This window comes from Trachinotus anak, unplaced genomic scaffold (assembly GCF_046630095.1).
Source record: "Trachinotus anak isolate AG129_WGS33_773 ecotype Australia unplaced genomic scaffold, CSIRO_AGI_Tana_v1 ptg000039l, whole genome shotgun sequence".
NCBI classification, from domain to species: Eukaryota; Metazoa; Chordata; class Actinopteri; order Carangiformes; family Carangidae; genus Trachinotus; species Trachinotus anak.
In genome coordinates this window covers 230,902-375,080 of record NW_027273890.1, presented here as the reverse complement: position 1 = coordinate 375,080, position 144,179 = coordinate 230,902, and the positions used below count along the sequence as shown (strand labels likewise).

Below are 144,179 nucleotides of genomic sequence, written 5' to 3'. Positions count from 1 at the left end.
TCCCCACATTCCTCAGAGCCTCACCTCCAGCAGCAGAAGGTCAGGGGCACATCGCTCCCTCCCCGAACGTGACGCTCCATCTGTGCCCAACTGCCGGCGTTTGGCACTGGACTCAGGCATCTGCCACCTGCGCCGGCTGCCAGCTCACCGTACACTCAGACATCTGCTATGTTCGTGCTCGAGGTGCACGCTCAGTCAGCAACAACAGACAGAAGGCTGATGTCCTGAACGCCTCTCTGACAACCTGCTGCCCTGGTTAGACTGCACCTGCAGAGCCCTGAGACCCAGAGAAGGCTGGTTCAACACTGACAGGACTCCGAGCAGCTCTGAGCTTCTTTGAAACGAAGTCAAGACGAACTGAGTGGAAATGATGAGTCTGACCACGAAACACTGTCCTGACTTCAACACAGACCTCATTAAAGTGCTGCTGGTCATGATGTAAAAAATGACAGTTAATTGTTCTGTATGTGAGAAGAACAGAGGAGCTGCATTACACAGAGAGGACCAGTGTAATTTACGGGGGGTGGGAAGGGGTGGGGGGTGAGGGGTGTGTGTGTGGGGGGGGTTGTTATATCTCCGCGTGTCTGTGTCTGTGCCTGTGTGTTGTTGTTAACCCAGACTCAGCCATGAACTAGCTTACCTTACAGCTAACGGCTAACATGACGGACATCATAGACACAATAAACATGAGTTTGAAGAGTTTGATGAGTTTAACTGTCAATCATATCTCAAAGTGAGTTTTTTCTTTCTAACACTGTCTGTGTCTGTCAGAGGCAGCTACTTCCTCATGTGGAATAAGGACTGAACTGAGCATGCGCAGAGTAGATCAGGTGGAGGACAGCGTCATCCACAATATGTTTAACACACGTTCTCAATCTTTTCATTTTCATGGTCGGTAAAAACTAAAACTGTGATTTGTTGAATGCAGCTCACCACAGTTTTCCTACAGTGCATATTGTGTAATAAACTCACCTGGTAGAGCGCCGACAGGAAGTCTCAGTCCAAACCACGGCACCATGGTTCTCCCCAATGGTCCTGTCTCACTGCAGTAATACTAAAAGAAATTAGAAAAATAAAAGTATAATAATATAATAAAGTCTGCATTTGTGTGTCTTCAACGTTACCAGGTTAATGTTTCCTCCTACAGCAACAACGACTGTCACTGAAGACGTGGACTTCATCCACTGCTGCTTCATGTGAAGAGCCTTCACCTGGGAGGGAGGGGTGAGACCTGGGTTTCCAGAGTGTCCTCAGAAGATGAGATCGGTCCACAATTGACAGAGTGATCCTGTCAGAATGAGTGGGGGGAGAGAATTATAACCTTAAAGCTGCTTCTGGGGAAGAGAGAAGAAGAGAGAGGGAGGTTAAGAGGGCGAGACGACGACACTGTGGTGAAGATGTGTAATGTTGGACCTCGTTTCACAGGGACAGAGGACACAGAGGACAGAGTCTGGATCAGTTTGATCGGTGCTAAATCTCAGCAGTGAAATATTTAATCTGCTCTGTGTCTCTGGCACAAAGGACATGATTCATTCATTAGTTTTGCCGTTGGTGGCGGACATATTGTTGATGCCCCTCAGCTGCTCTCAGTGGACAGATGGTGAGGACACTGTCATTAATTCAAAACAGGCAAAGACTCTGACTCTGCTGCTTCACTGTGTTCAAACATCCAGTCTGACAGCAACAGACAAAACTCACTGGAAACCAGTTTGTTATGGATTGTTGAAAGTAGTTAAACTGTCACCTTTAGTGTAGGAGATTAAAAAACATGAACCACTGAACACAAACATGAACATGTTAAAATATAAAAATGAAAGCACTAAAGGGTAAGATTAAGTGTCGCAATGAAAGGAGTTGAAGCGCATCATTTGGAGAGAAACAGATGAAAGCAGTTGACATGTCAATTGATATAATGTGTGAAAGTGTTAAAGGTGTTGTGACCAATAAAAACATTTACATCCCAGCTTCAGTGTAAGTGTTGAAAGTAAGTGAAGTGTGTAAGAGGAGGTCTAACTGGTGAAAACTCTGCTTTAATTTGAAAGCTTTTGAAATGTGTGACGAAGTTTGACAGTTGGGATGTCAGCTGAAGGGTGACTGTTGACTGAACAATAAATGTTGAAACCATGGAAATGATGTAGAAAACAAACCAGAGCCTAAAAGAGAGCAGCCGGAGATCCACACACTGTTGGAAATGTTGGACAAACTACAGTTTGGAAAATGTCCACGTTTCTGTTCTGGTGAAGAATTTCAGGATCCAGGAACATCACAGTCGCTCAGTGAAGCAGCTGAAACTGAAAGTTTAGCTCTTGTCTCATGCATGATTACACTGAGTGATACAGGAAGAGTTTATTTTGATATTTGAATTATGCATAAATTGGAAATTGATTGGTTTGATGTGAATATTTCACCACCACCGTGAAAACTGAAGGAGAAACATCAGTGTGTGAAAACTGAGAGAACGAGCTCAGACCTCAGGTTTAAAACCCTCTGTAAACTTCTGAACAGCAGCATCATTGTGGCTGGGTCAGAGAGCGCGGCGGCAGCGCTCTGGGACCAGGTCTAGACCCTCAGAGGACTCAGTGAACATTAGTCATGTCGAGCTGCAGCATTAGTGACAACAGTGATTTATGGTCTGTGATGACAACAGGCCATTAAAACTCCCTGCTGAGCCCCGATCACAACAAACACAAGCAAACACACCGACGGAGCTGCTGGATTCTCCACACACACACACACACACACACACACACACACTCAGATCAGTGTGATGTGATTAAAAGTTTCACAGTGAAGTCACAGGTTCTTAATGATGAATCCTGTTTATGTTTATATCAGACTATGAGAACACTGTTATGTTTCATCCTTTACAGAGAATCCAACATAAAAATACAGAATTATGACCCTTCAGACTGAAAAGAGAACTGCACTTTAATGTTCTGTTCAAATGCTTTTTCATGAAATCACCTTTGAATTAATACAGATTGAATTATATTCAGCTGAAGATGCAGGAGCTGGTTTGGCAGAAAACACATTTCTTACATTAATGTGGTTAAAATGAAATAAACTATGTTCAAATGAAAACACACACAAGTCAGAGTCAGAGACATCACAATGTGAGACTGAGTCCAGTACTGCCTGTACCTGAGCTACAAGTGTTTGACTGAAACAGTTTCAGAGATTCACTGACTGAACCCCGTCCACACTGCTGAGCATCTAATCCCATTACAAACACACTGACACACTGCAGGCTGCTACAACGTCCCCCATCAAGGCAAATATTAGCAGAAAGCAAATAATCCTGCAGGTTGTGATTAAGATCTTAAATGGATCCCAATTGTGTGCTTTTTGGTTAATGAATAACAAAGTCTTGGCGGACAGCATCTGTAATTTATTAAACATGAAAAGCTCCTTGATGAAATATAGAAACTGGATGTGTTTTTGCATTTCAAACGATTTGCATGACCAGCTTGCTCACATGCTAATGAGGACGCACTTTCAAAGAGTTATAAAAAGAAACGAGTTGGTGACTGAATTCCCCTGTCTGACAGAAAAAGGTGTCAGAGTCGGATTCTAACCTACAAACAGCAGGACGACGGTTATTTCTGTCTCTGAGTGATTATCTGAAGGTTTCATCACAGACTCATTAACATCATTATCAATATGATTGATCATCTGCACACAAACAGGGAAACTGGTCCCAGTTATCAAGACACTGTTAACAGCTGGGTCTGATTGGCAGCACTACACTCATGTAGTGTAACTGCAGCAGGAGCACTAACTGCTGACACGGTGGAGCGTCAAAAACATGCTAATGCTACATTGTGTCCCAATCATGGATGTATTATAAGACCTGGACACGGTGCCACTGCTCAGCCTTGCAGCCAATTTTTTCCAGTGGCCACTCGTGGTATTGCAGCGAAAAACTCCCCTGCGGCCCAAAAAGCATTTTTCCCATAGAGCGCAATAGTAAAAGAGAGGCCTGTAAAACTGTTAACAGGACACCTCCAGCTGTGCACACAGCCCAATATCAATCTTTCTATTCTACATTTTTAAGCCATGGGGTTTTAATCTTTGTAAAAGTTTTTCAAAGCTCAAAAAAAGCCCAGAAAAGTCTTTTTTCTCTGAGTGATGTCACCACTGTGTAAGTGCACTCTATCCACGGTGTCTCGGGAACGAGGATGGTTGCAAGCAAATCTGCTTCTCAATGAGAGAAAGTAAACGTAATAACTTTATCTGATGAGTTGTAGTTATCTGTCACATGCAGCATCCATATCTTAAAATTGCCTAAAAGACAATTTAAACGTAATATTTTTGCCTGGTTATGATTTTTTTAAATGTTGATTCCTATGTGACTTTAGGCTCTAAAGCTTCAGACTGAAAGGCATGATGGGAGTGACACTACTGCGCAGTCTCTATGGGCCGCATAACGCGGAAGTAACCCGGAAGCCAGAAACCTTTTCGGCGTATGCGCCAGGCGAGCAACTTGTATTGAACTGAATGGGCGCCATATTTAGATCCGGCATCCAGATCTTATAATACATCCATGGTCCCAATTCAAGGTGTGGCCTACCAGCTGTTCCCGCCCTGACGCCAGAGACACACTGGATGTGCGTCTGCTACTGCAGCTCTGTCTACACACAGTTTACAGGAGACTTGAACGTTGGATTTTTCTTATTATTCTTATCTGACCTTTTTCCCGATAGAATATCATACATATCTCACTTTTACAATGTTTCTTTCCACCCGGCCAAGGTCTGGATCACTGGGGTCAGCTACGTCCAGCGTGGAGCCCAGAGAGCTACAGGGACCACGGGGAACAACCTTGGTGATGATGGTGTTTCCATCCATTGGTTTGGCTGGGGTGGTCTGAAGTGGAAGCTGTCTAACACCTCTACTACTTGTTACTAAAAATGAGGGCTCGAACTAATTATAATGCAAACTTGTGACAGTTCACCTTTACCTTGATCCACAAAAGTATTTTAGTTTTAAAAAAGTCACTGAATTTATTAAATTTTTTTACATACCTTTCCAGTGTTGTTGTGGTTGAAGTTTTTAAAGGTGCAATAAAAGTATTTATGAATCTCTTGGTCCAAGTTTGTTGATGGTCTTATGGTATGAATTATATCTGGTATAAATTTTGACGATAGCTACAAGCACAGATTGTACAATAATGCACTGATGGAGTTTTGCCAGAATTTGTAATTAGAAGGCTGTTTCTATGTTAGCTTCAATAAACAACATAAATAATACAAAAATTTATCAAATGTTAATGTCCTAGAATATTGACAATGGAGGATCAAAAGCCAGATATTTTAGTTTGTGCTTTCCATGTGTTTTATGTACTTTATGTACTATGAATTATCAACTTCAATGACACTGAACACTCATTCACCAAACTGTACTGTTAAATTCATCACAAGGTGTATGGTAAATCTGAAAACCCAGGCAAAACTTCTGTAGTTCATAGGAAATGCTCTCAGTACACTTTAATCACAGTAGGTTTATTGAAGATTCCATAAAAAAACTACAATCACAAATTAGAAAAGCACATTAAACACATTTCAATGACAATAACAGCAGATATGAGTAAAACTAATGTGCATAAGCTGTACTTCACTATACAAAAGAAAAAACATAAAATGTATTTACTGCTTTCTTAACTTGATTGTTCTGAAATCTCACTGTCAAATCTGCAGTACACACCAAAGATTTTGTAAGGCTAATATTTCTGAAGTGGTAACATCTGTTACAGGAGTCACATTCTGCTCCTGGTTGCACTTCTGGTTGGACAGTGCAAGCTGTTGTCCAGAGAAGATCCTTTAAATGTCAAATTGGGAAATACTTTCATTTGTGAAAGTGGTGACTACAGTTCATCCATCAGTTTAATATTTATAAATTCTGTTTATAAAAATGTTATGATCACCTGTCAACAACAGCGGAAGTCAAAATAAGAAACTGATCTTTTGAACACTAAGGACAGAGCATATTAAACACACTTCTACAGAAGTGGTCTGTCTTTCCATCAGTGGAACCTGAACTGGAAGTGGTTTTCTAGCATCATCATCACCATCCATTTGAGAACTAAGGATGTTGTCCAAGCAGCCTCCTTTCTCCACAGCCAGACGAATGGAAACAGATCCTGTGTTCCATACATGAGGTCCTCCTTCTGTTGGCAGTGGTCCTTCAGCTTTCAGTATGGATACCTTTCAAATCACAGTAGAAGACTTTAGTTCAGACATGATGGATCAGTTTATCACATACATAAACCAGCTGTCAGGATAACTGCATGAATGTCTACTTCAGTTGAGGACTAATGTGTTTGCACTTACAGTAAAATTAAATGAATGAACTGCTACATGTTCTGTACTAATGTTATTTTCTACATTGTGTATTATACAGAACTTCTAACTGTATTGTGATGATCAGAGTGTTGGGATCTCAAGCCATGTGTTCTGAAAAGAACAATGGAGAGGCCTACATGTCCCTCCAAAAGCCTGAGCCAGAGTTGGTCGACTGTTTGAAACCCCCCCCCCCCCCCCCCGATTCACACCTAGGTGCGAATCAGAGTTTGAATGCAAACTCAGCATCGGCATTGGCCGAGGCCAGGCACTCTCAGCAGGAGCCCCTGGTGACGTCACTCAGGTAATAAAAACAGCACCGCGACCCTCCGCTGTTGCTTATTCCTGGGCACCAGTTACAGTAGAGAGCTACTCCAAGCTCTCTCCAGGACTCGGCTGCTGAAAGGGAGCAATCTGCAAACATTTGACCTTTTTCCACAACTTCTCAAAGTCTAGGTCACAGTCTTCAACTCGTGGGCCAAGCGCACAGACTGCTGTTGTTTGTTTTCCTTTTTAGTTTCTTTATTTTTCGGATCCGACGTAGATCGCTGTGCAATCAGCTGATTTCACATTCTGTGAGGACGAGTATACCAACTTTGTTAAAGACAAAACAAAGTTCACCATCCCTCATCTGTGATCTTCCCGCTGCCACCGAGGAACTCATCACATCGTCATCCCCAGGAGAGCGAGACACGAACCGCCGAGCTCCCAGCTGAGGACCGAGCTGTGGAGAATCAACGCAGACTTTCTTTTTCTAACTCTGAAGGATCGGAGCAACTCACAGTAAGAGGCTGATGTCTGGGCAGAGACACAATTAGTGTAGCGTGTTGTATTGTGCTATTGATATATTATATATTATTATAAGGGCTGCATATCTTGTTATTTTAGATCGTTCACAGTCATCAGCGTAATAACCCAAATATCACTAGTTAAACGACCAATATCCAACTAGACCAGACCTGGGCATTTTACGGCCTGTGGGCCAAATCCGGCCCCTTGACACTTCCGATCCGGCCCGTGTTCGGTCACTCACAAACAAGAAATGTAAATGAAAACTAGTTCACGCCCTGCACACTGTGCCACTTTTATTTTGAGGGTGTGACTTTTATTTATGTACGGACGCATGTGCAGGTGAACGCTCACCAACAGACCCTCAGAATATCAGCTCATGTGAAAAAAATAAAGATTGATACAGAATGCCGCATTTTTAACGAGGCATGGACTGCAACACATTTATCTACAGAAGTCAAAGGAAAAGCTGTGCGCTTAGTTTGTGGTGCACAGGTCACTGTGTTCAGGGACCACAATTTAAATCGGCAATACGCGACCAAACATGCAGAAAAATACAAGAACTTGTCTAATGAAGAGCGGGTCAAGGAGTCGGAGGCTTTGATGCTAAACTGCAAAACCAACAAGGATTTTTTACGAAACTTCTCGTATCTAGGGAGCAGCTGCCAAGGCAAGTGACGTCATATCCCACAAAAATACTAGAAAGTTAAGTAATTGCTTACATTTGCAAAACAACTATTAAGTATTTCTGAGTTATGTGTTAAAAATAAAATGAAATACTGATGTAATTATTGTTTTCCTGTTTATGACTTGTATTTTTGACTTACTCCATAATTTTATATCTTTATTATAATAGAAATATCCTTAGTCTTTTACTAGTTTTACTAGTAGCATAATCAAAATTATATAATTTACTGCTCTTTACAGTTGCAGAAAATTTATATTGAACATAGTTAAGTTCAGGTTATTGTTGGTTCTCTAACACAGCTCAGGTTTCTCATTTGGCCCTTTGGAAAAAATAATTGCCCACCCCTGGACTAAACGAACTCCGGTTCGCTGGCTCCGTTATTGTGTAGTGATATTGTGGTGGTTATTAACTGTGGTGACAACCTCTTCTGGACTCTTTCCTCTCTTCACCTCTATTCCCGCTCTTTTCTCCCAGTCACACACATCTACCTACACTCGCTCACATTAAAGCTGCCCTAGGGTGTGATCGCATCATAACACGTAAAGCTCGTTGTTCTCGTTGTTCACGCCATTCACACTCCGTGGCCAGCCACCATCTTGGCTCTAAGCGAGCCGCCATCTTCTCTCTCTCTCTCCCTCACACACACACACACACACACGGTTGTTACGTGGGTGTTTGCCTGTGATGATCTAGTTAGTAACCAATGTTTATTTAAGTTATAGTTGAATTATAATAGTGTTTAATATCAAGTAATGTTGTTTTGAATAATTATTACTCTTATTAATAAATCCTGTTATGATTTAACTGTCTGAGACTGTATTTTGAGCCATCAATTTGGTCATTGGTCCCTGGTGACAAGGTGGTGCCCCGAGGTTACTACTTCTAGTAAACATCCATATACATATATTGGTGATTATCCCTGATAATCATTAATATTATACGCCAATAACCAAATTGTCCTTACCTGCACACAACGAGCAAATGGACAGAATTTCTAAATAGAGATTCTAATGTGTGCCTTTTGTGCAAACAATTTCTTCTGCAGAGGTAAAAAGAAAGACATCAGTGTAACACAGGACACTTACAGACACACATACAGGGACCTAAGTATGAAGACATATGTTATATTAAGTGCTGTTTAGTATAACACATCAACACACCACAATTAACACTTGACTTCACGGCGACATAATCTGTACAATACTTCAAATTATGAGCATATCTGATTGTCCAATAATAAGAATATCTGGGTCAAATAAAAAGGACAGATCCAGTAAATGCTATTGTTACTATCTGCCGCTTGTGAACTGAGGACCTGATCAGAAAATGTAGTATTGGCTTCTGTTGTTCCAGTCAGCATCACTTACAGTCTACATGTTAACCACATTTAAATTACGTTAAGGTTAAGTTAACCTGAACTTTCACATCCAAACTGACATTTTAAGAACTTGTGTTAATGGAGCTCAATATGAGCACAATACACTAACGCAGTATGCTTCGACTGGTTCCCGTGTTCCAGAAACACAAAAATAACGTTGGTACCTAACATTAGTTATATGCACATTTTAGTTGGGCTTTTAACATTATATTCGAGCATGTATTAACACCTCTAGAGTAAACAGAGGTCACCATCCCGGCGGAGCCCGGTCCCATAAGCATAGAAAACGCATGGTAATCAGCTAGCACCAGCTAGCTAGCAAGGTTAGCAAGGTGCATTTGTAATTTATCTTCACTATGACATTAATTGGGAATTGGGATGCTAATTTTGGCCAGCAAAAACAGCTAAAAATAAAATGTACCTACCATATAAAGTTAACAGCCGATTCCTTAGAGTGTCTTAAGTTCAACCAGACGCTGAACAATGCTGACATTTAAACGTTTACTGAGGTAATAAATCAGTGATTAGTAGAGACATTTTCACATAGACTTTAATACGATCAGACTCTGTTTACAACCAGTGGAGTCGCCCCCTGATGGTCATTTGAAAGAATGCAGCTTTAAGGCTCTTTTCTGGAGCCGGAGTCTACGTTCATTTTTATATCTATTTATGGCTGAAACACCAACACTGACATTTAACAGTGTGATCCTTAGGCTCTGTCTGTGCTGCTTGATGACATAATATTTTCATTACCGGTGCAATGAATCTTGGGATGTGTTAAACGATGAAGGATCTACCTGTTGGAGCCTTTGAAATAAGACAGTCTAGGATACAGATGTAATCACTGTCACAGTGGTTCAGAGCTAGCTAGTGTACTGTCAGTTAGCCTGCTCATTAGCTACCTGATGCTAACTCTCCACAGCAGCAGTTTACTGAGCTTCAATTAAGCTGGATAGTGATACTCAGCTACAACAGCTTGCTCCATGCTGGAGGTCACAGGTCACAGGTCTGCTTTACACTGCCAGAGGACACACAAGGGAGCAATGTCAGCACATTGCATGTGTGCATGCACGCACACAGCGGTTGTTCTCCTGACATTGTTGGAGCTTCAGTGTGCAACGCTTTGGTCACCGAATGTATGTTTTTAAAACTCATTTCAGGGCTGCAGCTGGTGTAACAGCACCTGGACAGGTGACAGATGTGTTTACACTACAGAGCTGGAGCTTATACCTGAGACAACTGCAGAGTCATGTGACCTGGGAGTGAATTCTGATTGGAACCTTTCACTCTGAAGATGAAGCCAGGTGTTAGCATGTATTAGCAGGTGTTGGTCCAGTGTGAAAGATGATTAAACAGACATCAGGTACTCACAGGTTTGGTTAAACCACAACTTCTGAACAAAGGCTGTGATTGTATTGTTTGTAGCCGCTCACTGTTCAGAGTGTGTTTGTGCGTTCAAATCAAATCAAGTTTTATTTATATAGCGCCAAATCACAACAGAAGTTCTCAAGGCACTTTCCAATTGGAGGAGGTCAAGACCTTCTCTATAAAGTATTGGAGAGAAAGAGACCCAACAATTCGCACCAAGAGCAGCACTTGGAGACAGTGGTAAGGAAAAACTATCTTTAAGAGGCACAATCCTCAGGCAGAACCGGGCTCAGGGTAGGCGGCCATCTGCCTCGACGGGTTGGTTTTGAGAGAGAGAGAGAGAGAGAGGGAGAGATGCATTAATAGTAGTAACAGTAATAAGCAGTAACAGCAGCAATGATAATGTTAATGTTAATGATAATGCTGCTACTGATATAAACATAGTATTAATGATGGTTAATAACAGTGACTGTAATTCAGCAGAAGGTGTTGAGCAGGATCATGGAGGCAGCTGCAGTTGGAGATTCTAACTCTGCAGCTCAGGGCAGAAGGACCTGTAGAGAACAACAGGGGGGAGAAAGAAAGACAGAGAGAGGAGGGGATGGGTCAAAGGGAGATGGAGAGGGGGGAGGAGCACACAGCCTGGGCACTCATGTGCATGAGAGACAAGGCAGTTAGAATAATGGAGTAAATTCAGAAGATTCACAGTAATTTTGTTGGTAGGTTTATTTACAGAATATACATTTAAAAAAGTTAAGGCATAAAAGTAAGTTTTAAGTTTAGATTTAAAGGAATGAATTGAGTCAGACAACCTAATATCAGCAGAGAGGTTGTTCCAGAGCAGAGGGGCCTGATAGGAGAAGGCTCTGCAGCCAGCAGAAGACTTTTTAACTCCAGGAACAGACAAGAGCCCTAAACTCTGGGAGTGCAGATCACGAGCAGGAGTATAAAGTTGAAGAAGATCTGACAGGAGCAGCTTCAGTTCGCCTACCAGCCTGGCATTGGTGTAGATGACGCTGTCATCTTCCTCCCACAATGATCCCTCTCTCACCTGGAAAAGGCTTTGATCACTGTGAGAATCATGTTCTTTGATTTCTCCAGTGCTTTCAACACCACCCAACCCACAATCCTGAGGGACAAGTTGGAGTGCACAGGAGTGGACCACCACCTCACCACATGGATCCTTGACTACCTCACCAACCGGCCACAGCATGTGAGGATCCAGGACTGTGTCTGGCAGGGTTGTCTGCAGTACAGGGGCCCTGCAGAGAACAGTTCTGGCTCTGTTCCTGTTCACCCTCTACACTGCAGACTTCTCCAACAACTCCACCAACTGCCACCTGCAAAAGTTCTCTGATGACTCTGCAATTGTCGGCCTCATTGCTGATGGGGACGAGAGAGTACAGAGAACTGACCCAGGACTTTGTGAAATGGTTGCTGCAGAACCACCTCCAGATCAATGCGGGGAAAACCAAGGAACTGGTGGTGGATTTCAACAAGCACAAACACTCTCAAACCACCAGTGAACATCCAGGGAATGGACATTGACATTATGGACTCTTATAAGTACCTGGGTGTTCACCTGAACAACAAAGTGGACTGGACTGACAACACATGCTCTTTACAAAAAAGGACAGAGCAGGCTTTACCTGCTCTGGAGACTCAGGTCTTTTGGGGTGCAGGGGGCACTCCTGAAGACCTTTTATGACTCTGTGGTGGCATCAGCCATCTTCTACAGTGTGGTCTGCTGGGGCAGCAGCATCTCCACTGCTTACAGGAGGAGACTCAACAGGCTGATCAGGTAGGCCAACTCTGTCCTGGGATGCCCCCTGGACTCAGTGGAGTTAGTGGGCGACAGGAGAATGGTGGCGAAGCTATCATCCCTGTTGGAGAACACCTCCCACCCCATGCAGGACACTCTGACAGCACTGAGCAACTCCTTCAGTGACAGGCTGCTGCACCCACAGTGTGTGAAGGAGAGATACCGCAAGTCTTTCCTTCCAGCTGCTGTCAGACTTTACAACAAACACTGCACTCAGTAACTATACACACACCAGAAATGGACAACTCACCACCATAACAACCTCAGAGCTTTAGAGAGTCATTTAGAGCTTTATATGTCATCAGAAGCACCTTAAAGTCTGATCTGACATGGACAGGAAGCCAATGGAGGGAAGCTAAAACGGGTGTGTGATCACATTTCCTGGATTAGTTAAAATTCTAGCTGCAGCATCTGAACTGTTTGAAGACTTTTAATATGAGCACGTGGCCAGAAAACAGAACATTACAATAGTAAAGTCTTGATGAGACAAAGGCGTGAATTAGGATCTCAGCATCAGTCATAGACAGAAAAGATCAAATCCTAGCTCTGTTACGGAGGTGAAAGGAGGCGATCTTGATATCTTTAATGTGCTGATCAAAGGAGAGGGTAGAGTCGCAGTGTGTTTGTGTGTTCAGAGTTCAGGGTCACTGGAAACACTCGATGTGACCTCAGTGACATCAGAGCCGGCAGGTCACTGTCAGCGTCACATGACCTACACAGATGAGAAATGAAGCCAGTGTGTCTGAGCAGAAAGTCCCGGCCTCATGGCCCACTTTCAGACTCACATGACTCCGTCTCCATGGTTACCGAGGACACCAAACAACCAGGGAAAATACGCCTAATTAGCATTTCTGAATGAACAGAAAAACAGTTTTAATTTGTGAAAGTGGAGGAAACTCAGGATACACTGTAAAAAAATGAAGCTCTGGATAAAAAATGGTGAAAAATGATGGAGCCAGTCTTTCATTCCAAGAACAGTGTGTGTGTGTGTGTGTGTTGTGGTGCTGTTGAATTTTGATGGGTTACTTTATAGGTTCAGCAGAAGCTGATGCTGGTCCTGGTCCTGGTCCTGACCAGTACCAGTATCATTTTTTTGCTCTTCAATTGTTTCTCATTGATTTCTTCTAACCTAACCTAACGTCCGATGTGAACCTCAGGCTGCTTCATGAAATGTCTCATAGTGACATCACAAAGGAGGTGGAGCTGCTGCGACAGTGTTGATGCTGTGCAGAGATCAGACACAGAGACAGGTGGCCGAGGATCCACATCCCCTCTGATACTGAGGACACATGAATAATAGATGTGAGCGCGCTCAGTGCTGGGATCAGGGCCTGCAAACACAGCTGCTGCTTGCTGCCGTCCAACAACTGACAACTCACACTGTCCACCTGAACCAGCATGACAACACTGCAACTACAACACAAAATAACACCAACAACACAAGATGCTAACAAGTACACAATAAATAAATAAATGTTGGGGGGGGGGGGGATATTCTATCTGTAATGGAGCATGAATGATATTCAAGATAAATGTGATGAATGGTGCCAGAGTCACGATGTAAACAGACACACACCGACAGAACAACAATAAACAGCTTAAAGTCATCTCTTCTTCTACGTTTTAGTCTTAAACTCTTCTCTTCTTCTAAATTTTACTTTTAAACTCATCTCGTCTTCTACGTTTCAGTTTTAAACTCGTCTCTTCTTCTACATTTCAGTTTTAAACTCATCTCTTCTTCCACATTTTAGTTTTAAACTGATTTCTTCTCTGTTTCCTCCTCCGTCCACTCTCCTCCAGACTCTTCAGCCCCTCAAACAGAGACTTTCAGAAACGCTGCTGGACCCGTTTTAGTCTAAACCTCCAGGTTGTGTTGTAGTCTGGACGGACACAAACAGAGATCTTTGCTCAGTGTAGGTGAATTCTTATGTGATGTGTGTTTTCAGGTGTGTTGTGCGCACAGAGATGGATTTAGTTTTTAAACGTATTAGTGTGGACACAGCCTGAGCCGCCACACGTCCGGTGTAAACTGTATCACTGGTGTTGTGAGGAGTTTATTACCTGGCGGGAAACGTCCATACTGTGTCAGAAACAAAAGAATCTGAGCCCTGACAGAGCAGCTCTCAGAGTGTTCAGCAGCTGAAGCTTCTCCACTGATCTGAGACAACAAACCACAGAGAAACTGTAAAGGTGGAGACGTCCCTCAGCACCCAGAGGAAATTACACCCGTAATCTGATGTTTCCTACATCTAACCTGCTCTTTAATGTCTCATCTCCACTTCATTAACGTCATACAGACTGTTAGTTAGAAATAAAAGCTCTCCTCCTCCTCCTCCTCCTCCTCCTGATGTTTGATGTGAACTTGAAGCAGGTCGCTGTAATTATCCTCCTGCAGTGAGTTGGTCCTCTGCTAATTATCTAAACTCTGATGAACTGGATGTAAGCCTGCAGGGCTGCTGGGTTTTCTGACCTCCATCTCCTGTGTGTAAATATTGATGATGGAGTTACAGCTTCCACCTGGGACCGTTTGTCTGCAGCAGACGTCTCTCTGACTGTCTATGTCCACCAAAGAGTGAATGAACAAGAATAATGAAGTGTGATAAAAAATAAAAACACGCACATTAAATTCAGTGTCTTTCCTTTTTGGTCATTATTATCTCTGATTATCTGTTATTTTGTGACAAACTGCTACAAAACGTGAAATGTTAAGTCAGTTTTAAGATATGTAGATTTTTACAAAAGCTTCTTTAAATTTGATCTTTTCAGGATTTTGATCTGAAATATTAAATTATTTTTAATATCTTAAATGTTCTTCACATTATGGCCCAACCCACACAGACATGTAATACATGACATATATGTCCTTATAGAAAGAGTGATCTTGCATTGATGTTAACTATAAGGGGATATATGTAGACTTATTACATAAATAAATATATGATGATTTTTATATGCCATATCATTTTGTTAATATATTTGTTAAATATAGATATTTAATTTATAAGTTTATTTAAACAACACAAAATTCTATGTTACATGTGTTGTTTTTTTTATTAATTTTAAATATACATACATATATTTACCTAACTACAATGTCTATTACATGAGCATACATACATTACCATGTACATTGACATATATATCAAACTGTTACAGTTCACATGTGTAATTTTTCCACACATGCATGGAAACTCTGAGAGTGTGTGCACTGTGTGTAGGGTCAGCTCAGAGCTGCTACTTCATATGTGTCAGTACAAACCGTCTCCATCGAGGTCATTAAAGTTCAGACGGGGAAACCGGATCTTAGAACCTGAAGTTCCTCCACAGGAGAAAGAACCATGTTAGAGGTGGACTTCACCTGAAGGAGACAGGAGGGGCAAACAGAGGACTGAAGTGTTTCTGTCCTGGGGGATCAGGACTGAGAGTAAACAGGATTAAGGAGTTCATCTCGGGGCCTGGTGAACGTGGAGAACAGATCCACTTCTGACACGTTAACATGTTGTAGAGGAGAGCACAGACTCCAGATCTGATCCAGCAGCTGAACCCCCGCCAACGCACCCGCCCCCACCCCCCTCTGGCTCTGGCCCAGAATCAGCTCCTCCTCTGGGGGGGCAACACAGGAAACAACAACACAGCTTTAATTGGCGGAATTAACTGAGGCTAATTACTATGCTAATGTTTACCTGGTGGAGACAGCAGGGCCCTGGACCCGCAGGCGGCCTGGAGGACCGGGTGTTTGTGTAGAAACTGCTCAGATCGATCTGGATTAATAGTTCTGAGACCTGAGAGAAACCCCCACCCCCACAGAGAAACCCCCACTGGACAGAAACAAAATATCCTGCTGGAAATGAGCCACCTCCACCTGCTGAGACAGTCAGACTGAAAGAGTTGAATCACAGAGGATCATGGGAAACGTGTTTCCAGGCAACCATTCACTTCCATTTTTTCCACCACAACACAGAAAACTCAACAACCTGTCAATAATCAATTGGCTGATCAAAAAATAATCTGCAGATAATCGATTAATTCTTTAAACAGTTTTCAAAGCTCAAGTGTCAGAAATTCAGTTTCCACAAGGGAAATGATCACAACACAAAACAATTGATAAAGAAAAATGAATCAATAATAAAAATTCTGTTGCCATGTCACCGCGGAAGCTGCCTCGGTGTTTTGGTGCGCATTTTTTTGCCTTATTTTCTTTGTAAATCCAGTTTTCTGCTTTGGTTTCCGGAGCTCTTTCACCAGAGAAGAGCTCATTAATATCAGAGAAACAACTCCAGTGGATTTTTTTCCTACTTTTCTCGACTCACCTGTGGAATTATTGGACATTTTGGTCAGAGGTCACTGACCGTTGCTCTCGCAGTGAAACGCCGGAGGAGAGGAAAACGTACCGGTGCGCTTGCGCGTCTCCGCCGGCGCGGACTCCGCACACCGCTCCCAGGTATCTTTCTCTCCAACATCCGTTCACTGCCCAACAAACTGGATGAACTTCAGCTACTGGTGCAGAAGAACAGAGACTTTTCTTCATCTGCCGTTCTGTGCTTCACGGAGACGTGGCTGTGTGGATCGATCCGGACTCTGCGCTGGAGCTGGCCGGCTTCCAGCTCTTCAGAGTGGATCACGACACAGAGCTGTCCGGCAAAACGAAAGGTGGAGGAATCTGCTTTTATGCTAACAGTGGCTGGTGCAGAGACGTGACAGTGATCCTGCAGCACTGTTCTCCTGACCTGGAGACTTTCATCATAAACTGCAGGCCCTTCTACTCCCCCCGTGAGTTCACCTCATTCATCCTGGTCGGTGTTTCCATCCCACCACAGGCCACAGCAGATACTGTGTGTGGAGCGGACCAACCCGGACTCCTTAGTTATTGTCCTTGGTGACTTTAACAAAGGTAACCTCAACCACGAACTGCCCAAATACAGACAGTTTGTTAATTGCCCGACCAGAGAGGGGAACACTCTGGACCACTGTTACACCACAGTCAGTGGTGCTTATCACGCCGTCCCCCGGGCTGCACTGGGCCACTCTGACCATGTCATGGTCCACCTGATTCCCACATACAGGCAGAAACTAAAACTGTGTAAACCTGTTGTGAAGACATCGAAGCAGTGGAGCAGTGAAGCCATAGAGGATCTGCGGGCATGTTTGGACTGCACTGACTGGGAGGTGTTCAGGACTGCTTCCAACAGTCTGGATGAGTTCACAGAGGCTGTGACGTCATACATCAGCTTCTGTGAGGACTGCTGTATCCCATCACACACCAGGGTGAGTTATAACAATGACAAAACCTGGTTCACAGCTAAGCTCAGTCAGCTCAGGAGGCAAAAGGAGGAAGCTTTCAGGAGTGGGGACAGGGACAGGTTTAAAGAGTCCAAGTACAGGTTTCGCAAAGCGGTGAGAGAAGCTAAACGACTGTACTCTGAGAAACTTCAGCTCCAGTTCTCAGCCAATGACTCTGCTTCTGTCTGGAAAGGGCTCAGAAAGATCACAAACTACAAACCTAAACCCCCCCACTCCACTAACGACTTCCGTCTGGCCAACGATCTGAATGAGTTCTACTGCCGCTTTGAAAGACAGTGGGACAAGCCTGACACTAACCTCCACATCAGAGCCACATCAGAACCCCCCTCCTCCCCTACCAAAGGAACATCTCTCTCTATCCTGGAGAGAGATGTCAACAGGCTTTTTAAGAAGCAGAACCCCCGCAAAGCAGCCGGTCCTGACTCTGTCTCTCCATCATCCCTGAAGCACTGTGCTGATCAGCTGTCTCCGGTGTTCACAGACATCTTCAACACCTCACTGGAGACCTGCCACGTGCCAGCCTGCTTCAAATCCTCCACCATCATCCCTGTCCCCAAAAAACCAAGGCCCACAGGTCTAAATGACTATAGACCCATTGCCCTGACCTCTGTGGTCATGAAATCATTTGAGCGCCTTGTCCTGTCCCATCTCAAATCCATCACTGACCCACTCCTGGACCCCCTGCAGTTCGCCTACAGAGCCAACAGGTCTGTAGATGACGCCGTCAACATGGCTCTCCACTTCATCCTCCAGCACCTGGACTCCTCAGGGACCTATGCCAGGATCCTGTTTGTGGACTTCAGCTCTGCCTTCAACACCATCATCCCGGCTCTGCTGCAGGACAAGCTCTCCCAGCTGAGCGTGCCTGACTCCACCTGCAGGTGGATCACCGACTTCCTGTCTGACAGGAGGCAGCACGTGAAGCTAGGAAAGCACGTGTCTGACTCCCAGACCATCAGCACTGGATCCCCACAAGGCTGCGTTCTTTCTCCTCTGCTCTTCTCCCTGTACACCAACACCTGCACCTCCAGCCATCAGTCTGTCAAGCTCCTGAAGTTTGCAGACGACACCACTCTCATTGGACTCATCTCTGATGGCGATGAGTCTGCCTACAGGTGGGAGACTGAGCGTCTGGTGACCTGGTGCAGGCAGAACAACCTAGAGCTAAACGCTCTGAAGACAGTGGAAATGATAGTGGACTTCAGGAAGAGCCCAGACCCACCCACCCCCATCTCCCTGTGTGACTCCCCCGTGGCTACCGTGGAGCATTTTCGCTTCTTGGGAACCACCATCACACAGGATCTCAAATGGGAGCTAAACATCAGCTCCCTCATCAAAAAAGCTCAGCAGAGGATGTATTTCCTGAGGCAATTGAAGAAGTTCAACCTGCCAAGGACTATGATGGTGAACTTCTACACCTCCATCATTGAGTCCATCCTCACCTCCTCCATCACCATCTGGTACGCTGCTGCCACGGAGAGGGACAATAACAGACTGCAGCGTATCATCCACTCTGCTGAGAAGGTGATTGGCTGCAATCTTCCGTCCCTCCAGGACCTGTACGCCTCAAGGACTCTGAGGCGTGCAGGGAAGATTGTAGCTGACTCCTCCCACCCTGGACACAAACTCTTTGTGACACTCCCCTCTGGCAGGAGGCTGCGGTCCTTCAGGACCAAAACCTCTCGCCACAAAAATAGCTTCTTCCCATCTGCTATTAGCCTCATCAACAAGGCTAGAGAGCCCCACTGTTGCTGATCAATTGCACCAATCACCAGAAAAAAATCCTTGTATGTGAAAACATACTTGGCAATAAAACTGATTCTGATTCTGATTCTGAAACAATCAGCTCAACTTGCTTTACTTAACGTTTCATGTTAAGTTCACGATGCTGACGTCTGTTTCCAGCTGTTCACTTCACTGCAACATGTTTTAACACTAATCAAAAGTAAAATATCGCCGCATCACTGGATTCACTAAGACGCCGATATGATTTTTCATAACTTCCTCCGTAACAGTTTCTTCAGGTATTTTAATTTAAGCCATTGAGCTTCTTTGTGATAGTTTCTGTGATGTGTGAGCAGCAGTGTCTCATCCTGACTGCAGTTCACCAGCCTGTCATCCACTCACAACAACCGGCTTATTATTTTATAGATGAATGACCTTCACTGTGTCAGCGGGTTCAAACTATAACTGACTCCGGCCTGGATGCAGCATCCTCTGGGTCAGCAGTGGTGGCCTGAGGAGCTGCAGCCTGCTCCCCCTCTCTGTCCCTGAGGGGAAGAACCTTCCTGGACGTCCTCATCATCGTCTCTCTAACTCCCCACGTCCTCAGTGTGTGCTCAGTAGCTAAATGTTCAGTGGCATTCATCATTTAAATTAAATCTTTATAAAAAATAATTTTGATATATTTTTCATTTTCAAATCAAATATCTGTGAGACAGAACAGTGAAAAATAGAAAGAGCAATGACGGGACATAAAGCATAACTACAGCCCTGCACAGTTTTGGTTGTTTTGTTTTTTTAAAGAAGACATGCCGTATAAATCTGCTTCTCAATGACAGAAAGTAAACGTGATAACTATCTGATGAGTTGTAGTTTTCTGTCACATGCAGCATCCATATCTTAAAATTGCCTAAAAGACAATTTAAACATAATATTTTTGCCTGGTTATGATTTTTTAAAATGTTGATTCCAATGTGACTTTAGGCTCTAAAGCTTCAGACTGAATGTTGTTCCCATTTTAAATCCGTGTTTAAAGCCCCGGGCCGGTCCTGTATTAGTCTGTTAAACATCAGTCCGCTAGCAGAGCACTCGTGAACATGCAGCGGCAGATTGAGAACGTTTTTCGCTCGTTCTCATTGCCCAAAGGCATGATGGGAGAGACACTACTGCGCAGTCTCTATGGGCCGCATAATGCGGAAGTAACCTGGAAGTCAGAAACTTTTTCGGTGTATGCGCCAGGCGAGCAACTTGTATTGAATTGAATGGGCGCCATTTTTAGATCCGTCATCCAGTTCTTATAATACATCCATGACCAGGACCTCTAGACCTGGTCTGTCTCAGTCCTCCAACTCCACAGTAGTTTTTGTGTTTGAGGAGTTTTCCTCCCTCTCAGCTGGTGTCCTGAAGAATGTGTGTTGGCTTCAATCCCATGTTCGTCACATCACAGATCTGGAGCATGTGAGGCCCACGGTATGTTAATGACCCGGGGCCACACAATGACGCTCCTGTGAGAGAGAGGAGCTGCAGAGAACAGGGAGCTGTGAGGATGAGGAGGTGGGGGGACAGCCTGAGATCTCCGACACAAAATGATCAGCATCCTGAAAATGTCCTGACGTCAGTTGCAGACTGATATTGTCTTCCTCACGGGAAAATCAGGAGCAGCCTTCATGGGTCAGGGGGTTCAGAATCTTTACAGGACTGGAGACCGGGACCCCTTCACTTTATGTATGGCTGCGGGAAATATCTGGTGTAGCTTAGATCAGAAACTGGACCTGGTTCAGTGAAAGAAAAACATTTTGGATCATTAACAGTTAAACGGTGGGAAACATGTTTCTATGTTGTTGTCACGGTGAGAGTCTCCACATCTTCATCACTGGATTTATTTTCTCACCACAATTACACTCTGAGATAAACACAAAACCTCCAGCATAACCCTTCACGCCGACACAGCAGTAAACAGCCTGAAGTGGATCAGATCTGGACCAGGACCAGAACCAGAGTGAAGACAGGGATTCCAACACATGGGAACAGAGAGAGGAAACACCCGGGACTGAAACATTCCCACACATATCGCCTCCTGTCATCTTTTCCCACGTCTCCTCAGAGGGTGTTGGTGAACGCATCTCCAGGTCCGAACCGGTTTGAACCCGACTCCACGTCACGTTTCGACCTGAGATGGGAGCGTTTCAGATCTCATGACCAATCAGAGACCGCAGACCCCCAGCGACTAACAACACACCAGACTTCAGAGGTAAAATTTCAAACTCATAATATATGATCCAGATCTGCCCCAAAACAAATGGGTTCACCCCTGGTCCAGGACCCAGTCTCCTCTACCGTCAACAACTCGGCTCTGTTGTTTCCTTCAATATTAAACTGTGTAAAGTCACATTATTGAAAACTGGACAAGAATAATTTCCTCTCACAAAACAATTTAAACATGATCTGAGTTTCTAGGTCCAGTAATAAAAACCTGCAGCTCTCACATTGTTAAAATAATAAACACACCTGGACTGAGCAGGAGTGATGTTAGAGAAAAATCCGTCTGTTATTGGCCCTCATTTCATTAACATCAGTAAAACTGATGAGAACAAGAAATTAGAAACATCGCAATCATCTTAAAATACGACATGTACACAGTGAAACAACAAGAGGACACGTGACATCAGCGGTTCAGGACTGGTTCGTTCAGGTTCAGGACTGGTTAGTTCAGGTTTAGGAGTGGTTATTTCAGGTTGGTCCAGGTTCAGGACTGGTTAGTTCAGGTTTGGTCTGGTTTGTTCAGGTTCAGGACTGGTTAGTTCAGGTTCAGGACTGGTTAGTTCAGCTTGGTCCAGGTTCAGGACTGGTTAGTTCAGGTTTAGGACGGGTTAGTTCAGGTTAAGGAGTGGTTATTTCAGGTTGGTCCAGGTTCAGGACTGGTTAGTTCAGGTTCGGTCTGGTTAGTTCAGGTTTAGGTCTGGTTAGTTCAGGTTCAGGACTGGTTAGTTCAGGTTTAGGACTGGTTAGTTCAGCTTGGTCCAGGTTCAGGACTGGTTAGTTCAGGTTTAGGACTCGTTAGTTCAGGTTAAGGAGTGGTTATTTCAGGTTGGTCCAGGTTCAGGACTGGTTAGTTCAGGTTCGGTCTGGTTAGTTCAGGTTTAGGTCTGGTTAGTTCAGGTTCAGGACTGGTTAGTTCAGGTTAAGGAGTGGTTATTTCAGGTTGGTCCAGGTTCAGGACTGGTTAGTTCAGGTTCGGTCTGGTTAGTTCAGGTTTAGGTCTGGTTAGTTCAGGTTCAGGACTGGTTAGTTCAGGTTTAGGACTGGTTAGTTCAGCTTGGTCCAGGTTCAGGACTGGTTAGTTCAGGTTTAGGACTGGTTAGTTCAGGTTAAGGAGTGGTTAATTCAGGTTGGTCCAGGTTCAGGACTGGTTAGTTCAGGTTCGGTCTGGTTTGTTCAGGTTCAGGACTGGTTAGTCCAGGTTCAGTCTGGTTTGTTCAGGTTCAGGACTGGTTAGTCCAGGTTGGTCCAGGTTCAGGACTGTGAGGGTGAAAGATGTGAAGTCCACTCTGAGGTTTTATTTCTCTGAACTGCTTTCTCTGATTGTGTGTGTGTGTGTGTGTGTGTGTGTGTGTACCACATACAGAAATGACTGGGAGCGAGGTACCTTTGCATACAAATACTCTCCCTCTGTCTCTGCATCTCCCCCAGCACTGGGCTGATAAGAGTGGGAGCAGAGGGGGAGGGGGGAGGGGAGGAGAATCACCCCTCCTGCAGGAATTCAAAGCAGCTCCCGTCGCCTGGATTTAATTTGCATTCTGGGGAACGATAGCACGGCGTGAGGCGTCGGTTGGAGCGCACTCAGTGAGGCGGCGTGCCCGGCAGCTCTGCCACAGAGGACAGTCTGGGGGCCACCTGCCCCCCTCCCTCTTTAATCCACAAGTATTTGATTTAGAGCGTCAGGAACGTCCTCTGCTTTGATGTGCATTTGTCCCGTGGACACAACATTAAAGACTCTCCTTCAAGCTGAGGCAAATTCAAATACCGTTACCTTCTTCTAAGGATTGCAAATGTGCTTAAATATGCCCTTTAATGGTGCATTTTCATCCAACCGTGAGCTCAATAAATTAGTTCCCCCTGTGAGGAGAGGCCTCGGCGCTCAGCGGCTCTGATTGGCTGCTAGGTCGGCTGAAAACACAGAATTCCTCAGTTTAATATGAGAGGTGGGTTAATACGAAAGAGAAATTAGTTTAGTTCATCACCAGTTCACTTCAGGGTGACGATCTCAGTTCACACCTTCACCTGAGAGGAAGGAGAGCACCTGTAAAACAGGATGGATGTGTGTTCCTGATGATGATCATGATGATGATGATGATGAGAAACATCCTCAGAGTAAATTAACCTTGGAAACTGTCTTTGTGTAAAGGTCGTCAGGCTCAAGGTGGATCCTCTCAGTCTGTCACACCTGGTTCACTCGTTCACTTTAGACACTGAACAACGTGTGAACGAGACATAAAGGAACCGAAAACACAAAAAAACACAATTATCACAATAAAGCAGTATTTAGTATTTTAATTAGTTCAGTTTGAAGAGTTTCAGCTCATTGCTCCACAGACTGAAGATGAACTGATGACGGCTGCTGTCACCTCACAGTCAACTACGGTGTCCTGTACACAACAAACAGAACTGCTGAGTTCTCTGGTTTATTCAGGCCTTACATATCTATACAGATTTTACACATATGTATTTTACTGAGCAGCAAAAACCTCCTCACAGTGAATAAAGTTGTATTTTAACATTATAAAACAGTTTGTCTCCTCACTTCAGCTCCAGTCACACATCAGGGACTTGAATCAACTTTAATTTGATAAAATGAAATCAAACTTTATCATTGAAGACTTGAAAGAATTTTCTCTATTCTAATAAAGAACAATGAGTTTGAGTCTGACATATCAGATCATGTCTACGTCTGTCACTGTTTTTATTTTCTTCAGTCCCACTCGTCTCTTGTCTTTTGGCAGGACTGGGCTTCCATACAGCTGAGGCCTGTGTAGACACAGAGTCTGATGTTCACCATGATGTGATTTAATCTGTGTGGAGCTGCTGCAACGGACGAAGGACTTAATTCACTTGACAACACGGAGCTGAACGTCCAACAGGAAGAGCCCGGCTCCCATCGCTCTCGGTGTCCCTGCTCTGTAACGACGACATTAATGTGATCGTCCATCGTCTCGGAGCTGAAGGTGACAGGCTGCGTTTGAAACGCTCACAGGGATTAACATAATTGCTGCCTGGCATATGCTGTCACGATACTTATTAGCATGTTCTTGTGTCTCGGCCAATGAATAATTGAAATCAACAGTTTTTAGCCAAAAACATCAAGAGACGTCACAGTTCATCTCCTCAACATGTGACCCTGAACGCCTTGTGTGGTGTTCAGGGTCACTAACAGTTCACAAATGACAAACTATAAAATAAATAAACAAAGGGCTTCAGAACAGATTCAACTGCTTGAACATAAGATGCTAATGTTAGCATGTCCAGCTAACTAGCTCATTAGAGTTGTAATATGATTAGCTCACTACAGCCCTCAGTCCACAGACCTGAACCACACAGTCCACAGACCTGAAAAACCCATATCCACAGACCTGGACCACCCAGTCCACAGACCTGGACCACACGGTCTATAGACCTGAACCAACCAGTCCTCCATGTGTCGCTTTTCAGGAACTTCTCTCTTCTGTTTGTCCACAGTGAGATCCTGATCCTCATCATGAGCCGATGTCAGAGCTGTAACAGTCTGACCATGTCAAACACAGTTATCAGCTCCAGAACAGTCCAGGACCTCTTTTATTGTGAAAATCCTGTGATTCTTTATGTCTGAACCATTAGAGAAAGGGTTCATATCCTGCAGACTGACAATCAGGATCTGATCTGAGGACTGTCACTCTCTTTTTAAGATCTGACTGTTTTTATTCCTGCAGGTGAGTCAGGACCAGGTCTGCCCTCCTGCAATGCATCATGGGAGGGCAAATTACCAACAGACTGGTGTATGTAGGGTCACAGCTCAAAACAAGGTTTAAAAGAAAAGCAAAGTATTTGGTTTATTCATCAGAGTGTTTCTGTCTGTGTCGTATTCAGATCTTTGTCTGTTTTTTCTCATACTTATTACTGTTGTATTTTCATCAGCACATCTGACCTGCACAACTGTTAATAATAGGAATGATAATATTTTTTTCAGAAATAAAATGCCAAAGATTTAAGAACAAACCAATAATTCAGGAAAAAGAAAATGTTGGTTCAGGTGGAAACAACATTTCAGAAGAAACATTTAAACTTCTGCAGCTTCTCCTTGAGTTCACACAAGGTCAGCTGATTATCAGAGCTGGATTATTCTGATAAAATGTCACCTTCTGATCAACAGAACAACCTCAGATCTGACCCAGGGTCAGCCGGACAATAAGAGATGAAGCAGAGTGGAGTTTAACTTCAGTGATGTTCACTTAGGATTCATCTTCAAATCCTCTTAAATCTTAAAGGAAGTCAACAGATTCATGGTGCAGGATGATTAAACCGCAGCGTTTTTAACACAACGAGGAGCCTCAGTTTTAATCACTTCAACAACAGATCGCAGTTTCTTCAGAGATGTATTAAAGATTAAAGGAAGAGACGGCGTCCCACTCTGCTCCTTTATTCACTCTCTTAATGAAAACTGGAGATAAGCTCTCCACTCGCTGCAGCCACATCACAGCCACAGGTCACATGACCTAATCTCATCAGGGACAAAGGTACAGTTCAACACGCCAACAACACGCCAACAACATGGCCACAAACTCTGTCACTCTGTAGGACATTAATCTGGACTCCAGCAGGATTTTAATTAGCAGCTGGTTGAAACAGGACTTTTACATCAGCTGCACACAGGCCAGTTTCTGTACATCATGATCCTGACGTGACTCAAGGACCACACTGAGCCAAAACTACACCAAATCCTAACTAATAAATGCCTCAGAGCTTCCTGCCTTTATCATTTCATGCAGCATCCACAAAGAGATAAAAAGCGACCAAAAAGAGACAAAAAAACAACCAAAAAGAGACAAAAACAAGCACAAAGAGACAAAAAACATGTCCACAAGGTGACAAAAACAACCAAAAAGAGACAAAAAACAACAAAAAAACAACGACAAACAGACAAAAACAACAACAAAGAGAAAAAATAATGACCACAAAGAAAAAAACACACAGACAAAAACCACAAAGAGACAAACAGCTGCAGTGGAGCTCTTTGTGAAAGATGTACCTGAGATGCAGCAGGCTCTCGGTGTTTTGGTCACTGAGTTCAGAGACTGACAACAAAGAGCACAACAGAGAAAGTTGATGTGTGACAGTAAAAGACACTGAACTGTTTCTCATTGAGAAAATGAAAAAGGAAATAAAAAACCCTTTTCTTCATAAAGAGGATGTGGAGCCTTATTTTGACCGAAGACATGAATATTTAAACATGCAGAGCAGCTACAGAGAGCACGCTGCCATTTGTGCCTTTTCTACATCTGCAGTCGCCTCTTAAATTAAACATTAATTACACTTCTTCATAAAGGAACAATACAGAGCTGAAGCATTCTGCTTTTGCCAAGTTAATTATTTCCAATTTGCAACAAAATATGTGTGAACGTGTCAAAGTGAAGATCCACTTCACAGAGATTTAAAGAAAACAGAAAGTTGTTCACGCTGCAGAGAGCAGAGTTTCATCAGGTCTGCCCTCAGAGGAATTTTAATTTGAAGAAATGTTTGTGATCATCATTTGGACCCATTATTTTTATTATTGGACAAAGAGAATCCAGAAAAGAGCAGAACGTACTCAGGTAAATTTGGACATAAAGTCCAGGTGAAAACATCTGCTCGTTTAAATAAAATACAAAATGGTTAAATAATAAAAATAAAGTGAAAATGTATCAATGACTGAGTGAGCTATGTCCGTCTAACACATTATTGTTATCAGTATATGTTACCATCGTTTCTTTAATTGTGTTAATGTATTTGTGATGAAGGATTTGTGCAATTTAATAGTTTTTTTCTATTTAATTTGTATATATGTACTGTATATAGGCCTATTTCCTTTCTATTCATGTTACTTTATTTTGGTATTTATAAGGTATTTAGTGTAGTTGGGGGAGGGGGGTCGCCCAGGGCTCCATACAAGCTAGAACTGTCACATATCTGAAAATGACAGAGGCTCTGTCACGTGTTGACATTCTAACAGTTAAAGTGACAGTTGTGTTTATCTGACGTGTTGTTGTTTGAGGTTCTGATCCACAGTCAGTGTGTTACTGCAGTACTGCCTCCGTCCAGACAAAACGCCTGAAAACACATCACATGACCATTCACCTACACTGAGCATGTGTGAGCCGGTGTAAACAGGAAGCAGATTGTCTCCTCTCAGTTGTTTAGTTACAGTAAAAGTAAAGGAGCAGCAAAGACAACAAGGTCAGTAACACTTTCATTCATTCTCCATGTTGTTTCACCACTGGTAGTCCAGGCTGATAACAGCCAATCAGGAGCCACCGTGGGCGTCTACGTCATCATTTCCAAAGGTCTCTGTTTGTGTCCGTCCAGACTACAACACAACCTGGAGTTTTAGACTAAAACGGGTCCAGCAGCGTTTCTGAAAGTCTCTGTTTGAGGGGCTGAAGAGTCTGGAGGAGGAGACAGAGAAGAAGAGATGAGTTTAAAACTAAAACGTAGAAGAAGAGATGAGTTTAGAACTGAAACAGAGAAGAAATGAGATTATAACTGAAATGTAGAAGAAGAGATGAGTTTAAAACAAAAACAGAAGAGGAGATGAGTTTAAAACTGGAACATGTCAGTGTGGGCGGAGCCTAGTGATGTTTGAAGTGTCTAAAACATGTTTTTTCTTGTGACCATCTACAGCAGCTCATCACTCAGCTCCTGCTGCTTCAACGACCTGAATCAACCGCAGATAAAACACTGACTGTAGATAAATATCTCACACAACCACACGTCAGATAACCATCACTTCAAGTTAAAGTCGAGTTACCAGGTAAATCAGTTACACTCAGTTCTGTTGTTTTATCACTTAAACATCTTTAATTTCTTCTGTGAATGAAGAATCATTATCAAATATGACACTAACTTAAGGATCAGTGGTTGATGTGTGGACAACCACCGTGAGTCTAAACATGATATTTTATCACACACATCATTATTATTGATTAAAAACTGAATGCAGGTCCCAGTGGACCTCTTCATGAAGTAAATGTGATTGAATTCAGTTTCATTGTTTCCCTCTGGTTCTGACGGTCAGTCCTTTAAACAGCTGTTTAAATCACAGCAGACAGAGACGCACAGTTTGATTCCTTCAGAATAGAAGACTGAGTTCAGGAGCAGTTGTTAATGATAATCTGTGTAAATCTGCTCTCACTGTTTCTGTCAAGAACAAATTAAAGTCACTTCAGTCTCTAAGCAGCTTTGAGGAGTGAAGCACAAAATACCTTTTCTCTGCTGAGGCTCAGCCAAGAGATTAACATCCTGAGGCCGTCTGCAGAGGATTTCATCTCATCTGGATGTTACAAAGGTAACGACATGGCAATGATGACGCAGGGAGGACGAAGAGTTTACTGCTGGTTCAGACTGACACACACACACACACACACACACACACACACCTCATGTTTAAATGTACATCTAGCAATAGCTCCTTATTAAATTTATATTGTCATGGTGATTCATGAACACAAATATTCCACTCGTTAATCTCTACTGTTTCCTCCACCCAACCACCCCCCCAATCTGGATCAGCTCCCCTAGAACAGATCTGAGTCCCACCAGAAGCAGTCTGGGAGGGGTCTGGAAAACATTACATTAGAAATGCTGAGTTTGAATGAAAAGATTAAATTAAAGTTTTGTTTCTGGAATCAGTTTCTGAAGGTGAACATGACCAAACATCTTTACAGACTCATGAGGACCAGGTCTGATGTTCTGGCTGCAGCTCCTCTGACGTATCGCTGTAATCGTCAGGAAGTAATCAGGCCCCGTTAGCTTAAGACGGATTTCATCAAAGTGCTCAGGTCAGCGGCTTTGTATGATTACATCCAGGATCAGGACAGTTCTCACAGGACACACTGATACTCATGGTCCTGGACCTCTAGACCTCCAAAACCAGGTCCCACAAAGACACTTCTGTTACCTTCAGAAGCTCTGCACCTCCAAAACCAACCTTTACCCCGTGGTCCATCTGGGATCAGGTCTTCCTGGCTGCATGAGATCTCTTTGTTATTCTTAACCAAGACCTGACCCAGGACCTGAACTGGCCCAAAAGCAATTATTTCCAGTCAGATCAGGTCTGGTAGTGTACTGTAGTCTCTTTAGAGTTTCCAATACAAGTGGACTCTGTTGGCTCTGATCCGGGGAACTGTCTTCATCAACATCATCATCATCATCATCATCAAGGGAGAGAAATGTGTTGCTGTTATCATAGTGGATCTGAACAGATCCAATCCTGGATCTGGATAGGTCTGTTCACATGCTGGATTGGGTCTAATTATCTTTCATTCTATTAGTCCTAGATCTAATTATCCTTGGGTCAATTTTGGACCAAGTCTGACTTTCCTCCAAGTCCCTTGTGAGTCCATTTTTATGACATCAGTCTATAGGTCTGCTCTGGACCAGGCCTTACCATCCTCAGATCCATCTCTGAAGAGGTTTCATAACCTGTGAGTCAGACTTTCATCAAGTCCCTTTTGGATCAGGTCTAGTTATCTTTCTGATCGGGTGTAACAGCCTATCTTTGAGTCTGTGTACACCAGGTCTGAAGGTCCTAGGGTCTATTGTGGATCAGGTCCCTTTTAGGACTTTGATCCTGCTTGGATCTAATCATCCTCTGGTTTTTGAACTAGTTTCTGGTCACTTTAGTTTATCAGCATCAGATCAGTCAAGTAGGTTTTCCACAAATCCTTCTAGTAATTGTGTCCAGAACTTTGGAGTTTTGAAAACCCTCTACCCAGAGTTTAGAGATTTAAAAGAACACAAATTCAGTCATGTCTGGTATCAGTCAGTGACTGTAGAGCCACAAATCTGACAAAAAGGTCTAAAATTGGTAAAAACCAATAGACATTAAGTCCAGTTCTGGACCTGAGCAGGTTACGGATGGGGACCAGCTTCTGGGTGTTTTGTTCTAGTTTGTGGTGTGTGTGTGGTGTTTTCAGGTTAGCGTCTGCTCACGCTGGAGTGGACTCATTATTTTCTGCCCTTGGGCTGCGTTTCATCATCCTGTGGTTGTGGTGGTCTCGCTGGTTGTTGTGAGTCTGTTGTTGCAGATTGTTTGTCGGATCAGAGTTGCTCACAAGTATCAATTAATGATGAGAGAGGGATGCAAGCACTGATGTCTTTGTCACAGCAGCCAGTTGATAAAACCCAGCAGCCTTTGACACCAGACTATTGTCTGCTTTTGTTTCTTCTACAGAGGCTGTGGGGGTTAGGGGGGTGAGGGGGGGCTTAGACTTGTTTCTGTTATTTGCTTTTGACTCTGTCAAACCAGACACTCGCTCAGATTATTCAGACATGCATGAAAAATTCATAACCACTTATTCAAACTTCTGCTTCTTGATTATTTCAACAATGTCACAGAAATTCTAACTTTTATGAGCCTCTGGGGAAGATTGAGGAGCTCAGAGAGTTTCCTTCAGTCCAAGAGAAAATCAGGAGCTGAGCTCTGTCAGAGCAGCTTCACTCTGCTCATCCATGTTTATTGAGTCTGATTCAACCTTCAGTCTTTTATCAGAGGACAAACCTGAGACAGGTCAAAACCAACTCAACCATCCTGTCTCCAGGTGAATATCTGAAGGTCAAATCTTCATTTAGGACATTTTGGACTGGTCAAAAATTTACCTCAGGTGTTCTCACCAACCACCTTGAACCAGAACAACCACTCCTCCAACCAGAACAACTGGTTCTCCAACCAGATCAACCGGTCCTCCAATTAGAACAATTGGTCCTCCAACCAGATCAACTGGTCCTCCAATTAGAACAACTGGTCCGCCAACCAGAACAACAACAACCAGTCCTTGAACAACAACAACCAGTCCTCCAACCAGAACAACCAGTCCTCCAACAATAACCATCAGCCCTGTGATACGAGCAAAAGCAGTGTCTCCTGAAACAGCGCCCCTACAGCAGGCGTACCAGACCTTGGTTGTCATGGTTACAATAACAAACATGCAGACTGTACCGAGAGCAGTGTACCTACTTTTGTCGCCATGGTTACTATACCAACGGTCATGTCTTCAGATTTAGGAAAAGATGGTGATTTGGGTTAAAATAAGTTCTTCCTCATGAGGAACCTTTGGGAAAGCAGAGAAACATTTTTCAAAGTTTATTCATGATTTAAATCCGACACCTTCTGATCACAAACAACACAACACGAAGAGCTTTCAAACAGTGAAGACTGAGTCCAGAAAAGACCAGAACTCACCTGAGGGAGCTGATCCAGTGTTGCAGCATCTGACAGGATGTTAAAGGGTTAAATTCTCCTGCCTCACAATGAGTTGTTGTGAAACCCTCTCTGCTGACTTTACTTCCTCTGAAACATGTTTCCCACCCGTTAACTCTGAACCTGAGAAGAGTCTGAGGGAAAACAAGGACCTGATCTGGGGTCAGCGAAGCACATTGAGCGACCTCCAGCAGCTCCTGTTTCTGGTGCAGTTTGTTTTATGGAGGTGTGGAGTCTCTCAGGTGTCAGACGTCCTGTGAACAGCGAAGGTGAATCAGTGGCAGCTGTCACTGATACGTGACAAACACAGCTGAGGGGAGGATGATGATACTGAGCCGACAGGAGGAAGAGCAGCAGCTGAGTAAACACTGTCATCCTCCTCCGCAGACACCAGCCTCCTCTCAACAACTGATCTCAGCTTAGATCTGATATCAGCTGTGAACAGGCTGATTCCTCAAAGTCAGTGAATACACACTTTTACAAAGAGCTACAACAACACAACACATCAGACACACAAAATGAAGAAACACAAACTGACCTCAGGTCAGTGTGAGCTGCTGTTAACACTCACACTAATAAACACTGATCTGACACGTGACTCCTGTGCTGTGTGTTAGTGTGACGTCCTCTATGACACCTGGTGGTTGGTTAAGTGCTGGTTAAAGTTTTGTTATTAGTTAGTTTAAGACTGTAGTTGGTTAACCACCCAGTTCAACCTGAACACCTCATTCCATTATTGATTGGTGATTCTTTTGTGATTAATTGTTCAGTCTGTAAAAAACATTTAGTCAGGAAACAGGACAGATTCACATTTAGAGGCTGAAATCAACGTATTTTGGTGTTTTCACTTTCACAAAAAATGAAAACTTAATTTCAGCTGAAATGATTTGTTGAGCTAAAGACAAGTAGCTGGTGAGTCCTTTAATTACTGATTCATTTTTTCAAACGCGGTTTGTGGTTCTATCATCCTGCTGCATTTACTGTGTCCAGCAGAGCAGAGGAAAACTCATCTTCAAAAGGTCATTTTCACTTTTTACAAATGAAACAACTTGCTGGAAACCAGATATGTGAATGATTAGAGGTAAATTTGTATTTGGCAGAGATGGTGAGACATGAAGTGCGAGGCCTGAGGGCAGTGATAAACAGCCCGGGTTAAAAGCACAGAAGCCCCTCGTTACACAGGTAATGTTCACATGAAGAGTAATGTTAGCATGAAAATACTAATAAAAAGCAGATCAAAGTTATCATTAATTATCATTAATCACCCCGATGAAGGCCCTGCGCTGACACACAGTGAGATTATTGAGTCTGCTGTTGACCAGTCTGAACAAAAAGAAGGTGAAGTGATGACAGAAATGTCCTCCTACAAACATTCAAAAGTCAAGTTAGTGGAAAATAAACTCATTTAAGTGAACTTTACATAAAAAATACTGTCTTTGTATGTTAGTTCACAAAATGATACAAATAAAGAAGGAAGATCCTGATTTTTGCTGCTGCACAAGATCACAGACCCTCACAGTGAATTATGTATATACACGTGTGTGTGTGTGTGTGTGTGTGTGTGTGTGTGTGTGTGTGTGTGTGTGTGAGTGTGTGTGTGTGTGTTATTCATGGAGCACACACTCCTCCCTGTGTTGATACTGGGCTGGATGTTACTGATAAACACCCCCACATATCACCCTGATGATTACCCTCCTTCTCTCCAAAACAACCAGTGTGAGTTTTCCCAGCAGCCCCACCAGCCGCCCAGAGCAGACCACAGCTACAGAGTGTTAATCCCTCACTCAGAAATCAATTCAAAACTTTCAACTCCTCAGACAAGGAAATGAAGCCCTGAGACATTTGGTTTCAGTTTGATCCTGTTTCAGAGAGAAACTCCTGCAGCTGAGGAGAGAAGAAGCAGATGAAACAGACTTAAAAGATGCGTAAAATGAACGGTCATCCCCTCACAAGGAGCCTGTAACAGCCTGTGAGCTTTTTATTATTTTTGTTCTGTTTTGAGTCCGACTGCTGCAGTTTGGGTTGACACTCATCCTCAGAGTCCTCAGTCAAACCTGAACCCTCAGACCTAAACCACATGTTGATCTGGTTCAGTGTGACATCATTTCCTGAGGATATCCTCATCTCTGATGTCCCTCCAGAATAAAGCTCCAGAAAAACAGAGGCTGCAGAAGTTCATTCATAATCCTCTTGTTTTTAAGTTTCCTTCAGTATCACAGTGAAAGAGAGACATCATGATTCACTGCAGACAGCAGCTGATCACATCTGATCACAGCTGATCACAGCTGATTCAGCTGCTGTAGATGGGACAGTTTGACTGGATGGAAACAAATACAGGATGAAACAAACAGTGATCAAAATACTCTCAATACAACTAACTACTATTACTACTCCCAGGACTTGGCCCCTCTTGGCCACCGTACTCAAAGGATCTCAATTAAAATGATGTGATGCAGACACTGAATTCTAAAATAAAGACTTTCATTTTCTAATCTCTACATGTAAATTCCTGTCACACTTAAACAACCTTCTGACAACATAAACCAAACCAGTTTCAGTCTCAGCTTTTCTCTTCAGAGTTCAGAGCAAACATGAATCCTCCATCAGCTGCTCTCAAAATATTAAATCCATTATGTGTTTAATCACAGCGTTATCTCTCTCAGATTAATCGTCTCTGGGAGGCGACCAGGACGAATTAACAGCAGGTTTTCGTGCTAATTTTAACTGTAATCCGGGTGTTGATTGACAGTGTTGTCAGACCTCAGAATAACTCTGCTCTCCAGTGTCCGTGCTGTTTGGATTATTTAAGATTATGTTGTAATTCCCCTTTTAATCTCCTCTGCTTTAAGATTGGAGAGTCGCACTCTGCAATGAAGTGTTGAGAGCGTCTGATGAGATGTGGAAATCCTCCTCCTCATCGTCGCCCTGGTCCTCGTGAAAAACTTTCTCTGTAGCTGTGAACTGATCATCAGCTTCGTGTGAAGCTTTTATCACAGATTATCAGTGAGAGGGACGACACGCTGCTGCTGCTGCTGCTGCTGCTGCTGCTGCTGTGAAACACATGGAGACAAAGCAGATGAAAACAGGTGGTTTCACAAACACAAACACACAGCTCTCACAAATAACAAACATGTCACAGACACTGAACTCCATTTATAAACGACTCATTTTTAGACGACAGTGTCTCTTTTCAGACTTAAGATTTTCTTACTCTGTCATTTCTGTCTCCGTTTCTCTCTTTTCCTTCTTTCACAGGTGCATCTTGGGTACCTGTGATGGTGCTGTTGTGTTGGTTCTGGTTAACAATGGGACCTTCAGGCAGTGGTGACACAGTCAGTGGAAGTGAACCGGGGTTTAGGGGATCAGAGCGGGTCAGGACAGGGCTGAAGGTTGGACTCTGATGATCAGAGGTTCAGTGGCCTGTTGGAGGAGCTGCACAGATACTGTTGGACTTCTTCTGGTCAAGTCACCGCAGTGCTTAATCTACCAGTGACGAGGGGGGGCAGGGACTGGCGGTCCTGTCCCTCAGGCTCCACCAGTCCAGAGGCTGCTGTATGGTGCTGGTGTTGGCTGCAGACCTGGTCCAGGTCCTGCTCCTAATGAAATGTGTGACCATGGAGACTCTGGGACAAACATGAAGACAATAGTTTGTCTGAGAGAGCCTCTTCGTCTCCAGGTGTGACTCACCTGCTGTCACTGGGCGGGCTCTTCATGTCTGTGACCATCTGACAGCTTGTTACCTGACAGGGGATCTTCCTGCTGGACTCCACCTGGCTCCACACAGCTGAACCACATCCACCACATATTAATTCATCATTACATCCCGGTCTCTGAACACAGAGGTGGAGAAAAGGTCAGAGGTCAGATCAGATGGTCTGTGTACGTCAGGAAAGGACAAAAACATCGACTTACCATCTATAACTGTATTTTAAATTTAAATGAGAAAAGTCTCACAAAATAAAATTTTGTGAGAATGACCGTCCACACTGTAGAAAAGATGCAGTGGAGTTATCTCAGAAAAACATTTTGACTCAGTATCTGATCATTTTGATTTAATATCACAAACCTGAGTCACCATCTTTTAAACTATGTCTGAAAAAATTTACTGATTATTTCAAGAGTATGTGACTTTTGACTCATTCTATAAAAAACTGTCTTAGTATCTCATGATTTTAAGATTTTACCTTTTAATTTTTCCATAATCTTGATTTACAATGTAAATATTTTTGACTGACTCCTTTAAAAAATGTGATTCACTCTCCTGTTTTAGGAACTATAAATTGTTTTAGTTATCATAACTTGGACTTAATGTCTGAAAACTTATAATGTAGAAAACAGTTTGATTTATTGCATCCAGTTGTCTTACTGTGTCAATATTTGGATATTTAAAATGGATTCAGTATCTTCAGTTTTAACTTGACAAAGAAAGTTTTATTTTAAAATCTTTAGATTTTTAATTTCAATTATTTCATAATTTTGACACAAATATCTTGTAATCTTGACTTTCTATCTCAAACTCTTTAGTTTAATCTAAATTTTAAAAAAGAAATCATAATTTTGACTCTTGAATTTTGACTTAACCTTGACTTACCAACTTATCATCTATTTGTTTCTGTTCCTGGCAGATCTTCTGTACAATTCACATCATGTTTATAGAAAATAAAATAAAAAGTCTGAATTGCATGAACACAGCGAGTGTGATGATGTAACAGAAGCCAATTTATTTCCGCTCTGCTCTCCTGCTTATTTTATTTCTCCAGTTTACAGCTGATTTTCATTTTGCTCGGTCTCTGTCCTCTCAATTAAAAGTGCTCTGTGTGTTTTCACTCAGCAGGAGGAGGAAATGTGATTTTGGAAACATTGAAGAACTAATCAATGTAAAAGGCAGCGCCGACCCATTTTGATATTAACTGCCTGTTAACTGTGGCCTCAGCACATTCAAACTTTCAGAGGAGGAAGAAAGAGGAGAATTAAGGTTACGTAAGCATGTCGACTCGTGTGGAGCGATGCTGTAAAACAATATAATTTCACCAGAGAGGATTAATTTCTCGCTGTTGGTTTCCTCAGTTCTCAGGCAGAAAGTCAGACAGAAGAAGGGAAATTAATGTTTTAATCTGTTTAACGTACAATGGATGAGTTTTAACGGCTGACAGAGACGTGGAAGGATGTCAAACTGAATGAACATTGTTTTATTCCTTTTTACTGTCCATATATTTCCTGGTCAGATGCATCACTCTGACAGAAAATCAGATCTTTTCTGTACATTACAGGGGCTGTTGGTGGCTAGCTTCCTAGCTAACATGCAGCTGATGAGCGTTAAATAAATACAGAAAAAAAATGAAATACATCAGACACAGTTATACAAACGAAAGTCACAAGAAACAATACAACATAAAAACAAAACTTTTTTATCTTTTGATGGAGCTAAGTTAACAGTTTAACACTCTTTCTTTGTGCTAAGCTAGGCTAACAGTTTCTCTCTGCCTCCAGTCTCTGTGCTAAGCTAGGCTAACAGTTTCTCCCTGTCTCCAGTCTTTGCTAAGCTAGGCTAACAGTTTCCTCCTGCCTCCAGTCTGTGCTAAGCTAGGCTAACAGTTTCCTCCTGCCTCCAGTCTGTGCTAAGCTAGGCTGACCGTTTCCCCTGTCTCCAGTCTCAGTGCTAAGCTAGGCTAAAGTTTCCCTTGTCTCCAGTCTCAGTGCTAAGCTAGGCTAACAGTTTCCCCCTGTCTCAAGTCTTTGTACTAAGCTAGGCTAACAGTTTCTCCCTGTCTCCAGTCTTTGCTAAGCTAGGCTAACAGTTTCTCTGTGTCTTCAGTCTGTCCTAAGCTAGGCTAACAGTTTCTCATTGTCTCCAGTCTATGCTAAGCTAGGCTAACAGTTTCTCCCCGTCTTCAGTCTGTCCTAAGTTGGCTAACAGTTTTCCCCTAAATCCCTCCACAGTCTCTGACCACAAAATGATGCTGTGCAGAGAATCAGCTCAGAATCGTCTCGTGTGGGAGACTCGGTCCTCAGAGACCAGGACCAGGACTGATGTGGTCTGCTGTTGCCGCATTTAATTCTCCTCCCCTTCGTGCTGCGTTCACTGCACAGCAGACCACAGTAAATGAGGATCATGTGTGACTTTTTATTTATTTACCCACTTTTGACTTTTCTTTCTCCTCAGAGTTGACATGAAAGCAGCTCAGGAAGAGACAACAACAAGTCTGTTCACCATGACCAGAGCCTACAGCCTACAGCTCTTATCACTGATGTGGGATCAGATTACTACATGGCCAAAAGTATGTGGACGGCTGAATAGCCATAATGCTGTAGTGTCATGTGATTCTGAGGCCACAGATCTGGATCTGTTCTTCAGACGAAGGGACTTTGGGCTTTTTTGACTTTGGGCTCATTAAAGACTTGTATTCAATATTCAGGTGATTCACAGGTTTACTCACATATGAACTGCGTCACTGGATATTGGGATGAAAACTTCATAAATTTGACCAAACAGAATTAAAGTAGTCGCTGGATTTGTTACTTCACAGATAATTTAAAGGTTTCTTCTCTTAGACTGCGCTGGTCATTCTATGTTGATGATTAATGAAGATATTAATAAATATTTATTACTGATGAATGAATGACTCTAAATGCCGCTGCTTGCTTAAATACTAAAAACAGTGTTTGATGGTTTGTTGTTCAAAAACAATAGAAAGTTAAATGAGTTTTCTGAACTCGTTCAAAGAGAAAATTCGTCTGTAACGAACAGGTCAGAGACAGGTCACCTCCTCATCTCTGATTGGCTGTTGCTCTGTCATCAGTCATGTGATCAGGCTCCTGGCGTCATGCTGAGGGTCTGGTTCTGTTCCTGTCCCGTCGCCCACATGAAGTCAGTGTTGGATTGTAGTTTTTTTATGGTTCTGGTCTGTGCTGGGTTTATTTCAGTCCTGGCTGAGGCTCTGGTTCATGCAGGACTCTGAAGTCTGCAGGTCTTTGTTGTGGTTCTCTCAGTCTGTGGGGGTCTGGCTTCAATATGTTGCTGTGTTGTGCATTGGCACTGTGACCATGTGGGGAGGGAAACCAGACTCTGGAGTCCACCTTCACTTTTCTTTTTCTTCTCTCACCACAGAAGATCCACAGGCCTCAGAGTTCTGGATCCATGTCTGGACCCTCGGACCAGGACCAGGGCTGCTCATGTGATCGGTACAGACCAGACTGTGAGGAGTTTTGGTGTACATTCACTTTCTTACACAGTCAGTTGATCCTGGTCCTGGTCCTGGTCTTTGTTCTAACAACAGGTCTTTGTCTTTTTCCAGAGAAACCCCATCACTGTGTCCTCTGGACCAGAATAAATCTGTAGGAGTCAGATGTTGTCTCGGACTCTACCATCAGGATCAATCTGGTCTGAGACGCCTCCCGGTTAACGCACAAAACAGGAATCAGCAGAGTCCACCATCAGCAGGGAGGACCCAGAGTCTACATGAATCCTGAACTTCTGGGTTCTGTTTCTGAAAGAAGGAAAATCTGGACTGAGCTGGTCTTTTTTTCACTTGAAACCTGACAACAGTGTAAAAAAAACAAAACAAAACAACGTGTGGACAGGTGAGTTATTGATCGTTGAGCAGTTATTGATCAGTGAACAATTATTGATCATTGTTATTGAACTGAAACCATAAAGTGAAGTACAAGTACCTCAGAAGTAAAGTACAGCAGTGGAGTAAAAGTACTTTCAGTCTCAGATCAGTTCTTCAGGTAGTCCTCCATCTGGACTGGTACGTCTCAGTTTAGGTCCCACACTAATTCAGGATCAGGATCCAGTCTGAGAAGATTCTGGATTCAGAGCAGATTTGAAGATCAGCTTCATCCTCCTCCTCCTCATCTTTCCTCTGTGCTCTTATCTTGAACATGTCAATGATCCTGACCCAATTAGTGGGAGTCCCCCAGGCGAGGGGGGGGGGGGCAGCATCATGGTCCAGCTCCCATTCCCTGTGAACCCCCCCTCAGGAGAACGAGATGCTAATTAATCAGCATCAGCATCTTCAGCCACACACGTCAGCTCCTGTAGAGATATCAGGATCCATCAGTTCACATCAGTCCACATCAGTCCAGCTGCCGGGCACACCAGAGTCCTGATACTCAACACACCAGGTCCTAGACAGACCAGAATCCGGGCACAACACAGTCCAGATTGTGAAGTCTTGTATGGCGGTGGCTGAATGAGCTCCAGAGGTCAGGTTTCTAGCAGGTTGACTTCAGGGACAGGGTCTTGGTCTCTGGGGGACTCATTGAGCTGTCAGGGTCTCAAATGGTTGTTGTGATGTCACAAGTAAAATGCTGACAGTTGATTGGCTGTACGCAGGAGGTTAATCACAGAGTCCATGTCCTGATCAGGTTTCACTTACACTATGGAGCAGACTGGACCTGCACAGAGAACCAGATCTCCAGGTCCACATTAGTTAGCTCAGTAGCTAACAGGACACCAGGTGTGATGTCATCCTGTCTGAACCAGGTCTCTGGTCTCAGTGAACAGGACGGGGACAGGTGAACCTGACCCTGAGGGGTGAACAGGACCTGCAGCAGAGACGAGTCCTCACAGTCCTTAGTAAACCGAGGCCTCTGAGCTCAAACAGAGCCTAGATGATAATTATTCATAATGATTGTGTCGCTGTGGATGATCGTCAGGACGGAGGCTCCGTAATGAGCTGGAGGAATATGCATGGCACGCTCGCTCCCCCGCCACAGCACAGAGATGACATATGGCAGGCCAAGATGTCGGCCATCACACAACATTAACTGTTTAGGAGCCGAGTCCTGGAAGGTGACGGATCCGTCCTGATCCTGACCTTATTAACAAAAGCCAACAACATGGATGATTACTGCAGCTCAGAGGAGAAAGTCAAGACACAATAATATCAGTTAAACAGGATCTTTTAGAGCTTTATCACCCTGATAAGACACGGTATGATCCACCTGGCCAAGATTTAATATTTTTAAAAACAAACAAACACAACACAGTGGGAAACTCTATTTAAAGAAATCTTACTTAAACTTACAGATAGAGATCCAGAGATGGACAGACGAACCTGCAGGATGAGAAACGATGGAGTTCAACACAACAGATGTGTGATGTCACATAGAATTGACCAATGATAACAGGCGACTGATCAAATTAAACCACTCCATTGATCATATTGACCACATGCTCCTCTTTTAAACGTTTTCTTATATAATTCTGTTCATTCACTATGTTTAAATTCAAACCATAGCTTGTGTTTTTTTTTCGTTTCTCATGAATCATCTGATGACCCTTCAGATATTTCTGGTGACCCTTTTAAGGGGCCCAACCCCTAGGTTGAGAACCAGTGGGCTGTCTAAACTTAATTATAATGTAATTTATTAAATCACTTATAGGAGTCAATTTACAGCCGAATTTGTATTTTCACTTCTAATCCACTCATTTTAAATGCAGGACTTTTATTTTGACATCAAGGTGCTGGGACTTTTATTTCAGTAAATCTGAGTCTTCCTCTGCTGCACATGTGACTTTTATCAGTGTGTTTGTGTGTTGTAGAATAGTTGTTGAAGTTGTGTACTTGTGTGTGTCACATCAGTGTGAGGCTTGTGTTTCAGCTGTGTTTTCTGACATGTCAGCCAGAGATACCATCGGTGCAGCTCTGCAGAGTCTCAGCGAGCAGCGGTGGCGGCGGCACGCCTGGCGCTCTGACAGCACCTTTTGGATGCAATTATGTGCTGAGAGGCCCCGCGAGGGCCCCCATCCACCTCAGAGCGCTCCGTCAAGAGCCCGCTGACAGCTTGGAGCGCCGCCCTGCGCCACAGTCCTTCTATCCTGTTCCAGGACTCGATCCACTGCAGCACAGAACCCCCCCCTCCCCTCTCTCCGCTGCAGTCTGTCCCCCAGCCAAGCCTCAGCCCTGCTCCCTGCTCTCAGACTCCAGATCCAGTTCTTACTGCGACACCTTCCTGCAGAGGCCTCTTGGAGGAAGGGAGGGATCTCACCCACATTGTTCCAAACGGAGATAAATGCAGGGTTCAGCTCCACCTTCAGAACCGACACCTCACCACAGTCCTCCAGGATTCCACTCTGGATCCTGGTCTCTGCTGCCAGATCCTCTCTGGTTTCTCTTCCCTGCCAGACTCTGTGTGCTAAACCTCGACCAACAACACTTTCAGAAGTCCATGTACGCTCTGCTGCTCGATGGGTGTGGGTGTGTGGGGGTGTGTGTGTGTGTGTGTGTTTGGGGGGGGGTTAGGTTAGGTAGGGCAGCTGAAACATGATACAGACAGTAACAGTAGAGAAGGAACGACAGCTGTTCTGACAAGAGACCCAGAAACATGGTGAACATCACAGCTACAGTGACACCACTCAGACTGATGTGTCTTTCTGGTGTCTGACTGGTGTCTCTCTGGTGTCTGACTGGTTTCTGACTGGTGTCTAACTGGTGTTTGACAGGTGTCTCTCTGGTTACTTTCTGGTTTCTAACTGGTGTCTGACTGGTGTCTCTCTGGTGTCTGACTGGTGTCACACTGGTGTCTGACTGGTGTCTTTCTGGTGTCTAACTGGTGTCTAACTGGTGTCTTTCTGGTGTCTAACTGGTGTCTGACTGGTGTCTTTCTGGTGTCTGACTGGTGTCTTTCTGGTGTCTTTCTGGTGTCTGACTGGTGTCTTTCTGGTGTCTGACTGGTGTCTAACTGGTGTCTGACTGGTGTCTTTCTGGTGTCTTTCTGGTGTCTAACTGGTGTCTGACTGGTGTCTCTCTGGTGTCTTTCTGGTGTCTGACTGGTGTCTGACTGGTGTCTCTCTGGTGTCTTTCTGGTGTCTGACTGGTGTCTAACGGGTGTCTGACTGGTGTCTGACTGGTGTCTTTCTGGTGTCTGACTGGTGTCTGACTGGTGTCTCTCTGGTGTCTCTCTGGTGTCTCTCTGGTGTCTAACTGGTGTCTCTCTGGTGTCACACTGGTGTCACACTGGTGTCTCACTGGTGTCTGACTGGTGTCTGTATGGTGTCTCTCTGGTGTCTCTCAGGTGTCTTTCTGGTGTCTGACTGGTGTCTGACTGGTGTCTCTCTGGTGTCTGACTGGTGTCTGACTGGTGTCTAACTGGTGTTTGACAGGTGTCTAACTGGTGTCTGACTGGTGTCTCTCTGGTGTCTGACTGGTGTCTAACTGGTGTTTGACAGGTGTCTCTCTGGTTACTTTCTGGTTTCTAACTGGTGTCTGACTGGTGTCTGACTGGTGTCTAACTGGTGTTTGACAGGTGTCTCACTGGTGTCTGACTGGTGTCTTTCTGGTGTCTGACTGGTGTTTGACAGGTGTCTCACTGGTGTCTGACTGGTGTCTTTCTGGTGTCTGACTGGTGTCTGACTGGTGTCTAACTGGTGTTTGACAGGTGTCTCACTGGTGTCTGACTGGTGTCTCTCTGGTGTCTAACTAGTGTCTGACTGGTGTCTCTCTGGTGTCTGACTGGTGTCTCACTGGTGTCTGTATGGTGTCTCTCTGGTGTCTGACTGGTGTCTGACTAGTGTCTGACTGGTGTCTAACTGGTGTTTGACAGGTGTCTAACTGGTGTCTGACTGGTGTCTCTCTGGTGTCTAACTAGTGTCTGACTGGTGTCTCTCTGGTGTCTGACTAGTGTCTGACTGGTGTCTAACTGGTGTTTGACAGGTGTCTCTCTGGTTACTTTCTGGTTTCTAACTGGTGTCTGACTGGTGTCTTTCTGGTGTCTGACTGGTGTCTGACTGGTGTCTAACTGGTGTTTGACAGGTGTCTCATTGGTGTCTGACTGGTGTCTTTCTGGTGTCTGACAGGTGTCTGACTGGTGTCTGACTGGTGTCTAACTGGTGTCTGACAGGTGTCTGACTGGTGTCTCTCTGGTTACTTTCTGGTTTCTAACTGGTGTCTGACTGGTGTCTCTGGTTACTTTCTGGTTTCTAACTGGTGTCTGACTGGTGTCTCTCTGGTGTCTGACTGGTGTCACACTGGTGTCTGACTGGTGTCCGACTGGTGTCCGACTGGTGTCTGACTGGTTTCTGACTAGTGTCTAACTGGTGTTTGACAGGTGTCTAACTGGTGTCTTTCTGGTGTCTGACTAGTGTCACACTGGTGTCCGACTGGTGTCTGACTGGTGTCACACTGGTGTCCGACTGGTGTCTGACTGGTGTCACACTGGTGTCCGACTGGTGTCCGACTGGTGTCTGACTGGTTTCTGACTAGTGTCTAACTGGTGTCTTTCTGGTGTCTGACTGGTGTCTGACTGGTGTTTGACAGGTGTCTAACTGGTGTTTGACAGGTGTCTAACCCGTGTCTCTCTGGTTTCTGACTGGTGTCTGACTGGTTTCTCTCTGGTTTCTCTCTGGTGTCTCTTTGGTGTCTGACTGGTGTCTGACTGGTGTTTGACAGGTGTCTAACTGGTGTTTGACAGGTGTCTAACCCGTGTCTCTCTGGTTTCTGACTGGTGTCTGACTGGTTTCTCTCTGGTTTCTCTCTGGTGTCTCTTTGGTGTCTGACTGGTGTCTAACTCATGTCTTTCTGGTGTCTGACTGGTGTCTGACTGTTGTCTTACTGGTGTCACACTGGTGTCACACTGGTGTCTGACTGGTGTCTCTCTGGTGTCTGACTGGTGTTTGACTGGTGTTTGACAGTCAGACACCAGTTAGACACCAGTCAACCAGCAGTGAAAAAAAACTGTTTGTGTAGTTTTGTGAAGTGTGCGTCAGTCAGTACACTGTGGTCGGACATTGACCTGAATCCGTCTGCGGTGTGACCACTGTCACATTTCAAAGGCTCCATCAGATCCTTCTCCTCCTGAACCAACGTCCAGCAACCAGTCAGGTTACAGGAAACACAGTCGCGGTCTCCTACCCGAGTTACAGCTGTGGCCAGACATATTTTTGCAGAACATTATGTCACAGTGAAGATGACCTCTGACCTTTGGATATAAAATGTCATCATTAAAGTTTGTCTTCAGACATTTAAGGAAATTGTGTGATAATTAATGTATGGATTTTTGAGTTATGGGCAAAAATGTGCCACAGTGACGTTGACCTTTGACCACCAAATTCTAATCAGTTCATCTTTGAATACACATGAATGTTTGTGCAAAATTTGAAGACGTTCCCTTCAGGTGTAACTGAGAATGTCACATACAACCTGAAAAAAACCAAGGGCCTGAACACCTCAAGTTTTCTGGTTGTCAAGGTTGCTAGGCAACAGGAGCTGTGCTTTGCGGTGCAACGGTAAGGGCGGAAACAGCTGGTGATGCAAAGTGAAAATCCTCCGCAGACCAGACCGTCTCGTTTCAGTTCGGCCTTTGTGGTCCATAAAGGGCCACACCTCCGTAGACCAGGGCCTCTGAAGGATGTGGCCCCTGAACTACGGCACAGCTGTAGAGTCATATACAGAGTGTGATATGGACGACACAGTAACATGTGGAGTTACAGGTCATGTAAGGAATCAATTCACTTAATTTAAATAAATACATGTTGTTTTCAGTAATTAAATGAAACAACACAAACACACAGAAACTGACTTCCTGCTGAAAATGAAAATGATTTCACCTGGATGTGAATTTCACAGCAGTTTGTTACTGAGCGAAGGGTCCGTCATCACCAGGATGATGAAGTCTCAGTATGTGAAGCGAACACTGAGAACATGAAGCTGTTCACTGGAGCAAACCGAGGTTCAGTTCAACACATCAGGTTCAAATCAGCAGAAACACTCTCATATTCCTTCATTTAAAGGGCGAAGCAGCGTCTCGCTGTGGAATCTGCTCTTTTCTTCTCTCACTCTCTCGTGCAGAGATAAGAGAGGCTGTAATTATGGGAAAACCATTTTCTGTATTTTATTATTCTCTAAATCAGATGTCTCAGGACTTGGCAGCAGCACTGGGAACGATGGGAAAGTGACAGACTTAAACAGGCTTTTGTGGTTGAGTGTTTCAGTAAATCTCTGCAGAGGAGGAGGGGGGAGGAGAAAGTGGGGGAGGGGGCTCAGCTTCGTGACCTCCCTCCTGGAGCTCACTGACACTTGAAAAAGCAAACAAGACTAACGAGGCCACCACTTCCAGCACCGTGTCTCATTTCTGTCCGGAAAGTTTCTGTCTCTGATGCTCTCACTAGCTGATGAATGTTGATGGACATAGATAATATTAGTTACGTTGGCACACGTGTATGTGAATATACTGTGCAGTGTTTATGTATGTGCCACACGCACCAAAGTATTTTGAACATATGTTGACATGTTAATTAATATATGTCTGTGCATGAATGTCAGATAACGAGCAGCAGAGGAGAGGTCTGTTTGTTCTGCTAAATATTCCAAATCTTATTATCTAAATGTTTTCAGAAAGCTGCATTACATCAACATATTTCATACAAATTATATGGTCATTACAGTACAGTTAAAATACACTCAGTTATATTTGTTTATGATTGATTAATTTATAGGATATGACCATGTGTCACATTTTAGAGGAAGCGGAAATATTTCCGACTTAACATGAGGTCAAGTGTAAAATGTACGATGTCTCTGATATAAGATACATACATGCAGTACATACATGCAGTACATGCAATACATGCAGTACAGGGTGGATATCTATGGGGGCAGTTGTGGGGTTTATGAGAGAAATTGTTAAAACTTCCTACAGAACTGAGCTACAGATCTGTAGATGCTAACATTTGCAATATCATCCTAATGTTTAGCATGTTAGCATGCTAATCTCACCATTAAATTTGAAGACAACCTTAGTAAAGCTGCAATGATTATTCATTGATTAGTTGATCAGAGGAAAATCAATCAGTGATGATGTTGGAGATTTTATTGTTAAAATCATTTTCAGATCAAACATTTGACGGTTCCAGCTCCTTCAATTTGCTTTTCTCGGTCTCCTGTTGTAGTAACTTGATTGGATTATCATTATTAGCATTTTTCACAGTTTTGTGATGTTTTATTGACCAAATAATGAATTGAGAAATTAATCTGCAAACTAATCAGTAATAAAAATAATTTAATTGCCTAAGCTTAGTTTACTTCAATGTGAGTTAAGCCTCTGCAGCACTGACATTAATGATAAACCTTGTAGTTAGCATGATGCCGTGGTGTTGGTGAATTACATGTTAAAGCTGACCCATGTTAGCGTGCTAACTGTAGGCACGCTAACATGGGTCAGTCATGTTGAACATGTTCCTCTCTGAACTTGTGAACAAAGGCTTTAAAAGGATTTCTCCTAGGTTATTTTCCTGCAGTAAAGTCTGAGTCAGTGCGTCCTCAGTGTTTCTGGACTGTGTGGTGTGATGGAGCCAAACCTCTCAGAGCAGCTATTTCATATAATCACTGTGGACCGCGGTGTTTCTGGAGAGTGGAGGAGAGCCGTGGTGATGGACGGCTGCCTGCTGCCTCACTCAGAAAAGAAAATCAGATGAAAAAGAGGAGGCGAGGCATGCCACGTTCCAACCAGAGGGCCCATTAAAAACATGGCAGCATATTGATAGCATATGACTGTGTCACATGAGGACAGCGTTGTCTTTTCCCTCTCTCTCTGCTTTTGTCCCTTCATGGACACACCGCCGAGCAGCAGCTAACATATGGCAGCGGTAAAAAGCTAATGTGGAGCTGGCAGCTCGCTCGGATAATTACAGCACCTTTAATGCTCCAGTGTCTCCAGGGAGGGGCGTCCTCCTCTGAAGCTGAAGGAAAACTCAGGCTGGCCTTCATTTAAAAATGGGTCTTTCAACTTCAACTGCATTTTCAAATAAATCCCCAGATAGTGGCTGACAGTCGATGCCGCTTTGATGACGATGGTTAAGGTTTCCTCTTATTTCTGCTGCTCTCTCTACAAAACTGGATAATTTACATTTCCACATCAGACAGACATTTATTTAACACGTTTAAACACAGCTATGTTTCCTTTTCCTGGGGAGTGCTCAGAATAATTAATCAAAGGCTGGGGGCAGGTGTGACAAAGCAGGACACCGTCAGGAGGGAAGGGGGACAGTGTCAGTTTAGTACAGGCAAATGAGTTGACAGGGCAGCTAAGCTACAACCACTCAACCGTTACAACAACAGGGCACAAAGCTAACATCACATATGCTAAGCTAAGCTACGACCACTCAACCGTTACAACAACAGGGCACAATGCTAACATCACATTAGCTAAGCTAAGCTACAACCACTCAACCGTTACAACAACAGGGCACAAAGCTAACATCACATATGCTAAGCTAAGCTACAACCACTCAACCGTTACAACAACAGGGCACAATGCTAACATCACATTAGCTAAGCTAAGCTACAACCACTCAACCGTTACAACAACAGGGCACAAAGCTAACATCACATATGCTAAGCTAAGCTACGACCACTCAACCGTTACAACAACAGGGCACAAAGCTGACATCACATATGCTAAGCTAAGCTACGACCACTCAACCGTTACAACAACAGGGCACAAAGCTGACATCACATATGCTAAGCTAAGCTACGACCACTCAACCGTTACAACAACAGGGCACAAAGCTAACATCACATATGCTAAGCTAAGCTACGACCACTCAACCGTTACAACAACAGGGCACAAAGCTAACATCACATATGCTAAGCTAAGCTACGACCACTCAACCGTTACAACAACAGGGCACAAAGCTAACATCACATATGCTAAGCTAAGCTACGACCACTCAACCGTTACAACAACAGGGCACAAAGCTAACATCACATATGCTAAGCTAAGCTACGACCACTCAACCGTTACAACAACAGGGCACAAAGCTAACATCACATATGCTAAGCTAAGCTACGACCACTCAACCGTTACAACAACAGGGCACAAAGCTAACATCACATATGCTAAGCTAAGCTACGACCACTCAACCGTTACAACAACAGGGCACAAAGCTAACATCACATATGCTAAGCTAAGCTACGACCACTCAACCGTTACAACAACAGGGCACAAAGCTAACATCACATATGCTAAGCTAAGCTACGACCACTCAAATATTACAACAACAGGGCACAAAGCTAACATCACATAAGCTAAGCTAAGCTACGACCACTCAAATATTACAACAACAGGGCACAAAGCTAAAATCACATTAGCTAAGCTACGCTACGACCACTCAAACATAATAACAGAGCAGGAAGCTAACACCTCTTGTAAACAGAACATAGGCTACTATTTTCTGGGCGTATCCAGAATCATTTATGGGCAAAAAGCATAAACTTATATCACTTCCAGCCACTGAACATCAGCTAACATTAGCATGAGTAAGGTAGCAGGATTTAAACATTAGTTTGGGCAACACAAAGCTAACATAACATGGGCTCAACTACAATCCAACACCAGCTAACCAGGCAAATTATTATAGCAATCCAAAGGTACAATAAATATGACAACTGCTACATAATTGAGATGATATGGAAGTCAAACGTGTTAGCAAGACAAAGCTAACAAAACATTAGTCAAGCTAAGCTACCGTCAATACAGTGAAGGGTTTGACCAACATAAGGGCACTAAGCTAACATAATTTCAGCAAGGCAAAGCTACTAGTACTACACAAAACACTACATGTCACAAAACTAAGCAACAGTGTGCAAACAGGACACAAAGCTGATGGGACATGAGCAGAATTTTGCTAAGCCTGTTCAGAGCAGAACAAGAGGTCCGTCAAACATCAGGAGGAAACACAGCCACAGTCGTTCATTAGCACCAACACGTTTCCTCAGCTCACTTCTCTGGATGTTTGTGGTTGAGTTTCAGTGTTTGGTGCTGGAGGTGTTGTTGCTACAATCAGAGCTCTGCAGAGCCGTCAGACTGAAACCAGCTTCACTCCTGAAGCGTGAAATTAATGTCGCTGTTCTTTGTTGATAATCCAACTGTTTTCAGAAAAGCCTCAAACCAAACTGCTTTTCTTTGACTTTTGTACATTTCTCTTCTCTCTGTGACTCTGCTGTAGGCTCACGTTAGGTTGGCTTGTTCAGAAACACCATAAAACAACATTTCACCCTTTAATTTAAGCTAAAAGTGCCTTTTATTAAATTGAGAGGTTTTAATGGCTTCACTGTCCAATCACATTAACATACTCTGTATTTCTTATTAATGGTGTGACACACATTTCCCTAAAATTTAACTTAACACAACTGATAAAATGAAAAACAACTATGATGGCAATTTCCCCACTTTTTTTTAAAGTACCAGTCATACCTTTTTATTCATTCTTATTAATCATTCTATTTTTTCTTACTTTATCTTGTAACATTTTTTACTTACGTTTAATGTAATTTTTCATATAATTCTTAATATGTGGTCTCATAACAAAAATATGGCTAAAATGTGTGGACAGCGCTCTTTGGGTCAGAAAAAAAGGTTTCTCATCACTGCAGTACTTCACTGAGAATCCTCCTGTTTTTAAGTTTCCTTCAGTATCAGAGAAACAGAGACATCATGACACACTGCAGACAGCAGCTGATCGCAGGTGATCACAGCTGATTCAGCTGGTGTTAAAGGGACACTCGGACTGGATGGAAAAAGGCTAAAAAGAAACAGGGTCAAGCTGTAGCTCAGTGTAACTTTGAGTGAATGGCAACATTATACGTCCTGTGTCTTCTAAAATTTTACGTGTTCATAAATGAGAAGGCTTTTGCCATGTAATGTAACATTTAATTATACAGATATTGAAGTTCATGTATACTCAAAACCACCGCAGAGACTACAACGACCACAAAGAGACACACAACGACAACAAACAGCTTGTTTGTCCCATTGAGCCTCTTTCTGACTGAGCTTTCTAGAGGAAGGGTGGGGGCCGTATAGGCTGGATAAAAAATAAAAAAAAACTCTCTCCTAATGAAAATGACTTATAAATGTGTGAGTAGTGAGTGTGAGTTTGTTGTTCGTGTGTTTGAAGCTGAGTTCAGTGAACAGGTCACAGCTCCAGGTCTCAGTTTACTGATTCAGCTCCTGCAGCTACACAGAAGCATCTCACACAAAGAAACAAACTGCTGTGACTTTATATCTGACCCCAGGCCAGAGAATAAAATGCTTTAATTACAGCAGAGAGAGACTCTCACTGCAGCGACGCATGAGAGGACAGATCCACAGAGACAGCAGCCTGACAGTCTGACACCACCACGAGAGACTGAGCACGCTCCAACGACTCCTCCGACGTCTTCACAACACTGGACACTGATGTTGAACCTGAGGGTCTCACACATCAGCACAGTAAACACATGTATTAACAGGCCAATGAAAAGCTTTAATGCCTCTGTGTTTTATGGACTCTGCAGTAAAAACTTTACAAGCAGCATGTTGTTCTGGAGGTTTATTAAGTCATCAGGTCGTGACCTGAACCAGTCTGATGCCACTACACTTATTATTTACAAACATTTGATTTTATCATTTCACAAATCAATCACATAATAAAGACAAAACATGAGGAAAATGTATTTTAAAACGTAGAGATTGTGCCGTCGCATCAAATGGATCAAATATAAATATATTTCAACTAAAGTTCAACTTTCTACTAATTAGTCTGAGACTTTCTATTTCACTTTTTAGTTCATATAATTTTACAGATCTGTAATTTTTCACTAAAATTTTCAATGATTTTCCACTTAACTTTTTTATTGTGATAAATTTATCACATAATTAAAGCTGAAGCCAAAAAGAGACAGAACTCTACTGTTTCCGAGTCAGTTTATTATTAAGTAACACGACCCAATCAACCAGATGGTGGTGCTGTAATTAAGGCCAAAAAATGCTATTTTGGAAAGGCCGTGCCCCCTCACACTGTGAGTCCGACAAATTCCATAAATAAATTTAGCACATTTCATCTCATGTTGTGACTCGTTATATCATGATTTTACTCACCATGAGTATTTTTTAAATCTTTGTCATGTGTACTATTTCATCTTTTTTTCTTGCATTAATGAGCTTCCATAAACAACAGACTGTTACTTATTGATCAGGCTGAGATTTAGTCTCATTCAGAACCTGATGTTATTAAAAGGAGCTGCAGGTCTGATCTCTCATCAGGGACGCTGTATGAAGTTGTGTATTTCGGTCAGAGTGTGATGTGCTGTCGCCTCCGTGGTAACAAACGTCTGTGGATCCACTTTATGGTGATAATTTGTTCCAGACCTGAACCTGGCAGCTCAGGTGGAGTAGCAGACAGAACCCAGCGCCTGGCCGCCACTCAGTCCGTGTGGTGAAGAACAGAAACACAACAAAGGATAAAAATGGATCCAGGCGGATATATGAGGTGGCACTGCCTGTGGAAACATGAAAGCTTTTACACGTTAACCCCCCCTCCCCTCTCAAACCACACACATAAAAGAGAGTTCTCCTCCAGCCCGAGAAGACGGGGACATTTACAGGTCCAGACTCGGCGTCTCCAGCCAGCCAGATTTTGATTCGGAGCTCAGAGGTGCCCTAGACGCTCGGCCTGGATGTCACAGCCGCATTCTGCGGGATGTGGCGTCGAGTCAGGCATGATGATGGCCTGGCAGGAGCTAATGGACCCAAGCCTCAGTGTCCTGGTCCATGGTGCGTTTAGGGACCTTTGTCTGCCAGCAGAGTCTTAAAACGATCCTTCAGACACGTCCAGGAGCAGAAGGAGGTGTCGACCTGGAGAACAGAAGAATTATATCATCATGTACTTATGAATAATAACGAACATGTGTGTGTGATCTGCAGAGGTCAGAGCCTCGACCTGAGCAAAACTCCACTTACAAACCTGCCAGTTTTGTTTCTTAAAACATCAACACATTTAGATACATTTTCACAAAACAGTTTGGTGTTAGGGTGAATTCAGCTTCAGTGATATCACCAACCTATTTTCATGCTGTCAATAAAACATGAACTTTTACTAAATGCTTCATCAGAAAGGAGGAGGAGCCAATGCTGCATCAGTGACACCCAACAAAAACAATTACACAAAAGTATTTACACAGAATTTTTGATTCTATGATTAATAGAATATTATCTCCAGTCAGCCCTGATTCAGCTCAGGATCCTAGATACCGTACCAAAGTGTCCTTTAGAGAGACACTATCCAGGTGCATTATGGTAAATGTAGGATCCAGTGTTTTTGAATGAAAAGATTTGACACACATTTAAACTGTTGCTTTATTCATGTGTCTAAATTCTTTGTCATTACCTTGACAAGGTGTCTGCGGGCGATGTCGGGCCTCCTGCAGAGTCCCTGCAGCCGTTTACACAGCTGCTCAGGTGTGGAGTACAGGTACTGTGCTACATTAAAAACAGCACAAAAGAAGAAACTACAGCTCCATACTGACCAGTAAATATACAGCTCACTCTGAACTGGGACAAATGGTGCCGTTTTCACACAGTCACATTATTGATCTGAAGTAGGAGGAGACAGAGACATGTCCAGTGTGGTTTTATTACCTGGGAATATTTCAGGATACACTAAAGCCTTGGGACACAGAGGATAACAGCCACAGTGAACAGCCTCCAACCTGTGACGTGTTAACACATGAAATGTTCAAAATACAATGTGATAAATTCAAACTACGTTTACTACAGGAGCATTTCCATTTCACCACCCTGGACACACATTTAGACCGCCGCCTGCCGCTCCTACACAGGAGACCGTCTCTCTGTAGTTGTTTTGTCTCTCTGTAGTTGTTGTTTTGTCTCTCTGTAGTTGTTTTGTCTCTCTGTAGTTGTTTTGTCTCTCTGTAGTTGTTATTTGTCTCTTTGTAGTTGTTTTGTCTCTTTGTAGTTGTTATTTGTCTCTCTGTAGTTGTTTTGTCTCTCTGTAGTTGTTATTTGTCTCTCTGTAGTTGTTATTTGTCTCTCTGTAGTTGTTATTTGTCTCTCTGTAGTTGTAGTTTATCTCTTTGTAGTTGTTTTGTCTCTCTGTAGTTGTTTTGTCTCTCTGTAGTTGTTTTGTCTCTCTGTAGTTGTTATTTGTCTCTCTGTAGTCGTTGTTTTGTCTCTCTGTAGTTGTTGTTTATCTCTTTGTAGTACTTGTTTTGTCTCTCTGTAGTTGTTTTGTCTCTTTGTAGTTGTTGTTTTGTCTCTCTGTAGTTGTTGTTTTGTCTCTCTGTAGTTGTTTTGTCTCTCTGTAGTTGTTTTGTCTCTCTGTAGTTGTTTTGTCTCTCTGTAGTTGTTGTTTTGTCTCTCTGTAGTTATTGTTCTGTATCGCTGTAGTTGTTCTGTCTCTCTGTAGTTGTTGTTTTGTCTCTGTAGTTGTTGTTTTGTCTCTTTGTAGTTATTGTTCTGTGTCGCTGTAGTTTTTGTTCTGTCTCTCTGTAGTTGTTGTTTTGTCTCTCTGTAGTTGTTGTTTTGTCTCTCTGTAGTTATTTTTCTGTATCGCTGTAGTTGTTTTGTCTCTCTGTAGTTGTTGTTTTGTCTCTTTGTAGTTATTGTTCTGTGTCGCTGTAGTTGCTTTGTCTCTTTGTAGTTATTGCTCTGTATCTCTGTAGCTGTTTTGTCTCTCCGTAGTCATTGTTCTCTCTGTAATTGTTTTTCTGTCTCGCTGTAGTTATTTCTTATTATATATTTTGCCTCCTCTTTTGTTTAACTGACTTTCAGGAAGTGCTGTCATCAGTCACAGTGGCGCTGGTCCTATTGTACTTTTGATTGTACTATGTTTGTTTCACAGAGTGAGTAATTTTAAATAGAAAATGTTTGATAAACTTATCCATGTCTATGACCTCTTACAAAGAACTACAGCAGTCCTGTTCAGACCCACAATGAAGACAACAATAGGTAGTACTTTGGTCTTTAGAGGACTTGACTTTTAAATTAAGTACTTAAGTACAGAGGAGGCAAAATATATAATAAGATATAAAATCGACGAGGAATAATAATTTTGAAGGTGTTACAGTGTCGGCTTTTGAAATTCTCTGGTCTGGACTGACTAGTATTTACACCCAGAGGACTGCGCTGCTAGCTACTAGCTTATCCCACTGTGTCACGCAACTACTCAACTAGCCAACTTCTATTTTTCCGTATCTGTCGAAGCGCTGAGGGGACAGCTCTGGAGAAAGGTCTACCATTCTGCTACAGAGGAAAAAACACTTTGCATTTCTTTAAACCAATCACAGTCATCTTGGGAGACACTGAGCCCAGGAGGCAGCAACGGTGGAACATTTTCATGTGGGTTGGTGAGCTCTGTCATTAAAATGGCTGATTCTCTGCAAGGGAAAGAAACAGTAAAAGAAGAACGTCTGCTGTGAGTTCTGATCCAGGTCTTGGTTAAAACTTATTCGATAGCTTGGAGGATGTTGTAAAAGGGAGGAAGGTGAAGAGGGGCAAGAGACCGGCCAATAGCAGGCTCATACCTACATCAGGTGAGTCAGACTACTATTTGTTAAACATCAAGTTGAGTAATGAGCAGTCATACCAACCACATCTGATTGAACTGATGTGAACTCTTGTAACCTATTTAAATATTTTGTAGATAATTGATGAATAATTGATGACTCTTCAGTCCGTCTCCTCACCATCTCTTCATGGAAACATTCATATTTAAACAGTTCATCTGACTCTGGTTCCACTGGATTCATCAGAAACAAAGAACCAGATTTAGAGACAGGACAGGATCTCAGGTCTGTTGAGTTCTGGATTATTGAGGTCAGTTCAGTTCAGTTGTCTGGTGTGAGTTAATGTTTTCAGGCATTTTATCAGAAATAATTATCTGATCTTCAACTGGACTGAATGAGCTCATCATCACTGTGGGGCAGAATTAATCAGAGTAAAACAAAATTAACAATAATGAGGATGAATGATGCCACCTCAGCTCCACCAACACCCAGAGGAGGATGGTTCTACTGGTTCTACTCTGATGGTTTAATAATGACCTCACACTAGAGAAAACTTGTTCTGTTATTGTATTGTCCTGAGCTGAAGCTTTTATTTTGTTGACCAGAGCTGAAGCTTTTATTTTGTTGACCTGAGCTGCTTCAGAGACAAACACTAGTCTTTTCTCCTCCTGGTGACATTCAGAGGATTTATGTGATTAAATATCCTTTCAACTGATTTTAATAATAAACTGAATCTAATAATTCATCAAGCTACGCTAACGGATGTTAACATGCAAAACATTAGCATGTAAACCTTTGTTACAACTGTTAATATCAAAACAAATTTCTGATAATTTAAAAAAAATGTTTTTATGAGGTAAAGAGAAGTATGTTAACATTGGTACAGGTATAACTTTATTGTGTGTCAAGTGTAAAGCTAATATTAGCATGCTAAAACAAATAATCTAGAATATATTTTCAGTTAACATGTTCATAATGTTTTTGTCAGAAAAGGTTAGCATTTACAGTAATGACAAAATGAAACATTTTAACACTGACAGTTAACATGTCAAAGTCAATGTTTTATATGAATGTATTGACATGCTAACTCTGCTAACTGGTTAAGTAATAAACAAGCTAAGGCTCAGGTGTGCCTTGAACATTTGGACATTATTGTGTTTACAAACTAAAGGTTAGTATAGTAAAATGCTAATATTAGTGTGTTCACATGCTAACGTTTTATTATGTCACATTTAACATTAGCTTGTTAAAACTGCTATATTTATAAATATTTAGCATGTTAGCCTGTTAGTATGCTAATTTCAGCATGCATTATTTTATGTAATATTCACTTCTGAATAAAAAAAGATATATTGACCTTAAATTTGTTTTATCTGGTACTTTAATGATGATTAAATAAGACGGAGAAAAGAAGCCACTGTGAGTTCTCTCCACCTGATCTGCTCTCACAGAACTCTGTGTTAAAATTGTGTTAAATCTACATTTCTCCATGTAAACCTTCCGTCACACTGTATGAACACCAGCAGAGCTCTGTGGGGGGGCCGAGGGTCTGGTCCCTCCTGGTTCTGGATCAAAGACAAACACAAACATGACTCCCCCCTCAGGGACAACACTTCTTCTTCTCTGCCATAATTAGCTCATGATTCGTTATCACAGGGAGGGAACAGTGAGAGGTCTGCGCTCATTACACAAATAATATATTTTTATTTATTTTTATCCACTGAAGTTGTCACTGCCTCTGGTGTCTGCTGCTGCTTCATTGTGGACACTGACTCACAACAGGTAACTCATTAACTTTAGTTTTAACTCTCATTCATTCATTGTTATAAAATTTGATCCCATGAAGAAAACAAAACAAAAACAAATATGCTAAACTAATACTAGCATGCTAATGTGTTAAGACTGTAACATGCTCCTCTGCTACATGTTAGCATGTTACCTAGTGAGCTTCAGTGTGTCCTGTACTCCGTCGTGGTAAAGGTGAAATGAAAAAAAACATTGGCATGATAACATGCTAATGTTAGCATGCGAACAAGATAACATGCTTTATGTTACTTTTGTCCTAATTGAATAATATTAGATAACACTGGGGAACAATTTGAAAAAAAAAATCTGTTGAGTTAGATTTTTATGCTGATTAAAACTAAAATTGGCATGCTGATTCCAAAACTGCAGTCAGTTTTTTTCTAGCACGTCAAGTTTTTTCTCCACAGCTTACCCTCCAGATAAGCAAAGTTCCACTGATCAGCTGTAGTAAGACTTGCCAGCTGATTACGATTGGACTCATCAACAGCTACGTGGCAACTTGTTTGTGCAGTCACAATGAGACAGTGCGGTGAGAGGAGTGTGCAGCTCCCAATAGGTCAGTACCAATGTTCCCCCTAATTTTTCATGTGTCTGGGCACACACAAGCTCCCTGAGCACACTGAGGGCCATTGTGAGCAACACCAGATGTGCCCGCTGTGGCCACACACCAGTATCACACCTGATCAACACCTGGGATCATAGCAAGTTACATGTCTTATTAAAAGAATCAAATTACAGCAGCAATTTCCATTCGTTTACTTTTACTATAAGTGATTTGGCCCACTGAAAATGAAATGCACTGTTATTAGCTCGCTAACTTGCACGGTGCCGCGGCGCGTATGGGAAGGGCACCTATGTAAGCAATGTTGCATCAGCAATGCTGTGATTGGCTGCGTAGTGTAAGTGAACCGTATCGTATCATTGGCAGGGCATCTGTCACTCACTGTGTTACACTGCAAAAAGTTACAGATAAAAATGTTATTGCTCTAATTAATTTACAGTTTATGTTGAATTTTATTTTATGCGCTGTATAGATTTTCTTGTGCGCTGAGAATGTGTGAGCAGTGCGCGATTGCGCAAGCGCACAGCTGAGAGGGAACACTGGTCAGTACTATCAATATCTGCAAACAGAAAGCTGGCATAGTGGGAATTAAGAGGATTTGTGCTGGTTTTTCTCTTAACCTTGTAACCATGGGTATACCGTTGTAAGTTCTATTTCATTTTATGCTGTTTTTTTAGTTTTCAAAGCTTGTAACTATTCCATCTTAGTACAGTATTTTTCATATGTTTTAAGAAAATGGGGATCCTATAGTTCAAAAACTTGACGTGATAGAGAAAAACTGAGATCGGTTTTGAATTCCGCACCCAAAAATTAGTTAAAAACAGCTGTCAGACCTAACTCAACAAAAATTGTGTTCCCCAGTGTAATGTTAAATGAACAATGTTGTCTAAAAACTCAAAACACAAATTTGGCATTATATCTGTTAGCATCTTAGCATTAAAATGATAACTTGCTAACTCTCATACAGCATGTCAATGTAATATATGTGTGTCTTTCCACATCAGCTGAGTTCACCACAGGTGGACTCCAGAGAGAAGGAGCAACCTGAGCTAAAGTGTCTGAAAACTTCAGTTTTTATTTTTTGATACTTGTGTAAAACTGTAAAATTCAGCTATGACTGTGGAGGACTGAGAGAGAAGACTGAAGACTTTCTGACTGAGTCTCAGCTACAAACACATTTGACATGAATCAGGTGAAGATCAGACGATCAGATCACAGCCCTTTGATTGGCTGTGCCTCAGAGAGCAGAGTGTTTGATTGGTTATTTGTCGTTCAGCCTGCAGCTCAGATCCACCTGAAAGACTGAGATTAGAGAGTCTGCTGCAGAGTCCAGGTGACTGAAGTCTGAGCTGCAGGCGGAGTCCCATTTCCACACCTATTGGACTCTACAGGACCCTACAGGACTCTACAGGACTCTCCAAGACCCTGCAGGACCCTGCAGGACTCAACCAGGTCTTTCAGAAAACACCTTGATCTGATGAGACCACCTGATTAAAAACAGTTACTGCACTCGGAGGCTGAGGGATCACTGAGTTTTACTACAGACACTGAAGCCTACAAACTCAGGTGAGAAGAGAAAAGTAAGATCATTAATTCTTTTGATAGGAGACTCGATGGAGAAGAAACCTGGTGCTCAGTTAGGTTTTTTTTTACCTTCTGTCACTGTCTCACACTGACTTTCTGTCAGTGAACTGAAAATCTTTGACATTAAAATAACTGTCAGCTGCTCGCTGACACGTTTACTGTGTAACCGCCTCTGTCTTTTGTCTGCGACTGTCTAATATATTTCCATCAGATCAGTCCATTGTGACCAAAATGTCTGCAGATTTATTTGTAATAAAACAAATTATTTTACTTTTAAAATCTATTTTTAAAAAAACATCAGTATCGGATTTTTTAACCTTAAAAGTTGAAAACAAATAATTAAATCCTGTCTCATTCTGTCGGACCATAAATCATTTCACTCACATTGCGACTCCGAAGAACTCGTGTTTGGCGGTGGAGACGACCACGTCGGCCTGACACAGCACTCTGAGGTAGTCCTCTTTACTGGATTGAAAACCCCAGTTCAGGATGTGAGAGTCCAGCAGACGTCTGGCCTCCGAGAAGATCTCTGCAGAACCACAGAAGAGGAAGCGTACAGGTGAGACTGAGTCTCCTCAGGTAACATGAGCTCAGAGACAAGTTTATGTTCTTCACCACAAACGCCTCTCCTCACAGGTTTAGAGCATGTTTCATACTCACAGTAGTTAAACCCAGATACTGTGACAGGAACAGGGTAGGTGTAACAACAGGAAATAACACAATACAGACACACAACGAAAACACAATAATGAAATACAGTTAAACCTTTGTGGCTTTTTGTTTGTATCATTTTATTGTGAAGGACAACAAACTAAAAATAATATAAATCGTAATTTAAGTTTTTATTTTTATCAGTGTCTGTTATAAATATTAACACTGAAAACTCAGAGTGATCAGTTAGTGATCAGCTGATGATATTGACTGTCTTTTATTTATTGTGTATTATTATTTATGTAAACTGTGAATAATGTGTATCAACAGGCTTTTATAAAACAGGGCACATGATCACTGGTCACGCGTTCCATGAACAAAGTGTATGATGAGAACTGTTCTGCTCCTCATCATCTTCATCAGTCTAAACAACAGATTTTCTTTCTCCACGTTCTTGAAAGAACATCTAAAGGTTTAATCATCGTCCTCTCACAGCAGGTGCGTTACCTGAGTGCAGTTGCTCAGACCAATCAGAGTTTATTTGATCTTTACATCAGGAAACAGTGAAGCTGTCGTTTCATGGTTCATAAATATATAAATGTCAGTTAGACATTAATCTGCATCAGAAATAAAGATGAAATAATAATCAGTTTAGTGATCAGTTTCATCAGCTGTTTTCTCTGTGTTAATCATTCTTAATAATAATTAATCATTAATTAGTTAATTAGTAAGTTCTGTCAGTTGTATTTTGTTTGTTATTAATTAGAAATAAAAGAAAATGAGACACAGCTGATAATTAAATCACAAAGTAAAGATGAGATAAAATCTGTGTTTTTAAAAAGCTAATGTTTATGAATATGGACATTTATGAGCGCAGCAGGAAGACAAACAGGTGAGGGGTGAAAATAATCAATACTCTGACCCTATTAACAAAATCAAAGTCGATTAAAATTGTCCTAATGTGATTGCCTTCCAGCGCTTGTCGAGCTAATCAGTAAATATGAAGCTGGATTTACGGTCAGTGTGTTTATGCTGCAGTAAAACTTTATGTCTCAATATCTCAGAGTGTGTTCATTTCATTAAAACACACACGTACACACACACACACACACAGTCATTATAGCATCATCAGCTGATGATACACTGTGTGTTTTATCAATTAAAAAGTGTCCTGAGGCTGATGCAGCGTGACCTCTGACCTTCACATAATCTAATAACACAAACAATCAGTTCCCTCCAGACAGAGTGAACACAACGAGTTTTAAAGGAGACACAAAGTCACACAAACTCTGTAGCTGCAGAGGGAAACCTGAGCTTTTGGTTCTGACCAATGAGGAGCTCTGTTATTGTGCAGGTGATGCTTCCACCTGTCAGGTGAGTCTGCTGCTCAGCGATGAAGCTCATGGACGATGACGAGCTGAATGTGTAACACAGTCACACAAACCTGACAGATGAATTGATCAATTAAAAATAAAACCAGTCAGATTATCAATTATTTTATTGATGTGTTGTTTGTTGATGTTGTGTTTGTTAAATCTTGCTCTTTGTAGCTTTTATTTTGAAAAGGGTTGTGTAAATAAAGAGAGTTGAGTGTGTGTGTGTACCTGGGACATCAGTGAAAGTCTCTCCGAGCACCGACAGGTGGAAGTGAAGTTGTTTCTCCTTCAGTCTGAGCAGCGTGGAGAAGAACAGCTCGGGGTTTTTATCATGTTCCCTTCAAACACAAACAGATCCTGATCAACAGTAACCTGAGGAGAAGGAGGAGGAGGAGGAAGAGGAGAAGGTCCCTGGAGGCGTGTTGTTGACGAGCAGCAGGTGGAGGAGTTCATGCTCCTCCACCTGCTGCTCGTCCTTGACGCCTTCAGGTGCTGAACAGATGTTCACAGCTGATAATCTGGAACCAAAACGTTCAAGAGTGTTACTGAAACAGATGGAGCTTCATTTAAAAAAAACAGTTAAACGCACAAGAACAAAATTTGTGTGTGAAAATATTTTAGTATTATAGTAAATTTGTATTAATAATAATAATAATTTGTAAGTATTTAAACATAATAGAAAAAATATTTGGAAAAATATTATTTTTTAAAAAATTGATGATAAAACAAATAAATTGAATTAATATGCAAGTGAAGGGTTAAAATTGTGAGGATGAATATTTGTTTATTATGATCAGGACTGATGGTTCAAAAAGTGACAAGTAGAGTAGAGTGTGGACATTAAGGAGCAGATTGTAATTTTGTGAGACTGAGTGCTTTGTGTTTTGATTCTTAACAGTATTTCTACAGAACATTGTTTCATAATCTCTGTCTCAAACACTGACCTTTAAGAGCTGCCGGAAAAACAAACAACTGAACCAAATGAAGAGGTAACTGATTTAAAAACAGATGGTAAATGATGAATTACTGCTGTGGAAACCACCATTATACTGAATTTATTTGTCAGTGAGCAGATATTTACTTTTTATTGTTTTCTTCTAATGTTGCTTTCATTGTTTTTTTCTTGTTAAATATTTTAACAAATTATTTGATTAAAAATCTTTTCACGTTTTTCCTGGACATTAAAGACCTGTCACTGTGTAAACTGACTGAGGCGTCGTCTATCGTGTGCTGGTCTGAAGGCGACCCGTCAGGCCTGTGGTGAGAGAGTGAAGGTCAGAGCGAGCAGCACCTTGTGGATTTCCTAAGGTGAGGTATTAGTGAGCAGATTATTTCTTCTCATTTTCAGCTCTCAGCCTCTCGTCTCCCCCCGGACACAGATAATTCCCTCATTTCCCCTGAACCTCTCTCTGCCGTGAGCAGCCAATCCCTGCGCTCCCCCAGAGCCGATACAGACGAGGACAAAGACTGAATGAGAGGAGATAACACAGCTCCCATCCCCCACCCCATCCTCCTCATCCTCACCCCTCTGAGAGGAAGAGAGAGAGTTAATTAACTGTCAGGCTCTTCGTCAGTGACACAGTTAAAACATGAATCTCTTGAGCTGCTGCTGCTGATGATGATCTGAAACAATCAGTGGTTTAATCGATTAGAAAACGATCAGTCATTGATTCTCCACAGTAACAATCTGCTCATTGATCATTGAACTTCAGGATTTTCATCTTTGTTGGACTTAACCCTGACAAAATGTCTATTAATCTGTTAATTAATCTATTAATCAATTAATCTTCAGATTATTTTCTTTTGATTAGTTGATTCGTCAAAATGTTTGAAAACTGGTGACGACCTGAATCTAAATAAATCCACGAAAACCACCCTGAAGATCTGACACTGATTTATGACCATCAGTGATAAATCAATGATCAATCAACAGAAAATAACTGGTAATTGATTAATTGAAACTTCTCTGACTGCAGTAAATCACAGTAACTAAATCTTTGGGTTTCAGACAAAACGACACATTTGAGGACCTCCAACTCTGAGAAAATACAGACACATAAAGGTAAACTGAATCATTTATCGACTAATCAGGAAATAAATGACAAATTAATCAATGACAATAATCGTTAGTTCTTTATGGAGATGTTTTGAGGGAAACAGATCTTCCGGATTCATTTATCTTCAAACTGATCGGTGGCATTTCAGTTTTCATGTGATTGAAGCTGAAACTAATGACTTTTTAATCATCAATTAATTATTTATTTTCTTGATTTATTAATCGATCATTTTGTCCATGGACTGTCAGAAACCAGAGGACAACGTCCTGTTTTCTCAAGAGTCTTTCTCCTTTTGTCTGTTGCAGCTTTGTGTTGCTGCTGCTTGTCAGTTTATTTTGAAAAGACAAAAGTGAGGTGAACATCATCAGTGTGACATCATCACCTGTCTTCATGTCACAGTTGTGTCATCATCTTCATCCTGAGCTGATTGAAAGCTCTGATCTGAGCTCAGTTAATTGTCTGTTTCATGTTTGTGTTCGTTAATGTTTCAGTTTTCAAAACACAAATTAATTATTGACGATGTGTTCACTGTCCAGCCTGAGACTGTGGACTAAACGGTTTCACCCTGACACCATCTCTGTGCTCCTTCAGCAGCATCATCATCATCATCATTATCATCATCATCCACATGAAGCAGTGTAAGAATAAATCCAGATGAAGCAGTGAGCTCATTAATGTGCCTGACGAACCAGAAGTCATTAAATATTCTGCTTCATGCTGAGGTTTAAAATTCAAATACTCTTCACTCATGTTCACAATGAGACTGAAGCAGAGCTCGTTAACACACATACACTGCACTGCACTGTAAAACACGCTGCACTGTAGAACACTGCACTGTGAAACTCGCTGCACTGTAGAACACTGCACTGTGAAACTCGCTGCACTGTAGAACACACTGCACTGTGAAACTCGCTGCACTGTAGAACACACTGCACTGTGAAACTCGCTGCACTGTAGAACACTGCACTGTAAAACACGCTACACTGTAGAACACTGCACTGTAAAACACACTGCACTGTAGAACACTGCACTGTGAAACTCGCTGCACTGTAAAACACACTGCACTATGTAGAACACGGCACTGTAAAACACTGCATTGTATAACACTGCACTGTAAAACACGCTACACTGTAGAACACTGGACTGTGTAGAACACTGCACTGTAAAACACGCTGCACTGTAAAACACACCGCTCTGTAAAACACACTACACTGTAGAACACTGCACTGTAAAACACACTGCACTATTTGAGTGTTGGACACTGACTTTGTGAACTCAAAAAAACCTTTCTGAGAATTTTAAATCATGTATCAGAGACATGATTCTGAAAGTAAAATAATCCATGATGTTGTCCATGCTGTGTTGCTGCACATTGCACATTTTTGAATTATGTTTTTTACATTTTTATTGCACACATTTTCTATTTATATATAATTATCTGATCTTCAGCTCTTGCTTTGCTCTATCTATCTTTATATTTTTTCTTACATCTTTATTTTCATGAACCAAAACACCAAAAAGCAAATTCCTCCAATGTTAAAACCTCCTTGGCAGTGAACCTGACTCTGACTCTTCTATAAAATCTTTCAGCAGTGTGAGGGTTTGAGTTTCTTCAGACTTTTCTGGTCCTTCCTGAGCCTCCACAGACAAACTGATGTTTCTTCACCACCTGCTGTTTGTTGTTTTATTTTTTCTCTTTCAATCAGACTTCAATCCTCTGGAGGTAAAAGCTGATCCTGATCAACATAAAGCTCTCACACAGATTTAACCCCCCCCCCCCCCCCAGCAGCATGAAGCTCCGGTGCTGCAGCATCTTCACCTGAAACAGCTGTTCACCTCCCCCCTCCTCCCCCCTCCTCCCCTGGAAAGCAGCAGCAGCAATAAGACGGAGCTGTAATCTGAGGATCCAGGCCACACACAGATTAAACATAAAAACAGATGAAATGGAGAGAAGCTTCAATCAGAGAGATTAACAGAACATCTCTGTGGAAATCCTCCGTCCTACCAGAATAAAAGCGGCCTGCTCGTCGCAGCTCTAATCCATCTGTGTTTTGCTCAGTTCAGAGCAGATTACATGACGGCTGCTTTTGTTACTGATACAAGAGAAGGTGAAAAACACAGAGAGGACGCTCCACTTCATGTCCAATAATCTGATTTAAAAACATGTTCTGATGAAAAAACTCAAAGCTTAAAATGTGATTCAAGTTTTTTACAACCTGTAAATCTGAGTCACGTCAGCCTAAAACTGTATTTTTACATAACACCAGGATTAAAATGTTCTTTACAAAATAGCGTCACACTCACACTACAGGGATTTTAATATTCACTTGACATAATTACAACTATATTTTTGGAATTGTAGGATTTTTTTTCATAAATGTAAACCTTTTGTTCACATTTTCTTGTAAATTAACATCACAAATCAAAATGTTATAAATTATTTTGATTATATTAATTCTACAAATTCATAATGTCAGGACGTCTTTATTTAACTTTTTAATAAATTAAAACATTCATTTTGTTTTCTTATATTACAGATTGTTCTTAAATTGTGAATTTTTCATGATCAATTTTTTTTTCCTTTACAAATTACATTTCTTTTAAATTACATTTTTTTGTAAATTACAACTCTATGTTCTCATAATATCATGACTTTCTTTTCACTCGTTTCCCGTTAATTTATTTACTAATTATTTTAGTTAAACAATGACTTTGTCACTTATGATTTTATTTCTGGTTATTTTAAAAACATTATGCCGGTTGTTTCTTTCTTTAACAGTGGTCCTTAAATGCCATCACACAATATTTCTCTGCCTTTTTACATAACATCATGTTTCAATTCTGCAGCTAAAACCATTTGTACGACGTCTGTACAGTGAAGACGACATGTGACTGAGAGCAGGAACCTCGTCCTGTTTAACTCACCACCTGTGGGGCCAGACAATATGCAGAGGTTTGATCTGGTCCTCAGAGCCCTCCTCAGTAACAGGATTCTGCTCTGTTCTGGGTTCAGATGTGGACTGATCTGGATTCTCCTGATGCTCTTCAGACCTGTCAGAGTTAAACAAAACTCATCAACAAAATCCTGAGGAGACGATTCAACTTGTCACCATCAGGAAAACCACATCACACAGGTTTAAAGAGAAGGAAGACATGTCTGTCTGTCTGTTAACTACATGTTCTTTACTCACAGATATAACAACTTTTTGTGTCTAATCTTTTTGGATTTTTAACATCTTTTATCATAATTTTGGGACCTTTTCTGATTATATAATCTTTTCTCATTTTGTGTTAGTCATAGAAATTTTTATGAAACAGAGACCAAGTCCAAAACCAAACCATTGCAAGACCATTTTCAAGACCATTACTGTAATCATAATAATCATAAGGCTTGACATTTACATTATTCCTCTGCTAAAAAGAAAAGCACTATTTAGAAATGTTAGTAAAATACAAATGGATGTACAGTATAGACTCAGTGACAGAAGACAATACTTTGACAATACTTAAGCACTGCAATTCCATATCACTGACCTTTAGAAAGGCTCGATACTGGGGGCAGAATGAAAAAGAAATGTAAAAACACCTTACTGCTACTACATTATGACTCCCCAAACAGTCACTGATTGGCAAATTATACAGTGGGTATTAACTTGTATGATCAGTATATGGTCAGTAATAAACAGAAGCATTAGTCTATTAGTCATATTGAAAAATATATTTATTTCAAATGTAAAACCAACAGGCCTGCAGTAGAAAATAATTTCCCCATTTTACACGGTGCTTTCAAAAATAGCAACCAGTGAGTGCTGTCACAATCAATGCATGAAGAATATATCAACACTTGAAAGGTGAGTCTCTGATGAAAAAAACAAAACAAATTTACTGTATTTGAATTTTTTGGTCATTTTTCAAAATGATTCACCTCAAAAGTGGTGAGGCAGTATGTAAAATTAACACCTGAAAATTATTGAGTGAGTTTAAATTAGAGTGTGCTTGCATTTTAGAAAGATGAGAGATTGCAACATTTTGTGAACTAATCGTGCTTGGTGGGGACTCACCCACCAACCCTCGTCCGTGCTGCAGATTTCAGAGAGGGCTTTGTGGTCCAGAGATGTCAGGGCCTGTATGTTTTTGTAGGTGCTGTTCCAGCGAGTAGTGTTTGCTGCTGTAACAGTCTTATCAGTGCCAAACATAGCCTCAAACTTATCTTTAAATTGTGAGCTGCTATGTAACAGTGTTGTGAACCGGGACGTTTTAGCAATAGCATGGGAGATGTTCCTCCTTCATGCCATCATTCACAACTAATTGCAAAGAGTGAGCAAAACAGGAGAGACGCTCAACTGTTGACCAGGGTAATTCTGTGTCTTCCTCTGAATTCATGTCCTCCCACAGGTGTTCATCATCCAGATTTTCTTCCTCACTCTCACTTTCATCAGAATGCTGCTGTGGCATCTGGACCTTGAAAGCGCATTTCATATTGGCAGCATTGTCTGTAATGATATAGCTTATCTTCTGACGAATACCATATTCTTCCATAATTTCTTCAAAGGCACAAGCAATTTGCTCTCCAGTGTGTCTTCCTGTAAAACGCCTGCAGTCCAGCAGGTAGGACTCAAGTGCGTAGGAACCCTTTGATTTGCAGCACACATGTGCAGTTACACCAAGAAAAGAGCGTAGCCTGCGATCAGACCAGAGGTCAGCTGTTAATGACACAGATGACTGGGTCTCCAGTTCCTCCAGAATAGTTTGCTTGACCTTGTTCACCAGTACTTACTGTCCATAATCTCAAGAAAGTTTCTAAATTGTCCATTGTCCACAATTGACAGAGGCAGACAACAACCAATGATCAAATCCTGGATGATGGCTTCATTGATGGCTTGTTGCCTCGGTGAATGTAGGCTATAGACCTGCACAGTCTGGGTAAAGGAGGCAATAGTTGAGTGTGAAACATCTGTCTCTTGCCCTGCTTTGTACTCCAAGAACCTGAAATACGGGGGGGGGGGGGGGAGAGATCTTTAAAATTTCTGCTTACACAAACATCAATCACATCAAAAGGGCAATACTTTTCATAATGGTGCAAGATGTACAGAAAGCAAAAGTATCTCAGGTGTATATATTTATATAAAATCTATACCATATTTAATTGCAACATAGTATGGATTGAACAGAATAACACAGCACAGAACCTGCTAAAGTCTAAAGTCACTTTTGACACTGGTGCAACAATGTTTTTCAGATGGTTACACAAGCTCATGCTTTAGTTGGAAAAATGTAATTATCTTTAAGTTATTGAATTACATTACATAAACCAAAGACTGGGTGAGCAAGCGACAGAGAAAGGGACGGAGCTTGCGACTCTCAAAACACAGCACAAGCAACAGAGCTGTCTTCTTTGGATTAGGTAAAATATTAAATAATCTGTGTGTATTCAAAATCCAAATTATCACAGTGTTTATAAAAACGTGAAGCAGGATGTTTAATGATGAAACTGCACATCATACGTAATCCTCTCTATGTCATTTGTAACTAAAATTACCAAATCAAATAAAACCACAAGCACACCAGTGACTGTCATTTGAGTTTTATAAATGTAACTTCGCTAAAGACCGACTCCAACAATCTGCCAGTGGCGGCTCATTAGCAAGCTAACCTGTAGCATTAGCTTAGCTTCTGAGAAATTAAATAGCGCTGACAAACTGTTGGTCATGTGTTAAACTTTTGCTTATGGTAAAAAAGGAGAAACGGAGCACATAGAGCTTCGTATTAACTATATTAATGTTGTGTTTGTAGCTAGCTTCGCTAGCTTGACACTTACTTTTCCTTATGTTTTCTTTCAAGGTGACGATAAAAGTCCGGCCGTCTCGGTTAAAGTTGCTTTCCAGACATTTCACGCTGCTGAGTGTTTTTTCTTTCCACTCGATCTGCAAATAAACTCTTTGTGTTTTGAATAAGCAAACCCTATCACTGGTGATTTGGACCCCTCTGCGGCCGCAGACGGTTCCCTCCTTGCTCCCTCGTCTCCTCATCCTTGGCACGTAGGCGGCGGGTGGTGGCGTTAAAACTTTCAAAGTAAAAAACTATATTGGTTGCATTTGAATGTGGGATTTTCACAAGCAATTGCAGTTAAAAAAGGATGTCACTGCAGCTGTGGTCTCGACTGGTCTTGAGAGAAAGTCCAGCTCGTCCGAGACCGAGACAAGACCGAGACCTACCACAACACTACCCCTCCTGGTGAAACTGCATGAAGCTCAGGGGTCAGTCTGCGCCATGATTTAGTGACAGCCCTGTAGCATTCACTAGTTATAGGTGATTTGACCACGCCCACAGACATTTCTTAGCCAATCATGGACAAGCGTTAGATAATATCTGAGCAGTAGATTTGTGCTGCGGTCAGGGCCCTCTCACTATGATATGGACCAAGTTTGGTGGGGCTTGGATGAAAAATGTAGGATATGGAATCAAAAGTATGTTCTGCATATAATTCAAAATAGCGGACATTTTTTCATGACAGAAATGGGCGGGGCCTACACCTGTGTGTTTAGGATCATCCGCTGAATCCACTGACACCAGTTGTTCTTCTAGGCCTTACAGTTCCTGATATTTAACAAATACGTACCAAAATATTTTGCTATCTTTTGTTACCTGATCTGTCACCACATGGTGGCGCTATTACTATTACCCTATTACACTAATACAGCAAGTTTTAGTCTTGTGGCTGTTACAGTTTTAGAGATATCATAATTTATTGTCACGTTTCACTCATTTCCCACTGACGACAATTTAAAAAATATATTAACAACCAAATGACCAGCCTACCACAGGTAGAGAAAACACTAAAGACTTTAAAAACTTCTGAATTCACTGGTTTTAGAGACTTTCCAAGACCAGAATCCCTGATCAGAAATCCTGAAACATGTGCTGTATATTTGTTTGGACTTGACTGTTGTTTGCATCTCCTGCATTTTTTTGTACTATGTGGATTGGTAATGAGGTTGATTATAATCTGTATAATAATAAGATAAATCTGTTTACCGTGGAGTCTCAGGTTCATCAGGGCTGATCTGCTGATGCTCCAGCTGCCGGAGGACCAGTTTGTGTTTGGGCAGCAGCCTTTAAATAAAGAAGAAATGTTCTCATCAGTCAACAACTACAGACAAACGCTGCAGCCTCCAACACTCCTGAACGCTCCTGAACGCTCCTGAACACTGCTGAACACTGCTGAACACTGCTGAACACTCCTGAACGCTCCTGAACACTCCTGAACGCTCCTGAACGCTCCTGAACACTGCTGGACACTCCTGAACACTGCTGAACACTCCTGAACACTGCTGAACGCTCCTGAACACTGCTGGACGCTCCTGAACACTGCTGAACGCTGCTGGACACTGCTGAACGCTGCTGAGCGCTCCTGAATGCCAATGAACACTGCTGAATGCTGCTGAATGCTCCTGAACGCTCCTGAACACTACTGAATGCTCCTGAACGCTCCTGAATGCTCCTGAACGCTACTGAACGCTCCTGAACACTACTAAATGCTCCTGAACGCTCCTAAATGCTCCTGGATGCTCCTGAACGCTCCTGGATGCTCCTGAACACTGCTGAACACTGCTGGACGCTCCTAAACGCCTTTTCAACAGTGATGGAGGATGAATGAGAAACGTTGTGGAGGAGCTGGCAGCATCAGACCTAAGGACTGAAGACCAGAGCAGACCAGTCCAGGTCAACATCACTCTGTCCCAACCTGATGTTCTCTGTGGTGGAAGATTATAACCAGCAAGTCCAGAGTCCAAGTCCAGACCAGTCCCTGGTCAAGTACAAGTCCTACAGTTTGACCTGAGGTTCCAGTCAAATCTACTTCCAGGTTTATAACCAGCAAACCAGAACCCACAGCAAAAACCAAAGACAGAAAAAAAAAAAGAAAAGGGGGGGGAGGGGGCAATCATTCAATGCGTAAAGATGATTCATAGAAACAACACAAGAACGTAGATAATATCTACACATGAAGACAAAGACAGACAGTCTTCAATAGGAAAATACAAGGAGACATTCAATATGAAGACATGAGGACATGAAACATGAGGACATGAGGACGTGAGGACATGAAGATATGAAGACATGAGGACCTTAAGACTTAAAGATTTCGAACCACTGAAATATAAATGAGGAAGATGAGACATCAACACATGAGCAGATATTAAGACGTAAAAACATGGACAGGCAGACAGAGACAGAGACAGAGGGACAGACAGACAGACAGAGGAATAGATAGATAGACAGACAGACAGAGGAATAAACAGACAGGAGAATAGACAGAGAGACAGACAGACAGACAGACAGATTCACTGGGCGCTCTCTCTCTATTTCTGTCTCTCTCCCCCTCTCTCTCTCGATGACTTCATGCCATTAACTTTGTATTTTTTCTCTCCCGTAGTTTGTGCTTCTCCTCTCTCTCCCTCTCTCTGTCCTCATTCTGCAGGTCTCTCTGCCTCGGGAGCAGCAGGATCCAGATCCACCACTACTCATCTTTACTATTAACCACTGTTACCTGTCATTATTATTGATAACACCATTACCTACACAGCTGTTCCTGGTCTCTCTCTCTCTCTCTTCTCTCCCCTCTCCTCCCCCTCCCCCTCTTTCTATCTTCTCCTAAACCCAACCGGTCGAGGCAGACGGCCGCCCACCCTGAGCCCGGTTCTGTTGGAGGTTTCTTCCTGTTAAAAGGGAGTTTTTCCTCCCCCCTGTCACCAAGCGCTGCTCTTTGTGGGAACTGTTGGGTTTTTTCTCTGTAACAAAGTAAGGTCTTGACCTGACCCTGTAAAGTGCCTTGAGATAATGTAGATTATGATTTGGCACCATACAAATAAAATTGAATTGAAAAATTGAACAGAGGAATAGACAGAGGGACAGAGAGACAGAGACAGAGACAGAGGGACAGACAGACAGACAGACAGACAGACAGGCAGACAGGCAGAGGGACAGACAGAGAGACAGAGAGAGAGACAGACAAACAGACAGGCAGAGGGACAGACAGAGAGACAGAGAGAGAGACAGACAAACAGACAGGCAGAGGGACAGACAGAGGTACAGACAGACAGACAGACAGACAGAGGAGTAGACAGACAGACAGAGGAGTAGACAGACAGACGGGCAGAGGGACAGACAGACAGACAGACAGACAGACAGAGGGACAGACAGACAGACAGACAGAGGAGTAGACAGAGAGACAGACAGACAGACAGGCAGAGGGACAGACAGAGAGAGAGACAGACAGACAGGCAGAGGGACAGACAGAGAGACAGAGAGAGAGACAGACAAACAGACAGGCAGAGGGACAGACAGAGGTACAGACAGACAGACAGACAGACAGACAGACAGAGGAGTAGACAGACAGACGGGCAGAGGGACAGACAGACAGAGGAGTAGACAGAGAGACAGACAAACAGACAGGCAGAGGGACAGACAGAGAGACAGAGAGAGAGACAGACAAACAGACAGGCAGAGGGACAGACAGAGGTACAGACAGACAGACAGAGGAGTAGACAGACAGACGGGCAGAGGGACAGACAGACAGACAGAGGAGTAGACAGAGAGACAGACAAACAGACAGGCAGAGGGACAGACAGAGAGACAGAGAGAGAGACAGACAAACAGACAGGCAGAGGGACAGACAGAGGTACAGACAGACAGACAGACAGACAGACAGAGGAGTAGACAGACAGACGGGCAGAGGGACAGACAGACAGAGAGACAGAGAGAGAGACAGACAAACAGACAGACAGAGGGACAGACGACATCACATCATTGGACGTGCACTTCATTCAGTTGTGGTCTCAGCGATCTTTCTGCCTCTGAGGCCTCTGGGAAAACTTGATTCAATAATCCATTTTAGAAATTAGATGTTTGACTGGAGGCAATAAAAACGAGGGGGCGGGGGGGGGCAATTATCTTATTGATAAATCAACAGTAATCTGTGTGATGACCTCACCTCTGTGAGTCAGATTAACGATGAAGACATGAAGGTCAAAACTCAGTCAGCTCATTTACTTTATTGGCAATAATCACAGGAGTCTGAGGCCTGCAGAGACCTGCTCAGACCAGCTCAGACCCGCAGAGACCTGCTCAGACCAGCTCAGACCCGCAGAGACCTGCTCAGACCAGCTCAGACCCGCAGAGACCAGCTCAGACCTGCTCAGACCCGCAGAGACCTGCTCAGACCTGCTCAGACCACGTCCATTAGGGAAAACTGCTTCAGAAGTGTCATGAATGTTTAGTTAGTGTTACAACACTTCCTGTTTCAGCTGGTGGACCTGGGCCCAGTCCACCAATCAGAGGGCACAGACAGTGTGATGTGTAACCTGTAGAGCGTCTCAGTCTGGATAAAAAAGTAATCCAATCACTCAGGTTCAGACCTGGTTAAGACCTGGTTCAGAAAACCAGATCCATCAGCTGATGAAGACAAATGAAGCAGAGCGATGGTGATTATTGATTGATCAGTGATTGATTCATGTATTTAGTTTGATCACATTTTGATGCACCGACACACATCAGGTCAGAGGGGGGTCCCAGTACTGACCTCATGGTCAGGGTCTCGGACCTCTGCAGACTTTTTAAACCCAGTCCTCAGGGCTCAGGTTCAGACTCAGTCCGTCTCCCTGGAGGCTCTGAGACGTCCTCAGCAGGAGGGTGTGTGTGTTCAGGACAGGATCCTGGTCTGAGTTTCTAAGACGAAGGTTCGCCTACTCACATGTCAAGATCCAGCTCTGAGCCCTGTGGCCTGAAGCTGTCCTGGTCTCACTGGAGGTTTCACAGCTCAGAGGTTTCTGTCACTTTGAACCATCTCATCAGCAGAGAGCTCTGCCTCAGAGCCTCTGAGGGGGGGGCAGTTCAGCCCAGTGGACAGGACGAGGCTCAGCACGTCATTGCAGCACATTAGGATCCACATTAGAGTCTCTATGAGAGCAGCTGATAGTCAAAACCAATCGCTGCCAGAGTCCACCCTAAGTCCCCTGACGGTCAGAGGACCTGAGGGGGATCCTAACCGAGATCCAGCTGAGGCTCAAACTGTCTGAACCGGCTCTGCTCGGTTTGGGCCACAACATGAAATGATGTGAGGTTCATATGGATGGAAAAATAGAGGATCCTCTTCAGTCCAGGAGCATCTGCTGCTGATCAGGGAAACCTGAAAACCTGTTAGAGCTGCTGGTTCAGCTGTGAACACAGACCTGGTCTACAGGAGGAAACCAGCTCCCTCATCCACCTGAGTCAGAGCTCTGTCATAGAACTGAGCCACTTCTTATAGTTATCATGAGGTCGACTTCCTTCTATCAAAATAAAAATTCAGATTTTATTCATCTGTCAGTCTATTATGTGTTTGTCAGGGACCAGTGAGGGGCAGTGAGACCCTGTGATCCAGACCACGGTCCAGATCTCTGTCTCTCTCAGCTGCTGAGACCGGTCGTCCTCACCTTACTGTCTCATCTAAAGTCCAACAGATCTGAGTCTGACTCCAAACCTCTACCTCTGCTGCTGGATGGTGTGAAATGCATGCTGGGACACTGGTCTAAAGTGAGACCTCCTCAGGTCATTGGACTGAACTGGTCCACAAAGAGAGACCTGAAGTGTAAAGAGGGATTTACCTTCACCTGGTCTATGTTTGAAGGTCCAGACCCTGAGGACAGAGGCTGTTAGACCTGGACAGACTGCTGGACCACCACGTGTCTCTGTGAGTCCTCAGAGGACCTGGTCTGTAAAGTCTGCTGCCTGATTAGAGCTTGATGAGGCAGGAAGCTCCTCTAATCACACCCTTCATGTTTAATCTGCACAGATGAAAACAGCTGCTGACACCTGATGACATCACGCCTCCACATCCAGCAGCCTAGACTGCTGGATCAGGACTTGAGGTGGAAGGGGGTGGAGCGTCTGAACTACGCTCCACACACAACCTTCACAGAGGCTAATGTTAGCTTGTTTAGGCTAACGTTAGCTTGTTTAGGTTCACATTAAGGCATTTAAGTCTAATTTGTAGACTTAAGACCAGAACTGGATCCTAACTGGACCAAAACACTCAAGGAGACCTCCACAAGGTTGTAAACAAAGAAAAACTGAATGGACTCTGGTGCCATATAAACCAGACAGAGAGGAGATCCATCATCATCAGACTTCAAAACAAATATCTGGATCAGATCCTGGTCTACAGCTGAACACCTGACGACCAGCAGAGACCGACAGCTGCACAAAGACCGGCAACAAAACAGCCTGAGCAGAGAAGAAGAAAGGGCTTTAGGCAGTCCAGCATCAGACACCTGCTGGTCACATGGGGTCCACATTGATCTGGTTCCAGTCAGAAAGAAGTCAGCGTCCTGCTGCTCGGCCGTGATGGATGTGATGTCTTTGTGTCCCGCTGCAGGTCTCTGCTGGCTTGGGTCAATCTCTATTAAATTACAAAAGTCCACCACTCAAAGGATTGATAGATGGATACAGCAAAAACCCAACCACAAAGAGGCCAGAGAAGCCTCCACCATTCACACCAGACTCCCTCGACAAAAGACGTGTTTTTGTTCTGGTTCTCTTTTCTTCTTCTGTGGCAGCAGAAATTTGAAGTCACTTCACTGTGACATTACAGGACTAAACCTCAGTGAGTCTGAGGAGGAATTCCTGTGGTCAGAGAGAGGATCTGTACAGGAGGAGAAAACTGAGCTGAGGAGTGGAAACAGGTTAAAAAGGCTGATAGAGATACAAATACAGTTTAAATAATTTACTCCTCCATTCCACAGACTGAAGGACTAATGACAGATTCACTTTAAAATCAATCAGTAGGTTTATTGATAATGGAAATAACTGGCTGTATGTGAACTACTGTTACTGTCCTGGATCATATTTGTGTTATAATGGAGGATAAAATAAAAATGTGATGCCATCATCACTGTAACAGGCTCTGCTGCAGATGGTGATGCATTGTGGGTAGTTGTTGGACCGGTTTTTCTCCGTGAACCCGCCCCCCCCCTTAGTGTGTTCTAAGCCAGGACTGAACAAGGATCCTGACCTAGGACTGTGAGGGACACACCTGCTGACACACTAAATAAAGGTGTTAACCTACTGGACCACAGGTAGTCCGGTTTGAACACACCTGGTTATTGATTCATTGGTTCAGGAGCTGAGGAGGAGGAGCCTCACACTGACCTGCTGACATCAGGGAACTGGACCGGGTAGTGTAGGACCACACACTTAGGACGGATCAGCTGATCCAGGCCTGAGGGTCGGTGGTCCGGGATCTTCTTCATGTAGGAGGAGATGGAGGACAGAAAGGAGTCCATGTTGAAGAGCGAGTTAAACACGACCACGTCTGACACCAGGCTGCAGGACAGAGATGAAGATGGAGGTTTAGACCGGATGTCTGCAGGCTGAGGTCACACAGGTTCAAACACCTGAGACACCACATCACAAACACCTGTCAGCGTTCTGTTAGATATGAACAGGTATTAATCACCACAGTGACTCTGCTCCTCTGCAGGTTTTTATAGACACAGTGGATCTTTGAGCGTCTCACTGAGCTTCATTAGAATTCACATTAGTGAAGTAATCTGGCCTCAGTCCAATCTGAGGAGTCTTAATGATCTGCCTTAACGAGGTTAGAGGAGATGGAGAGAGGAGTCTTATTGACAGGCTGCCCTGCAGATCAACAACAATCAGTTTTCTGTTGGAGCTGCTCTGTGCTGTTAGTCTGAGTAATGACAACATGACGTGCTGCAGCATGTCAGCCCTGCTCATTAACCAATCATGTCAGCCCTGCTCGTTAACCAATCCCGTGCAGCCCGACAGGCTCATTAAGACAAACGGTCACAGCTGAGCAGGGAGAGAAACAACCAGCTCTTTAACTTTGATATTGTTTATCTCAATTAAAACTTAACAAGTCTTTAAACTAATTAATAATTAAATTATTGGACACACAACACTAACGTGACATTAGCTGATGTTGTATCAGTGTAAATCTTGACCTCCTGTTTCAGACAGAAAATAACATCAGTTATTTCACGGTGATGCAGTCTGTGACAGAACAGAATCCTGTTCAAGTCCTCATTAAGATCCATGACGGAAGGACGGCGTCGGTTTCTGGTGCAATAGAGACACCAGTGAGCGTCTCACTAGTGCCTGTAACCACAGACTGTAAATAAAGATGGGCGGAGCCTCTGTGACATCACCCTCAGGTTTCTGAAGCTCAGAGTGAGCTGCTCCACCATCACCATCTTGGCAGTGTCTGACTCCGCCCCTAACTCCTAGCTAATCCAAAGATGGTCAAAGAGGTGGGGCAAGTGTGGAGCTGAGACCTTGTGCCAATCGTACGCTCACCCACCTGTCACTCAAAGAGGCCACGCCCTCAATTCTCCATCACTTTAGTCCTTAATAAAATGTAAACAGGTGAGTTGTATAAATTCAGCCGTACAGGTGTCATGAAGGAGGAAATGATCTCTAGAGACCAGAACAGTTTCTGTACCAGGCTGTAAACATGTTTCTTTCTGCTGTAAAGTTGGACATTTGAACATGAGAGTCTATGGGGACTGACGCACTGCTGGAGCCAGACTCTAGTGGTCATTAGAGGAACTGCAGCTCTCAGCTTCAGGTTTCAGACCTGGAGGTTGTGGATGTAACTCTATGGAGATCTGCTCAGTTTGAAAACGTCCTCCTTCAGCTGGTCTGTCATACCTCAGACCCTCCTCCTCACCTGTCACCTCCATCACACCTGAGCAGTGAAACCAGTACTGCAGTCAGACCACCTGATCCACTGCCACACACAAATAGAATGGGTCACTGATCTTTACCATGACAGGATCTGGTTGTATCCATACTGGAAGTCTCTCTCCTGGTCTTTGCGGACCGGGTAAACCAGCTGGTTCTCGTGGAAGTACAGGACCTTCTTCAGACGGGCCAGATCTGGTCTGAGTGCCACCAGTTCACACAGGTTCAGGACCGAGCTGCTGAACAGGACTCTGCAGAGAAAGATGAGCACAGAGTCACACAGAACCAGACAGCAGCAGGCAGGTTCTAAGTTTGTGGATAGAAAACAGAACCAGATAGAACTCTGTGTTCTGCAGGTTCTGCGTTCTGCAGCTGGAGAACATCAGCTGGTGTTTATCTGTCACCAGGTTCTCACAACCGTCTGATTGGTGATCAGGAAATGATGATCAACTAATACTACTCACTGAGCAGAGACACTGACACACCTGAGTCCACCTGAGTCCACAGACCAGAGCTGGAGCAGACCTTCTCACTGATAGGTTAATGAAACAAACAGGATGTCAACAGCTGACTCTTCTGTCTCTGATCAATAAAAGTTTAAATGAAACCACCAGGAAGATAAACCTCAATGATCAATTATCAGAAGTGTTGTCAGTGAATGTCCTGGACATCAGGGAAGACCTGGCCCTCTGAGCTGCAGCAGGGTACACACACAGACTGGAACCCTGTGGGTTCAGGACCCTGGTAAGAAAACAGATGTGAGGATCAGCAGCTTGATCCACAGGAAGTGCTCTCACTGCTCCTGACAGAGGACTCATCTGGTTTGAGTCAGACCGGTTCCTGCTCCACTTCTCTACCACAGGCCTGAAAACAGACTCGACCAGGTCCAGGAAGTCGGTCTAATCCAGATCTGAGAGCTTCAATAATCAGCACAGGCTCCTGGAGAAGCCACATCAGAGTCCTACATCCAGGGTTTAAAAATGGGAGGGGGTAAGTGGTGAAGTGGTGAAGATGGCAATACATGAGAACGTGTTGTCGTTCAGCAATCACAGGTGTGAGCTGTAACAGTGTCAGTCCACCATGTTGGCTCTAACCTGGTCCTCTGTGATGACCTCCACACCTGTGTGATGTCACTGAGTCTCACCTATATGATGGACAGGTGGGGATGGTCTGGCTGAAGTACAGAGCTGCTGTCCTCGCCCTCCAGTGCCACTTCTTGGCGGGCAGCGTAAAGACGGAGCAGGCGTCCATGTTTTCTGTCAGCAGGTCGATCAGCTGTTTGTGAGATCCTCCGTAGAACGCCTCCAGCAGGAGGACGCTAGGGGAGGGGGGGGCCTGACAGAGAGGGGGGGGCAGGGATTAGGTGAAAGGATGTTGTGTATAATAAAGTGTTTGTTAGTGACTGTTTCCTCCTTCCCTGTGAATCTCTTTTACCTGTACAGGTGTGTGACTGTTGCATGTACAGGTGTCTGATCATGAACCGAAGCACTGGACAAATATAACTGTGACCTGATGGTGGCGCTACAGGAGGAGTCAGAGGATCATGAACATCTTGATTCTAAATAATTAATCATTAATCAATTTGTCCTTCAAGTCATTTTAAACATGAAAACCACTGGGTCAACGTTGTCATGACAACACTTCCAGGTTTCTTTGGATACACTGCATCATCAAGGTCCAGTCTCACAGCTCTTATTGATTATTGATCTGCTGAACTCTGCTATGACAGGGCGTGTGTGACACTTAAACACAGTGTGTGTCCACTTCCTGTAAGAAACACAGACATCACATCTGGATTCACAGACACATCTGTCTGAGACGACACTGAATGGAGCAGGTCCTGGTCCAGACTGGACTCTGATTCACAGAGACACTACTTCAATTCACAACAACTCAAACACACGTGTCCATGAACAGACCAGGTGAGACACACCTGGAAACAAAACCGGTGACAAACACAACTAAACCTGTGAACATCTGTGGAAGCAGCTGTTAACAACATCTTTAACACAAGTCTGCTCCTGCCTCAGAGTCCAGATCCTGATCCTGGACTCTCTGATCCCGGTCCATCTACACTCTGGTTCATGTTGACACTGAGCTTATCAGGAAACTGATTTATCTGTTTTATTATTATTGACTTTTAAATGTGAGTGAAGATTCTTCAGGTTCAGGTTCCTCTGATCCAGATGGGAAATCAATTCATAGACAATCAATACAGTTTTCGATTATCAAATTCAGTACCGAGTTATATTTTCATATAGGTCTGAACTGTGTCCTCAGGTCCCCCGCCAACACTGAACAACTGAACAGTGAACATGATGGAGAGGAGGCTGCATCAGGGTTTGGCCATGACTCTACATGGTCTATTACTAACAACAATAATAATAAGAATAATAGCTGACATGTGCAGTGATTCTGCAGTGAGCTCAAACCCTCAGACAGAAGCAGACAACACTGAGCTGAGCTACAACACATGCAGCAGCCTGATGGAGGCGACGTAGTCCTGAACCAGGAGTTGATTTCCCTTGTCGTTCCCTCCTTTCAGCCACTAAATGAAAAACTATTGTTTTGCTTTGCAGAAACAGACCACAATAAAGCAGCAACACCATCTATCTGCAACACAATGTGTCCTGATAGAGCAGCTCGGCTCCATTATGATGTGAGGAGCTCTACGCCGCCGGCAGCAGGAAGTGGACGACTTACAGGCCCCGAGCTTTCTGTGCTTCCACTGAATTCCCTCCCAGTGATTTCCAGTCCGCCCTCCATTTAGCTGCCCACAATGGGAGCTAATGTAGCTGCAGCAGCACTCAGCACTCGCCCACAGACTGCTCAATCAGTCGATATCTGCTCCCTGCAGTTCTGTAATGCCACTCATATCTGGAGAAGGAAATGAGCTGTGCAATCTGCTCTCTCTTCTGTTTCTGTCGGCGAGGGCAGATACCAGTCCTCCAGTTCAGCAGAGGTTAAATGCAAATGCCTCAAAAATAAGAATCTGATTGGAAACACACGCAGAACGAGGCCCATTGTGCAGAAGGGGTTCAATCTATTTCCTGAATGCTGCCACAATCATGTGAAATATGAAAATGTGAATGTGTCGGAGGGGGGAGGAGAACGAGATGGTTGGATTAACTCGGTGGTCCGTGACCTTTTTAAAACCAAGAAATGTTGACTGGGTCCAGGTTCAGGACTCAGTCTGGACCAGATCAGAGACTTCTACTGTTCACGCTGTTTCACTTTAACTTAATTTAATTAGAGTCCAGTCCTTCACAACGAGAGGAAAAACATGGAGAAACTACAGAGACATCAAGAACTTTTTAGTTTTTGTCAGTTTGTGTCTGACCCCTCAGACTGACACTGGATCCTGGACCAGTCTCAGGACCCTCAGGGAGGTCCTGAAACTGGTCCAGGTTGGAAACCACCAGATTACAAAAGAAGCAAACCAGAAGATACAAAAAAGGAAAACAATAAATAATAATAATAATAATAATAATAATAATAAAGAGAAAACATTTCTGATGTTTTATTAATAAAGTGACATGGAAAAATAAAACAAACAATAAGAACAAACAACTGACATAAATAAATCAACTAAAGTGGACAAATTAAACAATAAAAAATAGACAGCAATGACAGATGATGGTTACAATGAAAAATGTCAATGAAAAAAGGGGAAATTAAAATAGACGCTGTATGAAAAAAAAAAATCAGTCAGTCAAATGAAGACCTGAGAGATAAAAGAACAAATAAATGGATCAATAGAATGATTAAAGTCTTCAGACAGAGACAGGAACCAGAAATCAAACAAGAGTGAACCAAAAAACACACAAAAGTCAAAACAAGACAACATCAAACAATAGAAGTCAGAAAGTAAAACTAAAAATTTTAAAGTCTTCAGATGAATCAATAAAGGAGAAAATAGAAAGATAAAAATGGACAGAATGAGGACAAAGGAGAGAAGGCTGTAAAGAAAGAAACTAGGTGGTAAGGATATAAGGAATCAGGAAGTACAGGAAAGATGGAAACTGAAAATGTAAATAAAAGCGTATGAGCCGCCCACATCGAGCCTGACCGTCCTGCGTCTGATGCTGCTGACAGGAAGTTTGTTAGTAAATGTGAGAATGATCGAGTAAAGCAGAGAGAACACATTATTCCACCTTAAACTCAAAGAGTCCCCATAAACCACATCGGGGGATTCCAGCCTTGCAGACTCATCTCACCTAGACACCTTTCCTCGCCCACTGCTGCGAACATGGAAGGCTGCCGACACACATGAAACAAAGGGTTAATGTCATCGATTTCCCCCTGGCAGGGAATCCCCCCCGAGCAGCGAGCCGGCGAAGGGTTAATGAGAGGCGACCAGAGGCTGAGTCAGCGCTGAGTGAGGCGGGAAACTACAGTCAGTCAGTGGAATCAGGCTGGAAATGTTTTTCTGCTTCTTCATGTTTCATGATGTTTGTTGTGAATCTGTGGGCGCTGCAGGAATTCACTACTTCATCCTGTCCTCATGATGTCATTGTGACATCACTGTCTGACAAACAGATCCAGTGTAATTCACCATCACGGACACTTCTGTACAGTAACATCACACTGATAAGTATCATCAATACAAACACTAATAATATCAAGTCAATTAATGTGATGGAATATTCACTAATTAATCAATTTAAAATGCTTGACTCATTTAAGTTGAGCAGCAGTCGTGACAACTGAACTTGGACCCACACCACCTGGAAAGACGGCCTCAGTCCCCCTCTTGATGGTGGACAGTCCGGGATCTCAAACAGAGCTGGACTCTGAGGTAGACCTGTGGTGTACTAATTAACCTGCTGATCACTGTCGAGGCCTGTCTGAGAACCACAGGAACACAACACATTTACACCACGAGGACGGAAACTTCCTCACATTGTCTGTGATAAGGCTCAATGATCAATCACAATATTCTCCCAATGCAACTGTCCACAGTGAAGGAACATCTGATCCAACCAACCAGGGAAAATGTAACTAGAATCAGCTCCTCTTCTCAAACCAGTGTCAGGTCACATCCTGTTTATCCAGACTCTCATCAGATATCAAACATTTCTGTGAAATTCTCTCATAATTTCTGTGTGAAGTCTTGAGTAATGACTAAAAGGTGATTTGTGAAGTCACACCGACCCTAACCCTTGACCTTTGACCACAAAAATGTAATCAGTTCATCCTCGAGTCCAAGTGAAGGTTTTTACCTAGTTCCCTGAAGTTGTTCCTCAGACGACCTAAAAACAGTAAGTCTCCAGCTCTGACTGTCGCTGGTACCACAGTGACTCATACCGCGAGCTGAGCCCTGATCTGTCGTGATGTCAGGTAAAGGTGGAGGGTAAATTAACCTACAGGACAAGTATTAAACATCATCCCCATCTAACTGTAGGGCTACTGTGTGTGTGACAACTTTATTTTATTTTATTTATTTATTATTGTTATTATTTTATGTGGGTATGTATGCTTGTGTGCATGTTTATCTTTTTTGTATGCATGTGTATGCAGCGAGGTTCACCTGCATCTCATTGTGCAACTTGTGTGGCATGTGTCAATGTGCTTTGTATGTTCTTATTGGAAATTAATAAAAACATTGTTAAAAAAAAACAAAAAAAAACATCATGCCCTCATATCCACAGTCTGGATCACAGAGACCACATCAGAAACATCTCAGTCCATCAGTTAAAGTCCTGAATTCACAATGACCAAGATCTCAGACCTCAGATCAGATCTCAGACCAGATCTCAGATCAGACCTCAGAGCAGATCTCAGATCAGACCTCAGAGCAGACCTCAGATCAGACCTCAGAGCAGATCTCAGATCAGACCTCAGATCAGATCTCAGACCAGACTTCAGGCCAGATCTCAGATCAGACCTCAGATCAGATCTCAGATCAGACCCCAGACCAGACCTCAGATCAGATCTCAGACCAGATCTCAGATCAGACCCCAGACCAGACCTCAGATCAGACCCCAGACCAGATCTCAGATCAGACCTCAGACCAGATCTCAGATCAGACCTCAGATCAGATCTCAGACCAGATCTCAGATCAGACCCCAGACCAGATCTCAGATCAGACCTCAGATCAGCTCATATCCTAAAAAGCTCAACATGTTTTAAACCTTCTCAGACATTTTCATGTTCAATAGACTTACAGACACAGTTTATTGTTAACTCTGTTTATATACTGTTTATCCATCAATACAGTATCCGTAACCTCCATATTGACAGATATTCATGGTTTCCTTACTTTCAGCCCTGTTGGAGATAAAGCCTCCTCCACTATGAACAGACTGTGACCTTCTGATTGAATAAGATCATAATGACATCATCATGATACTCAGGGTTTAGAGTAAATCACTGCAGTCTGGGCACAACACCTGCAGCCAATGTTTTCTTCACTGTCTTCATTTTCAGGAGGAGCTCCTGCAGGTTTGATCTGATCTCTGATCAGTCTGGGACAGAGGGAGTGAGGACCTAAACTGGTTTCTGTACAGATCGAGATCACAGCTTTGATCCTGGTCACAGATCAGCAGGGTTCAGCCCAGTTAATTTAACCTGGTGATTAAAGGTGATGGTGGTCCTGACTGTGAGTGGTCCTCCTGAAGAGCTGCTGTCACACCTGAACCTGCCTCACAGTAACAGAGATCCTCTGAGGAGGTCTGGACAGAGGTGTCACTGTGTGTCAAATATCAAAACTTTTTTCTTTATTCTCCACATCACTACACTGAGAGAGAGACCAGAACATCGGGACCAGATCCAGGACCAGATCCAGACCCAGGTCCAGGATCAACTACAATCAGGTCCACATCCAGGGCTGACTATAATTATTAGTTGATTTATTTATTAGTCAACTGACAGAAAATAATCAGCATTTTTTCTGATAATCAATTAATTCTTCAAATATCTGCTGTTCCATCTTCTCAGTATGAGAAGTTATATTTTAATAAATAACTGTCACCTTGTTCTTTAGATTATTATGGATTTTTCAGTTTTTTTGTTTTGTTTTATGGAACAAACAAATAATTAATTTAAAGGGGCAGATGAGTCAATAATGAAAATAATCATTAGTTGCAGCTTAAATATTGTGATAGTGTTAAATAATTGTGAATTTCCCCACTGTGGGACTAATAAAGGCTGTCTTATCTTATATCACAGTCAAACAATAATGTTCAGTAACAAACAGTTGGTAATGACATAAATAAATATATTAGTATAGTTTGAGAAAATACAAATGAATCATAATGAAGATAACTGTCAGTTTGTTAACATCTGATTATTTACTGAACATTTATTCTTGATGTCTCTGGGACTTTATCATTAAACTGCCACATCATAAAGTTCATACTGTTGTTCAACAAAAGGTTGATATTTCAAATCAAAACAAACAAGGTGAAACTCACAGGACATCATGGACTCTCTGAACCTCTGTGATTATGAGAATTTCTGAGACCATGAAACAAAGACATGAGCCATAAAACCTTCGAAATCTGCTTCATATTGTGTTGTGAAGTTTCAATTTAAAACATGAGTCATGTTCTGTGATCCTGTTCTGAATGTAGAGTCTCTCAGCATCAGTGTTAACTGCACAATATTCATATGACAGCTGCAGTGTCTTCACTTCAAACTTCAATTCAATCGCTGCTGTTTAGTCTCTTTTCCTCGTAAAGGCAGTTAAATTATTTCACTGTAGTTACAGTTTAAAAGTTGCTTTTTTGTTGTATTTTGTTTCGTATCTTTTGCATGTTTTTTTCAGGTTGTGGATTTTTCTGTTGGGCCACTGCAGTTAAACATTAATAAATACTATAAATCACAAAATACTCTCTAACCCTAACCCTAATACTACATTCACTCAAATACTGTTCTTAAGTATTTTACTTGGTACCTTGAGTATTTCTGTTACTTTACACTTTTTACACATTTCAGGGGGAAATATTACTTTACATATGTGAAGTAATATGCTCTGCTCTATATTTATCTGACAGCTGCAGTCACTGGTTCCTTTACAGTGATGAGGGCAAAGAAAACACAAATCTCACACCCTGGATATCTACTTTGTCCTAAAATACTGAAAAAGCCTCCTGAACATCTCTGAAAAAAATCCCCTTAAATCATAATCAGTGTTACTCAGCTGTTATTCATCCTCACATCAGATAATAACAGAAAAGCAGCTGCGGCCCTGAATCTTTTATTGATTTTATTATTTAATGGCTTTTGCCTACATGTGGACACCCAGCTCAGTACTGCAGTAAAGAACAAAAAATTGCAGTAAATGTACCTGACTACTTTCTATCGCTTAAGTTTTCTTCCGTTTATATTTGAAGTCTTTCACAACATTAATGTTTAATTTAAGGTGTCGTCACATTAAACCTGGTTGTTTTGCTGTTGTAGTGCTTCATGTGGTTCTGATGGGACAGGATCAGTCCTGCTGTGTTAGCTCTGTTAGCTTTCTTAGCTGTGTGTTAGCTCTGTGTGTTAGCTCTGTAAGCCAAGCACACCGCAGGACTCTGCTAGCAGCTAACGGCTAACAGCTAACCAGCGCCCCTCCTCGCGGTAGAAATACCGCTCCTCCTCCACCTTCACCGCCGGTAACAGTCCCTCGGACTAACGGAGCATTGTCGCGGCTGTTCCCGGTGGGGACACGATTATCAGCGTCCCCACCGGAGGACAAACAACAGCATGAGCTCACTAACATGGACGGTTCATTCTACGGCAGCGCGACACTCACCTCCGACTGCATCTGCCCGGCGCCAACTTACACCACACGTACGACCCGGTGCGTCATCACGTCAACTCTAAGTCCCAAGTTTTCATACACAGTCTATGGCGGCAGGTCCTGCTCTGTCCAGTGGCAATGGCAGTATTTCTTTTCGATACCAAGACGTACAGAGCCAGAATTGCCAATATCGATATTGATACCAATACTTGTTATTATTAATGAAAAGGTGTTTTATGTACTTTCATGTAGGGGAGCAGTGTCATGATTTATGAGGCATATGCATTATCAATAGACTGACATTTTAATGACCACTAAATGATTTGCCAAAGGTTATCAATCATCCTGTGAGGCCTGGGTTCGATTCCCAGCAGAAGTATCTGTGTAGCAGGTGAAGCAGAACAAAAGTGGCTTCATTCATGCATGCAGCACTTCACTCTGTGTGCAGTTATTTTTTGAGCATTTTCAATGCGAAAAGGACAGTAAGAGAGAGAGAGACGGGTCAGAGGGGGATGACATGCAGCCAGTGGCACAGGCTGGATTTGAACCCGATAACCCAGTAAGGACTGAGATAATGGTATGGTCTTAAAGGGCTGAATCAGGTGAGCCACCTATTATTACTTTTATGTGTCAGAATGGTGTAAGTGTGCTGTGTGTTGGACCATGGTCAGTTGTGCACAACATGACAACAGCTGTGGCAAAGAGCGTGTGCACTTTTCTGTGCTCACGACAAGAGAACATTGTTCGCATAGAGAGTTCCCCTCTGAAATGAGTCCAACAAAGAAGAGAGAAACCGAAACTGGTATTGATCCTATTGACGCTACGGTCAATCTTCAAATACAAATACAAGACGTTGTATCGGTGGTATTGTTATTTTGGGGTCGATCTGCCCATGCCTAGTATAAGCACTACTAGTATTAGCATGTGGCAGGAACATTAGCAGTAGCAGGAGCAGCAGTAGCAGTATTAGCAGGAATATTAGCAGTATCAGGAGCAGTATCAGGAGCAGTAGCAGTAGCAGTATTAGCAGGAGCAGTAGCAGGAGCTTTAGCAGTAGCATTAGCAGTAGTAGCAGCAGTATTAGCAGGAATATTAGCAGGAGCAGTAGCAGCAGTAGCAGTATTAGCAGGAATATTAGCAGTAGCAGGAGCAGTAGCAGTATTAGCAGGAGCTTTAGCAGTAGCAGTAGCAGCAGTAGCAGTATTAGCAGGAATATTAGCAGTATCAGGAGCAGTAGCAGTAGCAGTAGCAGGAGCAGTAGCAGTATTAGCAGGAGCAGTAGCAGTAGCAGGAGCAGTAGCAGTATTAGCAGGAGCAGTAGCAGTAGCAGTAGCAGGAGCTTTAGCAGTAGCATTAGCAGTAGCATTAGCAGTAGTAGCAGTATTAGCAGGAATATTAGCAGTAGCAGGAGCAGTAGCAGTATTAGCAGGAGCAGTAGCAGTAGCAGTAGCAGGAGCTTTAGCAGTAGCATTAGCAGTAGCATTAGCAGTAGTAGCAGTATTAGCAGGAATATTAGCAGTAGCAGGAGCAGTAGCAGTATTAGCAGGAGCAGTAGCAGTAGCAGTAGCAGGAGCAGTAGCAGTATTAGCAGGAGCAGTAGCAGTAGCAGTAGCAGGAGCTTTAGCAGTAGCATTAGCAGTAGCATTAGCAGTAGTAGCAGTATTAGCAGGAATATTAGCAGTAGCAGGAGCAGTAGCAGTAGCAGTAGCAGGAGCAGTAGCAGGAGCTTTAGCAGTAGCATTAGCAGTAGCAGCAGTAGCAGGAACATTGGCAGTAGTATTAGTATTTTGTTTATTTGGATAAAAAAACGGGCATTGTTTCTAAACAGAATTTACAGTGTTATTCAGTGTATTTCTGTCCTGTTTTTAATTAAACTAGTCTCAACTTTTCACCTGTTTACATTAGCATTAATAAATCCAGTGAACAGAGAGATGACACACAGATTCTCCAGTTCACCGACAGTACTGCAGTTTTTGTTTAATACTTCAAAGAGATTAAAATGATTCTATAAAATCCATCAGAGTGGTTCAGATCTCAGACATGAATCAGAAACTACATCAGAAAGTCAAAACAGTTGAAGGGCTGACAGTACAAATACGAGCAGCAGAGAGAGAGAGAGAGAGAGAGAGAGACAGAGAGAGAGACAGAGAGAGACAGAGAGAGAGAGAGAGAGACAGAGAGAGAGAGAGAGAGAGACAGAGAGAGAGAGAGAGACAGAGAGAGACAGAGAGAGAGAGAGAGAGACAGAGAGAGAGAGAGACAGAGACAGAGACAGAGAGAGAGACAGAGACAGAGAGAGACAGAGAGAGAGAGACAGAGAGAGAGAGAGACAGAGAGACAGAGAGAGACAGAGAGAGAGAGACAGAGAGAGAGAGAGACAGAGAGAGAGAGAGGGAGAGAGACAGAGAGAGACAGAGACAGAGAGAGAGAGAGGGAGAGAGACAGAGAGAGACAGAGACAGAGAGAGAGACAGAGAGACAGAGACAGAGAGAGACAGAGACAGAGAGAGAGAGAGAGACAGAGAGAGAGAGACAGAGACAGAGAGAGACAGAGAGAGAGAGACAGAGAGAGAGAGAGAGAGAGACAGAGAGACAGAGACAGAGAGAGACAGAGAGACATAGACAGACAGAGAGAGACCGAGATACTGAACTCTGTGTCTGTCAGTTTGACGTAGCAGAACCAAAAAGCAGCCCAACAACTTTGTCTAAAGATTTTGTCTGTCCATTAAAGGAAAAGTAAATCTGTCTACACTGGCTCAGGATAATTTCACTGTTATCTTTGTCTAGTTTACATTTGTCAAAGCACTTAGCTGCGTTCTGTGTATGAAAAGTGCTCCATAAATGAAGTTTATTATCATTATTATTTGACTGATCCTTGTCTTTGCTCCCTGTTTCTTTTTCTAAAGCAGGTTGAATGAAAGTTTCTCTGAGTAACTAGAATCAGAAATAAGGAGGAAGGTGAATCAGAGGTTTCATATCAGTGTCTGTGTTCAATGCTGTTGTGTTTGTCCTCCTGTGATCAAACTGACTGATGATGTGAGTGAACAGAAATGTGACAGTAACATGAGGACGCTAAAAACAGACTTCATCATCATCATCACAGAGCGTCTGCTCATGAATCAAACACAACTGCAGACAACGTCTTACAAGAAGAATAACACAGCTTTATTAAAATTTAATTTGGCTACATTTATTCGAGCATGGTCATTTCCAAGAGAAATTAAAAATTCAATAATAATACTTCAGACATTTCAGGAATTCCTTCATCATCATCATCATCATCAGTCCTTTGCCACCTCACCAGTGGGATGAATAAAGTGGATTTTTTTCTTACTTCAAAAATACAGTGTTTTCACAATAATTATCGTATCAAAAGTTCCCCAAATTTAGAATTTCCAGTAGTTTCAAAGGAAAAAAACAAAAAAAACAAAAAACAAAAAAAAGAACAATTGACATTTTCCAAATACCATAAACGCTCTCTATTCATATTTTTGCTCCAATAGTCAATGAGAGAATCATTTTTACTAAAATATATCTATTTGTGAGGAACTCTAATACTGTACACTACAGTATGAAATAAATAAAATTAGGTAATATAAAATGAGTCACATAAATAAAATGGTAAATTCTCAAAACAAAAAAACAGAAATTTGTGTTGGAAAATTCAACAAAAACAAAAAAGTAATACTGACAAAAATACTGTCATGGAACAAAAACAAACATACAGAAAATTGCACAAACATATGTAAACTAACAAACTGCTGTCTATCTATGCTAATACTGACAAATCAAAACAGAATGAAATATTCATTTTTAATACTGAAGCCGAGCAGAGGACAGGTGATGTACACTGTACAGGGATGGCACTTTGCAGAAACGCACAGGTGAGAAGGTTTGCATATAAGGCTTTCTCTGGAGAAAAACACACAAAAAGGCTCTGTCCTTTTTTATTCTTATCTTTTTAAAACTGAGCCCTTTCATATCTGCGCTCCTTTCTCTCCTTTTTAAGACTCACATCGACATTTTATTTTGAAAATCACACAGGTTTAAATGTTCTTTCACATATATAAAAAAAAAAAATCAGGAGGCCCAAAATCGTGTGGTTAGTTGGCAAATGTAATAAAAGAGGATAAAAATAAAAAATGTCACAGTAAATAAAACAGACAAAAATACCACAATAACACTGACAGGATGTGACAAGTAATCGAGGCTCTATTCCCTCTTTTTTTTCTTTTTTTTAAATTAATTTTATTTTGTAGTGATTCAGGGAGTTGAGTGCAATTTCCTGATGTGGAGTTTCAAACACAACAAGACACAGGAAGTTAAGAACATTATAGCACCACACAGCTTTTAGGCCTTTATAATACTGTACATTAAAACAGCTTCACTTCATTATAATGATAATCATTATTACTTCTTTTGCTTTTATTTTATGCCATTTATTTTTTTTTTGCATAATGTGGATTCTTAAACAATCCCACCCAGCTTCATGACAAGGACGTTGGCGGTCATCATGTTGCATCTCTGGTTAGAGGCTGAACAATCAGTCAGGGTTCAGAGGACCCCACCCCACTAACCCCCCAGGGGTGTTAGGATTTTTTACTAGACTGGAGAAAACACAGGACTGATCCTGTTTGCAACAGAAATACAGCCTCAAGTCTCATTTCATGTCACTGATCAGGAACAAGTCACCGACATGTGATGTCCAACAGTCGTGACCTTTGACCTGTGGGGTTCAATCTGCAATCTCAAAGGTTTTCAAACAGCTGTGTCAGTGTTAACTCACTAAAACTGAAGATTCAATCTGAAATTCAACAGTTTACGGAGATTTTATTTCTACTTGTTTCACAGATTTGACTGGGATGAACTGAGTTTTATCATTTTCACGTTCTTCATACTGAACTCAAATGTTGTGCTTGACTGTGATCAGTGAGTCTGACTCTTTCGTCTTATTGTGTTTCACAGAATCTATATATTAATCACGACAGTTTCAAAGTTTAGCTGCATCCCAACAGACACCGGACGTAAATGTAACGTCAGGAAGATGTTGGATTTTAATGACGCTAATGGTGCTAACACTGAACAGACGTTAAGTTTTGGTCTGAAATGAAAATCAGGTTGACGTCAAAAAGAGCATTGGTTCATAGACATTGTGACATTGTTTAGAAGACGATGGGTTTTGCTCACGACTCACATTGTTATTTTATATGTCATTAGCATCAGACGAGTGGAAGACGTTGGATTTTAGTTTCTTGACAACACAACGTAAAACCAACTAAACGTCAGCTCTCAGTTCTCTGTCAAGGCAATGTTGGCGTTAGATCTCCTGACATGACGTCACAACCTTCAACAAAATGTCAACGTCTGCAGTTAGCAGCAGCTAGCGTTAGCATCAAGTCCTCACACTTTAGCCTTTAACAAAAAGAAGCTAAAGGCTGAATTTACTTCAGAGTCACACAGATCACATTTTCATAGCTCAGTTACTAACAATCAAGAAAACTTTCACCAACACACGTTAGCATGAGCTGCGTCTAGCATGATAGCTAACAGTAAAAACCAGCTTTCACTGAGTTCAGACCAGATTTAAAAAGATTCTTTTCATTCTTAATGTTTCTGATCAAATAAACTGTTTTAGGAAACTTCACCCTGAACATTTAATGTTCAACATGTGATTTTGGAGGTTGAAGCTTTAGATCAACATTAATGTTGACAACACATGTTCTTCACTGGATTAACTATAAATATAATATTGGGGTAAGATAAATGAAGACTGCAACCCCCCCCCCCCCCCCACCCCACCCCAAACTCCCCCCTGCTGCACCTCCACCCCTGATCATTTCTGCTCAGCCCCTTCAAAATAAAAGCTTCCTTCTAAACCAGGAGAAACTGAATCGCGCCAACAGGACAAATGTTCCAAAGCGTTTTTTTTTTCTCAACATTTTCATGGATCAGTCCTTCTGGTCCAACTTGCCGTCTGTCTTCCCTTCTCGTGAACTCTCATCCATCAGCTGCATCGTGTCTTTGCCCTCCTCATCCCTCGCCAAGTCCATCTGGCTCCTGCTGTCACCTCCCTCCCCTTCCTCCTCGTCCTCTTCCTCCTTTCCTTCCCTGAAACTTGCCTCCTGTCTGTCTGTCACCTCCTTGTACGTCTTGTTATCCACTTCTCTCTCCTCCCGCCCTCCTCCTCCTCCTCCTCCTCCTCCCTCATTGACGTCCCTCAGGATCATACCACCACTGCCGTCCTCCTGCTGGTCCTCGGGGTCCGAATATCCAAGTGGCCCCAGCCCCTGCAGGTAGGCCCTCCTCATCAACAGCTCAGTGGGCTCCAGACCTCCAATCACCACACCTCCTCCACCCTTGTCCCGTGCCTCCCTCTCGGCCGCCTCCCGCTCCTCTGCCTCCCTCTTGCAGTAGGAGTAGCGGTGGTTCATGTGCTGCGAGTACGAGCCCGAGTGAGAGAAACGTTTGCCGCACTTGTCGCACTGGTAGGGCTTCTCCCCAGAGTGCAGGCGCGAGTGCTCGATGAGATGGTGTTTGTGTTTGAAGGCCTTCTTACAGATCTGACACTGGTGAGGACGTTTCCCTGCAGAGACACAGCGGGGGGGGGGGGGGGGGGGGGGGGGGGTGAGTACACACACAGCAGAGCTTCAGATGCACACAGGTAACACAACAGCTGCTGACAGGTGAGAACAGCACACAGAGAAACAGGCTCATTGCTCAGTCTGAATCTCAGCTCTGCTTCACTCTCATCTCCTGTACCTGAGACCAGGTTCAATCACACCTAAAAAAACCAAACCACTGATCCATCATCAGGATTTCTCTCAGTAAAGACACGTTCACGTTTTATTTCTCATGTTATTTTGTGTGGTGATCGTTTAAGAAATACGTCGTGAGTATGATGCTGTTTCAGCTCTTCCCACCTGCCGTCTCACAGAGATAACATTATCTCCAAAGTAAGACTCCTGGTTGCTCTCTCTGTCCGTCTGTTACCGTGACGACAGCGAAGCAAGAAGAGATGCCTGAGGCAACGTGAACCTGCAATGGGCTGCGATGACATCACAGCACCAGATTTAAACCTGAGGAGGAACAGGAATCCTTCACAGTCGTAACACCGTCCCCCTCCATCCTGACACACACCAACACACACCAACACACACCAACCCACACTCGCTGCTGGATTTACTACGACTCAGGACGAGCAGACATTTCTTCCATCTGACTGAACAGGAGGCTTCAGTCTGCTGCCAACCGACAGGCTGAGTGCCATCCAAACACACGTCCCACGCACACATGGACCAGAAACACGGCCTCACCACAACCATGCCAACACACACTCGCACACAGAGAGGCCATGCACACACATGCACAACTCCTCACACACACATGCAGGCAGATCGTAGCCACAAATAGACCTGGAATGCCTGTAACATCCACCATAGCTGGCATAGTTTACTGTTACACACACACACACACACACACACACACACACAGGGTGCAGCAAAAATAACCAAGACAGCGGATTCCTGCTCAGAGTCTGGGGGGGGGGGGGGGCATGAACGAGGGATGATGCAACTGAGTGAAAGAGACGAAGGTAGAGCGGGTCCTGCAGACAGGATGGTACCTGAGACCACCAGGTTGTGGTTTTAGGTCCTGATGCATCACACAGTTCAGTGTCAGTCAGTGTGTTGTGTTACTACGTGTGATTTGTGTATTATTTTTCATATTTTACAGTGCAGTGGATTTATACCAAACTTCATTGAAAAATAGACAGATTTTAGATTGTAAATCTTGGTTTAGGCAGGTTTGGACAGAGGTTTCATGTTCATACACAGAATGTGTATCTTGGACAGATCTGAACTCACTCCACAAAATGAAAATTGTCCCTGAAAGAAACTTTAAATCCACGTTGACTAAAAATCACAACTTTATTCATGTTTTGATTCATAATCACTTGAATTATTACAATTTTTATGTTTGGTCTCTGTGGATCTCCATGGTTTAGATGCTGACGGCACATAATAAACCTGGAGACAGTTTAGTTGTTGATAAAGATAAAAATGAGACATGTCTGTTATCGTCTCTTCAGTGAACACCGGGAGTTATAATTTAGATGTTTGCTGCTGAATGTGATGTATTTATATCTGTGTCTTCATTGCAGATGAAGGTTGACAGACGGTTCACCTCTGAGATGTTTACTGGTGTGTTTGTATCACAAACTGTTTGTTTCCAGTTTAAAAATGTAAGAAATGGACCATCTCTCTTTGATTATTAATATTTCCTTTTGATCTTCCGTACAGTCAGAGTACACTCACATGCGCAAACAGTAACACATGCAAACATGCACACCTCCTCCTCCTCCTCCTCCTCTCTCCAGCTCTCTCTACACAAAAACATCACAGTATGAATGAGATGTTGCTTATATTTGGGGCACTGAATGTTTATGTAATCCTCTCCATATTAAATGATCCCTACCCCCTGCTGAAAAGAAAGGAACATGTTAAAGGCCATGGTTTACAGAGAACAAAACAGAAAAATAACAGAAGAGAGAAAGAAAAACTACAAGTGGGGGAGCTATGTGACTAAAAAAACAAAAAGGAGAGAACGAAAGGAAAATCTGAAGACATAAGATATGAAGGGTAGGGGCACAAAAGCATCGGGGGTGGGGTAAAAAAGAAGTGTCCAAATTTTATATATACCTGTGTGCTCATATTTGTGTCTTAGGAGGGAACTGGTCTTCTGGAATGTTTTGTCGCACAAGTCACACGCGTACATACCACTTTCAGTCTTCTTAATCTTCTTCCTGGAGAGCAGCGAATCGCTGTCTGTCAGGTCGTCCAGGCCTGACAGATAGTCCGCCGTCCCGTCCAGCAGCTCCCCCTGAGACACAAACACACATTGTTTCAATACACCCCATAATCCCACACCTGTCGGCTTCACGCGCAGAGACACCTTCTGCTACGACCCCCCAACCGCCTCCATGATCCTAAGTCTGGACAGAGCTTAAAGGCCCAACCTGGGTAAGTCCCTTTCATCCAGGAGACACTTAAAAAGGGGGGAACATATGGGACAGGGAGGTTTCAGATTGTGTTTACCGATAAAAACAAACCAGGTGAACAGATCTGGTTTTCATGATCCTGAATTGTGTCAATTTCACCGAGAAACAACAAAAAAAGAAGAACAGAAGTGAAAAAGTGCTGTCACCAGAAAAAAACTCTACAAGTGGCTGCAGAAACTACCTTTATTCTCTACAACTATCTGACCAAAAGCTCCATCAGTTTCTGTTCTGGATGTGGAGCTTTTGATGGTATCACCCTATCTTGACCAGAAGGCAGTCATGTAGTCGAGGTATTATCTATGGTCAAATGTCCACTGTGAGCATGATTGACTTCCTGCCAAAGGTGACTTAAAGGTTAAGCGTGAAAGTCACCTTTTTTTTTTTTTAATCAGAATTTTTTTTGGGGCATTTTTTTGCATTTATTGATAGGAAAGTAGAAAGTGACAGGAAAGGGACAGAGAGAGAGGGGGAAAGACATGCAGGAAAGAGTCGGGCCAGTCAGGAGTCAAACCGGCACTCGCCTGCTAAGAGCATCCGCTCATGTGGTACATGCCCTAACCACTCCGCCACCCTGAAAGTTGACTTTTGACCCTGAACAGTACTTGATTGTCCTACCAACAATAAAGTGCAATTTCCCTGTACCTACCAATTGTACCAACTGTACCCAATTTCCAGTACTTTTGGCTCATTTACTGTCGTCTATCTACTGTAGACAGAAAATGCCAGAAAAAATGAAACAGCCGTTGACAAAAAAATTTAATTTAAACGTCTACATTTTGCTGACAACTGGGGACCTTCTTCTGCTGAATAAGTCTGTGATGTAATCGATCAATGAAAGGTTACAGAACACCTACAAATAGACATTGTGGTTTCATCTACCTAGTTTATTATTTAGATAGACCTATTGGTTTTGTTGCAAGCCTTGCACATTAGAGACATCATGATCCCCAAGTCAAGATAAGCCACTCCCCAGCTTCCCAACACTGATACATCACTGATCCATAAAACATCCATCGGCACTTTCTAGCTACTGTGCCCTGTAAAGAACTCCCTCTGTGTTTATGGTGCATCCAATGTGTCCTTCTGTATTCAAATGTTCAGGTCAGAGTGAATTCCTGAACTTAAAAAGTTTGGACATGAAAAATTTGAGACTTCAACAGCAAATCTTTTGTTCCTGAGCCTTAACAAAGAGGCTTTAGCAGCCAAAACTAGGGGTATTCAACCATGAGCCAACGGCCAATAGGGCATTACTCCAAACAAAGAGAGGAGGAACTCCAAAGTGAAATCACCTGCTGAAGTGATTGGTTGAATTATAACCTACTGACTTTTGGCTCTCCATAGCACCTGGTTGGCAACACTTAACACTTTTTGAAAGATCCTGACAAATCATCTATTGTGTCATTTGGTTTGAAGATTAGTTTTACCTGGAAACCTGGTTTCCGCTGGTACTTTCTCCTCTGCTGCATTTCAGCAAATGTGGCTGCCCCGGTGGCATAGGTGTAGGCCATGTGGGGCAGGAAGCTCATGGGGTCGAGGCCGGGGTAGGGCCTGAGGCCTGGGATGGTGGCCTGGGCGGGAGACATGAAGGTAGGTGGAGGAAACGCTCCGTGAGGTGGCAGGGAGGTGTAGACGGGACCACCAGCAAAGGGATTAATCCCAAAGATAGGGCTAGTGCTTTTCTCCAGCTGGTGGACAGAGTTCCCTCCACCATCTGAGCCCAGGACCTCCTTCTTGATGTTCATCAGGTCTAAAGGTCCAGACCCCTGTTCTCGTCCTTGCGCCTCTCCTTTGTGCTCGATGATGAAGCCATTGGGTCTGGGTCGCTTCTCTCCTACAGCAACAAGTCTCTGCATCATGTGTTTGGGCAGTGACAGATCCAGTGGTATATCCCCATGGGCATCCTCAGAAGCTAGGCTGTTTGGAGTGTAAGAGCTACTCTGAGAGTTTTTGGAGGAAGTAGAGGAAAGGTTGAGGGGTGATGGAGTGTTGCTCCTCAGGTGGTCCAAGGGGTCTAGTGGTTTGTCCCCTGTTGTCTGCCTGTTGGCTGTAAACTGGTTGGCTTTTGTGAGTCTGAGGGAGGTGTCACTGTTAGTGAAGCCTCCGTGTAAATCTACGGCAGGTAACAACATTGGTGAGCGACTCAAGCTGTGCTTGAGGTCCGGTCCACTGCAATCAGGAGGGGGCGACTTTTTCCTTAGACTGCCCCCATGGTGGTTTTTGCTCTTCCACTGGGCAAACCACTCCTTCACAAACTCTTGGGGGAGGCCGACAGCAACTGAAATTTTGAGCAGTTCCTCTGAATTTGGCTCAGTGTTCATGGCAAAGTAGGTCTTGAGCACTGACACGTGGTCCTTGAACAGGTTGATGGGGCTGGTGGCCCGCTCGTTACTGGGCAGCTCAGAGGCCATCGCCCCCCTGCGACCAGCAGGGCTGCTCTCAGTTGGCTGCAGGACGGCTTTGATCTCTTCATTCATTTTGCACAGGTAACGTTCATGTTGATGCAGTGGGATGGGCCCAGGGAAAGTCTCCTTGCAATACTGACAGGAAAATGGCAGGAACTGATTCTGGCCATCATGGGATTTCTCCTCCCCGCTGAGATCCACTAAGTGGGTTGGTTTCTCCTTCTTGATGTCCAGTTGCCTGTTAGAGTCATCGATCAGACTTTTGGCCTCATTGACCTTCTCCAGTGTGTAGTCAATGATGCTTTTTGTGGGGCTGCTGTGGCCCATCGCCTGGAAGTTGGCCTGAACAAGCTTCTGTTCCTCCATCTGGGCACCGAGCTCCTTCATGTAGGCCCTGAGCTTGGATATCTCTTCTGGATTCCCATCCATCTTCTGCCTGCACACCGTGTTGTCCACAATCTGAAGCACCTTCTGAACTTCGCTCAAGTTGTTCCCAAGAGATCCTGTGTAGCCCAGCAGGGGGAGGTCTAGCCCCATGCCTCCCAAGTGTTGAAGGGGGCTATGGGAAGAGCTATGGATGCCCAGGGGACTTCCGCCACGGCCGTTCAGGTAAACCCCCGGTCCCCCAAATCCGTGCTGAGAGGCCATCAGCAGCCGGTACTCATTGAAGTCCATCGGCTCGGCTTTGATGTCGAGCTGACACTGCTGGTCTGGAGGGCCAAGTGGTCGCCCATTTTCCAGTTTGTGGCGGAGCTGGGCAAGGGTGGGGCTCCCTGGCGATGAAGTTGTGGAGTTAGGGGAAGAGCCGGGTTTGCCATTGTTTCCATTGCGCACTCGTCCGTTGACAGTGATCAGGCCGATGCATTTCTTGCTGCTGATGTGGGAGCTGTAGGAGCCAGAATGGGAGAACCGCTTCTTACAGTTGGAGCACTCGTATGGTTTCTCACCTGCAACACAACATGAAATATGGATTATTGCTCTGTTTCAAATTTCAGATTCATCTTGTCACACAAGTAGCCATCAGTGTTTGCACAATTTGCACAGTTTTCTTAGTAGCTCTGCATGCTGAAAGTAGTGGGCAGCTCGTGATAACCGGATCAACGATTTTGTACCATTTGGACTACTGGCTAGATGCTGACAAGCCAACAAGCTAATTAGGCTGGTTGAGATTCACAAGGCACTAATAGGTTCAACAAGTCTTTTGGATACCACCATGCCTGTATATATTCACTTTGACTTTTCCTATAGTTAGGAGTATAGTATAGTATAGACAATCAGTGTTAATTGAATTATAGAAGAATGACTTGACATAATTGTGTAAATATGAATCATTCATGTAGCTGCAGAGGATCAGTGTCACTGCTGCAAAGGAAAATGTGTTAAAATTCATTGCTAACTCTATTCAAAGAAAAGTTGTCAGTTGTTTCCACTGGTGCTCAGCTTTGATCGGTCCACGTGGCTGATATGAAACAGGTCGACTCAATTCAGAAAACATGGTGAGTCATTCAGCAGAGAGCTGAGGAGGAAGCCTATGAAATGAAAGATATGGATCAGCAGTCAGACTTACGACTCACCGCTGTGAATACGAAGATGCTCCTTCAGGTGATGTTTGTATTTGAAGGCTTTTCCACACTCGCTGCATTTGAACTTGCGGTTTCCAGCTTCTTCATTGAGCAGTGGCGGCTGAGAGAAAAACATGTGATGGAGTGAGAGTAGGAGTGGTGAGCAGGGAGGGAAGCAGATTACCAGGCTGTGGAACAGAAGCTGATGGGGGAATTTAATAGTATTTAGCAAAGCAGATCTGATAGCGACAGAGATTCTCCTCGAAGCTTCTTAAACTCTTTTTTATCTTCAACACATTCTGAGAAACAGTGTGGGCTGACTTTGTTCAGAGGTAACCGTTTCTAGTGTAGGTGCATTCCCGCGATTTGAAATGCAAATCAGGAGATAAACAAACACAAACAGTGTTCGGGGGTAGGGGTGGGGGGGTAGCATTCCCCTCAGCAGCTGTAAAAAGTTGACGCTGACAGAGTGGGAGCTCAGAGTGTTCAATGAAATCCTTTCGTTTCAGACTGTTGGAGGGAGGAAGACTCCAGACTGAGCAGAGATGAAGAGTCTCGTCTCTTTATTTAACAAATGATATTAAAACAAGTTGTGATCATTTTTTAACTTGACCTAAATCATTTAAAACCAGATGTTTGTTTGGTTCGATCTGTACAGTCCTTAACAACAGCAGTCACATCATCATCATTTTTAGATTTTTTTCAGTAAAAATGAAAACGCTCAAATTATTACTATTTATTTATCATATTTATTTATTAATTTGAATATATACAAAAACATTCTTCTCATACTGTTGTGATTTGAGAAATACATTTTATTATTGATTATTTATTACAATATTTTGGAGCCTGATGAAATTTATCTTTGCAGGAGTTTGTGTGTGTGTGTGTGTGTGTGTGTGTGAGGTGTATGTGTGTGTGTTTGTGTACATTAACATGCTTTGTTAAATATGCAGGTCAGCTTATTTGAAGGTGGGGGAATACAGATCATTCTCATTAACAGGAACTTAATGGTTAATACATCCATAAATGCTGTTGCTGTATTAATGATGTGAAACACAGGCTCCTCGTCCATAAACCTGATTGACGTTTCCATGACGTCATGAATACGCAGATGAATTTCATCACTGAGTCTGTGTTTAACAGTTTAACTCAGAGGACGAACACAAATAAGTAACCACTTAAAATCCTCAGAGGATTAACATCCACAGCAGGGAAAAGACCATCTGCTGCTGTGTAAAGCAGAGGGGTGTCAGTATGTCTAAGGGGGGGTCAGGTACACAGAGGGAGTCTGTGCCTCTGTGACGGTGATGTGAGGAGCCTGAAGCCAACGAGCGCCACTCAGGAAATATCATTATGATCACAGTGTAATTGGAAAATTGAATGATTCAATGCTCAGTTCCAGAGTCTGGATGATGAGGGGCAGCAAACAGGCGTGCGCAGGAAACATTTAACACCAGTTTATTATTAGATTACTACCTCACACCCTGAACTACATTTACATGCTGCACAGAACAACTCAGTGTGAGATGTTCACAGACATGTTTCTTTATTAGAGCTCAGTTCTAATCTGATCTGTTCAAGTTTCTGTTCCAGCAGCAGCTGATGCAAAAAGTCAGATGGCCCAAGGAAGTCAATATGCTCACACATCCCACGCTGCAGCACTGTGGGGCGGGCGGCAGCTTGTGTGTGTGTGTGGGGGGGGGGGGGCTATGACTGGCTTTAGGACTGGAGATAGGACTGCAGCAGCTGGTTCTGGTTTGTTGCTGTGTGAAAAGGACCAGAGATGAAATTAAAAGGAAATGGTGGAGGGTTGGTGCAGGTGTATTTTACCTGGTCTCTGGTGGGTTTGTGCGTGGTCATGTGACGCTCCAGCTGTGTGCGGTGGCTAAAGGTGTCGGCACACAGCAGGCAGGTGAAGCTCTCCTCGTTCTTCTCGTGACGATACTTGATGTGTTCCTTCAGAGATGTCAGACGCTTGTAGCCGCGGTCACAGTACGGACAGGTGAGCAACTGGGCAAAGTCGTCAGGAGTGCCGGCCGGCAGGTCTGCAGAGACACAGAGACAGAGGTCAGAGGTCAAGAAGTGGCTGACACCGAAACTTTAAGGTCACAAAAGAGACAGAAAATGGATCCGTTGATTGATTTGTTTTATGTCATTAAAGAGACGTTCAACTTAAAAAAGTCTGAGCAACGTGAGCCACCAGGTTTTCTTGTTTATTATCCATGAAGTGGTGACCTCATCTCTGTGTCATCATCTTGACTTTCATGTGCCTCAGGTCACAGAGCAGCTCCTGGTGTTAAACCATGAAGGTCACATTTACTTTTGTCAACACTGAAGAGGAGGTAACGTTTAATAAGAGAAAACGGTGTCATCTGCATAAAGACGTATGTTACAGTGTGGAGAGCAGAGATCACAGAGAACAGAGCAGAGCCCGGACACTGAAAAACACAAAACTAAAAAGAGACAAAAACTGTTAATTATTATTAAATTATCATTACATTAATTCACAGAAGGCTCCATGACTTTAATTTAAAACATCATTTCAACTGTTTTCTTTTTCTAAAAAATCTAAAGAATAGATTTTTTAACTGAATTCACCACACACTCACAATAATTATTATAAATAATAATTATGCAAATTTTTATTTGCAGATTTTCATGATTTTATAAACATTTTTGTTTGTAAAATTCTTACCCCCCCCCATTGCTTTCTTTATTTTCTTTGTCATTGATGCAATTTTTTTTCAAGAACTAAGGCACACAATGTTCCATTTCTTGGCTGTTTTATCACTTATTAACTAGAAAATTAAAGTTGAGTCAGATTTTGTTTACATTATTGCTGCTGTGTCTCATTATGAGCTTCATGTGGGAAAACAAGAATAAAAAAACACAGTTATGGTTTATATTCAGACTTAACACCCTTTAAACTCATTTAATCCCACTAATTTTCAATAGATTTTAATTTTTGGTCTTCACTTTAAAACACATTTTTGATAATATGATATTTATACATCCCCTGAACATATCCTCTGGTCTCAATGTGACCTTTATGTGGGCACGTTTTGTACTTAATTAGTCAGTTTTTACTTGGAGTTCAGTATTTGAAAGTTTCCTTCTCTTACTGTGCTCGCTCTCGTCCTGACCGACGGCCTCGGGCGTTCCAAGCCTTGTCACCTCCTCTGGGGCTTCGGGGTAAATAATGGCGGTGTCGCTGCGTTGCAGGTACTCTGCGATGGTTGCCGGGTGACCATCGCCCTCCTCCAGTTTACGTTTCAGGAAGTACTCGTCCAGCTCGGAGACGCCTTCCAGTCGCCTCACTGAGCACAGGAAACAAAAAGGGGTAAGTTCAGGGACAAACTCTGAAAACAGTAAATCATTGTGTGAACATTTTGAATGAGAATGACTGGTCAGGATCACACATAAGCCTGTGACATACGACACATAATCATCTGCATAAAAATGTACATTAGTCTGCAGAGTGGCAGGGGTAATATTATAAAAACTGTGAATTGGAGTGAACCCAGACTTGAGCCTTGAGGGACCTCTACAGACTTTAAAAGGACCTGGTATGGAGTTCTTGGGACAGCTTTACATCTTTCACAGGCCTTTTCAGCTGCGTTTATGACCTTTAACTTAACGTGTTGTCACAAGTTCTGCTTTTGTTTCTGCTGCTCTCCAGCTGGGTACAAGATTCAAGTCTAAATGACAGGACTGGTGAAAAAATATATTTCCAACAAAAAAGAAAAAACTAATTAAAATTTTAATTAAAATAATGTCATCTATATTGTACTATATATGACTCAGGAAATTAAAAAAATGTCAGTGGATACAAATTACAGGTGAAATTTGTGAAAGTTGACATAACAGTTCTCTCATCAATCACCTTGGTATATAATTATTACATATTGATCTCACCTGTACTGTTTCCCACAGCGTGCAGTGACACCTCCGGACCCAGAGGCTCGTACTCGTCCTTCCTGTCATCTGTTAAATAGAAAAAAAACAGACAGATATTTATTCACCTCCACCTCCTCCTCCTCCTCCTCCTCAGCTGTCTGACGGAGGTTTTGGGATAATGGAGGTCTGAGCGCTGCAGGCAGGTCAGCTGGATTCCTCCCTGACACAATCACAATCTGAAGGTATTTTCCACATAATGAGTGAACCTACAACTGAGGCCTATTGTGTTTGTTCCTCCTGGGCCTCCTCATGTGACTCCTCAACGGGAGTCACAAGTATCATAAGCTTCATTCAGCCCTTCAAAGGAGGGGGAACCCCCACCACCACCACACACACACACAACAACAGGGAGGAGGGGGTAGGAGGAATACTGCCTCCCCCATCATCCCATAACCCAAGGGGAAGAATGAAGAATAAATGAATATGAAATTGTGTGATGAAGAGAGTGTATAAATATGTACAGTATATATATTTATATACACACACACACACTCACCCTTTATAGTATTTACTAATATAAAGGATGTGTCAGTGTTTTCAGATGAGCTTTATTTTGAAATAATCTTTAATATGAACATTATTGATCAGTTTGAAGTTTGAATAAAGAGTTTATGTCGTAGAGAGGTTCATGAGTTTTTATTGGTCTGGTCTGTTACAGACAGCAGGTCTGAGGATCCAGGTCCTGATGGAGAAAGAGTCAGCCTCACTTGTTCTTCTCCTCCCTCTGACTTCACTCCTCCTCCTCCTCCTCCTCCTTCTGTTGTTGTAAAATGGAGGCTCTTTGTGTTTTCATTCCTCTTTTTTCTTTCCTCCAGAGACAAGATGGAGGTGACGGCAGAATAATGAGCTCTTCACTTCTGTTTGTGGTTCAGATGTCTCTGAGTCAACAGCTGCTGCTTCTTCTTTTCTCTTCTCTCTGAAACTCTGCCTCTTGTCTTACATTTCCTTCATCACTCTCTCTCTTTTATCCTCCTTTATTCTATCATCTTCTCCTCCTTTCCTTCCCTTTGTTCTTTCCTTCGCCGTGTTTCCTTCCACCCTTCTCTTTTCCTCTCTCATCCTTTCTCTCCTTGTTCTCCTGTTTTTTCTCCGTCCATCTCAGTCTGGACTCTGGCTCAGTCTCAGGTCGTTCTGACAGACACTCTCCAGGTGCACTGTGGGAAATGTAGGATCCAGGGTGTTTGGGGTTCTGGATTCTCTACTACAAAGACTTGATCCTTATCCAGTTTGTTTCATGAACATGGTTTCTACGGTACTGGACGTTTCATGGTTGAAATGGTTCCAGGTGAACTTCCTGTCCACCAGCAGCTCCCAGATCAGATTGGAGACTCCAGTGGGACTCTGGGTAACCAGGTCCTGGTTCAGTGATCTTCACTCTGATTATCCTGATGATGATGATGATGATGATGACGACGATGACTTCTCTCTGACTTTCTGATACTTTCTGATTCCTCTGGGTGAGGTGGACTCCAGCTGAGGTAGACTGATGTGGACTCTGTCTCTGTCTCTCTCTGCTCCAGATCTGTTAACGAGCTTCTCTAACGAGCTGTCGAATCTAATTAAAAGATCATTTGTCTTTGTGGCTGCGCTGACGTGTCAACCTGTTGCTCATGAGGACTGAGACCACGTGGACCTGGACCAGATTCACCTGACCAACAACATGTAACATTAACATTCATTCAGACACAGTTTGTTTCATCAGGTTCAGAGACACTGAGTTCCCACTGTAGCTGCAACAATTCATCCATTCATCAATTAGATCACTGACAGAAGATTCATCGTTTCATTCTTCAAGCTAAATGTTCTACATTTGTGACCAGGTGACTTCCAAACTTTGTCTGATCACACCTGAAAACATTTTGTGAATGAAGACCATAAGATGCCGCTGAAAGCTCTGGGTAGGTCAGGAGATGGTCTGATATGATTGAAAACATTTTTCACTTTTTATAGACAAAATAATCAATTTGTTAATTCTGGAAATATCAGCAAGTCAGTCAATAATCAATAATAATCAATTATCTTTTGTCCATTTTGAAAGTTTAATTAAAACAAATCTGATTTTCATGTTTGATTTTTTATTGTTTTTATATGATCTGTGATGTAACGTTGTCGTGTCTTTGTGTCTTTGAGCATCTTGTTCTATAAATAACATTTTGTATCATTGTCGTCATAACTGACGCTCAGTCTCACACGAGGTGTTCAGGGATTCCTATGAGGCGTTCAGGGACTCACCGCTGCCGTTCAGGTGTCCGTTGCTGTCGTCTCCCAGTGTCCAGCCATGGTGGCTCTGGGCTACCTCCTGGTGCTCTGAGCCCTCCGGGCCCTGGTATGACAACAGGGCATGGGCAACCCGGGGCGAGGCCTCGAGCTTGGGCACACCAGCGGGACTGCCCACCTCCTCCTCCTCCCCTCCTCCTCCTCCATTAGTGAAGCCGTTGTCCTCAGAGACCAGCGTCCTGTCATCCTCGTCTGTCTCCGAACCCGTCTCCACCACGTTCTCATAGTTCAGCACTGCAACACAAATACAACAGAAGGCATGTTAGGTTTCAACAACAACATCCGGACCAGGACCAGGACCACGAGGAGGAGGACACATTCCTGGACTGGGAGTTTTTTCTGTCCAGTTCAGACTCTCAGGGGACCGAAGGCTATAAACATAAACCTGGTTCAGACGGGGGACAGAGTGGGTCGGCTACGAGAATCACACTGTGAAAACATGAGTTAATATCAAACTACAGACATTTAGTTCACGTCAACACAAATTTTGAGGTTACACACGCACACACTTGATGTCAGACTGAAAGTTAAAGTCCAAACTCTCTTTAAACACAATAAGAAGATTGTGTCTGAACATTAACACAAAAGAACAAAACTGAGTGAAACGGTTTAAATTTAGATTCAAGTTGTAAAAATTGAACAAAGAAATTTGTCGACTCTTTGTTAATTTTAAAATATACTGAGAATGACAGGAAGTGTGATCAAACCATGTGATGGTGACACATGAACTGGGTCTATGGTAAACCTGCCTTTACACTGTGATGGAGGTGAAGTAAAGAGGGGGAGGATGGGGGAGGAGGAATAACAGCCGACAGTAAAGCACCATGACATCATGGGAACCAGCAAGTGAGGCCTGAAGTCGGCCAGAAAAGGGAACAATTTTCAGCTTCATTTTCACTTCAGTGCCTAATAAAGCAATATTTCGACAGGCTCTCATGCGTCTTATCTGAGCCGCGGCTGCCAGCTCAGGAGTGAGTGGGAAGTGGCTGAAGTGAAGCTTTTTCTCCTCCAGGGATTTTATCTGCTGCCAGTTTCCAAACTGTAAACCTTTACATCCGAGCGGTGTGCAGGTTCCCAGGGAAGAGAAAATAAAATACAGCTTCTCAGGTTTTTTTCTCTTCCCCTTCGGGTACATGGAGATTAGTCTGTGCATATCTGTTCATAATATGATCTTTGTCTGCCTGCGAGCTGCGGCACTTGCCTCCCGGACAACTGCGCAACAGGTGCAAATTAAAAAGGGGAGCCACGGTGGGCCAGGCCGAAATCTGCTGACCTGGGCTGAATACCAAGAGCAGGGGCGGGGGTGGAGGGCGTGGGACAAAACCGGCTTTAATAAGAGGTGTGACCACCAGGATTTAGGGGGAGTTCAGACAGGGTAATGCCCTCTGTGATCAAAAAAAGAAAAGGAAAAAAGAAAAGAGGAAGAAAAGAAAGAGCTGAAAAGTGAGACGTGAAGGCTTGTTGTGTGGTCTAAGGTATATGTTGGGATATAATATGATCTCACTCAACGACTTAACCCCCCCCACACAGAATCCCCCAACCCCCCTCTACACCAACTGCTATTGTGGTTTTTGCCTTTTGGCTGCAAGAATTTGTGACCTGCTGCAGCAGCAGAAGAAGAAAAAGACCAAGAAGAAGAAGAAGAATGTTTCACATCTCTGCTGTTCGGTTCAATGTTCATCATTTTTTTATCAATAATGCATTCACACAGTTTATATCAATAATATAAACTGTCAGTGTCTGAGTATGAAAACACAACACAAATTCATAAAAACATGAAAATGCGACAGAACAAACATGACAACTCTAATATTTCCTGATGTTTTCACTTTAACCTCAGACAAACACAGGAACAACATACAAGCAACTTATCGCCTCAGCAACCTCTCAGCATCAATCCAGCTCATAGTATCTGAGCAATCACCAATATCTGTCACCAGTATCAATAACCAATAATCAACCACTGCTTTGAAAATATAGGCAGTGCACAGCGTAATATAGTAAATCTCTTTCCAATAATCAAACATGTTTCTCTGTCTTTATCACAAAATACAGAGTCGTAGTTGACTTCATTGTGTAAATATCTTGATTATTTCACATACATGAAAACTACGTATTTACTATGATAGAAATCATATATGATGTTTTTATCATGTTTACTACATGTGACCTCACTACAGATAAAATACATATACACATAAAGACATCATATATCCACGTGTGTGTGACTGTGAATGTCAGATGGAGCTGATGAGTGCAGTGATCAGCTGATCAGGCTGACTGTATGTCTCTGACCAAACTGTTGTAAACATCAGAGGACACAGCGGCTCCTCCGTCACGGATCATTCCACCTTAAAACCTCAGTCTCATGCAGCAGGTTGTGACTTGGTGAGTCTGTGCTGTGATTGGTCGGTCGGTGTGTTGGTGGGCAGCAGTGACCTCCCAAACAAAAGCCATTCATGGGGCTGTTTGCCTGCAGGGTCACATGACTGTGGCAGAGTGGCAGATGTCACCGGGGGCAACACAGCCGGCTCACACCTCTGGAAACACTGCTATCCACCATTTTGTCCCTCACATGATCACATGAACACATGAACACATGAACACACCTTCAGCTCTGCACTTTAACTTAAGTGTGAAACTTTCCAGCAGGGACCTTTTTTTCTTGTCTGTTCATGTTTAATGGAATGCTGCGTCTCCTCTGCATTACCTCTTCTCCTCGCTGCCTTTCCTCCTTGTTCCCTCTCCTTGCCACCTCTCCTCACCACCGCCGCTGCGACCCGCTAATCTCACACAGCTCTATTGTCTGCAGCCGTCACCTCTGCAGCCGCCCAGCCTTTGTGTCGATTCAGGGAGTCCAGGACAAAGCAGCAACGACACATTGCAGGGTACACCCCCCCACCACCACACATACACACACACACAAAAAAAAACAAACAAACAAAAAAAACCCCGCCTTTTACACCCCCCCAAACCCCACCCCTCAGTTTCGTCATCCTCCTCTGCTCAAACATTTTCTCGGACTCTGGAGGGAAGAACACGCTCAAGGTTTCTAACACAAACAAATGCCTCCAGCTGTTTCTGAGAGGGGAGGAGGGGGGGGGGGGGGGGGGGGGAGTTTCCGGGCAGGTGGTCATGGGAAGGTATGTTACATGGATCAGACTGAACACTGGGTTGTGTGTCCTGATTTCAGGCTGGAGTGCAGGTGCTGCAGCTCAGAGGAGGAAACACTCGTCATGAATGCAACACACAAAGGTGAACATGAATAAACATGAACACAAATCCAGAATAAAACCAACATGAAGACACACAAACATGGACAAAGAACACAGACATCATCATAACACACAGTTTTTAAATGACCACAGACACACACTGCAGTGATGGACCCACCCATTCAGGTTTCTATGGCAACATGTGTGTGTGAGTTGTGTGTGTTGTGAATTTTATTTTCTATAAAACATTACATCGCTGATTCATTTTAACTGAAGCGTCACACAACAAACATCCAACCACCACCAAACCTTAACGTGAGGCTCACGTTACAGCAGCCAATCACAGCTCTCCGCTCAGTGAACCAGGGCGAGGAGGGCGGGGCCTCAGGCTGGATCAAGTCCTTAAGAATAAATGTAACCTCCACTGAGCTCTGACTGATCTCCTCGTCAGGTGACAGCAGGTAAAACACAAGATTTAATCCTCCTCATCATCCAGTTGTCCACGCTCTGTCTCCTCTAACACACATCAGTCCCAGCTCTGCGTCCACACACTGATGACATCACACAGACGCCGTCCCTGTCCAGGTGCTGCGTCCACATCCTGCCGCTCACTGCAAGGTAATGAGAGATGAGACCAACTCACTCTCTCTTTCCCCTCTCCCAGCTCTCTCTCTCTCTCTCTCTTTCTCTCTCTCTCTCGCTCTGCCTGAGAGCAGATCACCTGAGCGAACAACTGGGGGGGGAGGGGAGGGGGTGAGTAGGTAAGACAGACGCTGGCGTGGAGAATGAGGTCGCTGCCTAGCGGCTGTGAGCTGGAAGTGATTTATCACAGAGAGAAAACACAGCAGGTAACAGACACCTGGATAAAAGTATATGGACAGCAGAACGTTACACCCACTTACAAGTCTTATGGTGTTGGCCACAGAGTGTATCTATACCACACCTGGTCAAAAGCATGTGGACAGGTAACATTAGACCCACCTGTGATTAATATGGAGTTAGGTTGTGGGTGGGCAGGAACCTGACACACCTATTTGGTGTTGGCCAATCACATTAATTTATCAAAATATTATATTATGATATTAATCTTAATTTCACAACAACCAGGTGTTTCACCTGAGACAGTTTCTCCCACCTCCAGTCTCTGAGGTAAGCTAGGCTAACATTTTCCCCCTGCTCCAGTCTTTGTGCTAAGCTAGGCTAACATTTTCCCCCTGCTCCAGTCTTTGTGCTAAGCTAGGCTAACACTTTCCTCCTGCCCCAGTCTTTGTGCTAAGCTAGGCTAACACTTTCCTCCTGCTCCAGTCTTTGTGCTAAGCTAGGCTAACATTTTCCCCCTGCTCCAGTCTTTGTGCTAAGCTAGGCTAACACTTTCCTCCTGCTCCAGTCTTTGTGCTAAGCTAGGCTAACACTTTCCTCCTGCTCCAGTCTTTGTGCTAAGCAAGGTCAACCATATTTCTTTCTAGTCTTGACGTTAGCTGAGCATGTGTTGTGTTCTGAGCGTGTCTTTGTTACAGGAAGTGGTGGGCTGTTTTTCTCAGAGGGGGGGCGGGACCTACCATGAGGCGTTGTCAGTGTCTGGCCCCTAATTGAATTAAAATCCCATTTATCTGCAGGGGCCCGGTGCAACAGGCTGGAAACTACGGCAGAGAAGAGAGGGCCCACCCCCATCATACCCCTCCCCCTCCCATGATATGAAGACACCATCTGTGCCTGGTCGGTGCACATGTTACTGCTCAACAAATGTTCAGGGGACCCCCCCCCCCACATCAACACTCCCACTCACACAGAGAGAAGAGGCTGCAGACCTGAACCCTCCCTGATCCACATCACACGACAAACATGGAGACATGATCAGAGCTGCACTGATCACATGACACAAACACGCCAGGTCGATGACGAGCTTTTCGTTTCTCTGACCTGATTCTCTGATGGATTTTAGCTTCAGGCTCAAACCAGGAAGCTGTTTGTGCAGATCAGAGGTGGAGGTGTTCAAACTGATCGATCAATCGATGGGCGTGTGTGAACAGCTCAGTCAGTTTGAACCAGTTCAACACAACACAACCACTCTCATTATCAGTAATCTTTTATTTCATCAATTAACTGATTAAAATATTCTAATTAATGATCCTTTCTGCAGCTGATGAAAATTTGTTTAATTCAGTTTATTCTCATTGTGTTACTATTCTCATTGTGTAAATGCAATCTGTTGTGTTACTGTTGTGTAAGTGCAGACTGTTGTGTAACTGCAGCCTGTTGTGTTACTGTTGTGTAAGTGCAGACTGTTGTGTAACTGCAGCCTGTTGTGTTACTGTTGTGTTACTGCAGCCTGTTGTGTAAGTGCAGCCTGTTGTGTTACTGTTGTGTTACTGCAGCCTGTTGTTACCACAGCCTGTTGTGTTACTGTTGTGTTATTGCAGCCTGTTGTGTTACTGTTGTGTTACTGCAGCCTGTTGTGTAAGTGCAGACTGTTGTGTTACTGTTGTGTAAGTGCAGACTGTTGTGTAACTGCAGCCTGTTGTGTTACTGTTGTGTTACTGCAGCCTGTTGTGTAAGTGCAGCCTGTTGTGTTACTGTTGTGTTACTGCAGCCTGTTGTTACCACAGCCTGTTGTGTTACTGTTGTGTTATTGCAGCCTGTTGTGTTACTGTTGTGTTACTGCAGCCTGTTGTGTAAGTGCAGACTGTTGTGTTACTGTTGTGTAAGTGCAGACTGTTGTGTAACTGCAGCCTGTTGTGTTACTGTTGTGTAAGTGCAGACTGTTGTGTTACTGTTGTGTTACTGCAGCCTGTTGTGTTACTGTTGTGTAAGTGCAGACTGTTGTGTTACTGTTGTGTTACTGCAGCCTGTTGTGTAAGTGCAGCCTGTTGTGTTACTGTTGTGTTACTGCAGCCTGTTGTGTCACTGTTGTGTTACTGCAGCCTGTTGTGTAAGTGCAGCCTGTTGTGTTACTGTTGTGTTACTGTTGTGTAACTGCAGCCTGTTGTGTTACTGTTGTGTTACTGCAGCCTGTTGTGTCACTGTTGTGTTACTGCAGCCTGTTGTGTAAGTGCAGCCTGTTGTGTTACTGTTGTGTTACTGTTGTGTAACTGCAGCCTGTTAATTATAAGCAGCATCAGATCTGAGACCTCCTCTCTCCTCCTCTCTCCTCCTCTCCTCCAAACTCTTTCACACGTTAATCGATCGACCTTTGACCTTTAACATCCAGCAGGTCACATGATGATCACAACCTGACATCGCATGATCACAATTTCACCTAAAGGTGTCTGTCTGCAGGTTCTTACAAATGTGTCCTCCTTTCCCTCCCAGCCTCCGTGTTTCCTTTCCTACATACTCTTATACTTCCCTTGCTACTTTCCAACCACCTTATTTCCTTATTAGCTCCTTGTTTTCTTCCCAGCCCCTTCCTTGTTTGCTTTCCTAACACTTCTTTTCTTTCCTAGTCCTCCACACATCATCTCCTCCTTCACTGCCTGTTTGAATCCTTTCTATCCATCCTGTTTCCTCCCTTCTTGTTTCCTCTCCTTCCTCCTCTTACATTTATTCTGAAAATATTGTGACTTATACATGAACAGGAAGCAGCGTCCTCTTAATGACAGACTGTGAATAATTATTATTTCTCCCTCTGAACTTCACATGAACAGACATCTGTGTGTCTAACAGCTGATAACAGCTCTCTCTCTATGTCTCTCTCTGTCTCTCTCTCTCTCTCTCTGCCTCTCTTTCTATGTCTCTCTCTCTCTCTCTCTGCCCCCCTCTCTCTCTCTCTCTCTCTCTCTCTCCCAGCAGGTCCATGATGATCTGAGCGTCAGTAAATATTTGAGTCTCTATTGTTTTTTACTGTTCCCTCTGAGACCTCGCCCGGTTCTCTGGGACGCCCACTGTCTCTTGCCGAGGCGATGATGAAACAAGGAATAGTTTATTGACTGGTGATCCCTGGATTTAATTTTTATTTCTGAGTCTGTAACGATGTTGAATTTTATGTTGGAGATAAAATTAGAATAAAAGAGGGACTGACAGATGTATGTATATAATGTAATTTGTGCACAAAAGAAAATGTAAGAAAAGTTAATTGTCATTTTTTTCAACTATTCGTTTTACTGTTGTGTTTCTGTGGCTAATCAACATCCAACACCATGATCTGTCACAAACACAATTTAAAATGACGGACGCTGACACAGAGTTGCTGATATCTGACTCAGTCTGTGTGACAGAGTCCGACCTTTAGACGAAGGCCTGGCAGCAGAAACCTGATCATTTCTGAGGTATGTACTGTAGACGGAGGATCTAAGAATGGAGGGAAAAATCCCTCAAAGACAGTGGTCATGGGGAGAGGAGGGGGAGGCGGGGCTGAGTGAGAGTTTCCATGGCCGACCTGTTGGCAGGCTGCTGCGTAATTACAGTCACCACATCCCAGCCTTTTCCCCCATGTGGTCGACCATTTAGAAAACAAAAAAAGGAGAGTCGCTCTGTAATTCACCCCTCGCTGGGTGGGAGGACGGGGAGAGTTGTCTCAGCCTAAAAAAAACACCAACCACAGAGAGAGGTTCAGGATATTTTACTCTTCAACTGAAACACTCCAAGAAAAATGTTTCTGAGCCCTGAAAAACAACGAGAGAGCAGAGTGTGATTCACCTCGAGTGTCGCTCGCCCACTAGAGAGACAAACAGAGGAACAGGACAACAACGTCTGAACGTATTCAAACTGTCTGAACGAATGGAAACTGTGCAAATGTACAGAAACCATATGAAACATTTCATATTAAACACAGAGGCCTCAACAAAACTGAATTTATCCTTAATCTTAAAATCCTGAGACAAAACTGAACCAGGAGCAGGCGAGACTGACAGAGACACTTGAGATGTAACAAAAATGTGTGTGTGTGTGTGTGTGTGAGTGTTCTTATCAGTAAAGGTTTGACAGGACAGGAAGGCTGAGCAGCAGAGTTCCTCTTTGAACGAGTCGAGTCACACGAAAAACTCTGTAGGACTTTAATCAGGTTTTAACACCTTGAGCTCTGCAGGTCGGTTAAAAACGGAGCGTTAACAACTACCCCCCCACCCCCCATGCCACCTATACCCTCCCAGCCCACCCCTTGGTGCGAAGCATCAGAGAAGACTAACACCAGATAACCTCAGGTCCACACCAAACTCCATTCACATTTCACTTAATTTTAAACCCTTTTCCCTGTCTCCACACTGAGGGACTAATATCTTCAGAACTACAATACGATTACTGTATGAGATCAACAGATGAATTAATGATTAAATGAATCATTAGCTGAAGCCCTCACAACAAGACACTGATAGTTATGTATGTCTTTAAAGACATGTTCAACAGGAGCTGCAGGAGATCTTTGTCTCAGGTTTGGGACACATTCAGTCACTTCAGTTTTGACAAAGATGTAAACCTTGAAATAAAAAGTTAGAAACTTTAAACAGAAGAGGAAGAACAGTGGAGAACCATGAGAGTGAGAACGTGTGTCAGAATATGAGAAGGAACGACAGCCTGTGGATTTAACAGTGAGTCCGACAGCAATGAAATGGAGGAAGATGACGACCATGATGAAGGTGCAGTGAGGCCATATATGTTTGAGATGCAGGTGAAGGAGGGCGGAGGGTGGATCCCACGACACAGCTGACCTGTCACGATGGAGAAAGGTTTTTCATTGGACACAGAAATCAGTAAAGAGGAGGGAAGGTGATTTCACATCTATTACAACAGGAGATAAATGAAGAATTAATACAGGATTAAAACTGGAAAATGTATTTTCATTCTAACGTTAACCCTATCAGCAGCTCAATGTGTCAGTTGAAGCCCCGCCCCTCTCACCTCGGCCGCGGTGTGTCGTCTGATTACAGAAAAACTACCAAGAACATTGCTGCTGCTCCCTGATAAGACCTGACACTGATATCAACAACACACTGTCACTGAGTGTGTATGTGTGTGTGTGTGTGTGTGTGTGTGGGAGGTGAGAATGTGTCTGAACCAAAGAAGAAGAAGAAGAAGGTCAGAGGTGTGAACGACTCTTTTCTTCTCTTGTGTTTTTGTTGCAAAACACAATCAGTCAACCATGAAGCTGCTTCAGCAGATCAGTGTGTGTGTGTGTGTGTGTGTGTGTGTGTACTTGTACTTGCTACATAGTAAGGACCAAAAAAAGCATTTTACTAACAGAGTGAGGACATTTTAGGAAAGTGAGGACATTTTGGCCGGTCCTCACTTTTTGAGACACCTTCAAATCACATGTTGAGGGTTAAGACTTGGTTTTAGAGTTATGGTTAGAATTAGGTTTAGGTTAAGGTCAGGGTCAGGGTTAGGGTTAGGCTCTCAGTTGTGATGGTTAAGGTTAGGGTAAGGGGCTAGGGAATGCATTATGTCAATGAGTGTCCTCACAAAGATAGAAGTACAAGTATGTGTGTGTGTGTGTGTGTGTGTGTGTGAACAGTCATATAAATAAGTGATTGTAGAGAAATGAAAGAGTAAAGATTCTGGTTTGAAGTCTGGATCTTGTTCTACATGCGTTTTGAAGCTCATCAAACTTCATCTCTGTGTAAGCCTTCAATTTATCATCAGTCTCTGTGGCTGGGGTTGGGTGTGGTGGGGTGGGGTGGGGGGGATGTGGAGGCTGCAAAACCCCCCAATATAAAAATGTAGGTTGCTTTAAGAGAAGACTTCCACAGTGAATAATGGATCCAGTGGTTCACACTTGTGCCGGCAGTGATGAGGCAGTTTGATGGTTTACATCCCACCAGCCTCTATGGTGGGGGGGGGGGAATCCAAGATGTCTGAATTATTCATCTTCCCAGGTGGAAGAGGAATCTTTACAAAAGCCGAAGAGGAGGAAGAGGAGTTATTAAATCCCTCTAATGAATACCTTCATCCTGCAAGAAGCAGCGAAGAAAAACTTTTCCTTCCAAATAATTGATGACTGCAGGTGATTTTACTTCCTGCTTCAACGCATCAGCTGACTCCGCCCCCCCCCCACCCCGATTCTGCTGGATCAGGATCAGCGCCTCAAATCTACTGAAACCTGATCCTGTCTGTGAACTTTGGCTGCTGCTTCATGACCTTCAGCTCAGACAAACACACTGACACACACACACACACACACACTGACACTGACACACACACACACACACGCACACACACACACACACACACACACACACACACACTGACACTGACACACACACACACACTGAGACACACACACACACACACACACACACACACACACACACACACACACACACACACACACTGACACACACACACATGCGTGTGCACTGACACACACACACACACACACACACACCGACACTGACACTCACACAGACTCTCACACACATACACACACACTCACACACACGCGCACACACACTGACACACACACACACACACGCACGCACGCACGCACGCACACACACACAAACACACACACACTCACTCACTCACTCACTCACACACACACACACACACTGACACACACTCACACACACACACACACACTGACACACACTCACATACACACACCCACGTTCTCAGGTATTGCTTCACTCAGAGGTGCTGTGGATCTGTTCCTGGAACAGTTTGCAGTAGTGAAACTGCTGACAGAGCCACTTCAGCCGGTCACAAGACCTCGTCCACCAAAACCTGCATCTGGACTGAAGGAGAAACCGCAGCCGTCATCAGTTTCAGGGAAAGTCGACTCAGTCTGCCGCCGTTTACCGACAGTGACAGAAACGAGGTGAAGAGGCTCAGAGTGCGACTGACAGCAGCTGATCAAAACTGTGTAAGTGGACCTTGAGTCGGGCTGAACCAGCCTGAATCTCTGAGGTCATGTAGAATACACCTAGCAACACAAACATCAACCTGCCTCTTCCTTAGCAACCGCTGACATCACCTTAACGACACCCTGTTGACATCAAATGAATCCACCACCATCAGAGTATCAAAAACATGTATCCCAGCGTGCACCTGGTCAAAGTGAACAGACTGAAGACCAGACTGTCCCCTCATGTGGACTGTCCCACTTCACATACTGAGTCTGGATTATTTCAAAATAAAAGTCCTTTCGGGTTGCTTCTTTAAATAACAGTTAATTCAGTGTTAGTTTCTAATTCATGTGCATCCCCGATCCAGGACTAAAGCTGATCCAGGACTAAAGCTGATCCAGGACTACTGCAGATCCAGGACTAAAGCTGATCCAGGACTAAAGCTGATCCAGGACTACTGCCGATCCAGTACCTGGGTTGTGTTGTGACAGTTGTAGATGGTGTGGAGGCGTATGAGGACCTGAGTCCACTGTGGATCAGGACCTGGTCTGGACACTGATGGTTCACATAAATTTTCTGTTGATCAGTTAATTGATTGATTATTGATTCTGTTGCTTTAGTATGTGACTCTCTCAGCCAATCACAGAGCAGTATAATAACAGGGCTTCTCGTGGTGAGTCAGCTCTGCGGGGGTGAAGGACAAACAGGAAGTGAGGTGTCGTTGGAGTGGGTCAGCACCCGGGGCCACACCTTTGGACTGACAGATGTGTTCATCCCCCATGTGATCTGGGAACAGCCTTCTGCCCCTTGCTCCAGGGTGGGTATTACCTCCCCCCTCCTCCCCCATAGCGCCCATTTCCCACCATTGACGGTAGTGAGGTTGTCTGATATGACATGACCTGACAGGCGTTTGGGCCCTGGGGCCAAACTTTCCGGTCAAGTGGTTGAGGGCCGCGGGGCCCAAAAAATGAAATAAATTACTTTTGAATCGTCATTTGGCCCCAGACTGTCTCTGCTGCTGGCTGCCTACCAATCACATCACAGCTGACGGGTCACCTGACGGGTCACCTGGTGATGTGGAATTCAGAGCATGTGTCTGTGACGTCATTCCCTCATTCACTGATTAACTGATCAGCATCAGGTCACCATGACAACATGTGATGTCATGGCCATTAAAAACATAATGTGACAGGAAGTGACACAGAACAGCAGTAGATGAGAAAATAACAATTATTGTAATTATTAATGTCCCATAATGCACTGCAGTGCACAAGTGTGACGTAATGTAACATTTAGCTTTTATTCCTCTGTTCTCTTCAAACTTTAATTAAACCATATCCAGTTTCTAAGTGGACCCAGACCAAGACCAGCAACAAACCTAAAACCACTATTTCCTGCTGCTCTGTTTGTCCAATCAGGAGCCGGCTCAGTGGATTCCTCCAATCACAAATACAATCAGACATGTTAACATGTAACCAGTGACTTCAGCTGCCCGGGTGGGATCTGGTCTTCAGAGTCTCTGGGGTCTGATTGTGATGCTGCTGCTGTCCTGAACAGAGCACATCTCCCCCTGACAATAAGAGCTGAGGAGAGTCAGAGGGGGAGTCGAGGGGGTGGGGTGGGGATGGCGGGGGTCGGTACAATGAGCCCAGTGTTACCGCGATGTGGTCTCCATTGTACCTCTGAGCTGAGAGGTGTCTCCACTTCCTGCTGCCGGCTTCACAGAAAACCACCAATCACTTTCAGTCTGAAACCAGCTCAGCTCCCAGGAAACCCTGCTGGTCTCCACTCAGACCTGTGGTCCAGGTCCTGAGCTGGACCACCTCAGGTCAGATCACCTCGACGTCTCAGATTCACTCTGACTGACTCCAAATCCAGAGCTGTGGCTCAGACCTGCGATCAGGACTCAGATGGTGGACTGACTGGTGCAGGTTCAGTGTCAGCTCCTTTAACAAACTGTTTCTGACTCTGACTTCCAGTAAAACTCATCGCCCACTTTCTTCTTCTTTAGCCTGCTGACCGCGCGCTGCTCCTTTAACATCATCACCACAAACCAGCAGGAAGTTAAAGGCTCTTAGTGCCGGTCTGAGGCTCCAGGAGCCATTTGTGGTGTATAATGAAAAATGAATGTGATGCATCAGAGACTGAAACAGGCCAAAGAGTATCAGGCACCTGTCGCTGTCAGCCATCTTCATCATCAGCATCAGCGTCATATGACCTGGAGTGGGTCATTCACAGAGAGCTGAACTCAGCTTCTACATATGACAAGAATCTGCTTCAAAAATAAAGTAAATGAAAATTTAACAGAAACAGTTAAAATATGCTGAAAATGCAATTCACAGTCTTCACTTTGACCAGAAATAAGACTTTTCTTCTTTGATCAGATGAGAAACAGTGTGAAAACGAATGATGAATGTACGTGATGCAGGTTGTGTTTTACCCTCATCAACAACTTAACCTGAGTCTGAGTCCTACAGTTGGTTTGTTGTGTCTCCATGACAACGAACAGCAGAGGAGACGCTGCAACTTCCTGAAACATCACATTACACAACAATGCGGCAACGATTACCTGATCAGAGCTAAAAACAACCACTTCTGTTCTCTGCTCCCTGACTAAACACTGAAGGGGGGGCAGGGACGGTGGCAGTCGGGGGGGTGAGGTTCCTGGTCTTCCTTCAGCCCAGCAGGCCTCTGTCATAAATGGTGGCCCTTTTGTTCACACACAGTCGGCAGCAGGAGCACGAACAATACAGAGCCCCATAATGCACTGTGCTCCGAGGCTGCTGTCTGAATCCACAGAGACAGAGAGACGGAGACAAAGTCAGAGTCAGAGTCAGAGCCGGAGTCGGAGACAGAACCAGAGTCAGAGTCAGAGTTAGAGTTAGAGTTAGAGTTAGAGACAGAGACAGAACCAGAGTTAGAGTGAGAGACAGAGTCAGAGTCAGAGTCAGAGACAGAGACAGAGACAGAGTCAGAGACAGAGTCAGAGACAGAACCAGAGTTAGAGTCAGAGTCAGAGCAGGAGCCGGAGCCGGAGCCGGAGCCGGAGTCGGAGACAGAACCAGAGTCAGAGTCAGAGTCAGAGTCAGAGTCAGAGTTAGAGTTAGAGTTAGAGTCAGAGTCCAAGTCAGAGTCAGAACCAGAGTTAGAGTCAGAGTCAGAGTTAGAGTTAGAGTTAGAGTCAGAGTCCAAGTCAGAGTCAGAACCAGAGTTAGAGTCAGAGTCAGAGTCAGAGACAGAGACAGAGACAGAGTCAGAGACAGAGACAGAGACAGAACCAGAGTTAGAGTCAGAGACAGAGTCAGAGACAGAGTCAGAGACAGAACCAGAGTTAGAGTCAGAGTCAGAGTCAGAGTCAGAGTCAGAGTCAGAGTCAGAGTTAGAGTTAGAGTCAGAGTCCAAGTCAGAGTCAGAACCAGAGTTCGAGTCAGAGTCAGAGACAGAGTCAGAGACAGAACCAGAGTTAGAGTCAGAGTCAGAGACAGAGACAGAGACAGAGTCAGAGACAGAACCAGAGTTAGAGTCAGAGTCAGAGACAGAGACAGAGTCAGAGACAGAACCAGAGTTAGAGTCAGAGACAGAGACAGGGTCAGAGACAGAACCAGAACCAGAGTTAGAGTCAGAGACAGACAGAGAGAGACAGAGACAGAGTCAGAGTCAGAGTCAGAATCAGAGACAGAACCAGAGTTAGAGACAGAGACAGAGACAGAGACTCTATGAAGTTCTGCAGCCTCTAGTTCTCTGGAGCTTTATTGTGGAAGGACATCAAATATCCTCAGGAAGTGATGTCACACCAGATGTGGTTCAGGTCTTTATCTTCATCTCCACCTGTTGTCAACCATGACTTCATCACCTGGATACACCTGTCTCTGCCACCTCACACTTTACTCCAGTAAAGGCTCTGAGGTGTTGTTGAAGCTGTCAGGTGTGTGTGTGTGTGTGTGTGTGTGTGTGTGTGTGTCTGCAGCAGATGTCTCAGATGGACTAAAAAAAGAAGCTTGTTGTTGTTCATTCCTGACTCATGCTGCATCACTCCTGCTTTAGACTTCACACCCCAAACACACACACTGTAACACACACTGTAACACACACTGTAACACACACACAGGAGCCCCTCCCTGTAGAAAACCTGGTAGGAATGTAACCATGGGGTCACTGAACTATTTGGGTAAGGCTGCATGTGTGTGTGTGTGTGTGTGTGTGTATGATGAGTCTTTACTTGTCACCATCTCTGTCCCCATGTTCTGCCGCAGCAGGATCTACATTCTAGGTTCTGTCAGAGTCCTCCAGATAAGAGATCCCACTTTCTCAAAACCAGGATCCTATGTGGTCTCTGAATCCTGATCTTGAGCAGCAGACTGGTCCAAGGTGAGGGACCAGATCAGGTTCAGCTTAACGCAAAGATAAACTTGAAATAATTGAGCTGTGGAGTTTTTATTGGGGGGGGCTGAAGTCAGAGGTAGGGGACATTTTTAGCCCTCTTCAACCACACTCTCACTGCTCTTCAAAATAAAAGCCCTATATTCGCCTTCCCTCCCGACCAAGTAAAGCGTTGATGCAGAGCGGACTCATCATCAGACTGAGAATAAGAAGAAGAAGAAGAGGATTTTGTTGCCGTCAACAACATGAAGAGGCTCTGAGTCTGTTCAAACACAGACCAACCTCTGTTCACACCACACAAACACTTGGGGTGGGGGGGTCAGATCAGTCACAGATACCACAGACTGAGTCACTCAGATGATTTTGACCTTTGATCAGGTCCTTCCAGAATGAAACCATAATTTCAACTGTTCTTGTCCTTTGATTTATTTAACACATGTTGACACTGACGCCGTGTCCTCACCTGTATCAGGTGGATTCCACCTGTTCCACCTGTTCACTCACAGTCACCTCTGTGTTTTTAAAGTTCACACGTAAAGCTGAACGTTCTGGAGATTTGAGTCTGAATGAATGTAAATGAGAATGTTCCTTGTGGTGTTCCACAGGGTTCTAACGTGGAACCTCTTCTGTTCCTCAGTGACACTTTGTACCAAAACAACCAGGAAGTTACATCCAATAATAACAAACATTCAGCCCCACAAGCCAATCACAGCCTGAGAAAATTGTCAGGACAAACCAGTCACATGATCTCATTAGAGCCAATCACAACGACAACAACGACAACAACAGTCACAGGGCACTCCTCCACGTACAGACAGAATCTATTAACACCATAAAAATGAGAAAACTCCAGATTTAAATCACATATTAAATAACACAGTGAATTTTCTGAAGTTTAGCTTTTGATTTGAACACCTCAAATAAATAATCAATGATTGACTGATCAATGTTTCTTGTCCTACACTTAATCCTCATTTATGTCACAAAACATTTTTACAGTGCAGACTGCACTGTAAAAACTGACACTCAGTTCAGTTAGTCAAAGTTCTTCACAGCTGATTCTATTCGCATATCAAGGGATCAATAAAAGTATTGATTATCAGAGGTTCGTAATTATTATTATTATTATTATTGATTCTTTTTGGTCCTTGAACATCTTCAACTTCAACTTTTTCTTCTTTTGAAGACGTTCATACCAAACCTGCTCTGCTGCAGTCAGAAACTCTCTGTAGTAAAGTGTGTGTTTGTGTGTCTCTGAACACACTGTGTTAATGCTGTTTATCCTCTCTCCTGGTCTCAGTCCACAGACGCTGAACCTGATACAGGGATTTGATCCCGTTCAGACACCAGGACAAACCTGAATTTGGTGATCAGGTCTGGTCCGTGTTGGAGGGACCGGAGGTCTGGCCTCTGGGCCAGTCCAGTTCCTCCACACCAAACTGGGAAAACCTTTTCTCTGAGGTATCGTTTACAGAAGAAAGAGACAAACACAAACTGTTGATCCGGAGCTGGAGGACAGTAACCAAACCAGGGACCTCAGACCCAGACCGGTCTGAAGTCGGGGTCTGTAAGATACAGAGGCTCAGATGAAAGTGAAGTCTGCAGTGATTTTTACAGTGTAGTGACATGAGGTGGAACCACAGACAGGATCTTCTCCAGTTTGAGCTGGATCAGAAACCGGGACCTGGGTCACGTTCAGGACCTCAGGAACCACTATCTTCAGTACTGATTAATCTGCTGCTGATGAATCATTTGGTCTAAACAAACGTCTCCAGCAAAAACGAGTCAGATGTCTCCATGGAAACTGTTACTTCCTGAAACATCGACTCTTTGGTGGCACAAAGTTCTAGACTGACACGAGGATCCAGAGAAGAAGGTAAAGACGTTCAAGAAGAGGGAAGTGTGACAGAAGAAAAGGAAATAAAAGAGTGTGAGGGCATAACAGGAAGGTGTGTGTGTGTGTGTGTGTGTGTGTGTGTTCTGAGAAATGGAAGAAGAAGAACAGAGTGGTGACAAGGTCAACAAACCCGGTGAAACAGAGAGTCAGCAGATTACAGCAGAGGGAAGTCAAGGACACTTCAGTGTCGACAGAGAAAAGAGGAAACTGAGTGTTTTTTCAGGCCTGGTTCTTACCTGCTTTTCACATGATGACGAGTCGTTTCAGGTCAAGACGAGACAGAGGAGCCGCACCAGAGAAAAGGAGAAGAAGATGAATTAGTGCCAATGAGCAAAGAGTCAGTAAAACAACAGCACAGTGGTTATTTCATTCACCTGGAAACGGGTTACAGGACGGGAGCAAACAGCTGATTAAGTGATCAGCCGATCAGCACATAATCAACCAGTAAATATGTTTTCAAACAAAACTGAAGGACAGAGGATTTTCTGTCATGAACTGAACATTCAGATGGTTGTTGTCTGATGGGTTCCGATGAGCATTTAAATCAACCAAACACAGACTGAAACACATGCTGGTCTTACAGAGGGTGCTGTCAAAATAAAAGTCTTCATGGGAGGAGCCACACCAACCAAACTCTGTGCAGTTTTCAGATAATTTAAATGTTACAGGATCTAAAATGTTGATGTGTTCTGTGACAATCCTCGTCTGTGAGAAATATAGAAACTACAGTCACAGATTAGAGGAAAGAAGTTTACCAGACAGGGGCAGCATCAATAATGATGAAGGTTTTAGTCTAAAACAGAGACAAGTGCTGCCATCATCTTCCTCAGTGAGTCCAGTCGTTTTAAAGTTTTACAGATGAAGTCCATGTCTTTATTTAAAGACCTCTGACTGGTTTACACCTGTCACCCTGACTCACTGTGTTTCCATGGAGACAGCCAGTTGTTTGTGTAGTTGTTGAACTGATGACTGCTGCCCATTGACTTGAATGGATACATCCAGGTCTGATTGAATTCTCTTCTGGTCTGCTGCACACACACATAAGTCGGATGGTAATTATTGTCTGGTATCGCTTGGATCAATTTGCATTTAACCCAGATTTCAGGGACCAAAGAGGATTGTGGGCATTCAAACCCCCGACAGAAACGGGGACAAGAAGTTGTCTTATCGTCTTCACTGTTATGAAATAAACATCTCTGCTGTTTCTCTGCAGTACAGCCATAAATCACCGTCTCCACATTTGATTTCAGCTAACATGCCAGACGTCCGGGACAAAGGAGGGCCCTGAGACGACGTGAAGACCCCCACCCCACCACCGCCGCTGCTGCCGCTACTGACACCCCAGGGCAGGCTGCATCCACTGGGTCACCTAGTTCTGACCCAGAGGGGGGCCTTCTTTTCCCAGGCTCATTAGAAGTCTGGAGGAGGAACAGGGGGTGGGGGTGAGGTCAGGCCTAGTGGGGCCATTAGTTTCAGGTGAACTGGTTTACACAAGAACTGGACAGACTCCCACTACTCCCAGTATCACATTTAGCTGCTACACCTCACTGGAGTCGTTAACAACGGACCAGAGGTGAAAGGTACCAGAGTTTACTCTAGTACTAAAGTACAATCTGAAGTACTTGTACTTTACTCCTAACTGCACACTTTGTTCTTATACTTCGTTTTGGACTTTAACTGTTTACAAAGTTGTTTTGCTGACTGAGACCAGTTTCATTCATGTCTAGCCTAGCTTAGCATAAAGACTGGAAGCAGCTGGGGAAACTGTTAGCCTAGCTCCATCATAAGAGGGAAAATATATTTTAGGCCAGTTCTGTGATTTACAGTGATCTGACTCCAGATCAGTTCTGTAAAAACACACATTTTACTGTACTGTTAGCATGGAGCTAGCACGCTATCACTCAGCGTAGCCTGTTTTATAGTTTATCATCACGCTACATGATGTTCACTGACATGTTAGCATGGAGCTAGCATGCCATCACTCAGTGAAAAACTAACCTGCTGAGTTGCATAAAATTCCCTTGTACATGTACAATGACATAATAAAGATTCTATTCTATTCTATTCTATTCACTGACATGGCGCAGGCATGCTATCACTCAGTGTTACTAGTTAGCAAAGTTTATTATCACGCTACCTGATGTTCACTGATGTGTTAGCATGGAGCCTCCCATTAATAAACACTAAAGTTTACTTATTCTAAATTATTAGCATGAAGTATTTGCTAAAGTGTTCACACAGTGTTTGCTGAACTGTTACTGGGAGCACTGGGATGACAGTGGGACTTGTTTTCAGCTCCAGTGAGACGGAAACACATGAATATGTTTCCCTTTAACCTACATGTTTGACAGCGAGCGGATTGGGGCGTTATCAGAGCGAGGTATCGATTGACCCGTTTACGCCTGTTTTCCTGTCACATCATCATCACTGTGTCTGAGTGAAGTGATCCAGACGTTAACAGGCTTCATCTGTGTCACATTGATCGCTCCCACCGACTGAAAACTGATCACACACACATCACAACACTGACACAGACTCAGGAGGCGCAGTATAAACACACAGGGATGGTGAGAGAACCACACACATCAATGACCTCTATTGAATCTGGTCCCTTTGAGCGAGGCACAAACAGCCAATGAGCGCACACAAAGCCGGCCTTTCAAGTTCATCTGGACTGATGTAATAAAATTGACACATGGAGTCGGCTGAATTCTGGGGCGCCTGTTACCTAAACTCTCATTTCCAAAGCACTGTCACCTCCCCTCACTGCAAATGAATCAATTACAGAGCAGTATAATCCTGTTAGGGGGGAGATGAATGCATACCTCCCCGTTGGCAGGTGCTGGCAGGCTGAAGGGGCTTATTGGAGCAGGCGATATCAAAGCTGGGGGTTTTATCTGCCACATTAGAACCACTGCAAACCGGCGAGTACAAGCCGCTGTGCCTGCGCTTGCTGTCTTAGCCTACACAATGAAATACTATTCAAAATGGTGATGATAGAAACAAACAGGGAGCACATCATGCTGCAGATTTGGAGACGATTGGAAGTGTTTATTTCAGACAGATTCAGATTCTGCTGCTGCTTTATTTAATCTGCATTTTCTCTCTGGTTCCTTAAACTCACAACCAGCATCACATCCTCTGCTTCAGGAACGTGTGGTTTTATGGCCAAAACGTTTCATCACAAACTCTGACTGATCTCACTTCATGTCCAGAGTAAAAACAAGTCTAGAGTTTGAGATTTACACAAATTTTAAGTCAATGTTGAGAATAACTCTTAAGCAGAATAACTGTAGTCCTGTGTTGTGGATTTAATCCTGAATCTCTCTGGTCACAGTCAGAGGTTTTAGAATAATCTAAACTATACTTTTAGTTTTAACATCATATCTAGTTGGGAAATCTGGAGTTAACCCTGTGGACTGTGTAATGTCTGCTCTCGTGTGTCTCCGCCCACTTCTCTCACAGGTCATCATCACCTCAGGTGAGTGATCTGAACCAAGGTCAGAGGTCGTCACTGTTCAGGCTCTGTCGTCAGGTACAACAGCTACTGGTGGAGGATACAGAGCAGCAGAGGGATGTATGTGTGTATGTGCCAGGGGGGTGGGGAGGGGGCGTGGGGGGAGTTGGGGAGGGGGGGGGGGGGGTGGTGGGGGGGGCAACAATCCACCTCATTGTTTTGGTGGCGGCGCTCCTGGGTGCGCTCAGCTCCGACACATTCACAAGGTCCAATCTGTCTGGCAGCAGCGGCCGACATTCTGAAGCACCTTGTCAGATAACGCCTGCACCACAGAGGAGCAGGGGGGCACTGACACCAACAATGACAGAGGGGCTGTCTGCAGCTAAGAAGGGGGGGGGTCAGAGACAACAAGATGGAGGGAGAGAAAGAGAGAGTGGGAGAAAGAGAGGAGGGAAGGGGGGACAACTAAAGCCCCTGCTCTTCCCCCCCATCGGCCCTGGCTCACCCAGGCCATTGTGCACCCAGGGGGGTTCAGGAGATAAATGGCCGCATGTTAACCACGTTTGACAGGCTGCACAAAAGGGGACACCTCGGGTCCCATGACGCAACCTGAACACCCCCCCCCCCCCCCCCCCCAACACCACCATCAACATCACCAACCAAACACAGGAGGTGCAGGAGGACAGTCCCAGACCAGGACCGGGTTGAGTCTGGAGAACCACAGGAAGTGGATTTAATGCAGTTAACACTTCAGAATAAAAGCCTCAGATGCAGATAAGGTTTGCCATTTACAAAAATGTCTGTGCTCTGAAAAAATCTGATCTTTCATCATGAGTGTTGACCTTCAGCATCATCAGCTCAGTCTCATTAATGATGAGCTGTTAGCTGTTAGCTCTTAGCTCATTAGCATACTTCCAAGCATGCACTGTGTTTGGTTTACTTCCTGTCTGAATTGTTTCTTACAATCGACTTTGTTACCAAGCTTTGACCAAAACAAACAGAGCTCAGGTTTATTTTCAGGATATATGGGTTCTGTTGTCATGATGATGAATCTGTCACCTGAGAATATGAGACTAGAGACACCTGCATGTTTTCATGATCAAATAATTTGTGTCTGATTTTATCAAGACGACAGAAGATAAGGGACGATGATGATGACGATGAAGACGATGATGATGATGATGATGATGATGAAGGCGATGATGATGAGAGGATCAGAGCTGTCACCCTCAGCTCAGGCTGGAGGATATGTGGAGCTGGGGGGGTTGGTTCTGAGTATGTGAGTGTGTGTATGTGTGTGTGTGTGTGTGTGTGTGTGTGTGTGTGTGTGTGTGTGGTGGGGTGGTGGTGGTGGTGGTGTGTGTGTGTGTGTGTGTGTGTGTGTGTGTGTGTGTGTGTGTGTGTGTGTGTGTGTGTGGTGGGGGGGGGGGGGGTGGTGGTGGTGGTGGTGGTGTGTGTGTGTGGGGGGGGGGGGTAACCTTTTCACTGCTGCCTGCTTCTTTGATGGCTGACAGGACTCACAAAGGCACCTGCCCCATCCCCGGGTGCCCCGTCCCCCGTCCCCCACCTCTCCTCCCCTGACCTGATCAGCATTCCTGGCCTACAGGGGGTCCTCCCCATGGCTACCTTTACACAGCCCACCCCCCCTAACCAGAGTCTGGTAATCCCACTGCAAACAAGGTTGTGCCGGCTCATAGCGGTGCACGAGACTTCTCACAGCCGCTCAGCTAAAAGGTGGACGACTAATGAAGTCCGTCGCCGTGGGAACCAACACAGGAAAAAAAATCATTAAATGCATTATGGGACAGGACCAATGGGAAGGTCTCCAGAGCAGACGAGAGGCGGAGCCAGATGTCAGAAACAAGTCAGAGAGAAACTAACCTGGACTTTTATAAACCAGTTAACCCATGATCCTCAGACTGATGAAGATGAGGGTCAATGAATGATGAAGACTTGTCCTTTTAAATCTGAGGTGATGATGACGATGACGATGATGATACTGACACTGATTTGACTTTTATCTCATCATGAAAATATAATAAACATATACATAAACATTTTTCAGTCTTTGATATGAAATGTATGTTTTTTTCAGATGACTATATTCTTATTTCTTTAGCTGCTTCTTCTTAAATAATCGTTTCTTTCATGAAGATGAACTGATGATGAGTCTTTTTCAGGATGATTCATGTTTCATTTTTATTATTAATAACAAAAAAATGTTATTATGAGAAAGTTGTTGCAATATTTTCACCAAACAAAATGTCATGATGAATATTTTCAGCATCGCAGTTAAGACCAGAGAACACACATGCAGGTACACACACACACACACACACACACACACACACACACACACACACACACACACACACGCACGCACTCTCTTCCTTTATTCGTGGTTTAACAAAACCCTGACCCGTCACGCCCGTTCAGCTCAATGAAAGATGTCGACCCTCCTCAGCCTCCAGCTGTCACCGACTACAATGAGACGGCTTCAAAGAAGACGGACAGAAATGTGACATCATTGCAGGCCCCGCCCAGCACACCTGCCCAGCCCCTGTCAATGACCAATCAGAGCATCCTGTTTGGAGATGGGCTTTTATTACATATTTAGATTTTGGATATTTTTTATAATAAATATATTTTTTAAATGTGTGTGTTAATATTTTTATTTGTTTTTATAATTGAACTGTGTTGTTTCATTTTTATTTTGAGAAAGCCTAAACTCAAGCTTCACTTACTGAGGAGCTGTTCTTGAAGCTTTCTGCTGTAGCCCCATGGCCTTCAGCAAGAGGAGAAGAGAATGTGAAACAAGAATGAACCTCCAGTTACTGATTGATATTTACAGTATTGTTATTTATTTTATGATATGTATAATATAATTTACTTATTGATATTTATAAAATGATTATTTATTGATCGATATTTACATTATTAACATTTATTGATTATTGATGAATACATTCACAATGGACCTTTCTGACTATGATGCTGTCGTCTCACTGAACCTGTTTCTTCGTTTTCTGACTGATCATTTTGAACATGCTCATGGTTCAGGACTCGTGGTCTCTGATGCTCGTGATGGTGTGTCCATGGTCACGCTGCGGCTCGGCAGACTCACTAAGGCTGCAGAGGTGGAGAAGTTTCATTCAGACCGGACACTGTGGAGCAGCTTTGACAGGAGTGTCAGCTCAGATACCTCAGACCCAGAGGTCAGCTGAGCAGGACTTCCCCCAAGGCGGCCGGGTCGCACCGAGCAGCGCTCCTCGGCCTCATTACTTTAATTGGTGAATCTGTGGCCAGGAAGTGGTGTCCTTTCATCGCAGCCAGAAACCCTGCTAATCTGATCTGGCCTGAGGAGGTTTTCATGAGGAGTCCGAGTGGACAGAGAAAGGTGAAAGAGTCACAAACTGTGACAGACAGACAGGAAGTCAGAGACTCTCAGGACTGATACTGAAAATGAATGGATAAAATGATGATGATGATGATGATGATGATGATGATGATGAACTTCACCTCATTTTCCAGGTTGGTGACAGGTAGCAGCAGCTGCAAGTCAACAACCTCCAGTGACCCTCAGAAACCACTGAATACCCATGATCCTTTTCACCCCGTCCAAATGACTGAACCTCCTCAAATGCAACATCAGGCAGCCCACACCTGCACAACACACCTGTACCTGTTCACTGCTCCCATGATAACCCTAACCCTAACCCTAACCCCCAGTCTTCATAATAACAGGCAGCAACAGAACCAGTGTCTCCTTTTAACAGACAAACAGAGGTGGGTGGGGCCTGGGGCTGTGGGACAGAGGTATGAATCGGGGGGGGGGTCATTCGGCCGTACGCTGGCGGTCTGGACACACAGATGTCATGACACCTTAATCCAGCCATCCGTTATTGATTGTTCCATGTGTGGTTGACCTTGCCGCAGGAGCTTGGCCAATCAAACAAACCGTCTCTGCAAGGGAGGGGCTAAAGTGAACAAATGTGACAGCAGAAGTTCACAGTGAACCTGAACAGGTTCATCCCTCTGACGGGACCTGGTCTATTCTGAAGCAGCAGCAGGTGACACACAGACACACACCTGAAAACAACACAATCATCCTGAAACTATGGAACCAACTGATGTGACTGGTTCATCAGAGCTGCTCCTGAGTGTTGTGTGGTTGTGGTTATAACACAGCTGTTCTCAGGCCGCCGTTGTCTGTGATGCAGCTCTGACCTTGGTGATTCTGTCTGTTTAGGCTAACGGCGACAAAATGTCACCGGGCAGCTCAGAGCTCACTCATGAAGAAAATGTGCACATGGCAACATGGGGGGGGGGACGCATGTCAGTCACCTTGAAACACCACAAACACCAGAGGAGTTTAACACCAACACCATTCCACTGCACAGAGGCATCATGGGAGGCGTAGGAGACTTCTGAGGAGTTTTTGTTGCTGGCGGCACAGAGACAAGCTTTGTGTGAGCAGAAGAAGAAGAAGAAGAAGAAGCAGAAGAAGAAGAGGAATAAGAAGAAGAGAAAGAGTGCAGTCACCCCTCCCTCAGTGACAGATGTTAGAAGACGAATAGAGGAAGAGGAGTAAAGCTGTGGAGGCTGACAGACGGGTTGGGCTTAATGAAATAGAGCTTAAAGAGGCAGGACTGGGGGGGTCAGGTGTTGGGGGGGTGGTCAGGTTCATCCTTCACTTGTTCTCCAGCAGAACATCTGAAGATCTTCAGAACATTAAATCTGACTCCACTAGAAAATGAAAAATGTTGAAACCTAGAGAATTAAAGAAAAAAAAATCATGAACAAAACTAAAAAGAAAAAAAATGAAAATGAAAAAGGCCTGAAAGTCGATAAAGGAAGCAGCCGAGCTGACAATGAATGACCGGAGATGAGAACAAGAATCTGAGAAGCGACTAAAATAAAAACCATCAAAAAAAACATTCAAACAATAAAGAAGAAAAATTCCGGAAACATCTAGAATCATCATTTATTCTGGTAATGTGACTGTGTTGTCACCATGATGTGACCACAGACAGTGTCCCTATAGTATGTGTGTTTTATTTTGGCGGGGTGGCGTGGTGGTCGGGGTATAAACTGGACCACTTCCTGTTGTTAAGATAATGTGTCTGTGCTGCTGCAGCTTTATCTGCCACACCGCCCTGAACAAAGGGCCCCTTCTTCCGAAAGTGGGGCCCCGGCTCCTCCTCCACTGTCCAACCAGAGGTGTTTGGTGAAGTAAATCTGCCTAAATCCTGGGGGGCAGGGGGTGAAGGTGAATAAAGATAATCTGCTTTTCTTCACAATAAAACATCTCTGGGAGGAGGAGGAGGAGGGAAATTAGGAATTCATATCACATGGTGCATTTTCAACTTGATTCCTGACCTGTTCACAAGCAGCTAAGTCCAACACAAAGCTGCAGCAGTGAGGGGCCGCGGGCCACCGGGGGCCACCAGGGGCCCCTACAGGCTGAACATAGAACAACGCTGTGTGGAAGCTGATGTTAACAGCGCTCATTTTTATACTAAAAACACAAACAGAACTTTTACCTTTGACATCAAGGAAGTGAAAAAATCTGAAAACCACTTTGAGAAAAATCTTGATCGAATCAAGAAAATGATATTTCACTGTTTTTTTTTCAACAATTATTCTACAAATGACAAGAAATCTGTGAAACCACCAGAGAATACAAACAAAAATCCACAAATCTCTAAAGTCAAGAAAACAGAAAAATCTAAATCCTGAAGACTATTTCTTGATTCAATCAAGATAATTATCTTTCACTTGTTCTTTCAAGATTTATTCTAGAAATGAAAAAAAATCTAAAGAAAATGGAAAAATAAAAATCCAGAAAATGAAAGAAATCCAAATCCAAAAATGAAGATCATGAAACTGTGAAAATAAAATAAAAATCCATTAAATAATCAAGACACAGAAACTTCAACTACAAAAATAAAAATAAGTGAAAAGCACTGAGCTGAAGTAGAAATGACCTGTGAATGTCAGACACGTGGTTTTTCTTATCAAGGATGTTTGTGTGACAGAAAACGGAATAAATCATTTTAAATAACTGCAGATGTTTTAATGAAGAAACCTGAAGTGTTTCTGTCACTTCAGGTGTTTCTATTTTTTATAAAAATAAAAAATAAAAGTTTGAAGCTCTGAGGAAGTGAAACGTCTGAAGATGTTTCAGTTTCATCATCGTTTCTGAAGAAAAGAAAGACGGTTCCTTCAGCTGCACTCCTCTCTCTCTCTCTAAGTCTTTCTTAGTGTCTCTTGTCCATCTATGTCCGTCCATTAGTGTCGGGGTGGGGGGAGGTCTATATAGGGCATACACTCAACACACACCTTCCCTCCACCTTGCATTCTGTGTTCTTTTTTTCTTCTTCCTCCACTTCACCTCCTCTCTCTCTCTCTTTTCTCTCTTCCCTCTTTTCTCTCTTTTCATCTGGGACACCGCCGTGCCGCGCTGAGCAGCCCCGGCGGCAGTGAGAGGGTCTGAATTGTGATTAAGACGGAGGAGAGAGGAGCAGCTTTTCTTTGTTCTGCCCTGAGGGAGGTGTTTACTGGGGGGGCAGATATGAAAGGCATTCGGGTCAGTGAGAATGACAGAGACACTGATGGTATCAGAGGACTCTGAGTGTGTTTGTATTTGTGCGTTACGGGGACCTGAAACCTGATCTCACACAATGTTACAGGGACACACAGGTCCTCACAGGGGAAATGTTCTAAGTCAAACTTTTTTCTGCTCATGGACGAAGACACAGATTAAATCTGAGTCTGTGATCGATGTGAATTCAAATCTGAAAACTAAACCAAACTAAGCTGAATCAACAAACTTGACCTTGAACTGCTGAGTGACTGTGACATCACGACGTTGACTCTTTCTACTGAGCAGAAACAAACAGGGCTGTGACACGTGTGAAACACATCATCAACACGAGGTGAAATGAGCTCAGATGTCTGATGAGCATCAGAGAACCAACCAGACTGTCTCTGGACCTCTTCATCACCCTCATACTTATGTACACATGGACAAACATGGACACACCTCTGACTTACTGGTCTACAGACTACAGATCTGGACCATCACAGAGATCAGAACCAGGTCTCTGACTTAAGACCCCCCCCCCCCCCCCCCCCCCACACACACACACACACACACACACACACACACACACACTTCTCGACCTCTTCATTAGGTACCCCCTACAGTCTAATGTAATCCAGATCAGCTGAGACTGATGTCGAGTCCTGATCAGAGTCACTTGACTGATCCTGATCCAGAATACAGACTCTGTCCATCTGTGTGACGACCCCGTGTCCCAGGGGCCACAGAGCTCAACAAAATTCACCTCTACAAAATTAAAAAGCTTTTTGTGCAGTCGTCTTATAAAACCCTTTAAAAGGGTGAACCAAGGGTTAACCAAGGACCAGGACCCCGACTCTGTGGTCCAGTATGTGAGTACAGCTGCAGGTGGTCTGACACCTCATAACAACACAAAACATACAGAAAATATGTCGGAAAAATCCTCAGGTTTAGTTTTGTGTTTTTCACATCTGAATTAATAAAAATGTTTTTTTCTGCAGCACTGGGTCCAGGTCTGAGACCTCCAGAGACTCTGTGAGAGGTTCAGACTCTAGACCTCAGTCCTGATCCACCACAGTGATGACAGAGACTCCGAGAACATGGAGACAGTAAACAGCAGCACGCCGTCGCTCTCACTGGACAATGACACGGCTGTGAGACATGTGGCATGAATGGTACAGCAGGAGCCTGACACCGCTGTAGGGAAACCGGACCCCGCCACCGCCTGCTCGTCCTCCACCTCCTCCTCCACCTCCACCGCTGCTCCTGATGGAACAGACCTGCAACACTCGACAGAAACATCTTCACTGCACGAGAACAACGGTGAGTCTGATGGTTCCTGTGAATCTCTGCAGGTTTTTCTTTAACCTCAAACTGGACTGGAAGTGGACCCAGAGACTGGTCCTTGGATCCTGATCCTTGTCTCCTCTGGAGGAGGACTCTCTAGATTTTATTATAATAAAATCAAAGTTATTCAGAAGGATGCTGAACCACAATAATAAAATAAAATATTTTTTTCCCTCCATTTTTTCAGTGTGTGAAAACTGGATTTAAAATCATGTGTTTGCGTCAGATGCCTGATCCTCCACCATGGAGACCCTGGACTTAAATCTGGACAAAAATAATTTATTTAAAAGACGAGTCCCACAGTGTTTAACAGTCACACAATACTTGACTCCTCTGTCACTACAGCCTCCGCTCACATGACCAAACAGAAAAAAAACAGGAGGAGGCTCAGACACAAACCTCAACACAAAAACAATTAAATTTTATGTTTCAATTTTCCCCAAACTCAGCCCGACACATCTGGACTCTCCGAGACCTCAACAACATTTTAAAATGATCTCCTGAGACTTTTACACAAGTCTGTGAAGATGAACAAAAAGATCCAGACGTTTCCACAAAACCCCATGCAGTAAACAGAGAATTTTAAAATACAGCTGCAGGCTCACAGCTGGAAGTAACGGACGGACACCCAGAGCTGGAGGGGGCAGTCCGGTCCTCAAAGATCCTGTTACACCAGGCCCTAAACTGACCCCCCTCACTCCCTCCAATGACCCCCCTGGGACGCCTGAGAGGAGGAGACATAGCCGCATCCCGAGAGGAGGAAAACCATGACAGGAGGAAACGTCGTGACAGAGCTTCATGAGAGAGTGAGATTAGATTTTAATCTGAGGGCAGAGAAAATATTTAAATTCAGTTTAACTTTATTTCACATTTTGATCTTAACCATTTAACTGACAGGAAGCTTCACAGCAATTTAATGTTTGCAGGACAAATGCGGTTAATTAACTTCTCATTCATGTCAGTCTGATTTAAACAGTTTCCTACTGAAACTTTAATTTTTCACATCATCAGAAAACAGAGAAAACTCAGCTTCAGTCATCCTGCAGCTTCCTGTTTAAATTCTTTTGTTTGTATTTAAATGACGGATTGTTCCTTTAAATCTGAGGCCTTCAACTTCTCCTCAGTGTCAGGAGCTTTTGTTGTTTATCACTTCACTCAGGAATTAACGGGAGTGTGTCCGCTGAGTATTTACCGCGCTGATAAACACAAATAAAAAGCATCATGTGAAACTGCAGCGGCGTCATTATTAATGCAGCCGCTGCAGAGGGACACGGCTCCTCAGGCTGCGACACAAAGAGCGAAAAACTACAGTTTTTTAAAGGGGGTTCGCAACGAGGAAAAATACCTGACCTCAGTGGATTTAATGCGACAATAAGAGATAAAACATTAATTAATTAATTAAATTTGTGTTTTTGTCACCGGAACCATGAATTAAAAAAGAGGATGTTAGTTGAGTTTGAGGTTTTGTGAGTTTGAGATGAAAAACGACTTCCACCTTCCTCCTCCTCTTCCTCCTCCCGTGGAAACAAACATGAAAATAAAAAGAGTCTGAACACATTTTAACATTTAACATTTTAACACAACGTCACACAAAGTGTTTTCAGTCCAGTTTCATTTGTCCCAGTAAAAACCGAGAATTAACAAACCAAGCCCGGATTTTTAAAATTAAATTAAATCTATTTTAAAAAAATAAAACGAAGCTGATTTTGTGACTGGACGTGTTTGTTGTTCGGGCACGCGGCTCTCAGTGACAGTTATGAGTCAACACACACACACACACACACACACACGAGCCTCGGGGACCAAAAGTGACAAAAACCTCGGATAAAGTGTTGAAACGCGGGAAGCAGCAGCTTCCGTCGGGACGGTTCGGGCTCCACAGGTTCTCACACGGAGCCCCGGATATAACGGTCTCCCTGCTCCGAGGCTGAGCCCAGACCTCCTCCACCCGGCGGGTCCCGGCGGGTCCCGGCTCCGCTCCATCACACACCGATCCCGCAGGCTCCACGCACTCGCTCCCGCCCCCTAAAAGCTCCACTGGCCCGTTAGAAAACTTTGTTTCTGTCTTTGGTCGCGTCCCGGGGACACGCAGCCTCACGGGGACCTCCCGGCCCGGGCCGAGCGGGCTGACGGGCGGGGACACCACAGTGCGGCGGAGTTTGCGTGAGTTGTTGCGGGACTCTGTGTGTTGGTGTGTGTGCACGCTTACCGTTCTTCCGCCGGGGGTTGGCCTGTTTTCGCCTCTTGCAGCGGGGACCCTCCGCCATGATCTCCTGCTTCATTGATAAGTCAGTCCAGTCCGCATGGGCTCCTCGATCCGGCTCCGCTCCGCTGCTCCGCGCTCCCTGACAACCAGCACACACAAAGTAAATCCCAGACCCAGATCCTGTACCCGGACCCGACTTTCTCAGCACTTTGGGGAAAGTTGTGAAGCATAAAATCCAATTAACACAAAGTCTCCGGAGTTTCTTTTGTTTTAGTTTGTTTGTTTTGTTGGAGAGCGTGCACCGAGCGCACCGCCGCCCCGCGTCCCCTCCGCCTGATCTCTGCTGAGAGGAGCGTCTGTGCTGGTCTGACGGGGGGGGGGGGGGCGGACACACACATCAGAAAACACACACCCTTCACAGTGTCTCCCCTGATGCAGCCTCCTCCTCCTCCTCCTTCTGATAAACTAAACCTCAAACTTGTTGATTTTCTCTGATTGACGCGGCTGTTTACCGCGCGCGGTCTGCGGTTCTGCCTTTTTCTGCGCGTGAAACTGTTCACCTGAGCGGCCTCGCGCTCACCGATCACTCATCGATACATTGATCAGGAACATATCGGTGAGTGTGAGGGGAACGTGAGCTTACATAAGAAGTGGTGGAAATGTAGGCCTGTGCGCGCTCATCAAACCCGCAGAACATTTGTATCATGAAGAAGAAGAAGGAGGAGGAGGAGGAGGAGGAGGAGGAGAAGAAGAAGAAGGAGAAGGAGGAGAAGGAGAAGGAGAAGGAGAAGAAGGAGGAGGAGGAGGAGAAGGAGAAGGAGAAGAAGGAGGAGAAGAAGAAGAAGGAGAAGGAGAAGAAGGAGGAGAAGAAGAAGAAGGAGAAAGAGAAGAAGGAGAAAGAGAAGAAGGAGGAGAAGGAGAAGAAGGAGGAGAAGGAGAAGGAGGAGGAGGAGAAAGAGAAGAAGAAGGAGAAGGAGAAGAAGGAGGAGAAGGAGAAGGAGGAGGAGGAGGCGGAGAAAGAGAAGAAGAAGGAGAAGGAGAAGAAGGAGGAGAAGGAGAAGAAGGAGAAGGAGAAGAAGGAGGAGAAGGAGAAGAAGGAGAAAGAGAAGAAGAAGGAGAAGGAGAAGAAGGAGGAGAAGGAGAAGAAGGAGAAAGAGAAGAAGAAGGAGAAGGAGAAGAAGGAGGAGAAGGAGGAGGAGGAGGAGAGGACAGGTGATCCAACACCTGCTGTCCCGTCACCTTCTGTTCAACCACATGTGTCTTATTTCCTGGGTTTCACACGCGGCTCATGCCTACTCCCGGACCCGGTGCTGGACCCCCCCCCCCACACACACACACACACACACACACACACACACACACACACCTCCCTCCCTCCCTCCATCCATTCAACACTTGGCGGCGGTGAGCGAGCGGGAGCGCGCACCTGTCTCCTCTCCTCTCACCTGGCCGCGCAGGTAGAGCAGCACAGGTGCACAGCGCTTTGATTGGCTCCTGAAAGAAAACAAGCAGAGGGAGAGGAAACCTACCGGAGAGAGTCGGTGTCCTCCCGCTGAAGGAGACGAACAGCGGCGAAGAAGAAGGGCTGCTGCGGCGCGTGCACCCCCTCCCTGAAAGATAGAAAAACCTGCACGAGTCCCGGTTGGTCCCGGTTGGTCCCGGTTGGTCCCGGTTGGTCCCGGTGTTGGAGCAGCGCCGCGGCCGGGAGGGGAGCGTCGGTCCGGGCGGGCAGGTCGGGACTGATCTTCCCGCCGGAGCCTGTCAACACAAACAGGCGCGAGACCTTCTAGCACCACGCGCCACCTATCTTCACGCGGAGGGATAATTGAGGAGTGTTTCCCGCCTCCTCCTCCTCCTCCTCCTCCTCCTGTGCACACCATCACCTCCTCCTCGCTCTTTGTTTCTCAAAAATCCGGCGGTCTTGGTTTAAATCAGCAGCTCGTGCTGGATCACAGAGTCCACGCGGCCTCTCCTGAACAAAACAAACGACAGCGCCGAAGCACCTGATTGGCTCACACAGGTACATTACCTGGGCAGGTGAAGCCTCTTAGGCACGCGCTCAGGGAGGAGGGAGCGTGCGCATGTGCAGCCGGCTCGGTTGAAACGATTCGGGTTTAAGGTGTGAACAGGTGTGACACAGAAACCCGCCGTCAGTCTGACTGATGCTCACCTGTCCGGTCTAAGTACAGACACATCCGGAGTTAGGGTGAGATAAAACGACCTTAGGTCAACTTTAAATAAATACAATAAAATATATTTTATTTTTTTACATATAAAAATAATATATTATAAAGAGTATAAACACTCCTCATATAATATAAAAAAGTAAGAAAAAGGTTTTATAAAAATAAATAAATAAATAAATGAAAATCATTAAAAAAAACTATAAAATAACCTAAACAAAATTAGTGACAAAAATTTGAAAACAAAATAACAAAAATATAACAGGAAAAATAAAATGTAAATGACTAAATTAACTGTACAAAAATATTTATTTAACATTACAAGTATATATAATTATAAATACAATACATATAAGGAAAATATAATATCAAAATTTAAAAAAATTAAATTACTTGAACTGATAATAAATTCAATGTATCAGTTAAAAAAATACAAAATTGTAAAATCTATATTGAAAATTAAAAATGATCTTATTTACAAAATAAAAGAAATAGAAAAATAAAAAATGATTGACAGATTGATTAATTAGTTAATAAAATTATAATAATGTAATAATGTTTTTTCTGTAAAGTGCCCTGAGATAATGGTTATTATGATTTAACGCTATACAAATAAAATTGAATTGTATTAAGTCAAATTAATACAACTTTTCAATATGTAAAATATATTTTAAATATTATGAACAAATGTAATAAGAATAGATATATTTAAAAAGCAAAAAACTTGAATAACTACAGCTCATGAATAAAAAAAATAAAATAAATGACTCTGTATCTCAAAGCCTTCTTGAACTCAGGTGTTGTCATGTGACAACAGGTGGCTGTACCTGCAGGGAGATTACTACACATAATAGAGTGTAAATATTATTTACAGACAAATATGAAAATATGATCAGTGAGACAGACAGGTGGACTGTCTTCCTGTTCAAAGTTACACCTTCAAATTAAAGTTTATCTTTCAAAATAAAAGTCCTGTTAGTCCAATTTCAGGCCTCACAGAGCAGCTGTGATGGTCAGATTTCAAAACAAAGTTCACAACACAAAATAATGGATTAAATAAAATCAGTTTCCTCTGAGGAAAAACAGAGAGGAAGTGAGAACGAAAGAGTCAGAAACCTGCAAAAGGTTTGTCATCCCCTCATCATACGACCACAACGCAAACACACACACACACATCTGTGTTACCACATGAAGTCAAGTGTGGAACAAACAGAAACATTAAAAGTGACAGATGAAGTTCATGAGAGGCTGACAGAAAGCTGCTGAGTCACTGTCAGGCAACACAACAACAATGCAGCAATAAGAGCACTACACACAACAGCACAACACCACTAACACGATAATATGGCACACAGGCACCAGAAACCACAACAGACACACACAACACAAAGACTACACACCAGTAAACAAATATCATATCACAACAGAAGCTACAAACACACAAACAAAAACACAAAACACACAGAAAAAACAACACAACCACCAAACTGCCAAAGCAGCACTCAAACTACACACAACTACACACAGAAACTACATAACAGTACAAAAATACAAACACAACAAGCACAACAACAGTGGATCACACTGGGGTAAATTTACCATCAGAGGTCAAAGGTCAGAGCTTTTAACTTCCTCTCATGGTCTTCATCAATGAAAGGTGGTAGTTATCATGTGACCTTCATGTGATGAACACCTGAGCTGGAGCCAATCACTGCTCAGCAGGATGTGATGTCACAGAGAGAAAACAATAATAAAATAGATTAATGAGCATAATCATTGATTTAATAAATGTTTTATTTTCAATGATCAAATTCTTAAAACAATATTATCAAACTCAACTAAAATAATTAGTTTTTATGTGTGATTTACGTTAAATAAATAAAAACAATTTTTAAAATGTGGTTTAGTTTCAGTTTGATAGAAACAGAAACAACCCCCACCCCAAACAAAACGCCCACAGTGATCTGATCCAGAGTCAGTCATCTGTAATCTGCAGATATCTGTGATACTGCTCTATGTCACACAGAGGGGGGTTCAGCTAATCATGTGCGGGGGGGGGGGGGGGGGGGGGGGGGGGGGTCTGGCCAGGTCTGTAGACTTGACTCTTTACAGTCAGGTCTGTTTCATAAAGGGGGGTCTGTTTCATAAAGGGGGGTGGGGTTGGACACTCTTGGGGGGTGGGGGGGCAGGGCAGTGATTCATGGATCAGTTTCAGTTCAGGATTCAGTGTAAATGATTTCAACACATATGTAGCAACAAACGTCCTGACTCAGGGAACCTGTGTCTGTGCCACACCCCCACCCTACACCTGTCAGGTGTCAGATATGATGTAAAAGATTACAGACACAGAGACACATCAAATAAAACCAATGAACAAGGACAGACCCTGAGCTGAAACTGTGATTTAATCAATATTGTCCTAGTTTTTTTTTTTTTTTTTTAATTTCCTTTATATGTTTTTTTTTGGTTTGTTTTTTTTAAATGTCCTGTGATTGTCTGAGGGGTGGGGGCGGGTCTTGATTACATGAAATTAAATACGAAAACAAACATAATGAAATAAGATTGTACACTCATGGGGCAGCCTGGTAGTCGAGTGGTTAGGGTGAGTACCATGTTGAGCGCACTAGAAACTAGAAACTAGAAACCTCACTGAGTTTATCAGAAAGCCAAAGCCATGACAATCCAGAGCTGAGACCAGGAGGCAGAGCCGCAGTCTTACACTCTTCTCTGTGCCTCTTAGAGCAGTCGCTGCCATTCACCCCCTAAAAACTGTGTCTGTCCCCCGACCACCTACATTTAAATGTAATAAATCAAAAGTGAACAGAGGAGGAGTTAGACATGAAAACCTAATAAAAATTAACACAACTGTTAGTCCAGAACCAAATAACAGGAAAATTAAATGTGGATTATTGAATATCACATCACTCTCATCTAAATCTCTACTAGTCAATGATCTGATAACTGATCATCATGTAGATCTGCTCTGTCTGACTGAAACCTGGCTGCAGCAGGATGAATATGTTAGTTTGAATGAATCAACACCCCCCACTCATGTTAACGTTCATATCCCTCGAAGCACAGGCCGAGGAGGAGGGGTAGCAGCCATTTATCACTGCAGTTTATTAATTAATCCTAATCTTAAGGTTAATCATAATTCATTTGAAAGACTTATTCTTAGTCTGTCACACCCAAACTGGAAAAGACAAAAACCAGTCCTACTAGTTACTGTATATCGTCCACCTGCCCCGTACTCTGAGTTCTTATCTGAGTTCTCAGACTTTTTATCTGAGTTAGTTCTCAGCACAGATAAAGTTATCATGGTGGGTGATTTTAACATTCATGTAGATGTTGAAAGTGACAGCCTGAGTATTGCATTTAATTCATTATTAGACTCAATTGGCTTCTCTCAGCATGTTAATGAACCCACTCACTCTTTTAACCAGACCCATGATCTGGTTCTGACTTATGGGACTGACATTGAATATCTAACAGAATTTTCCCAGAAACCCTCTTTTATCTGACCATTCTCTGTTAACATTTGAGTTTTCAGTCATGGACTACACAGCATCTGGGAAAAAAGTCCATTACAGCAGGTGTCTCTCTGACAATACCATTAGCAAATTTTTTTTATTTTTTATTTTAGATATTTTTTGGGGCATTTTTTGCCTTTATTGACAGGACAGTAGAGAGTGACGGGAAGGAGGCAGAGAGAGAGGGGGAATGACACGCAGGAAAGAGTTGGGCCGGTCAGGAGTTGAGCCTGTGCTCACCTGCCAAGAGCATCTGCTCATGTGGTACGCACCCTAACCACTCCGCCATCAGGCCGCCCCCACCATTAGCAAATTTAAAGAAAGAATCCCATCAGTACTTAAGCCTGTGAATATTCTCATTTGTCCAGGTCATAGTATCTCAAAGGAGTTTTAAATCGAAAGCAACTGGACTTGGTTATTTGTCTAGGAAGAGGTTTCACCTCTCATCCAAGAGGCTTCATCAGGTCCAATGTTGGACCAGTCCCAGCCTGGTCAGGTGCGAGAAAGAACTGATGAAGCCTCTTGGATGAGAGGTGAAACCTCTTCCTAGACAAATCACCAAGTTCATCAGTACTTAGCCCACTGCCATGTATCAATGCAGTAGGGAACAGCCCTCTTAACTTCACATCCACACAGGTTGATGATCTTGTTGACAGTACTGTAGCCTCACTGCGTGCAACACTAGATACTGTGGCCCCTCTGAGGAAGAAGGTAGTGAGTCAGAGAAGGCTAGCTCCATGGTACAACTCAGAAACACGAGCTTTAAAGCAAAATTCAAGGAAACTAGAAAGAAGGTGGCATTCTACTAACCAGGAAGAATCTCTAAAGGCTTGGAAAGACAGCCTATTGGCGTATAAAAATGTCTCTGTAAAGCCAGAACATCCTATTATTCATCATTGATAGAAGAAAACAAGAAAAATCCCAGGTTTCTGTTCAGCACTGTAGCCAGGCTGACAGACAGCCACAGCTCTGTTGATCCATCTATACCTTTAGCCCTCAGTTGTAATGACTTCATGAGCTTCTTTACAAATAAAATTGTCTCTGTTAGAGAAAAAAATCACCATCTCCTCCCCACAGCCGGCTCAGATGTACTGTACAGTTCAGCAGCCTCAGAGTCGACTGTAACTGGTCTATATTTTGACTGTTTCTCTCCTGTAGATCTCTCTGAGGTCATTTCAACAGTTTCTTCATCTAAACCATCGACTTGTCTTCTAGACCCCGTTCCAACAAGGCTGTTCAAAGAAGTTTTTCCTTTAATCGACACCTCTATATCAAGTCTGATTAACTTATCTTTATCAACTGGTTATGTACCGCAGGCTTTTAAAGTTGCAGTAATTAAACCTCTACTTAAAAAGCCTACTCTTGATACAGATGTTTTAGCCAATTATAGACCTATATCCAACCTCCCCTTTATTTCCAAAATCCTTGAGAAGGTCGTTGCAAACCAGTTATGTGATTATCTGCACAGAAATGGTTTGTTTGAAGATTTTCAGTCAGGTTTTAGAGTCCATCATAGCACAGAAACAGCTCTGGTTAAGGTTACCAATGATCTCCTCATAGCCTCAGACAATGGATTTGTCTCTATACTTGTCCTGCTAGATCTTAGTGCTGCATTTGACACCATCGATCATAAGATTCTATTACAGAGACTAGAGCATATGTTCGGCATT

General features: G+C 43.5%; 2 protein-coding genes and 2 long non-coding RNA genes across 10 annotated transcripts; 2 read left to right on the top strand and 2 right to left on the bottom strand.

Moving 5' to 3' along the window:
- Positions 1-20,739: 20,739 nt before the first annotated feature.
- LOC139614992 (uncharacterized) lies at positions 20,740-26,511 on the top strand. Its single transcript, XR_011687197.1, has 2 exons — positions 20,740-21,657; positions 24,407-26,511. It is a non-coding gene; the product is annotated as an uncharacterized lncRNA (long non-coding RNA).
- A 24,679-nt stretch (positions 26,512-51,190) lies between these two features.
- Positions 51,191-87,040, bottom strand: gtdc1 (glycosyltransferase-like domain containing 1). Of its 5 annotated transcripts, none has more exons than XM_071472555.1 (11): positions 86,694-87,017; positions 79,098-79,288; positions 78,037-78,204; positions 76,400-76,573; positions 70,250-70,327; positions 66,140-66,265; positions 61,386-61,495; positions 59,515-59,659; positions 53,293-53,363; positions 53,042-53,133; positions 51,191-52,509 (listed from the first exon to the last, which is right to left on the bottom strand). In XM_071472555.1, the coding sequence occupies exons 1-11, from the start codon at positions 86,703-86,705 to the stop codon at positions 52,435-52,437; spliced, it is 1,242 nt and encodes a 413-aa protein (XP_071328656.1). In that variant the 5' UTR covers positions 86,706-87,017; the 3' UTR covers positions 51,191-52,434. The 5 variants fall into 5 exon arrangements, with proteins under 5 accessions (XP_071328656.1, XP_071328658.1, XP_071328657.1 ...); XM_071472557.1 differs by lacking the exon at positions 86,694-87,017 and adding an exon at positions 82,171-86,670; XM_071472556.1 differs by lacking the exon at positions 86,694-87,017 and adding an exon at positions 79,388-81,363.
- A 2,783-nt stretch (positions 87,041-89,823) lies between these two features.
- On the bottom strand, positions 89,824-138,565 carry zeb2a (zinc finger E-box binding homeobox 2a). Of its 3 annotated transcripts, none has more exons than XM_071472480.1 (10): positions 138,326-138,565; positions 136,800-136,935; positions 105,892-106,170; positions 103,618-103,686; positions 102,825-103,019; positions 101,533-101,747; positions 99,712-99,820; positions 97,160-99,084; positions 95,377-95,557; positions 89,824-93,263 (listed from the first exon to the last, which is right to left on the bottom strand). In XM_071472480.1, the coding sequence occupies exons 2-10, from the start codon at positions 136,870-136,872 to the stop codon at positions 92,629-92,631; spliced, it is 3,681 nt and encodes a 1,226-aa protein (XP_071328581.1). In that variant the 5' UTR covers positions 136,873-136,935; positions 138,326-138,565; the 3' UTR covers positions 89,824-92,628. The 3 variants fall into 3 exon arrangements, with proteins under 3 accessions (XP_071328581.1, XP_071328579.1, XP_071328580.1); XM_071472478.1 differs by lacking the exon at positions 138,326-138,565 and adding an exon at positions 137,440-137,461; XM_071472479.1 differs by lacking the exon at positions 138,326-138,565 and having other exon boundaries at positions 95,455-95,557; positions 136,800-137,159.
- On the top strand, positions 114,481-117,517 carry LOC139614844 (uncharacterized). The gene is made up of 3 exons (XR_011687148.1): positions 114,481-115,701; positions 115,958-116,943; positions 117,294-117,517. It is a non-coding gene; the product is annotated as an uncharacterized lncRNA (long non-coding RNA).
- Positions 138,566-144,179: the final 5,614 nt, after the last annotated feature.

Coding starts and splice junctions, on each gene's coding strand:
- gtdc1 (XM_071472555.1), bottom strand. Junction 66,266..70,249: donor GATGAACCTGAGACTCCACG/GTAAACAGATTT, acceptor TAACTCTGACAG/GTCTGAAGAGCATCAGGAGA. Junction 53,364..59,514: donor GAGTTCTTCGGAGTCGCAAT/GTGAGTGAAATG, acceptor AACACGTCACAG/GTTGGAGGCTGTTCACTGTG.
- zeb2a (XM_071472480.1), bottom strand. CDS start 136,872: ATGAAGCAGGAGATCATGGCGGAGGGTCCCCGCTGCAAGAGGCGAAAA. Junction 103,020..103,617: donor CGCTGTGGGAAACAGTACAG/GTGAGATCAATA, acceptor TCCTGTGCTCAG/TGAGGCGACTGGAAGGCGTC. Junction 93,264..95,376: donor ACACAAATATGAGCACACAG/GTATATATAAAA, acceptor GTGTCTCTGCAG/GGAAACGTCCTCACCAGTGT.